At 41.8% G+C, this 121,841-nt stretch overlaps 1 protein-coding gene across 3 annotated transcripts; it reads right to left on the bottom strand.

Annotated features, from left to right (window-relative positions):
- Positions 1–34,906: 34,906 nt before the first annotated feature.
- amph (amphiphysin) lies at positions 34,907–113,648 on the bottom strand. 3 transcript variants are annotated; one of them, XM_036518757.1, is made up of 26 exons: positions 113,535–113,648; positions 92,481–92,561; positions 81,528–81,582; positions 79,277–79,371; positions 75,819–75,914; positions 74,421–74,528; positions 73,538–73,623; positions 70,532–70,607; positions 64,270–64,352; positions 62,107–62,236; positions 60,600–60,722; positions 56,713–56,811; positions 56,291–56,314; positions 56,034–56,060; positions 55,187–55,342; positions 53,504–53,536; positions 50,930–50,983; positions 49,750–49,893; positions 46,947–47,006; positions 43,074–43,124; positions 42,482–42,535; positions 41,489–41,533; positions 39,094–39,159; positions 38,230–38,394; positions 37,093–37,194; positions 34,907–36,038 (listed from the first exon to the last, which is right to left on the bottom strand). In XM_036518757.1, exons 1-26 carry the CDS (start codon positions 113,601–113,603, stop codon positions 35,934–35,936), a joined length of 2,187 nt encoding a protein of 728 aa, XP_036374650.1. In that variant the 5' UTR covers positions 113,604–113,648; the 3' UTR covers positions 34,907–35,933. The 3 variants fall into 3 exon arrangements, with proteins under 3 accessions (XP_036374650.1, XP_036374651.1, XP_036374652.1); XM_036518758.1 differs by lacking the exon at positions 39,094–39,159; XM_036518759.1 differs by lacking the exons at positions 39,094–39,159; positions 41,489–41,533; positions 42,482–42,535; positions 43,074–43,124.
- Between the last annotated feature and the right edge of the window lie 8,193 nt (positions 113,649–121,841).

Genomic DNA, 121,841 nt, shown 5'->3' on the forward strand with positions numbered 1-121,841 from the left:
AGGATGATTGGGATCAGCGAATTTGCTGTTGCCACCATAGCTGATGTAGAGCACCCGTTTGAAAGGTTCCCCTTCTTTCTTCTGGTACCAGTGGACGTAGTCACCCGAGCTCAGACCAGAAGCTCTACAGCTGAATACAGCACTTTTGCCCTTTACTTTTGTAAGCGTTATTTGCTCCTGGACCAATCTCCGTTGTGCCTCAGCCACTGAAGTCAAAAGAGAGAAAAAGAGAAAAATGCACTGATCTGTATTGCTGCAATCACTCCATGATACATTCATCAAAAACATTTCCGCTTACCTAGAAAAACTGACAGCAGAATGATGCCAGACCCCAGGAACATCTTTCCTCTGGCTGTGAGATTCGTGCACTGTGTGCCCTCAGGGCAGTATGTGTTCTGTGAGGATGACTTGATTTGACAAAGAGGGAGTGCCTGTGATGATTTAACCAATCACAAAGACGCTAGGTTTGATGTAGCTCTTCAGATTTACAAGGTCTTTAAATAATGTCTGTTTCCTTTCCATGCAAACACCTGAAATATCATTTGTGTGTACAGATGGGTATGTACCAAAGCAGCTTTGGTTAAGTTTTTGATTCAAGGCCACAGCAGACGTGAACCTGCAACCCAGGGCAAACTGCTGCCCCATCTAAAAATTCCATTTTTATGCCCCTTTTTAAATATTTATTAATTTTCAAAAAAAGTCCCCAGTGAATATTACATAAAGACTAGAAAATAAATCCAAAAAGCTGGAATTAAAAAAAAAACATGCTCTAAGTCACATCCCAAGTTCTAAGTGAACTTTACTGAATCAAAAATTCTTATTTCAGTACATCTGACCAAAATCTGACTTTCTGTGTGTTTTTGTTATTTTTCTGTGAAGGTGCTTCTGGCACACTTTAGTTGAGTTGTTTTGATGGGACAGCAACAGAAAATTATGTGAAGCAGTAGAAAAATACATTTTCATATGAAACAGACACAGAGAAATGGTGAGAGTCATACAAATCATCAGAGAAAAGGATTTAATGTCACCCGTGCATTGTGGTTTCAAGCTGCACTCAAATTCTCAGCCAGTGTAATTTTCCGGTACACAGACGTTGTTTCTGACTTATAGACTTGAAGCTTCAGTTAAACAGTGTAGACGTTGTTCCTGGGGTTATAGTGCAGGCTACACACATGCCTTGTACCACTGTGGTCTTCATTGCAGGCACAGTAATAGGTGGCTGAATGTCCGGGCTTCAAATTTTCAATTTTCAGGTAGAATTTATCAGCTCCCTGTTTTTTGGTTGCCAAATCGTCAAAACCAGGATCATTCCTTCCGCCATCGTTGTGGATACTAACGTAAAGTACCCCTTTAAAAGGCTCTCCTTCTTTTTTCTGGTACCAGTGGAGATACGCAGTTCTTACTCCTGTGGCCCTGCAGCTGATAAGGGCGGTTTTGCCCTCACTCTTTGTCAGTGCTATTTGCCCCTGGCTGAGCTCCACTGCAGTTATTGCCTCTGAAATGAAGACAAAAGCAGAAGGTCATTGAGTAGAGTAGCAGGATATTCTCAGGTACCTTCTGCTGAAAGAGCTCTATCGTACAATGATCGTGATGTCACAGAATGTACATGGTACATATGTGACTGTGCAATCAGCTTACATTGCAATTCCTTAGTACCTTGCCTCAGCATTATCCTCATTATTATCAGAGTCCCGTTTTTCTTACTCTGAATATCCAGCCAACACGGCCATTAATACCATTCCTATATTATTGCAGCTTTCTCTTCATCCACTGCTGAAGTGCCCATTCTGCCCTTAACACTGTAATGACCATAAGGGCAAAAATAAACTGTCTTGCAGAGGCTGTTTATAGAGGGTACTTACCAGCATATACATGTAGAAAGGAAATTATAGTCCCAGGTCTCAGACACATGATCGTGAACGCAGGTCTCTACCTGTAAAAGCTCAGGGTCTGGGAGACATTGAGTCAAATGGGGATGCGACTGCACTGGGTTGACCAATCACAGAACAGCAGGCGTTGCTGTGCCTTTTCCACCTAACGGACATATAACTGTTAGCAAACTCGGTCCCTTCTCGGCTGTATCACTGGACCTGAGAGTCGCTAATTAAATCAACTAGAAATGTCGTTTGTTGCTAACTTCAAATGCCTGAACTTGAGCGAGTATTGCGAGTGCTACATTCAAGATGCACTTAGTCATGAAAAGAGTTAGAAATTGTTTCTGAAAAAATGAGATCAGAGAGGTCACATTGTAATCGTTGAAGAAACCTTCATCTCAATGATGAAAGGAGAAAAAGCTTTCAATATTCCAGTAGGTTCTTTTTCTGGCACCTGTAGAAAGCGGCCTGTAACATTTCTCACAGTCAGGGCATAACAAGTTCCTGAGACACAGATGTAGTGGTTTCTGATTTTGTCTGTCATCTTCAATAAAACAGTTGAAGTTGGTTAAAGGGTTTTGTAGCGACAGTCTATGGGCCTTCTATCACTGTGGAACACAAAGCAGGCACAGTAATAGGTGGCAGAATGACTGGTCTCCAGTTTAATTATTTTCAGGAGGAAAGTATCAGGATCCTGCTTCTCAGAATTGAAATTTTCAAATCCAGAATCCTTTGTTGCAGCCCCACCAGTGAGAGGAATGTAAACAATTCTCTTGAAAGCTTCTCCGTCTCTTTTCTGGTACCAGTGGATGTTTCTGCTACAGCCACTTGAGCCTCTACAGTAGATGAATGCAGTTCTCCCTTCACTTTTAGTCAGGGATAATTTCTCTTGGTGTAGCATCTCTGCTGCCATCACCACTAGAATGAAGAGGAGGAAAACATTACTTTTGTTAAGAAATGGATACTAATGTTCACTCAGAAATAAAAGTGACGTGACACTTTACTCACCAGGAAGGAGCAAATATATAACTTTTCCACTGATAAAAAACATGTTTGTGTCAACCATATACTTTCAAACAACCAATTTATCAGTGGGCCACATAGATAATTTGATGTAACCAAAACAGGAAACAAACTAACCAATCACAAAGCAGATAGATTTGCCTTATAAGCTCATAGCTAATCATTGGCTGGAAAATATTTTTTTTGTATTTATTGTAGTGAAACAAGACTTGACCTTGCAAAGGGGTGTTCAATCACAGTGGCAAAATTATCAGATGGGAAATTGTTTTGGTGTTGTGGGAACATCTCCAGCCTAGATCACTGAACAGCCACTTGTTTTGTGCTTATCTTTTTGAAAGAACTGTACGTTTCCTTTAAAAATGCTTTTCATTATTTTGGATTCATGCCTTAGGTTTGAAAAGAGACTCCAGTCCTATTAACACAAAGAATAGCCCCAAAGACATAGCTGTTCTCATGAGACTGTTTTGTGCAAAACCATCCATTGCATTTGAAAGAATATGCAAAATCTTTCTCTCTTTCTCTCACATGCACCTGTTGTAATCTGGTGTAGAGCATTGAATAGGATATTCTAAGGAAAGTCTTCCAATCCTCAGACAGGAATTGTTTTTTTTTTGGGCCACCAAACCTGGAACTACTGAACTGAGAGAAAATAAATGTTCATGTCTTGCCCTCACAGGTTTATCAAGTAAATAAAACCTGCAACATAGAGAGAATCTGCGCCCATTTCAGGATGCCTAGGACAATTTCAAATGGTTATGCTTGTTTCTTTGTGGCTTCACTGCTGTCCTTCTCCGTGTATTAGTCTCTGTCATCTCACTGAGCTGGAGAAATTGCATAGCTGATGCACTTAAACCAGATTTCTCTCTCCTGAAACAATGCACTGCAATACAATGCCTCTACGACACTCAGGAGGGAGGGGTAGAGCCTTCATAACCCCTCCCCACAGATTGGTGTGTCTCACAGAGTGAATAACTGGTGACACACTGAATCATTATAAGGTGTTTTTATTTTTGTCACCTGTGTACTGTGGTTTATAACGGACCTTATACTGCAATTTCCTGAAACACAGATGTAGTGGTTTCTGTATTTGGCTGAATGCCTCAACAATACTGTTAAAGTTGTGGACGGGGTTTTGTACCGACAGTCTACGGCATCTCTGTCACTGTGGAACACGTAGCAGGCACAGTAATAGGTGGCAGAATGACTGGTCTCCAGTTTAAGTATTCTCAGGATGAAAGTGTCAGAGACCTTCTCAGAATCAAATTTTTCAAATCCAGAATCCTTTGTTGCAGCACCACCAGTGAGAGCCATGTAAAGAATTCTCTTGAAAGGTTCTCCGTCTTTTTTCTGGTACCAGTGGATATAGCTGTTACAGCCACTTGAATATTTGCAGAAGATGGGTGCAGTTTTCCCTTCACTTTTAGTCAGTACTGTTTGCTCTTGGTTTAGGATGCCCGCTGCCATCACCACTAGAATGAAAAGAAGAAAAGCATTAGTTTTTTTTTATGAAAATTGATACTAATGTTCACTCGGAAATAAGTGACAGAACATGATGCAACACTTCACTTACCAGGAAGGAGTAAATATACGACTTTTCCACAGACAGAAAACATGTTTATGTTGCTCATGTCTTCTGAAATAACAAGATCATGAGTGAGCCACAAGGGTGACTTGATTTAGCCCAAACAGGAAATGACTGTAATAAACTAACCAATCACAGAGCAAATAGCTTTGCCTTATAAGCTCAAAGCTTCTAGCTCAGAGATCATTGGCTGGAAAAGAATATTTCTTATTAATGATTTTTCTTTAGTGAAACAAGACTTGACCTTGCAAAGGGGTGTTCAATCACAGTGGCACAATTATCGTGGGAAATTGTTTTGGGGTTGTAGGATCATCTTCAGCCTAGATCACTGAACAGGAAGTTGTTTTGTTCTTACCTTTTTGAAAGGAGTTTGAATAAAAGGTTTTTTGTGCGTGCGTTTCATGAGTTTGGATAGATACCTTTCTGTCACAATAACAATCCCCTAATATTTGTAGAAGGGACTGATGCTTGAGCAGACTAAGATTTGGCAGGTCAGGTGTTTTCACCCTCTTAACATGAAGACTCAATACAAATGTAATATTCTTAAGTGGATTGTTTCGTACTGTACAATAGTGTGTTTGTATTCGAAATTATATGTTAATTTAGTTAGCTCTGGTGGACTGTCTCATGCCACTGGCATAATCTGGCTTAGGAGTGATGTGACACGATAACTGACTTAAATTTTCTGATCTTCAGATTGGAAATATTTTGTCCACCGATACCTTGAATGATTGTAAAAGCGATAAAGAAATGTTTACACCTTGCCCTCACGGGTCCTTCAAGTAGACGACGAGCTGAAACAAAGGGAAAATCTGCTCCCTTTAAGGGGTTTACAGGATCATTTCCACTCATCTTGTTTGTATCTTTGTAACGCCACTCATTGTCCGTTTCTCTCCCTTGCTCTTTCTTTCCCACCCACTCTAAACAGACAGAAAATTTCATAACTGATTCAGCTTGATGAACCAGTGTCCTTCATCCTGCAAAGGTACGCTGGCTTCCCAAATACACAGGGGGGCGGGGTGAAGCCCTTCTTACTTCTCCCCACAGATGGGCATGTATCACTGACTGATTAACTGATGTTACACTGAAATATTATCAGAAATTTTAATACTGCCACCTGCAGACTGTGGACTGGAACTTATCTATTGCTTCAGTGCACAGCAGTTTCCTGAGACACAGATGTAGTGGTTTCTGATTTTGTCTGTAAGCCTGAATTAAACAGTTGAAGTTGGTTAAACAGGTTTTTTACCGACAGTCTACGGCATCTCTTTCACTGTGGGACACCCAGCAGGCACAGTAATAGGTGGCAGAATCACTGGTCTTCAGATCAGGTATTCTTAGGCGGAACGTGTCAGACTCAGGTTTCTCAGACTCAAATTTTTCATAACCAGAGTCCTTTGTTGCAGCACCACCAGCGAGAGCCATGTAAAGAATTCTTTTGAAAGCTCCTCCGTCTTTTTTCTGGTACCAGTGGATATAGCTGTCACAGCCACTTGAATCTTTACAGTAAATGAGTGCAGTTTTCCGTTCACTTTTAGTCAGTGCTACTTGCTGTTGGTTCAACCTGCCTGCTGCCATCACCACTAGAATGAAGAGGAGGAAAACATCACTTTTGTTAAGAAATGGATACTGATTTTCACTCAGAAATGTAAGTGATGTAACGTGATGCAACACTTCACTTACCAGAAAGGAGTAAATATATGACTTTTCCACAGACAAAAAACATGTTTATGTTGCTCATGTCTTCTGAAATAACAAGATCATGAGTGAGCCACAAGGATGACTTGATTTAGCCCAAACAGGAAATGACTTCAATAAACTAACCAATCACAGAGCAGATAGCTTTGCCTTATAAGCTCATAGCTTCTAGCTCAGAGATCATTGGTTGAAAAAGAATATTTATTATAAATGATTTTTTTAGTGAAACAAGACTTGACCTTGCAAAGGGGTGTTCAGTCACAGTGGCAAAATTATCAGATGAGAAATTGTTTTGGGGATGTAGGATCATCTTCAGCCCAGATCACTGAACACCTGTGTTGTTCTTATCTTTTTGAAAGAAGTTTGAATAAGAGCTTTCTTGTGTGTTTTATGAGTTTGGATAGATACCTTTCTGTCACAATAACAATCCCCTAATATTTGTAGAAGGGACTGATGCTTGAGCAGACTAAGATTTGGCAGGTCAGGTGTTTTCACCCTCTTAACATGAAGACTCAATACAAATGTAATATTCTTAAGTGGATTGTTTCGTACTGTACAATAGTGTGTTTGTATTCGAAATTATATGTTAATTTAGTTAGCTCTGGTGGACTGTCTCATGCCACTGGCATAATCTGGCTTAGGAGTGATGTGACACGATAACTGACTTAAATTTTCTGATCCTTAGATTGGCAATATTTTGTCCACCGATGCCTTGAATGATTGTAAAAGCGAGAAAGAAATGTTCACGCCTTGCCCTCACGGGTCCTTCAAGTAGACGACGAGCTGAAACAAAGGGAAAATCTGCTCCCTTTAAGGGGTTTCCAGGATCATTTCCACTCATCTTGTTTGTATCTTTGTAACGTCACTCATTGTCCGTTTCTCTCCCTTGCTCTCTCTCCCACATCCGCTTGAAATAGAAAATTTCATAACTGATTCAGCTTGATGAACCAGTGACCTTCATCCTGCAAAGGTATGCTGGCTTCCCAAATACACAGGGGGGCGGGGTGAAGCCCTTCTTACTTCTCCCCACAGATGGGCATGTATCACTGACTGGTTAACTGATGTTACACTGAAATATTATCAGAAATTTTAATACTGCCACCTGCAGACTGTGGACTGGTACTTATGTATTGCTGTCAGTGCACAGTTTCCTGAGACACAGATGTAGTGGTTTCTGATTTTGTCTGTAAGCCTGAATTAAACAGTTGAAGTTGGTTAAACAGGTTTCTTACCGACAGTCTACGGCATCTCTTCCACTGTGGAACACCCAGCAGGCACAGTAATAGGTGGCAGAATCACTGGTCTTCAGGTCAGGTATTCTTAGGCGGAACGTGTCAGACTCAGGTTTCTCAGACTCAAATTTTTCATAACCAGAATCCTTTGTTGCAGCACCACCAGCAAGAGCTATGTAAAGAATTCTCTTGAAAGCTTCTCCGTCTTTTTTCTGGTACCAGTGGATATAGCTCTCACAGCCACTTGGATCTTTACAGTAGATACGTGCAGTTTTCCCTTCACTTTTAGTCAGTGCTGTTTGCTCTTGGTTTAGCCTGCCTGCTGCCATCACCACTAGAATGAAAAGAAGGAAAGCATTACAATTGAGAAGTAGTGCATAATTATATTCACTCAGAGATGGAAGCAATATAACTCCTCACTCACCTGCAAGGAGCAACAAAATGACTTTTTCAGTGATAAATAACATGCTGGTGTAGTTTCTTTCTTCCCATGAGATTGTGTTGTGAGCGAGTTGTGAGGATGACCTGTTTTACCCCAAACAGGAAGTGACATAAGTCATAAGATAACCAATCGTGGAGCAGATAGCTTTACTTTGTAGACTTGGAGCTAATTATTGGATAAAAAAGAGTGTTTATAGCAAATGATATTTTAATGAAACAGACCTTAGCCCAGAAATAGTTTATTCAGTAATGGTTCCAAAATTATCATCAGTTTTTGGGGGTTGTGGTATCACCTACAGTACAGCTCACTACAACAGCACCTGGTTTTGTGCACATCCTAGAATAAGAAGGTAAAGAAAGTGTTGCTTATTTGCTTAGTTAATGCTTCGCTTCAGTTTGCAAAGATGCAATCGCTCCTTCTGCAGACTGTGATTAGTTGTGTCAAGTGTTTGTTATTGATGAAGATTCCAGCCTGTAACAATGAAGAACCAATATAAGTAAAATAACTTTAGTGATTTACTTTGTGGCATTCAGTAATATATATTTCGTTTTGAAATGATATGGTTCAAATATTTCCCGTCATGGACTGTGTCACACACTATACATGATGCAACATGGCCATGATTTGATGTGAGTACAAAGGGAATGTTTTCTGGTCTGTCTTGAATGCCTGTACAAAGGAAAAGAAATATTCATAGGTCATATTCACAAGTCCAAGAAGAAAATAATAATCTTAAACAAACAGACTAGCTCTTTCTTTTTCAGGTATTTCAGGGCTGTTTCCAACCAACTCATTTCTTTCTTTGTGGCTAAGCTGTTGAGTGTCTCTGTCTCTTGCTCTCCCTCCCCACACTCAAAACAGGCAGAGAATTTCATAGCCGATTCACCTTAACAGAAACAGTAACCTTCAACATGCACAAATGCACTGGCTTCTTAGATACACAGGAGGGAGAGGTGGAGCCCTGCAGTCTTGTCCCCACGGATGGGTATATAACAAAGACTAACTGATGTGAAACTGAATTATTATGAGGCAGTTTATTTCTGTTGCTTGTACACTGTGCACTGTGTTTGTAGCTGATTTTGTCCTGGTAGCCAATGCAACTTCCTGGGACACAGATGCAGTGGTTTCTGGTTTTGTCTGTAAAGCTCAATGTTGTGGAAGGGGTTTTTGTACCGACAGTCTATGGCATCTCTTTCACTGTGGGACACCCAGCAGGCACAGTAGTAGGTGGCAGAATCACTGGTCGTCAAATCAGGCACTATCAGGGCGAATGTGTCACCGTCCTGTTTCTCGGACTCAAATTTGTCGTAACCAGATTCTTTTACTGCTGCCCCAGTACGGACAGTCATGTAAAGAATTCTCTTGAAAGCTCCTCCGTCTTTTTTCTGGTACCAGTGGATATAGCTTACACAGCCACTTGAATCTTTGCAGTAGATGAGTGCAGTTTTCCGTTCATTTTTAGTCAGGAATGTCTTCTCCTGATTTAGCCTGTCTGCGGCTGTCACCACTAGAATGAAGAGGAGAAAAACATTGAATTTGTCAAGAAATGGATAATAACATTCAATCAGGGACAAAAATTAATGTTTCACTCACCAGGAAGGAGCACAAATATGCCCTTTACAGCGAGAAAAAACATATCTGTGTAGCTCCCTTCTTTTGTGTGAATGGGTTGTGCATGAGACATGCAAAAATGAAAAATAATCTTATTTGGCCCTAACAGGAAATGACAGCTATAAGATAACCAACGGAAGAGCAGGTAGCATTGCCTTATGGGCTCAGACCTAATCATTGGCTGAAAAAATGTGTTTATTGTAAATAATTTCTCATACTCACACAAAATGTGGCCCTGCCCAGGAGTGTTAAATTGCAGTACCAAAATGATCAGCTGAGAAATTGATTTAGACTTGTGGGGTAATTTGCAGCCAAGACCACTGAATAGCAAACTTGTTTGTGCTTGTCTTTATGCATGAAGTTTGAGCAAGTGGGTATATCAGGTAGATGAGAAGCTTAGTCAAAGGGGAAATCTCCTCCCTTTTAGAGCATTTCAGGACTGTCATTTCACTCATCTTATTTGTTTCTTTTTTGTACCTACTTGCAACAGACAGAAAATTTCATAGCCAGTTCACCTCAATGAACCCAGCAACTTTCATCTTGCACTGATGTGATTTCTTTGCTTTGCAAATACACAGGGGGGGAGGGGTGGAGCCCTGCTTACTCCTCCCCACACATGGGCGTGTGTCACAGACTGATTAACTGATGTTACACTGAAATATTATGAGGCGTTTTAATACTGCCACCTGCAAACTGTGGATTGGAACTTATCTATTGCTTTCAGGGCACAGCAACTTCCTGAGACACAGATGTAGAGGTTTCTTATTTTGTCTGTAAGCCTCAATAAAACTGTTGAAGTTGGTTAAAGGGGTTTTGTAGCGACAGTCTACGGCATCTCTTTCACTGTGGAACACGTAGCAGGCACAGTAGTAGGTGGCAGAATGACTGGTCTCCAGTGTAGGTATTCTCAGGAGGAACGTGTCAGATCCCTGTTGTTTCTCAGACTCAAATTTTTCATAACCAGAATCCTTTGTTGCAGCACCACCAGCGAGAGCCATGTAAAGAATTCTTTTGAAAGCTTCTCCATCTTTTTTCTGGTACCAGTGGATATTGCTCTGACAGCCACTTGAATCTTTACAGGAGATGCGTGCAGTTTTCCCTTCACTTTTAGTCAGTGTTGTTGGCACTTGGTTTAGTCTGCCTGCTGCCATCACCACTAGAATGAAAAGAAGAAAAGCATTTGTTTTTTTAATGAAAATTGATACTAATGTTCACACAGAAATAAGTGACAGAACATGATGCAACACTTCACTTACCAGGAAGGAGTAAATATATGACTTTTCCACAGACAAAAAACATGTTTATGTTGCTCATGTCTTCTGAAATAACAAGATCATGAGTGAGCCACAAGGATGACTTGATTTAGCCCAAACAGGAAATGACTTCAATAAACTAACCAATCACAGAGCAGATAGCTTTGCCTTATAAGCTCATAGCTTCTAGCTCAGAGATCATTGGCTGTAAATGATTTTTTTAGTGAAACAAGACTTGACCTTGCAAAGGGGTGTTCAGTCACAGTGGCACAATTATTAGCTGGGAAATTGTTTTGGGGATGTGAGATCATCTTCAGCCCAGATCACTGAACACCTGTGATGTTCTTATCTTTTTGAAAGAAGTTTGAATAAGAGCTTTCTCGTGTGTTTTATGAGTTTGGATAGATACCTTGGTGTCACAATAACATTCCCCTATGATTTGCAGAGTGGATCGCTGCTTGTGCAGACTGAGATTAGGCAGGTCAAATGTTTATAGCTTGAAGATTGAATAAAAATACAACATTCTCAAGCGGATTGTTTTGTACCACACAGTAATATGTTTTGTATTTTAAAGTATATGGTAATTTAATTTCCTCTGGTGCACTGTCTCGTGTAATCACTGACTGATTAACTCATGTAACTCTGACATATTATGAGCCGTTTTAATACTGCCACCTGCAGACTGGAACTTATCAATTGCTGTCAGTGCACAGCAATTTCCTGAGGCACAGATGTAGTGGTTTCTGATTTTGTCTGAAAGCCCGTAATAAAACTGTTAAATTGTGGAAGGGGTTTTTAACCGACAGTCTACGGCATCTCAGTCACTGTGGAACACCCAGCAGGCACAGTAATAGGTGGCAGAATGACTGGTCTTCAGATCAGGCACTATCAGGATGAAAGTGTCAGGATCCTGCGTTTTAGAATCAAAATTTTCAAATCCAGAATCCTTTGTTGCAGCCCCACCAGTGAGAGTCATGTAAAGAATTCTTTTGAAAGTTTCTCCGTCTTTTTTCTGGTACCAGTGTATATAGCTCTCACAGCCACTTGAACCTCTACAGTAGATGAGTGCAGTTCTCCCTTCGCTTTTAGTCAGTGATGTTTTCTGTTGGTACAGCTGGTCTGCTGCCATCACCACTACAATGGAAAACATAAAAATGTTACCTTCCAGACGACATGGATAATCATATTCACTCAGCGAAAGAACTGATCAAAGTGGTCACTCACCAGGAAGGAGCAGAACCATCACTTTCCCAGAGACAAAAAACATATTTGCGTTGCCTCTTTCCTCTCATGAGATTGCATTGCTTTAGAGTGGCAAGGATGATTTGATTTAGCCCAAAACGGAAGTGACAGTTGTAAGCTACCCAATCGCAGAGCAGGTGGTCTTGCCTTCCTGGCTCAGATGTAATTTTTTGCTGGAGTAGAGAATTTAGTGTAAATGCTTGAAAACGACACATACAGTAACATGGCATGCAAGGGATTCTTAATCACAGAGCAGGTGAGAGCAGGGGTAGAAACCTGAGCAGCTGAGTGATACTTGGGAATGTCCGGAAGAATTTCTCTGTTCTTGCAGCAAGTGGACACGGAACAGCTCAGACAAAAAGGCATGAAATAGTGCCCACGATAAAAACAAGGGGAATTTAAACATTCTGAAAAGGCTGAAAGCCAGCTCAATAACTGGAGTTTCAGTCAGGAAAGGTGTGATCTCAAAAGCTAATGTTTAGAAACTGAGGCACTATGAACCCCATAATGGGAGGTGCTACAATGTGCTGTCACACACTGTCTAATACTAAGCAATCAAAAAGACTTTTTGTCCAGAGCAAAACCTTATGAATTGTTCCAATCAATTAATTGTTTATACCATGTGAAAGCAATTCCCATTTCTGAGGTTCGCCAAGCCTCACTCCTTCATGACGATGGCAGACTTCTTTTAATCTCATCCTGGTAGGGGAGATGCTGTTTTTGAGAGGGACATAACTGGTTTTATGCTTGTTTGCAGTGGTGTGTTCGTGAGACACTTTTCAGGTGTGGTGCCGGAGAAGCTCTGGTCAGTGGTCTGAGGTGTAGAGGTTCTGTGGGCTGTCCTAAATGCTGAACAGAAAGCCACCCTTACTGATGATGTAAAAAAGCTACACACGCTGTGCTGTGGGCACCACTCCCTGTGCCACTGATATCAATCATGGCACAAGATTTTCGGATGAAAAGCTGTTTTCAGGCTGTAGTTCTGTCTGTGGCCTAGACCACTGAACTGCAATGTCGATTGTCCTTAACTTTGTGTGAGAAGTTTAAGCAATTATTCCTTTTTTTATTTTTTCATAAACAACAATGAAATGTTGAGGCTTGCCCTCATGGGTCCGTCAAGTAAATGGTGAGCTAAAACAAAGGCGAAATCTGTCCCCTTTCAGGGGTTTTCAGTCCCATTTCCACTCATCTGTCTTGTTTCTTTTGTCCATCTTTGTGTCTCGCTCTCTCTCCCACTCTCATTGTAAAAAGACAGGAAATTTCAAAGCCAATTCACCTTAATGGAAATCGTTACTTTCACCCTGCACAGGTGCCCTGGCTTGGAGTGCTGCTAACTCCTCCCCACAGATGGGCGTGTGTCACAGACTGATAAACTTATGTCACACAAGAATATTACGAGGCATTTTATTTCCATCACCTGTGCACTGGGGTTTGTAACCGTTTTTATACCATCAGGCATGGCAATTTCCCCAGACACAGATGGTAGAAGTGGTTTCTGATTTTGTCTGAAAGCCCAGTAAAACAGTTGAAGTTGGTAAACAGGGTTTTTTACCGACAGTCTATGGCATCTCTGTCACTGTGGGACACCCAACAGGCGCAGTAGTAGGTGGCAGAATGACTGGTCTCTAGATTAGGTATTTTCAGGAGGAACTTGTCAGACCCCTGTTTCTCAGACTCAAATTTTTCATAACCAGAATCCTTTGTTGCAGCACCACCACCGAGAGCCATGTAAAGAATTCTCTTGAAAGTTTCTCCTTTTTTCTGGTACCAGTGGATATAGCTCTCACAGCCACCTGAGTTTTCACAGCTGATGAGTACAGTTCTCCTTTCACTTTTAGTTAATGTCATTTTCTCCTGGTGTAGCCTTTCCACAGTCATCACCGCTAGAATGAAAAAGATAAAAACGTCACATTTGAGAAGATGTGGGTAGTAATATTCACACAGAGAGAGAGGTGTTGTCAAACTTCACTCACCAGGAAGGAACAATAATATGACTTTTGCAGAGATAAAAAACATATTTGCAGAGCTCCTTTCTTCTCGGGAGACTGGGTTGTGAGTGAACTGTGTCGATGATGATTTGATTTAGCTCAAACAGGAAGTGACAGTTATGCACTAACCAATCACAGAGCAGGTGGTCTCAGAGCTAATCATTGGCTGAAGCAGAGTATTTATGGCAAATTATTTTCTGTTGAAACAGAACATGATCTTGCAAAGGGCTTTCAGTTACAAAGCCAGTAGGACCAGAAGCAACAACATGAGGGATGGAGTCAGTGGTATTTCATAAGGATGTGTGGACTTTTCTGCTTTCACTCAACAAGTAGACAATACGCAGATCAGGAAACAAAAATAAATAGTGCCAAAACTGTATGTATCAATGTGGTCGAGGAACCTTTAAAGCCCAGGCACAGCCTGTAAAATTGCAAGGACTATGGTTAAAGTGATATCATTTATTTGTCAACAGGAACAACAAAAGACTTTCTAAAAAGATACAACATCTTCACAGCTTGTCCTTAAATGTTCACCAAGAAAATAGCAAAATAGAACAAGCAGAAGCCCTGCTCTTTTTTCTGGTTATTCGAGGCAATTTCCGCTTGTCTCGTTTGTTTCTTTTTATCTTAGCTGTTTTCCCTCTCTGGCTCTTGCTCAGTCTCCCCTCACTGTGGATGGACAGGTGATTTCATAGTTGCTGCACCTTAATGGAAATAGTTACATTCATCTTCCACAGGTGCGCTGGCTTCTCAAACACACAGGATGAATGGGTGGAGCCCTGCTTACTCCTCCCCACAGGTGGGCACGTACCACATTCTGATTAACTGATGTTAGAAATATTATCAGGTATTTTATTTCTGCTTAAGTCCAGTATACTGTCCTGGGTGCTGAACAGAAAGGCACCTTTACTGATAATGTAAAAAAGCTGCACATTATTTGCTGTGGGCAGCACTCCCTGTGCCAACAATATCAATCAGGGTACAAGACTTTCAGATAAGAAATTGTTTGAAGGCTGTTGTTCCACTCGTGACTCAGACCACTGAACAGCAACATCTTTTATCCTTATATTTGCGTGAGAGGTTTAAGTAAGGACTGCTTTTATTTTTGTTGCATTCCATAGTTACCTTAGTGCCACATTATTAACGCACTAAGCTTAGGAATGAGGAAGTCACTGCTTCAATAAAATGAGATTATTAGGGTGAAAGTTTTGTTGCTCTTCCAGACTGTCATCTATTAATATCAAGACCCAATAGGTTTGTGTAGTGCTGCACAGTAGTGTTTTTCAATTCAAAATAATATCATAAATTGATTTCCTCTACTGGACAAATTTGTTTTTCTTAGAGTGAAGCATAATCAGGTGTCTAATTTTGTCACCTGTGCAGTGTGGTTTGTAACTTATTTATTACAATAAGGCTAGAACGTTTCCTGAGACACAGATGTAGTGGTTTCTGATTTTGTCTAACAGCCTCAATAAAACTGTTGAAGTTGGTTAAACGGGTTTTGTAGCGACAGTCTGTGGCAACTCTGTCACTGTGGGACACCCAGCAGGCACAGTAGTAGGTGGCAGAATCACTGGTCTTCAGATTGGGCATCATCAGGAGGAAAGTATCAGGCTCCTGCTTTCCAGATTCAAATTTGTCGTAACCAGAATCCTTTGTTGCAGCCCCACCAGTGAGAGACATGTAAAGAATTCTCTTGCATAGAGCCAATACAGCCATCTGAGCCTGTACAGTAGATGAGTGCAGTCCTCTTTTCTTTTACAGTCAGTGTTATTTTCTCTTGGTTGAGGCTGCCTGCTGCCATCACCACTAGAATGAAGAGGAGAAAAGCATTACATTTGTGAGGAAATAGATAATACATTTAACATTCATTCAGTGATAGAAGTGATATTTCAACATTTCACTCACCAGGAAGGAGTAGAATGTGGACTTTTAAAGAGAGAAAAGACATGTTTGTGTACAGACTTTCTTCTCGGTGATCATAATGTGTGTGGGCAGCAAGGATATGTTCATGTAGCCCAACAAGGAAGTAACAGCTATTAGATAACCAATGACAGAGCAGGTGGATTTATTTAAAGGCCTGAAGGCTAATCATTGGCTGAAGCACAGATAGCTGCCAAAATAAAGGAAACACCAGTATAAAGCCACCATAAGTTACAAGAAAACCTTCAATGTGCCCCTTGGCATAGATTCTACCAGAGTCTGGAACTATTGGAATGATCCAACACCAGCCTCACACAGGAAATTCCTATGTTTTTTTACACCATTTTTTCTCACAGTTGTGCATTTTTAGGTGCAATGAGGGGTTTATGCTCTGCAGCCTCAACCATAGTATCACTCTCTGTGAAGTTTTCGATGAACAGTTCTTGATGAAACTCCCTGCTCACCCTAGATATTTGCAGCCAGATGATTCAGAGTTGCTTGTTTGTCTGCACTGCATATTGAACCAATGCACGGACATCACTGAGGAGTATGTGCTTTTGACCAACTTGCCCCTAGTTGATGATGTCTCTCCTTCAGACTTCTTTGCCAGCATCACCTTAGCTGCTATTCCTCATGAAACATCTGCACCATTGAGCAGTGTGTGTCACTGAAGCTATTGCCAAAATGTCCCCAGCAAACACATGTCATTTAAATCTCTTCTTCTAGCCACAGAAGCCAAAGTAATGGGCAGCTGAACCTGCCTAGGGTTTTTATACATGCCTCTAAGAATGGTGGGATGTTAATTGCTTAATTAACTCGGAAAACACAACCTGATGTGGAAGCATCTGCTTTCAATGTACTGTTTATTCATCATTTACCCAAGTGTTTCCTTTATTTTGGCAGTTACCTGTACGTTATGCTTTTGTTTTGTGTTTTTTTTTTTTTTTTTTTTTTTTTTGTGAACAGATCCCAAACCTTCTCATGAGATCAGGTTGACAGAATCAGTCACCTCCCTGCACAGGTGCACTGGCATCTCAGACATGCAGCAGAGAGGGGTGGAGCCCTGCTTACTCCTCCTCACAGATGGGCGTGTGTCACAGACTGATTAACTGACGCTACACTGAACTATTATGAGGTGTTTTGCTTTTCTCACCTGTGCACTGTGGTTTGTAACAGATTTTATAGTGCCAGCAAGGCAATTTCCTGAAACACAGATGTAGTGGTTTCTGATTTTGTCTGTCATCCTCAATAAAACAGTTGAAGTTGGTTAAAGGCTTTTTTACCGACAGCCTATGGCATGTCTGTCACTGTGGAACACCCAGCAGGCACAGTAGTAGGTGGCAGAATGGCTGGTTTCCAGTTTAGGTATTCTCAGGTGGAACATGTCAGACCCCTGCTGTTTCTCAGACTCAAATTTTTCAAATCCAGAATCCTTTTTCACAGTGCCACCACCGACAGGCAGGTAAAGAATTCTCTTGAAAGCTTCTCCATCTTTTTTCTGGTACCAGTGGATGTAGTCTCTACAGCCACCTGAACCTTTACAATAGAGGAGTGCATTTCTCCCTTCACTTTTAGTCAATGTTATTTTATCCTGGATTAGCTTGTCTGCTGCCATCACCACTAGGATGAAAAGAATAAAAATGTTACATTTGTGAAGAAATTGATGCTAACATTTTTTCAGTGATTGAAGAGATTTAACATTTCACTCACCAGGAAGGAACAGAAGTAGAACCTTTCCAGAGATACTAAACATGTTTCAAAGCTCCTTTCTTCTCCTGAGATTGAGTCTTGAGAAAGTTGGATGGAGAGTTGCAAAAAAGGTTTACTTCAAACAGGAAGTGACAGTTATACACTAACCAATCACAGAGGAGAGGTAGCTGTGCCAAGCTAATCATTGGCTGAAGCAGATTACTTGTTGCAAATTACTTTTGGTGAAACAGAACTTGACCTTGCAAGGAGCTTTCAGTTACACAGCCAGTAGGACCAGGTGCAGGAACATGAGAGACTGAGTCAGTGGTATTTCGTACGGATGAGTGGGCTTTTCTCTTTTCCTGCAGCAAGCAGATAATGCAAAGCTCAGGAAACAAAAATCAAATAGTGTCCAGATAACTGCATATTTTAAAGTGGTTGTAGGACCGTTAAAGCCCAGAGACAATCTGTAAAATGGCAAGTGCTATGGTTAATGTGATGTCATTTATTTGATTTGCTGATTAGGTTTTCTTAGAATGACGTACAATTGTGTGTCACCTGTGCACTGTGGTTTCTCATTTATTTATTGCGGTCAGGGAAGAATGTTTCCTGAGACACAGATGCAGTGGTTGTTGGTTTTGTCTGACAGCCTCAATAAAACTGTTGGTTAAACAGGTTTTGTACCGACAGTGTATGGCATGTCTGTCACTGTGGAACACCCAGCAGGCACAGTAGTAGGTGGCAGAATGGCTGGTTTCCAGTTTAGGTATTCTCAGGTGGAACATGTCAGACCCCTGCTGTTTCTCAGACTCAAATTTTTCAAATCCAGAATCCTTTTTCACAGTGCCACCACCGACAGGCAGGTAAAGAATTCTCTTGAAAGCTTCTCCATCTTTTTTCTGGTACCAGTGGATGTAGTCTCTACAGCCACCTGAACCTTTACAATAGAGGAGTGCATTTCTCCCTTCACTTTTAGTCAATGTTATTTTATCCTGGATTAGCTTGTCTGCTGCCATCACCACTAGGATGAAAAGAATAAAAATGTTACATTTGTGAAGAAATTGATGCTAACATTTTTTCAGTGATTGAAGAGATTTAACATTTCACTCACCAGGAAGGAACAGAAGTAGAACCTTTCCAGAGATACTAAACATGTTTCAAAGCTCCTTTCTTCTCCTGAGATTGAGTCTTGAGAAAGTTGGATGGAGAGTTGCAAAAAAGGTTTACTTCAAACAGGAAGTGACAGTTATACACTAACCAATCACAGAGGAGAGGTAGCTGTGCCAAGCTAATCATTGGCTGAAGCAGATTACTTGTTGCAAATTACTTTTGGTGAAACAGAACTTGACCTTGCAAGGAGCTTTCAGTTACACAGCCAGTAGGACCAGGTGCAGGAACATGAGAGACTGAGTCAGTGGTATTTCGTACGGATGAGTGGGCTTTTCTCTTTTCCTGCAGCAAGCAGATAATGCAAAGCTCAGGAAACAAAAATCAAATAGTGTCCAGATAACTGCATATTTTAAAGTGGTTGTAGGACCGTTAAAGCCCAGAGACAATCTGTAAAATGGCAAGTGCTATGGTTAATGTGATGTCATTTATTTGATTTGCTGATTAGGTTTTCTTAGAATGACGTACAATTGTGTGTCACCTGTGCACTGTGGTTTCTCATTTATTTATTGCGGTCAGGGAAGAATGTTTCCTGAGACACAGATGCAGTGGTTGTTGGTTTTGTCTGACAGCCTCAATAAAACTGTTGGTTAAACAGGTTTTGTACCGACAGTGTATGGCATCTCTGTCACTGTGGAACACCCAGCAGGCACAGTAGTAGGTGGCAGAATCGCTGATCTTTAGAGCAGACACCATCAGGAGGAAAGTATCAGGTTCCTGCTTTACACATCCAAGTTTTTCGTAACCAGAATCCTTTGTTGCAGCCCCACCAGTAACAGGCACGCGAAGAATTCTCTTGAAAGGTTCTCCATCTCTTTTCTGGTACCAGTGGATGTAACTTTTACAGCCATCTGAGCCTGTACAGTAGATGAGTGCAGCTGTTCCTGCCTTTGCAGTCTGTGTTCTTTTCTCTTGGCGCAGTCTGTCTGCTGCCATCACCACTGGAATGAAGAGGAAAAAAAAACATTACATTTGTGAGGAAACAGATAATAACATTCGTTTAGTGATAGAAGTGATATAACGTTTCACTCACCAGGAAGGAGCACAAATAAGACTTTTAGAGAGAGAAAAGTCATATTTGAGTAGATGCCTTCTTGTCTTGTGATCATTTTGTGTGTGGGCTGCAAGCATGATTTGATATAGCTGAATCAGGAAGTAACAGACTTTAGCTAACCAATCAAAGAGCATGGAGTAGATGGAGTAGGTTGTTTATTTTGTGTTATAATTTTGTGAAACAAAGCATGGCCCTGTGAAGGGGTGTTCAAGCTCATTACCATGGTGATCACCTGAGAAATTGCTCTGGGGTTGATCATCTTTTTAAACTACTCACCAATAACCTGTTTTGTGCATATCTTTTTTTAAGAAGTCTAACCAAGTGTTTCTTTTTTGTTATATTGGATCAATGCCTTAGTGTGACATTAATGATGCACATTCAGTTTTCATAGATGCAGTCATTGCTTCTGCAAACTGACATTAGGCAGGTCAAGTATCTTTGTTGATGATGATTCCAGCCTGGAACTATGAAGAACGAACAAAAATATATATTTTTAAAAAAGTCAGCGATTTATTTTGAGCCATTCAGTAGAATATTTAGCTTTTCAAATGATAGGGTAAATACATTTCACCTGAGGACTATGTCGCACATTAATGGTTTGATCTGGCTCAGTCGTGATTGGATGGGAGGACAGAATAGTTTTTCTTGCCTTCAGCCCAGTGTGTATGTTTGCAAGGATACCTGTACCAAAGGTCCAGAAATCTTCTTGGCTCACCCTCACATACCCACTAGATAAATATCAAACTAAAGCAAACAAAATATCTGCTGCTTTTCCACTTGTCTCATTTATTTCCTTGTGGATTCATTGTTCATTTAATAGCTGACATATCTCAACACCCCCCAAAACTTCTCATGAGATCAGGTTGACAAAAGCACTGGTTCACTGGTATCTCAGACATGCAGCAGAGAGGGGTGGAGCCCTGCTTAATCCTACCCGCAGATGGGTGTGTATCATCATGTAGCATTATACACTGAAATGTGAGGTGTTTTATTTCTATCACCTGTGCACTGTGGTTTGTAACCGATTTTATAACGTCAGGCAAGGGAATTTCCCCAGACACAGATGGTAGTAGTGGTTTCTGATTTTGTCTGAAAGCCCTCAATAAAACAGTTGTAGTTGGTTAAAAGGGTTTTTTACCGACAGTCTATGGCAACTCTGCCACTGTGAGACACGTAGCAGGCACAGTAGTAGGTGGCAGAATGACTGGTCTCCAGTTTAGGTATTCTGAGGCGGAACGTGTCAGACCCCTGTTTCTCAGACTCAAATTTTTCAAAACCAGAATCTTTTGTTGCAGCACCACCAGTGAGAGCCATGTAAAGAATTCTCTTGAAAGCTTCTCCGTCTTTTTTCTGGTACCAGTGGATATAGTTGTAACAGCCATCTGAATTTTCACAACTGATGAGTACAGTTCTCCCTTCACTTTTAGTTAATGTTATTTTCTCCTGGTGTAGCCTTTCCACAGTCATCACCACTAGAATGAAAAGGATAAAAGCGTCACATTTGAGAAGATGTGGATAGTAATATTAACTCAGAGATAGACGTGTTTTCACACTTCACTCACCAGGAAGGAGCCAAAATATGACTTTTGCAGAGATAAAAAACATATTTGCAGAGCTCCTTTCTTCTCATGAGACTGGGTTGTGAGTGAAGTGCAAGGGTGATTTGATTTAGCTCAAACAGGAAGTGACAGTTATACACTAACCAATCACGGAGCAACTGGATTTGCTCAATGCGTCTAGGGCTAATCATTGGCTGACGCACAGATAGCTGCCAACATAAAAGAAACACCAACATGAAGTGTCTTAATAGGGTGTTGGGCCACCATATGCTACCAGAAAATCTTCAGTGTTCCTGGAAGAGCCTGGAACAATTGGAGTGATCCAACACCAGCCTCACACAGGAAATTCCATTTGCTGTTTTGTTAATGGTTAGCAGCTGCTCCAGAAATTCTCTGAAGTGTTCAATTGGATTGAGAACTCAGATGGCCATGGTACATGGTGTAACTCATTTTCATGCTTATCAAATCATTCAGTGACACTAATGACCTTTGGATAGGAGTATTGTCATTCTGGAAGAGACCATTCCCATGGGGATAGAATTGCTTCACCATATGATGAAGGTGATTACTCAGAATGGCTTTGTATGTATTAGCTTTTACCTTGCCGTCTGAGGGGCTGAGTGGATCGAAATCATGCTAGGAATATGCACCCCACACCATAACAAATCTTTCAGAGCCATGCACCATGGGAACCAAGCACTCGGCATGTAGGTTTCTTTATGTGTGCACCACGCATGCACTAGTTTGCTTGGTTAGAACAGTGTGAAGGCTGAGTCAGCTGACCATATGATTTTTTCCACTGCTCAGTTCTCCACCACCTATGTTTTTTTACACCATTTTTCTCACAGTTGTGCATTTTTAGATGCAGTAAGGAGTTTATGCTCTGGAGCCACAACCATAGTATCCCCCTCTGTGAAGTTTTTGATGAACAGTTCTTGATGAAACACCCTGCCCACCCTAGATATTTGCAGCCAGACGATTCAGAGTTGCTTGTCTGCCCTGTATATTGAACCAGTGCATGGACATCACTGTTGAGGAGTATGTGCTTTTGACCACACTTGCCCCTAGCTGATGATGCCTTTCCTTCAGACTTCCTCGCCAACATCACCTTAGCTACTATTCCTCATGAAACATCTGCACCATTTAGCAGCCTGTGTCACTGAAGCTATTGCCAAAATGTCCCCAGCAAACACATGTCTAAGTCATTTAAATCTCTTCCTCTAGCCACAGAAACCAAAGTAATGGGCAACTGAACCTGCCTAGGGTTTTTATACATGCCTCTAAGAATGATGTATAAAATGTATAAATAATTTCTTAATTAACTCAGGAAACACACCCTGATGTGGAAGCATCTGCTTTCAATGTACTGTTAATTCATCGTTTACTCAAGTGTTTCCTTTATTTTGGCAGTTACCTGTACGTTATGTTTTTGTTTTGTTATGTTTTTTTTTTTTTTTTTTTTTTTTTGTGAACAGATCCCAAACCTTCTCATGAGATCAGGTTGACAGAATCAGTCAGCTTGTGTGCTGTGGTTTGTAACAGATTTTATAGTGCCAGGCAAGACAATTTCCTGAAACACAGATGTAGTGGTTTCTGATTTTGTCTGTAAGCCTCAATAAAACTGTTGAAGTTGGTTAAAGGTTTTTTACCGACAGTCTATGGCATGTCTGTCACTGTGGAACACCCAGCAGGCACAGTAGTAGGTGGCAGAATGGCTGGTTTCCAGTTTAGGTATTCTCAGGCGGAACATGTCAGACCCCTGCTGTTTCTCAGACTCAAATTTTTCAAATCCAGAATCCTTTTTCACAGTGCCACCACCGACAGGCAGGTAAAGAATTCTCTTGAAAGCTTCTCCATCTTTTTTCTGGTACCAGTGGATGTAGTCTATACAGCCACCTGAACCTTTACAATAGAAGAGTGCATTTCTCCCTTCACTTTTAGTCAATGTTATTTTCTCCTGGTTTAGCTTGTCTGCTGCCATCACCACTAGAATGAAAAGGAGAAAAACTTTACGTTTGTGAAGAAATTGATGCTAACATTTTTTCAGTGATTGAAGAGATTTAACATTTCACTCACCAGGAAGGAACAGAAGTAGAACCTTTCCAGAGATACTAAACATGTTTCAAAGCTCCTTTCTTCTCCTGAGATTGAGTCTTGAGAAAGTTGGATGGAGAGTTGCAAAAAAGGTTTACTTCAAACAGGAAGTGACAGTTATACACTAACCAATCACAGAGGAGAGGTAGCTGTGCCAAGCGAATCATTGGCTGAAGCAGATTATTTGTTGTAAATTATTTTTGGTGAAACAGAACTTGACCTTGCAAGGAGCTTTCAGTTACACAGCCAGTAGGACCAGGTGCAGGAACATGAGAGACTGAGTCAGTGGTATTTCGTACGGATGAGTGGGCTTTTCTCTTTTCCTGCAGCAAGCAGATAATGCAAAGCTCAGGAAACAAAAATCAAATAGTGTCCAGATAACTGCATATTTTAAAGTGGTTGTAGGACCGTTAAAGCCCAGAGACAATCTGTAAAATGGCAAGTGCTATGGTTAATGTGATGTTATTTATTTGATTTGCTGATTAGGTTTTCTTAGAATAACGTACAATTGTGTGTCACCTGTGCACTGTGGTTTCTCATTTATTTATTGCGGTCAGGGAAGAATGTTTCCTGAGACACAGATGCAGTGGTTGCTGGTTTTGTCTGACAGCCTCAATAAAACTGTTGGTTAAACAGGTTTTGTACCGACAGTGTATGGCATCTCTGTCACTGTGGAACACCCAGCAGGCACAGTAGTAGGTGGCAGAATGGCTGGTCTTCAGATCGGGCAATATCAGGAGAAAAGTATCAGGCTCCTGTTTTCCTGATTCAAGTTTTTCGTAGCCAGAATCTTTTGTTGCAGCCCCACCAGTAACAGGCACGTGAAGAATTCTCTTGAAAGGTTCTCCATCTCTTTTCTGGTACCAGTGGATGTAACTTTTACAGCCATCTGAGCCTGTACAGTAGATGAGTGCAGTTGTTCCTGCCTTTGCAGTCTGTGTTCTTTTCTCTTGGCGCAGTCTGTCTGCTGCCATCACCACTGGAATGAAGAGGAAAAAAAAACATTACATTTGTGAGGAAACAGATAATAACATTCGTTCAGTGATAGAAGTGATATAACGTTTCACTCACCAGGAAGGAGCACAAATAAGACTTTTAAAGAGGGAAAAATCATATTTGTGTAGATGCTTTCTTGTCCTGTGATCATGCTGTGCGTGGGCCACAAGCATGATTTGATATAGCTGAATCAGGAAGTAACAGTCTTTTAGCTAACCAATCACAGAGCATGGAGTAGATAATTAGATTTTTTTTTTAAATATAACATGGCACTGTGAAGGGGTGTCTCATTACCATGCTGATAACCCCAAAAATTGTTTTGGGGTTGATCATCATCAATAACCAGTTTGTGCTTCTTTTTCTAAGAATTCTAAGCACTTTTTTGTTATATTGGATGGATGCCTTAGTGTTACAATAATGATGCAAATTCAGTTTTCATGGATGCAGTCACTGCTTCTGCAGACTGAGATTAGGCAGGTCAAGCATTGTTGTTGATAATGATTCCAGCCTCGACCTATAAAGGACCAATTAAAACAATCTGTGATACTATGATTTTGAGCCATTCAGTAGTCTTTTTTTCTTTACTTTTGAACGGATACGGTAAATACATTTCACCTGAGGACTATGTAATACATTGTTGGTGTGATCTGGCTCAGGCATGATTGGATGGGTGGACAGAGTAGCTTTCAAGGCTCACCCTCACATGTCCACTAGATAAATAACAAGTTAAAACAAGCAGAATATCTGCTCCTTTTCCACTTGTCTCATTTTTTTCTTAGTGGATTCATTGTTCATTTAATAGCTGACATTTTTCAACAGATCCCAAACCTTCTCATGAGATCAGGTTGACAGAATCAGTCACCTCCCTGCACAGGTGCACTGGCATCTCAGACATGCAGCAGAGAGGGGTGGAGCCCTGCTTACTCCTCCCCACACATGGGCGTGTGTCACAGACTGATTAACTGACGCTACACTGAAATATTATGAGGTGTTTTGCTTTTCTCACCTGTGCACTGTGGTTTGTAACAGATTTTATAGTGCCAGCAAGGCAATTTCCTCAAACACAGATGTAGCGGTTTCTGATTTTGTCTGTAAGCCTCAATAAAACTGTTGAAGTTGGTTAAAGGGTTTTTTTTACCAACAGTCTATAGCAACTCTGCCACTGTGGGACACCCAACAGGCACAGTAGTAGGTGGCAGAATGACTGGTCTCCAGATTAGATATTCTCAGGTGGAATTTGTCAGACCCCTGCTGTTTCTCAGACTCAAATTTTTCAAATCCAGAATCCTTTTTCACAGTGCCACCACCGACAGGCAGGTAAAGAATTCTCTTGAAAGCTTCTCCATCTTTTTTCTGGTACCAGTGGATATAGTTGTAACAGCCATCTGAATTTTCACAGCTGATGAGTGCAGTTCTCCCTTTACTTTTGGTTAATGTTATTTTCTCCTGGTGTAGCCTGTCTGCAGTCATCACCACTAGAATGAAGAAGATAAAAACGTCACTTTTGAGATGTGGATAGTAATATTAACTCAGAGATAGACGTGTTTTCACACTTCACTCACCAGGAAGGAGCGATAATATGACTTTTGCAGAGATTAAAAACATATTTGCAGAGCTCCTTTCTTCTCATGAGACTGGGTTGTGAGTGAAGTGCAAGGATGATTTGATTTAGCTCAAACAGGAAGTGACAGTTATACACTAACCAATCACAGAGCAAGTGGATTTGCTTAAGGGCTAATCATTGGCTGACGCACAGATAGCTGCCAACATAAAAGAAACACCAACATGAAGTGTCTTAATAGGGTGTTGGGCCAACATAGGCTACTAGAAAACCTTCAGTGTTCCTGGAAGAGCCTGGAACAATTGGAGTGATCCAACACCAGCCTGATGTGGTGTACTAAATGTTTATTCATCATTTACTCAAGTGTTTCCTTTATTTTGGCAGTTACCTGTACATTTTTTTTTTTTTGTGAACAAATCCCAAACCTTCTCAGGAGATCAGGTTGAGAGAAAAAGTCACCTCCCTGCACAGGTGAGAGGGGTGGAGGCCTGCTTACTCCTCCCCACAGATGGGCGTGTGTCACAGACTGATTAACTGATGTTACACTGAAATATTATGAGGCGTTTTAATACTGCCACCTGTGCACTGTGACTTATCTATTGCTTTCAGGGCACAGCAATTTCCTGAAGCACAGATGTAGTGGATTCTGACATGTGAAAGCAGCCATAAAACTGTTGAAATTGTGGAAGGGGGTTTTTGTACCGACAGCCTATGGCATCTCTGTCACTGTGGGACACCCAGCAGGCACAGTAATAGGTGGCAGAATCGCTGGTCTTCAGATCAGGTATTCTCAGAAGGAAAGTATCAGGTTCCTGTTTCTCAGATTGAAATTTTTCAAATCCAGAATCCTTTTCTGCATCACCGCCAGCAAGAGCCATGTAAAGAATTCTCTTGAAAGCTTCTCCGTCTTTTTTCTGGTACCAGTGGATATAGCTGTTACAGCCACCTGAGCCTTTACAGTAGATGAGCGCAGTTCTCCTTTCACTTTTAGTCAGTGATGTTTTCTGTTGGTTTAGCCTGTCGGCTGCCATCACCACTAGAATGAAGAGGAGAAAAACATTACATTTTTTGTTTACGTTTTATTTTACAATGACCTTAGAAATAGAAATGATTTAATGCTTCACTTACCAGGAAGTAGCAAAAATATAACTTTTTCAGGAAAGATAAACATGTTTGTGTTGCTCCTTTTTATTTGTGTCATCAGGTTGTGTGTGAGCAGCAAGGTTGAGTTGATTAAGCTGAAACAGGAAATGTAGGCTATTATGAGCTGACCAATCACAGAGTAGCTGGCTTTGCTTTACTGCTCACAACTTACCATTGGTTGGAGCTTTCAGTGATTCATTGCTGTAAAACAGATCACAGCTTGCAAACCATGTTGAATCACAGAGACAGTGGATGCAGAAGTACGATTAATAAGACCAAGTTGGTGGTACATGGAAACATCCAATGGGCTTCTCTCTATTCTTGTAAGAATTAAATGACAATCATCTCAGGAAATAAAAACTAAAATAGTGCCCAGGACCAAGACAAGGGAAATTTAAATCAACACCCAAACAGCTCATTGAGCCAACTCAATAAGGGTTGGGTATGTGAGCCCGCAAAGATGTGCTCAAAGGCTAATGATGAGGGAGTGAGGCTATATGAACCATTTAAAAGAGCTATCGTGCTGTCCTTCTTACAGTACACAGTAGCTGCAAAGGCCTTATTTTGAGAAGTAATAATAAAAATAAACTTTATTTTCATGCCTGTAACACAAACTGCTTCACAGAGGTAGAAGTAAAAAATAAAACAGTTTACATTAAAGCACAAAATAAAAGCTGGGACATACTATCCAGAAATCATGTAATATTCCCCCTCCCCCCAAATAAACAAGACAAGCAGCTGAAAAGCCAAACAATATAATAAACTAATAAAGGAGAAAGATAAAGCATAAATCTGTTTAAGAAACAGAACAGGGCAAAGCAAAGCAAAGCTCAACAAAAGGCCATCCACAAAAAGTATGTTTTAAGATGTGCTTTAAAACTTGAGCCTGAGCCTTAGATACATTTTGGGAGTATGTCTACATTCCAGAATTTGGTGGCATAGAAAACTGGGTGGTTTTTCCCCTGTTCCTAAAACAAACCTCTGGGACATGAGAGAATGTAGCAATGGATGACCCAATTGACACGTACCTAGTTGGTGTGTATTGGGAATGTAGTGTGTGTGTCTTCCACGATTATTTAAACAAACTGAAAGAGAAAAATGAAAAGAAAAATGGACGTGGGGACCATAACTAGTTAACTGTCCATGTTATATTACATTTGTTACCAGTCTTGTTACCTCACAAGGAACCAAGCAAGCTTAATGCGAAATTTCTCAGCTTTGAACTCCGTATGCCGTGTCGGTCTGAGGGAATATCGCTAGCGTGGCGGACAAAACGGCAAGAATATGTTGGTTGCGTAAGCAAATATCGCGCTTACACACATTCACTGTAGTTGGAATAATAATAATAATAATAATAATTGTAGCTGTATGAGTAACAGTAATTGTATTAATGTTAGTATTTTTACTGTTGTAAGGCTTCCGCTAGCATCAGAGGAGTAAGGGGGGAATCCAATGGAAGCTATTGCTTTTAATGAGTTATTAAAAATAACGGCTAAATTGCTATACACGTCGAATCATAGTGCGCAGTAGTAAGTTAAAGTATAAGTAATGTGGAAAAAATAGGTCTACGGCTTGTTCCCCTGTTTTTAAACGTTATCCTACTCGACGTTTTCTTTTTCATCAAATTTCCTATGCTCTAGATGTCTGCACAACTCAAACTCTTAAAACGTGGTCTAGCTTTATTGCAATGACCACAACACGCAAATATTATGCTTGTTTCTTTATCTTATCGTCCAATTCTGGGGCAGCAGCCATACCAGTTCCGTTTTAACGTCGCGTTAAAAGTGAACGACTTGACAAGGACGCATTCGGCATTTCTGTTCTCTGTAACATGCTATGGGAAGCTCTTTCGACAGTACGGCGATTCCTGGTCAGCGCCCAGCTGTAAGGTTGTTTTCATGCTGACTTCTACCATTTAGTTATTAACAGCGAGGTGTACTATTTATACTCCCAATGTTGCCGGGGACAGAAACAGCAACTAACCTGGTGAAAGAAAAACGCTGGAGGACTGAGGCAAGGCAAAGCGCAAGGTAAGTCGCCCCCGGGTGCCATAAACCAACGATTCTTTACATTACATTTTTCACGGTTCCACATGCACAATCCAACTGTTCGTAAGATGCAATATTTTTAAGCATGTTGTTTTAGCGCACAGTTTCCAGCTTCACGGAGCTAGTGCAAAGATACTGTTATCTCATAGACACAAGTAGGCATATTGTACTGTTCTTCTTCGAAAATAATTTTCAGCAACTGCAATTTTTTTTTCTCCAGTTAAGGATGAATCACTTAGGTTATTGCTTATTTAACAGTCAATTACTACCTTCACCATTCATATGTATGATAAAAAGTGTGGGGGGAAAATACTGTTTATGCCGCAAACATCAGCGCTTATTGCATGGTACACGCGATTGTTTGGCAATGAAGGTGAAGTCACGTAGACTAGCCCTTTTTTCTCTCATTAATTTCAGATTCGAGCATCTGCTGCCTATTTACTGTACGTAATCTTGTTCGAGAAACATTCATTTTATAACATGTTAAACCATTTAACGGAATGTCACTGGGGGAATTGAAACTGACTCGTGGAAGAAGCGCTCTAAGGTGTTTTTGTTCAGATTTCCGCTCAAAAGCACCACAGTGGTCTTGATAGCAAGCACAGAAATATGATGCGACATCGCCTTCGGCTGCGTTTGTGATCGTCAGGGTACTTTTTTGTCCCGAGGCTGTTCCTATATACCTCCTCGAAAAGTCATCGTCATTTTTTCCTGTCTTGGACCCAGCAGGTATGTACAAAATACGCTGGATAGCCTCTCCTTCTTTGAGACGGTACCAGTGGAGGGGATTGCTACTCAGAGGAATTGCCGAACCTACTTCACATTCAATGCGGGCAGTTCTTCTCGGTTTAATTAACATATACGGCTTTGGGTGTGTAATTTGCGCCAATGCACAACCTAAAATGAAAGAAAAAAAAATTCCACGATTAAAACGCACAGCGCAACACTACTACTACTACTAATATGCCTATCAATAATAATAATATTAATAACAACAACAATAATAATAATACATAATTATCTAAAAATCTCACCGAACATAAAGCACAAAACATGAGTTATCGCGATGTAATGCATAATACTTATCATGGTGATCACAAGTTAAAACCTCGCTCTCGCGCTCATTGTCTGACCACTTTATTGAGGTGCAAAGGTGGGGCGTTCCGATTTCTTGCAGGTAGGCGTGAACTGAATTTATAGTATTTATATTTGTCTAAGAATCAAATTTCAAGCATTTAAACGTGTTTTAGATCAAAATGTCTTTGAATATCTTTGACTGGTACTGTGTGCATATATAACACAACTTATCTAATGAAATTACGTTTCTTCCATGATGCTCTTTTTACTTTTTACTATGTGCATTTACTAAAATAACTTATGTACAACATAACAATGCACAATAATGAATTATTTGTCAGAACCAGAATAACCTTATGGATAACTTTAACTTCACGAATAACATTAAATGTGTTATTCATGTCAGCATTCTCCACTTGAGTTAGTAAAAGATAATCACAACTGAAATCAAAATGACTGTTAAAAATAAAACAATGCTGGTAGTTATATGTAATGAACAAGGTCAAATAACTGTCACATTATTATTATTATTATTATTAATAATAATAACAATAACAATAATAATGATGATAATAATAATAATAATAATAATAATAATAATAATAATAATAATAATAATAGTCACATTCTTATACCAAAAACACATATTTGCCTGAGGCAGGTCCTTAAATCCAAGTTTTGACCAAACCAGTATTAAAAATAGCATAGCGTGAGCTCTTGACCGAAGTTCTCGAAATAAAAAGATATATTTTAAAAAATATATATTTTAAATCATTGTAACAATTAAACTTATGATTTAGAGTGTATTATGTCCTGTATCATGATGAATATACTGCATTTTGGTTTATTTCTACCCTTTTCAGCCACACACATAGAAATACATACAAACCTGTTCACAAAAAAAAAAAAAAAAACTTTGCTCCTTTGCTGTGTTAATGTTCATTCTTAATCTGAACCTGAAGAATCCAGAACTGACCTTTTTAATACTTTCATTACTAATAACTTTATAAAAATGGTACTATTGCTTTATGATCTCACTATGGGAAAAACTGCTCACTACATTGAACGGATGGTACTCCGTTGAAACTAATGTAATTTGAACTGATTCCTTTTGATAAATTTAAAACAATTAAGTAAAATGTGTATTTTCCATAATTGGGAATTGAAATTCATATCTCGTCAAGGGTGCTACACAAATAATATATATTTGATCACTTAATTAAATGGTCCCTTTAACATAAGAGTATTCAGTAACAGTAGAATTTAATTCAGTCAATCAAAGCCATTTAGATTAGAATCAGATTGTTCATGGAAAGAAGCTTCTTGTACCTTTTGCTTTAATATAATCTTTCTGAGGGTCTATATCTGAATAAGTGTTATCGTGGGGAGGTTACCCGTGTGGCAGTCCCTTATGTAGATATACTGTAATGGTCACACCAGCAGTTAGGTAAGCACTTGGCAGTCCAAATCACCGCCTGCATCCGCTTTATTGACCGAGTGCACCCAAACCTGCTGCCTCAGCCCTTGTGAGCAGAAAACCTCTCTCCCAGCTTTGGCAAACACAGCTAGTGAGCCAAGAATGGCTGAAATCAGCAGGTTGCAGAGCATAACAATTTATTTGGAGTCGTATTTGCTCAAACTCAAGTGCGTCATAGAAAGCGGCCATACCACATGTTGAACGTGTGGTGAAAAAACTGTGGTCCAAGCTCACTTCGAGATGTAATAGCTACAGGTTGTGTTCTCCTCTTCCTGTGCTTGTGGTAGCTACCGCTCTGGACTCTCTGTCTTGAGCCTGAGAGGGTCCTGTATGTTGTGTGCTAGATCTTGGGCTCCACCATGTGGCAGCCGGATGTCATGTTATCTAAGGGCACATACAGTGTTGCCAGATTGGGTGGGTTCCTGTCAGATTGGGTGGGTTCCTGCCCAATTGGGAGGTTTTGAATTTGATTGTGTGGGTCAAAATTGGTTTGGATGGGTGAAAAAAAATTGGGATGGTTTTGGATCGGGAACCCGCCCAATCTGGCAACACTTGCTTTTCTAATAAAAGCGCGAGAAGAGCGCAGCAACACTGTCTAGTAACGTCACGATGACAGATTGCATGGAGACTGCGTTTGGATGTGATTGGACTGATTGGCCGTAGTTGTTTTGTTCAGCTCTCTGTCTGAGCTGCCGCTTTCTGAGGAGTAGAGAGAAGCACACCATGTATATATATGGAGGGAAACACTCCAGTCCAGAAGGTGGCGGTAATGCACCTAAAAGCTGGTCGCCAACCGCTGATAAACAACAGAAGAAGAGCGCTTCTCTCTACTTTACAGCAGAGCAGAACAAAACTACAAATAAATAAGGCTTATCATGTGAAAGCAGCCTTACATTGTCGGGGTTTTTGCTGTGGTAGTTGGCTGCTGCTTTTGTTTGTGGCTATAGGATGTCAGTGTGCATTGCTTTTAAGTGTGGAACAGTATATCGTGGCCGTTAAATAATCGGATAACAGTAGTGTGATTGCTTTGCAAAGCACTTAACACTTAACAGTGCTTGAACAGTTTTTGTATGGCACTGCAGCCTCTTCTGTCAGTGTGCATGTGGCACAGTAATACACCGCAGTGTCTTCAGCTGTCAGGCTGTTCATCTGTAAATACACCTGGCTTCTGCCATTGTCTCTGGAGATGGTGAATCTTCCCTTAACAGACTCTGAGTACTTCTTTGTAGTACCAGCCCAGTAACTTATACTTGCCACCCACTCCAGCCCCTTTCCAGGAGCCTGCCTAATCCAGTGCATCCAGTAGTCACCAAATGTGAACCCAGAGGCTGTACAGGTCAGTGTATGGGATTCTCCAGGCTTCTTAACCGCTGGTTCAGACTCAGTCAGTACAATTCCTGACTGTACACCTGGGAAAGAAATGAACAGCAAAATGGATCTTTTAAGGCATTATAACAAACATCTGATATACCAAAGCTTTAGACAATGGACCTAGAGGTGCACAGAAGAGAAAGAGACAGAGACCTGAGAGAGTCAGGGCTGTGAGGGTGAACAAAGCTGTTAGGAGCTTCATGACTGCAGGAGAGAAGGAGCAGCACTGAGTCAAAGTGAGTCAAAGAGTCCCACTGCTGCTGTAGCTCCCACACTGACACTGGCTCCATTAAAAGCTGGGAGAGGTTTGCATTGGCCCCTCCTCTGGGCGATGGCACAGTGAAGGTCACTGGAGGTCAGTCAGTAACAATACATAACACAGACACACAGTGGAAGCTGGTATGTCTCTTTCATTGGGCTGTATTCTTGACACAGTTTGCATCTTTACCAGTGGAAGACCTGCAGCCACTGAACTGGTATCTTGAAGTGGAAACAGGAGAAGCACTGGATTCACAGTCATGAGACACATCAACAGGATAATCTACTGTGAGACATTGTGCCAAACACAATCTTTATAGGCACTGTGTTTCAGTGTATCTCTCACTCGTTATTGTCCCATGAAACAATATTGAAGTAATTCAATCTCTGGTTCAAGTTCATGAAGCTGATGTTGTATAGTATACTTCAACATCCATCACTTATTGATACTAACTTTCAGACTGTACTCTCAGTTAAAGTCATTTAGAAAAACTTGAGACAAAAAGAAAGCGTGTTGAGCTCTTTTCTGAAATAAATCACCCAGTGATTATGTAAAAATTTTAATTTTAATTTTCTGTATAGAACACTATATGAAAAAATAGATAAAGTGGACAGTAAGTTTTCAGTTTAAACTAAACTGAATGTTTAATTTTTTTTTCAATTCTTGATCTGTTCTAGTCATCAATGGAGCAGTTCTCCTGCTCATTGTTACCAGCATTAATAAAACTAGTGGATAACAATAGTGTGCTTGCGAGGCTTCGCTTTGCAATCACACTAATAATTTAACAGTACACAATAGATTGCTAATGTCAGTGGGAATAAAATACATTAACCTTACGTATTGCAATGCTCTATTATGCAGGAAATACAGGGCAAAATAATTTTACATTACAATACATATTTACTTCATCAAGGAAGGCACATACAGCTTGTATCTGACAAATTTTAAATTGTTACACTGAATATTTACTCAATGCAATTATTAACTTTTGTCAAGGGATCAAGCAGTAGTGCGGGATTCAAGTGCGGGATTTGTGGGATTCAAAACACTAAACTTCTAGTTACTGTCCCATATCCACTACTACTGCACACTATAAAACCACTTCAGGGTTTCAGATGTATTCTGTTAAATGTTGAAACACCAGGAGATTCTCCTTTTTAATTGTTGAAAGGTCTTTAGAAAAGAAGAAATTCTACTTACCTTACTAGATGGTTTTAACTACCTAACAAATTTGTTTCTTTTTTTGCCAGCAGGTGGCGATATAAGAAAGGGAATAAACACCGCAAGCCGTCACAAGAGAATCAAACAAAATGCCACAGAGACAAACCAAATGAACTGGATGGCAGTGACAATTATCATTATGAACTATTCTTTATTTCACCTTTAGATAAATAAACACAGATATGTACATCACAAAAATGTTCTACTGTGAGGACTGACTATACGTACACTAAAATGGCATTGGATTTATTGATAACTGAACAGTGCAACTATGGAAACGGTATCAAGAGTTACATGGATTGCATACTTCATACCCCCCCCCCCCCCCCCCCCCCCCCCCAGCTTGACCTCCCTGTGGCCATTTACCTTTGAGAGAAATGTAAAGTTGAATAAAGAACAAGTGTATTACATATATCCTTCAGAAATGAATGTTTGAAGTATGTATTTTATGTGCTGGTAAATATTATGTAAAGGTATATATAGATTTTTTTTTCTCTCATGATCAAGCAGGAAGCTTTTATATAATCCTTTTGTATGGAAAGCTTCATGTACCTGATTCACAATTGCATTATTCCGCTCAAAGATATCTCATTAACATCTAGATTTATAATTCCATAATCTGTCATTCATTTACAATTACTTTTTTTGGCAAAAGAGCAGCAAGTCTCATCCATGAAACAGAATCAACACCAAGTATGCCAAATATCATCTTAGCCGCACACATTCAGCCATGAAACTACAGAGAACGGTTAACATCGACGCAAAGGTAACATTGATGTTGGAAAACGAAACGTTTAAAAAGTCTCGCGCAACACTTTCAACTCTTAAATAGGTTATACCACTACTCATATCACGGGCTGGTAAAATCCGCTGCAGAGAAACAAAATGAATACAACACACTTAGTGCAGAGAAGATAAGGTCATCATTTTCAAAGAAGGACTTTCTCATTTTTGTGTTCCTTTTTTTTTGTTTTGTTTTATAGACAGGGGTTATACATGGAGGTCACCACAGCTCTGACAAAGCACATACCAACTCGTTGCCATTTACAGGTATACAAACAAAAAAAAAGAACATTTCCAGTGGCTGGTTTCTAAGGAAGGTGGTCTCGGGGCTTGTGCCATGCCTCTGTACTTTTAAAAATTCCTCACGCCCCACACAGCCAGGTCATTCACTTGATCGCCGTTCTTTTTCTCTTACCAAAGAAAAAAAAAAAAAAAACACACCCAGTTTTATCTGATAAAGGGTTTCCGTTGATACAGAGGGCCGTGGGTTCACCCCCCCCCCCTCCCTGTTCCATCTGGAAGTCACTGGGTTCGCACTGGTCGCTGTGCCAGGGGGCCCCAGCCTCTTATTCCAAACGCTGGGTGAAGTTTTCTGGAAATAGTCCTTTTTGAGCCATGTCTCCTTGCTGCAGCCAATCAGATTCTTTGATCCCTGTAAGCCAGCCGGCATCCTGAAATCAAAGAGTAAATGACTTGGGGTCTGACAAATTTTCATTTTTAAAGCTGCGAATAAACATCCAGACCTCCTATGGCTTAGTTAGCCTGTAGCTGGGAGCAGATTAAGGCCTTGTGCGCATGGTAATGCTTCAGACTCAGTATAGCCTCCTAATGCATGCATAACACTCTCGTAAGCACTAAAAAAGACTGATATAACAGCCACACAAAACATTACCATACATCCCCTCCAGTAAATTATCTCACGGAATCACTTCAGGTGCATGCATTGTACATACCTCGGCTTCATTGCTTTGCCTCATAGCTGTCAAGACTAATGGCATTGTATTGCTATATGCCTTGCTATATGCCAGACTGCAATGTCTGTGTCTTTGAGCTGGCTGGAATCTAAAATGAGTGTGTACTTCCAACAGTAACATCTTGAGTTATGCTGGGGTAACAGCAGTCTTAGCATAACCTCTCTTGTTTTCTGTGGTTATAGAAACCTTGTAAATTTTGTTTTTCCCTCCCTTTTCCTAAGTCGTTTCCTCTTGACAGAGCAGGTGGTTCAGTTCAATTTAAACGCAATGAAGTGAAGCTCATGGTACAGAATTCATTCCCCCAAGACATATTCCCAGGTACACAGTCGCGCAGGTCTGCAACTCTCGTGGACCATTCGTTTTGTGTTTGTGTGGAAGAATGTGTATAATAATAATGTTGCAAGTCTGGTGGATAGAGACATTAATAAACAATGTTGTATAAATGATGAAACAAAGGAACATTATTTTAAATTTGTTACCCCGATTTATGAACAGAATAAAACCAGAAGGACCGAACAGACATTTTGTATTGGATTCAGTCTTAACGCAGTCTGTTTTGTCTTTAAATTTCAGTGTGGTGTTTTGATTTTTATGCATTTTTATTTAATCCACTGGCACTTGTTATATCCTGTAAGAGAAAAAACAAGTGACACCTGTAGAAATATTACATTAAAGTTAGGGACACAGAGTGCTGAGGTTAGACTGAATTAACCCCTTAATCTCTGCTGTTCAGATAGTGGCCCTCTCCTACCTGATCTTCCAACAGCTCGGTTGGCACCACCAGCACCACGTCTCCCTTCTTCAGATCCAGCTCATCAGAGTTTGCTGCCTCAAAGTCGTGCAATGTCTCCACCTGTGGGACAGGACGCCGCCCCATCAAAATCGCGACCCCCTAAGCCCTGCACCTAACATGCAAAATGCTTGCTTAAACATCATGAGGAACTGCAACTGCTACAAAGACCCACTGATGTAAAGAGCCTCCCTGCTTCTTAATGAAACCCACCAGGACCAGTCCATATCCCTGGGAATCTTTCCAGTATTACTTAAACATAGTTTAAATCATACATGATTTTGACCTGCCCAGCCAAGAACATATGCTCAGCCTAAAAAAACATTTACCCATGTACTGTATGTATTGGTGTGAGTAATGCTAGTTGTGTGACAGTACCTGAGTGTGCTTTTTGCCTTGTAAAATTTCTAGCAGGGCTCTTAGCTGATTACCTTTGCTGGCTGATGTGTATTTTGGCCTGTTCAACCTTCACAGTACAGCAACCAATTTTATGATTTATGGGTCTGAGCCAGAGCCATTATAGTGCATTGCAGTTGCTGTACAAGCAGCAGGTTTTAATTATTGTCATGTCTTTGATGTATCGCTTTGTTGTGAATGTTATTGTCACTAGGTCATAATGGAGCATCACTGCACTGGCAGATATGCTCAAATGTCCTTGAACCAGCCAAAGCCCTATCCCCACGGCACTAATTACAAAGCTGTATACTGATGTTCAGTAAATATCTTTCCACAAGGTTCGATGCAAACAAGTAATTCAGCGAACTGCAATAAATTAAGAGGGAATCCTGTACATACATTGTACAACAATAAAATGTGGTCTTCATTCTTTAACAACATACAGTAAGACCGTCCTGTCATGCTATGGAACAGGTAGCTTTTCTGTCTCATCTATTGCTATCGTTCACTAAAAGAACTGTCTTCAGTACTTTCACAAGTTCCAGAATCTTGGACAATTTACTGTAGGATTCATTCAGTTTTAAAACGCTATAGGAAACGGGCATGTCCTAAAGAATCAGATATGGTGTACCTGATCAATAGCTATATTAAACTTTCACCATCATCAGAGGTGCGATGGGTTGGGCCGGGGATGGTGACTACCTTATAGATGAAGCCAAGGGGCATCCCGGGGGTGGCCGTCTGGCTGTCTGGTGTCACTGCGTTGTCGCTGGCCGCGGTGGGAGAGGTGATGTCCCCGTCACACTCGTCATCGCCCTCGTTGCTGGAGGCAGGTTCGATCACAACTGATGGGATAGGCATCTTTTCCTTCAGGGTCAAAGACGGAAAATGTCACCACACACAGTAGTGGAATTCATTACACATGCACATCCAGGTGTCTGAATATGCATATATACACGTAGACACAGACACACGTCTGTCTCAGCAACCACATCTTTATGACACAGTTCATATGCTGAAACTTTCATGTGCTCATATTCTCCATGAAAGCTTACACAGCTTGTACATAATTTTAATTTTAACATAGTTTACATATGTCAAACAGGTATTACCCCAATATGGTCCCTTTTACTTACAGTAACACAATACTGCTGTTAACACATGAAAAAGAAATGAGGGGAGATGCACAAATAAACACAGGAAAAACAACTTCCCCAACGAGCTTCTGGTGAATTATTTATCCAATGATACAGCATATCAGAACAAATAGCAATCAGTCAGAAATCTGCCATCCCATCCCTCAAAAAGTAATGATAACAAAATACACCTCCTATGAAAAAAAAACTGAGAACAAAATTATTCCCCCACCCCCCCCAAAAAAAAGTAGAAAAGAAAGAAAAAACAAAAAAGACAGAAGTACAACCTTATATATTTGTGTTTCACCAAACACATTCACCGAATGCTGAATAATCCCAAAGAGGAAATACAATAGTCCAGCCATTGCTCACAAGCGCAATGGCTTTACCACAGATGATAATGACCAACAGGACAGAGCTGGATATCTACCTCCTTTGCCTCAGTGTCTTCAGTCTCCTCTTTACTGATTTCCTTCCCCCCTTCTGGCTCTACAGTCTAAAAGATTGTTTCAAACGTGAATGCTAATTTTGAGATACCACACCAGTAGGGAACTGTTAGAGGTCCAACACACCACAGTGCACAGGATTATGGGAAAGGTAGTTTTTTTTTGGAAGGGGTGGGAGGGTTAGAAGGTTTAGCTGGACCACAATACACCTCACATGACAGATGTAAAATGATTCTGATTTTCAATGCATTCTCCCCTTATAAAACAGTAATGTAATGCTGGTAATCTTCTATCCGCCAGTAACATAAAACCCGGTCATAAACTAAGGGGGGGTCCCCCTTAGTCCCCATCTGGCTTTCTCCATCTGGTCACTGAATCGGCTCCCAGTTTAATGAGCTACATAAATCCCTTTCTACTTCAGCGGATGTGTGGTAGGTGTTCTGTACAAAAATAGCTATCATGCATCACCCAGGTTCATGGTAGTCATTGGAGGCCATGACATGAGTTATTCTCCCAAAAGCAGAGCACTTTGAGGTCTTTAACAGTTATCAAATGATTAACATATGCAACTTTGTATTCATTATTAAAAGTTCAGAATAAAAAATTATGAGTATAAAAATAGGTAAGTGTTAAAACTAAATAAATTGTAAATGTAGTTTTAACACCAGTGAGCCTTTCTGTCTCACAGCGGCAGTCATGCCTTGACTTTTACTGCCAGCAATCAAGATTTTCCTGTGTGTTTATGGTCTCTACCTACAAAAGCAAAGCCTTGTGCTCATAAGACAAGGACTTTTCTAATGGTGGTCTGTATTCAACGCAGTTTCTCATCCCAGTGTTTATAAGGGGGAGGCTTGAAAGTTGCTGGTTATTTGTGGGATTGGAAGGAGGAGGTGATGACACTGACAGAGGTCAAAAGCAGTGTTTTCGTTGATTTATCTCCTCACACCAGAGTGACCAGCTGATCACCTGAGGCATCAGAGACAGAGGAGTCATTCTTCCCCTTTGCAAGTGGGCTAAACCTGCATAAAGCAGGGGTCCTGCAGTCTGAAATCTGTGGGAAATCATTTGTTGAGATAGTCGACGTCATTAAGAAAGTGGTGCGATATCATCACTTCAGCTGTCTATGCACAGCATTGGTCATAGCAGTCTCACAAAAATGCTACAATGTCCTTATGTCTAAAATGCCGTGGCAACATTATGAGAACCATGTGCACAAACTAGGACAATGTTGTTGGGTTTGCATGTGCAAGAGACCCTGCAATTGACCTTATGTTGATACGAGTCACTAAAAACCATTTGTCCACAGACAATACAAGGATCAATTTAGTCACTACAAAGTGACTATAGAAATGCGCAAAACAACCACTATGACAAGAAAGCATATACAATTTCTGTTTATAATGGACTGTTATTGAAAAAATATGATGGCAAATACATGATACTGATTTTCATGTCAATACAAGAATTAATGCAATGTAAAAATTATCAAGGTGCTCTAAACCAGCGCCCCAATGGATTGGTGTTGCTATATTGCTGTATCAAGACTGGCATCACACATAAATGCAACCCCACAGGGGACAGACTTCATTTCTGATGATTAATTCTAAGTCAACACTGAGAAGCAGAGGGAATTTGCTTTCATCACTTGTGTATATAAATAAAGGTTAATATACAGAAATCTGCCAACAGGAGACAACGGCAGACAATGAATCTCATAAGCCTATTTTAATATATAAGCTTTGCATTCACAAAGCATCTTGATATCGACCCAGTTTGGCTGCAAGTAATGTCCTCCTGTTTGAAATCCTCTATTCATATATATCATACATCAAATGTTCTGCGCACTTCTAATTGATGTGGTGAATGATATGAGAGGGAACACATTTCCAGCGGTCATGGAAGATTAACCATAACAACATACCATCCTGAAGACTCCACATCACCCCAAACATTCACAGCGGCATTTGAATATTTTTCATGAGTAACAAGGCATGTCTCATCAGAAGCCATGTTCTAATCAGACTGTAATTGGATGACGAAAATGCTAGATCCATTCCCCAGCAAATAATTTCTGTGGTATTCCATGCCTCCATCTTAAACCTCTAATCACAACAGTAAAAAAATAAAAAGGGTCCCTCACACAGAACTTTAAGGGGGTGATCATATTTTTTTTTCATTGGAGAAAATATTGCCGCTTCCCAGCTGACACGTAACATTGTCAGGGCGTTGAACTGCAGCAGTCTTATCATGCTTTTACCACACCGCAGCGACGCTCTGAGAACGTTATTTGTCAGCTCTCGGCCCAGCTGCTGGTAATCCCCCTTGACTCATAATTATCACAGTTGGTGGTTATTTGTCAGGTGTGGGTAAGGTAGTTACCGGAGTCTGCTCTTTCGGGGACTCTTTCACATCCATTTCTGGGGCCTACGCACAGCACAAAGAGAGGCGAGGTGTGTTATCGGCAGAGACACGCGGTTCGAGAAGCAAACAGTGTTTGGAAAGAGCTCAAACAAAGAGGAGCAGCCAGGCACCTCATGGGGGGAGAGCAAACGGCTGGTTTACATGCAGAGAGAGGAGGGAAAACTGCTCCACCTTTCAACTGTTCTCTTTAAACAATTACATATTCTGCCAATGACACCTCCAGTTGTACCAAACCCTCCTCTGACATGACATTTGTCTGAGATGTATCACACTTTCTTTCAATGTGTTTCCTCAGCCAGAAAATCATTTATTTATCAGCCTCTGTCAAGCCTCTATGGCTTATGGCTGGAAAGATTCAGGAGATTCCATTACAATAGTCAATGACAGTTATAAAAAAAACAAGCATACAAATAATAAATAAATAAATATTATACAGTCATTTCACAGTTGTGGCTTCAAAAATATAGCACTCTTATCAACTGCAATAACATTCAAATGAAAGGTCAAATCACAGAAAAGGGTTTTCAAAAACATCTCACAAAAATCACACAGCTAATCTGAATAAAGGGCTTTTGTAATTACATTAAAACCATTGATCCTTTGATCCATACAGGACATTAAAACCATACATCCTTTCACATTTAATAGAAATTCAACAAAAACATCTATGATTCCAAACATGAAGGAATTGAAGAATGCCTGCTGAGAAAACTCTGTAAGCCAAAGTGCAGTTAATAAAACCTTGGCCTTTAGCCTGGCCCAGTTTCAAGACAAAACTTTTTACCTCTCTCCTGGCAGCAAATCACAAAGCCATACATGGAAGTGAATCCATGTGGACCAAACAGCTATCAATAAAATCCACAATCTTGGATTAGGACAAGGCTTGAAAAAGGATTGTGGGAGGAATCTAGGGCTGTTCAGCTGTACCGGGGTTAAGGTTGGGGTTATTACCGGAGCCTCCGCAGAAGGGGACCCCTTCTCAGGCTCTCCAGCTGGGGCTGTTTCCTACACGCAGAGAGAGGTTATTGACACTTCCAGGCTGAGGAGCCCTCTTTTACAATGAAGTCTTGCTCACTCATTCAGGATTGACACATCACAGTTCAACCCATTTCACAGACATGAAACAAAGAGCAAAAACTGTCCAAGCAATCAAACCTTTATGAAAACAATGGAACTAAAACAACGGCAATTTTCACAGCTCAGATTCAACAAAACTTCATTAATGGCTTTCTTCATTGCTCGCCTGCTGTTCCGCCCTCAAATTGCTCTCTTTAATTATGTTTTGGCGGCGGGCGGGAACTCACACTGAGCTTTGAGAAATCTCCAGCCTCGATCGTGTTCCCGAGAAGAACTAAAACTAGACTTGTTATTAGTGATTCTCGGGGGGGGGACAGCTTCGAGGACTCGGAAAAAGCAGTTTTATGTAACTCTTAACATTTCTGCTGCTGCAAGTTGTCTGCCATGGAAGCCAAGATCATATGCGCCATTTTGCCACATATGACTTTAACTTCTCTTATGCCAGGATGGCATAAGTCATATTTACCGGAGCTGCTTCATCGGCAGGTGCTTTCTCGCCATCTGCAGGCGGGGGGATCTACGTGTGGAGAGAGATCAGTTACGTTTGTTACTTTAGACACCATGGCTTGTAGGGAGAGCTGTCAAGGCCTTGCTGCTAAGCTGGCTTCCTATGAGGTATTGCTGAAGGTGGGGGAGCCCCTTAGATTAAAGGTGAATATGCTTCTAGACGATTCAGTGATCATTTCTTATAATAATCTCCTTTGTACTAAGTGAGAAGGATGTTGCACATTCTTAATTATGCAGTATAAGATCTTGCAGATGTATTTTCTGCCATTGATTTGTATTTCATAGTATTTTTCACGTCAAGCTGTATTATTTCATATCATGGCGACAAACAAATTGCTCATATATGGTTCATACACAGTATGTTCATGTGTCATATTTCTTAGAATTTGAAAATATGTATTTTATAGTATTATGCTGAGGAATTTCACAGCATTTTATGTATGGTATTATGCAAAAAGCACATGGCACATTTAAATGAGGTACAGGACAAAATGTACTGAAAAAAATTCACCAAAGGTCTGTTCTGCAAGCCCTTTCCAGCATGAGTGCTTCCCTCTACAAAGACGCTGTGCCTTTAAGAAATAGCATGACATCACTCCCCTCATTTCATCAGAGCCAATCAGCACCTGGCCTACATAACTGCACTGCAGTGAAAGGGATTGTGATGCACTATTAGAGGAGAATGACAGGACATTAAAGTCAGGCAAAGCCCCCCCCCCCAATAGCCCCCCCCATTCACCGGTAATACCGGCATTAGACAAACACTACACTAATTCAATGGTGTGCCTGAGAAACTGGCCCGCAATGCCATTTCATAAATTTTGTCCTCAGAGTGAAGGGTTGGCTCAGCTTGTACATTCTTCCTCCTCCAGGGCACAGCAGTGAGTCGCTGGCAATTCCGCCATGAAAGCTGCATTCTCGCACATTCCCTTCGGCGCGAGTCGGCTTAGATGATTCATATTTGTAGACCTATTCTATTTACGTCCTACATGACTCTGACCAAATGGCACAGCAAGCAATGTGAGGACCGCTGCCTGTGACATGGGTCCTTGGTCCGCCTAAGTGCATGCTGAGGAAAATGTATTTTTCCGCCTGTGTTCAGGGCCCCCTGTCATGCCACCCGCTAGCCCCATAAACACTGAAAGCTGAGGGGACACATTAAAAAGGTATTACCAGTTCAAATCCCAGGAGGGGCACTGCCATTGCATCATTGACTAAGGCAGTTAACCTCACTGGCTTCAGCAAATATACAGCAGTGCAAATAACATGTAAAATATAAGCTGTCAATCTGTAGTGGACAAGGGTGTCCACCAAGCAACTTCACCCAGTCAATGACCAACACAAAGTCAGTAAGGTGTACATTATTGGGGAGGCGAAGAACACAACCAGGGATATTGCATTACAGATGAGAAACTCACTGCTCAGAGCAGCACAGTGATGCATGCAAACAGAATGTGGAAATAAAACCTCAAAACCATCACCAGCCTCACCATCCCCATGACAATCTATTAATATTGAAAAGAATGGGGAAATCATAGAACCAACAGAGGCACTTGTTGGGAATTCCAATAACAGTGCATGAATGGGGAGTTTGTAAGAATAATGCAGATTGAATGTGGTAATCACTTCAGATATTGTTTTACCGCTGCAGATAACAATGAAAACATATTAGAATCCTCCGCATTAGCACTGACAATACACTGCATTATAACACATGAGAGAACAGAAGCAGCTAAGAATAAGGTTTCTGTGAAGTACCAACTTAAAAAAAAATCTTTGATGGTAGTTTGCCCTTGTTGATTAATCCACTCAGAAAAAAATGGATAAGTGAAACAAAATAATAAAACCCCAGGCATAATTCTTGCATCAGCTCTCTGATACAAAATACAGCATCTAATTAAAAGGAAAATCATACAAGAGCAAGCTGTAATTGCTTTTGCAAAAAAAAAAGATTTTCATACCTTACATTGCAATTCACAATACACTAAAAAACAATAAAAAGGATGAGCACCTCAGCAATAGTTGAATGGTTTGTAAATAAATAAATGATATAAATATGCATACATATACATTTACATGTATATACATACATATGCATACACATACATGTGCATATATATATTTATATATACACCACATTTGTTTGCAGGGAATTGTCATCTTGTCAACTACATTGTTGACTTTTCACTCCATAAAGTCAAAGCAAACAAAACCAAAGTATGGTGGCAATGTAATAAATGTATTTTAGATACATTCATAATGCACAACTGAATCACAGTTTAGGAATACGTCTGCCTGAAGACACAAAGTCTGCCACGCTTCACAAATGAATGACACTTTACAGTGGTTGAAGGGTATTATTATCAAGTTATTTGGACTGCATAGTACTTTATTAAGCACATCACTTATGACACATATGTATGAATTGTCTTGTATGTATTTTTAACTTTCATAGTGCATGTCATATTGTTATGTCAACCATTTTAGGTGCTATGTATGCAGGGTATGTAACAACAACCCCAGTTGTTTTATAATTGCCAATGAAACATCACCCGATTGTATGTATGACTTGGTAAGAAAAATAATTTCTCCTTCATCCAGTTAGCTCTTTATGTTAAGGTTTTGCCCACAGAAGTAAAAGAGAAAGACATAGAGAGAGAAAGAGATAGAGAGAAAGAAAGAAATAGAGAGAAAGTGAGACAAAGAGGGTGTGAGGGCTATTAACTTGGCTTTTCAACCACAGAAGAAGAAATGAGCGAGCAGACGTGAGTGTTAATTCAGCAGTTGCGCGGTAACCAAATAGACTTCAAAGATTTAATTAAGATGTCAAACCGCTGAGATCAGGACTTCAGAACTGAAGCGTGAGCTGCACTCCACAACAGCATTGGCTACAGAAGCAGAGACATTCAAATGGCTTCAAATGAACAGGTATTCTGAGGACAAGAGGTCCTATTGAAATGTCCCCTTCCTCTGTAGGGAGGAAGCATGGAGGCCTGTGCTTCACATCCAGTCCAATGTGTTATTACAAATCTTTTTGTAATGGTTAAAATGTCACACCCATACGGAAATGAAATATATTGTAATATACTGAGAAATATGTTGTTCAGCCCAAAAACCAAATCCATTTAAAATATACTAATGCAAAACAAAAATATATTGCAATATATGGAAAAAGTCAATAATTGAAATATTTCAAATATATTGATTGAGCTAAACAATATATTCTCTAAAATACAGTCTCAATATATTCTTTTTTTTGTATGGGAAAATACTAAGAAATAATTACAGAAAAGAAATAATTATACTTGGAAACAGAAGAAAAAAAAATTAAGAGCACAATTTACACTTTCAGTGTGAGGATTTGGTATTTCACAGTAGCTTCTGTTCACTGAATATTACGGCCACTTGACAGCACAAAAACATCATGAAATGGTCACCTCCAAACTAGACGCAGCCACCAGAATTTCGACCATTACGCAAATGAAACTCGATGAAAAGAAAACACGTGCATGCTCATCTTCCACATGTTCACCAATCGTAACGAAAGCCGATACTGATCCATTTTGACAGTGAACATTCTATAGACCCCTCTTCAGCATGCCTCAGATTGAATGCTGTGGTAAACTTGCACTTCTGAACAGGCTGAAGATTTATGAAGACTTATGCATATCCCTGGGCCTTGACTCCCATGCACTACCTCCATGCCATGTAGCATAGTGGGGACTGGCTACTGCAGGGGCCAGGTGAAGGGGAGGTGATGCATGCGGGCTCACCCCCCTATGGACCGATGGAGGGGGTGGATGGACCAGAGAGGGGCGTATCGCACACCTACCTCAGCGGGCTCCGTGTCTGGACTCACCACGCCCTCCTTCGCCTCCGCCTCGGCCACATCCTTCACACGGAGGAGGAACGACAAATGTTAAAGCGCCGCCGAAACAACGCAAATGGGAGCAACGCAAGTGCAATATCTAGCAGTTGCCTAGATCCCTTTCTCTTTTCCACAAAAAAAAAAAAAAAATAAATTCACTTTCATGAGGTCTGTATCGGAAGCCTCTAAATGAATTTTCTGACCTTCAGACATGGATTTGGATGGATGTACTCAGAGCCAAGTATGCTGTTCACAGGCTCATTTATCCCTGGCTGGATTCGATGGTGCGCCGTGACATTTACGGCTCTTAACTAAAGCCCGCCTGGTGGGACTCAGGCCACCATATCTGCCTGCATGCGTTCTGCTGCGACACGCGCATTCTGAATGGCAATCGGCCGCTATCGACATCACAGTCATTCTCCAGGTAGGGATTCTCATCGGCGAGTGCCATGTACAGTGAGACATCCACTGAGAAGGAAACACTGAGCCAACAACACTCGCCATCAAAGGATTCTGGGCCAGACATTCATACCGAAATAATAAGCCCGGGGGGGCATTCCAGAGCGCTTCCTCACTCATTATTCCATCCAACAACACTATTTTGTTGAGGGGAAACTGGAAATGGAGAGAGTGGTTTTGAAGACTGATTCATCTGGGCTGTTGCTTCAGATTTTCACTCTGACATTATGAGAATGTTATATTTGACCCCGAGATGCATCAGCTGTCTCTAATTAAAACTATTTCCAGAGCAAGTGAGTCTAGCAAGATTACAGTTGATTAACTGAGAATCAAAATGTTTTGAATACTTTATAATAGAGAGACTTTACAATAGAGAGACTGCATATTCATTCAACATATCCTCAGGCTACACAATAAAACACAAGGAGAATGAATCATCACATGAAGCTCAATATTTCAGCATGAATGCTGATGATGTAACGAGGGGCCGCACATATGTACAAAGGCATAGACTTAACATTTGCACAACTGACAACGCGATTTGAGTGGTTACTGCAGTGGAACAGACTTCAAAGTCACTCATGCCCCCTGGTGGTAATTAAGTGCCAAGCATCACCAAAATGCTGACGCAGGCAATCTCACAAGGGTGTGTCTGCAGTTTAACAGGACTTTCAGCACCACATCACTGTTCCTGGCAGTCAGCCTCAGATGGGATTGTGAAGGAGGAAACGCGAGCCTCTTGTCAGCAGTGACAATGTCAGCCTATATGACTCACAACCATTGTCAGTGATACCGGAGATATCGCAGGTAATTGGTTGGACGAGCTTGTTTTTTTTCAGTGAAGCAGGGGACCACGCATGGCATTTCAAGAGGAGGCAACATTCCCCCCGACCACAAATAAAACATTCTTAACAAGTGCACAGACACGCTCCATCTACTTCCTGCGTCTGCAGAAATAGAATTGAGGGTTTATCACCTCTCCCTGCTGTTAGGTGAGGAAGTAATGCATCTGTCTATGTAGTTACATACGCAGACTACTTATTTTTAACACTGCTGTATCCTGGCATCATACTCTAAGCAATGTGCGCTAGACGTTTTTCACCACTTGTAAGATTTGAAGTTCTGATGTAAGCCCATTCCCCACACTCAAAGAGGAGAAGAGCCCCAATCACAGAGCCAGCCAAGTCAGCCAAGTAACTGCCACAGTTTTAGGGCTCTGGGCCACTCTATGTGCACTGAACCCACAGTAAAATATAAAGACACACCTAGCTGATCCAGTCACAGGTAAAGGGAACATTGGTCAGGGGAAATGGAGAATACAGAGAGCTGTGGTGGGATAATGAGTGCTTCGGCACGGTGTTTTGATGTGCTGATGGCTTTTTTCATTGGCCTTGTCACTTGCCTCCCCATGTGGCAGGGAACATTCCCCTAGCTGTGCCGTGGCCTAACAAGCCATCTAAATAAGCAAACAACAGGAAATAACTAAAACTACTTCTGCCAGAGCTCAACTCTTCAGAGACTGACAGGCAATACACAGCCCCTTTGTGACTAAACTCTATTAGTGTCACACCGCGAACTGGAAATGAATGCTGTACAACTGAAACTAACAGAGCCTTATGACAGGATGGCATTCACTTAGACAGGGAAGTCTGCTGTGCAGCAGGCACCTCCATCAAAATCCCTGTATTCAGGTCCTGATCTTGTTCTTACACTTGTGTCATACAGTTTCGCACAGGCAGCTACAGGTAATACACTGACGTGAGGAACCAACAGGGACAAATTAAATGTAGGCACAAACACTGATGCACAGAAAGGTCCGGCACAGGATAAAGTTACAGGAATAATGATATGACAATGATGTACATGGTGGTGATGATGTCGACAGTGACAATGACCATAACAAAAATACTGATGATGACATCTGTGACACTGATGGTGGTGATAACATAGGCAAGGGCAGATAATACACCATGACAGTGACAACGGATGATGATGAATATGATAATAATGCTGCTGATAATGAAGGTGATAATGGAGATGATAATGGTGATGATGATGATGGAGATGGTGATGATAATGAAGATGAAGATGACGATGATGATGATGATGATGATGATGCAGATGACAAAGGTGATGACAGTAATGGTGACAGTGATGATAACAAAAACAAAGATGACAGTGATGATAAGGCTGATGACGATGATGAAGATGACGAAGATGATGATGACGATGACAAAGGCGATGACACTGACGGTGATGAGAAGAGAGATGGTGGTGATGACGATGGTGGCGGTGTCTTATGACTCACCGCAGCGGTCTCTGCGGGCGGGCTGGTTTCGGCGGTGTCGCCGGCCTCAGCAGCGGCCGGGGCCTCCTCGGCCTGGCCAGGCTCAGGCGCGGGTTCAAGGGCAGCCTCTGATTCAGCAGCAGGGGCTGCAGCCTCTGCCTCCGGCTTATCACAAAACAGGCAAGGGGGACAGCGTTAGCACCCCTCTCCCACACTCAAAGCCTTTGACAAACAGCAGACATGTCTCCAGTAGAACCACAAGGCACAGACAATGGAGAGAGATGCCTGCACCTCAATAAAGTTTGATATCATTAACAGTACAACAATACAGAGTAAAAAATAACTCCAAAGTGTCCCCTCATGTCTTGTATTAACATATAACTGAAATTTAAATTTGACAAAAGGAAATTTAGTTATCTGAGGTAAAATAAGGCCTCTGTGAACTAAAACAGAACAATACATAAACGTTACACGTAATAAAAACCATGCATGCACACTGGCTCACGTACAAGTGAAAATAAATAGAGACACTAATAAATAACCAAGTACACATATCGCATACCACAGCACAAAAACAGACACAAAAAAGACGGAATGAACAGAAATGTACAAACATCAACATTCTTGAATGAATGCATTCAGTCAGACCATGGCTCTTAATCTAAACAGAAATGTTAAAAAGAACAAAAATTACATTAATGCAGTGTATAAATACACATACATAGAAGGAAGTGAAATAAAATAAAACAATGATGCACGCATATGAATACACGAAAATATTTTTAAAAAATACAACATATTTCAAGCATAAAAACAAGATATTTACACATCACACAAATACTTACATTGTACAGAACAACACAGACCTACACAATATTATATAACAATGGATGGCATCAGCAGTTTGAGAGAAACACAAGCCTGCTCTTGATGATGACCACAATAGTGTGTGGTAGTGCAAACATAGACGTGTTGTTGATAATGGATACACCAGCATGTTTTCAGCAACAGAACTGCCAGTGTGTGTGGTAATGGACAAACTAGCATGTTTCTGATCATTGAAATGCCAGTGTGTGTGTGAGATAATGGATACACCAGCATGGTTTTGCTAACTAAAATGCCAGTATGTGTGATAATGGATACACCACCATGTCTTCAATAACAGAAACGCTGGTGTGTGATAATGTACAGGTTGACTCACCATTGCAACACCCTCATTTGAATCCTCAGAGGGCGCAGAGGCGCCTACGTCCGGCTTTGTGTAGCGTGGGAGAGAATTGAAGGAGAATAAGGACCATGCAAATGCAAGTATCCTCCTAAAAACATTCAGCTTGCCATCCACTAAAATGACCCTTTATATCAAATATCTTATACTGATAAAATCCAATGTTCTATCCAATGTTCTGATGTGGTGAGAGTAATAATGTAATATTGAGAGTAATAATGTGCCTGATGAAAACCTGACCATTAACCATCTCCATGCCTGAAAGCTCAGAGACCAATTCCTTCCCTTAACTTGTACAGGGCTCATCCATTGTCCATTGTACTGAAATATTTATCACACAGTATTCAAAACAAATTGGAGCAGTACTTTTAAGAATTAAACTGACTAAAACACCCCTTTATAGTAATATATTTTATATAATAATGTGATCTAAAATGTAAGGGATATAATGTCAAAATACATGACAAACATTAGAAATGTATCTATTTGTGTCATCTTGTGTGAAAGTATATCTAGTATATAATACGTATTTATATTTTATATATAATAAAGAGTAACTGGTTAATTTTAGAATAAATTCAACATGGTATATTTTGATACATAATAAAATGATTTCTTCTCATCCTGTGGATTGTATATTGACATGTATTGCTTTTTACATAAGAGTATATCCCAGAAATACTAAAGAAGAAATCATTCTCAATTCTCAATGAGATCTCAGCATTCACCATCCACTATAAATGTCCATCACTTCACCGAACAGCTAATGAAGCTTAACAGTTGACTACACACCTGAGTAAGCTTCAATGTATCTGTAGTTTTCCATTAAGAAGCTTGCTGCAAATGTAATGACTACACAATCGGAAATCGACTTAAACATCCCTGAGAAATAAAAGTGAATCCAAAGCAAGCATCTTTTCTAATGAATATCCCGGGTCTCAAAGCAATTACACTATGTTTTAATTCCTGTAGAAATCTCCTGCATTAAAACATGACTGGCGTGTCAATATATTCTGTCTCATTTGCATTTTGAAGGTATTAGTGTTGATTAGTTTTCTGGGAATTGTGCACAGAAATCTAATTAAACATGTATTATCATTTCTGAAAGCTGTAATTTCTATTTCCCTACCACTGGAATCTTAAATGTTTTGGATGTTTAAAAATATGTTCCTATTTAATGCCTGTTTCCAGGAAGCACTGGTAGACACTATGTCAAACACTACAGAACCCAAGATAAGGTAACCAATGGCACTGTGATTTAGATGCAAAGAGAGGAAACAAACCCAAAGCAAATGATACTTAATAGGACAGAACATACACACTGACATTTAAAAATGTATAACCTAACATTACAGTACGACAGTATAATTTACCCCAGGTCGCACAACAGTTAAATCACATATTTGAACCAAAAATTAACCAACCAAACACACGAACCAAGAAATACACTAATCATAAATAAACAAATGAGTCAAAAATAAATAAATAAATAAATAAATAAATAAATAAACCTGCTGTTCATATTCTTAAAAAACTGTCAGACACACTACTGTACATCAGTGTTGTACAGTGGTCTAAAGCCTCTGTTCCATTTGGGCCACAAAGAACTTATAAACTCAACTAAAACTGAGTGATATATTGATGATTGTGTTATGTCTCTTTCATCATACATTACATTACATGCATTTAGCGGACGCTCTTATCCAGAGCGACTTCCATCACAATAGAACATAAGTGTATCCATTCAATTTACACAAGCAACAGTGTCAGACCAGGCTCACGACACTCCCAGACCGGTTTTGACCAGAATGGGCAGAAAACGTAACGCCCCCTCAGCCGTGCTGTTTAAATGTGCTGGACAGAGGATGTTGTGGCTAGAATAAACAAAGGCCTTAGATTTTTTTTTTAATAAAAATGTGTCATATATGGTTTAATGAGATGTTAAATGTTAAACAAATTGCTTGTAGTTGTCTAATAAACAGCATGCTTGGTTAAATGAAGACGTTAATGCTGTGCTGGGAAAATCATTTAGGAAAAGTGTTAGTAAGGGGTCATTAGATATCCAACAAAAGGAGCTATTGAAAATAAAATGGCATGCAGAAAAATATTGGAACTGGGGACATGTGTTTTTTTTATCATTTCAAATCAGCGTTAGACATTTTGGAGCTTCTGCGTGGACACACGTGGAAGCTGTTGCCTGTTGGCTATTGTCTGAGTTTGATCTATTTATCTGAATTATCTATATACTATTGCTCATTTGCCAACACAGTATGTAAATCTCTGTGGATAAGAGCATTTACATGTAAATGTTATTTTAATGTTGGTTGTTTGTCATACTGTGTAGTAATTTTGCTTAAGTGATCAGTTGAACACGGTGTGCTAGATTATTTGACGGAATTTTAAAAAATCCATATACATGTAGCTGTCGTACAGTTGATGCTCATGACTGGAAATTCCAAAAAAAGAAAAGCTTTATGTGCAATTTAGTTGCGGTCAGTACTTTCCTGGTTATGGCTATAAATAAAGTAACATTACTGAAGGTATGATTACCTGAGAGATTCCATTAAATGCATTGTTGGACACCTACGTTGAATCAGAGAGAAACAATTAACATGTGAAACTCTGAGCAGTGGATGCAGCCGTGACTGCTTGCAACATATGCAATTGTGTAATAAAGATGAAACGAAAATGCATTTTTTTAAGGATTACACAAAACACAAAACACCACAATCGAGCAGAGGAGAGAGAGGAGAGAGGAGGGCGAGGATTTTAGGCACTGCAGGGGGGCTCCTGGAGGAAGGGGGGGTGTCGCAAGGCAGGCGGTTCTTTGTCGTCTGAGGGAAAGAGGGTGGGCGCTGTAGCTCCGGTCTACTCTACGCTACGCTACTTTGGTGGGGTGGGAGAGTAATGTACCTCTTCCTTCTCCGTATCTACTTCTTGGTACAACTTTCCGTATCGCCGGTTCGCGACCTCGTCTTCGGACAAGTCTGAGTTGTTGTTCTCGGCGTCTCTGTGGCTGGGCGAGCCCTCCACGCTGATCCGGGGTCCCTGCGCATCAAACGGCGCACCCTGAGGCACGGAGTTCCCCTCTGGGGAGCCACCCACCTCCTTCCCGGCACTCCCGCCGCCGGACAGGGCCGCAAAGGGGTCCTGGTCTCCGTCACCCCAGCCGGCGGCGAAATCTCCCTGGCCGTCGCTGGAGAAGAAGCCACTGCTGCCGCTGACCTCCTGCCACGGGCTGCCGGCGATGGCGGTGGTGGCAGCGGCGGCGGCGGCGCTCTCTCCTTCAGCAGTAGCATTGGGGAATGCCGCCCACTGCGCCACGCCATTGGGCTGCCCCTCTGAGGCGCTGGGGAAGGCCCAGTTCTCCCCGCCTGCTGGCGCCGCCACCGCCGCCGGCGCCGCCGGGGCCCAGGTCTCCGGCCACATCTGCCCGCCCTCGGTGGCGAAGGGGTCCGCCGCCCAGCCCGCCCCGCCCTCCCCCGGGGCCTCCGCGAAGGGGTCAGACACAAAGTCCAGCACTGGCTCGGCAGCCACCGCTTGGGCGAACGGGTCACCCTGGGCGAAAGGATCCGGGATCGCAAAGGGGTCGGCGGCGGTCTGCTCCGCCAGCTCTGAGGCGACGGGCGGCGGGCTCTCAACCCCCATGGTGCTGGAATCAGCCGGCTCCGTCTGCTGGAACAGCGCTGTGTCTGAAGGCTCATTCACCAATCCTGCGCTCTCCGCTCCACCCAGCTCTCGGACGGCAGCCATCTGGTCACCCGCACCCCAGTCTGCAAAGCCCCCTTGCTCCGCAGTGCTGGCATCTACGCCTGGTTGCTCTGTGGCCGTGGTGACCCCCGCACTGTTGACAGCCGCGGGCTCCTCCTCTGCACTGGCCCAGCCCCCGTTCTGCCCTGCCGTGTCCCCCCACTCATCCGCCGTCTCGTATTCGGACCCCGACCAACAATCCGAGCCAGCCTGGCCCGACAGCCCCCACTCCGGCTTGGTGCCGTCGGCCCCTCCCTGAGGCGGGTACAGCCCCTGCTCACTGCCTTCCGTCATGTCCTGGATCTCCTGCCCGTACTCGTTGGTGAATATAATCCCTGGCATGGACTGATCTCCGCCCTCACCCGCTCCCCCCAAACCTGGCTCCTCCCCCTCCGGCTTCTCCTCCGTCTCACCACCCCCCGTGCCACAGGGATCAGAGTCTGGGTTTGGGTCAGGGTTCTGGTCGGGTTCCCAGCCTCTAACCTCGGCCGCCGCGGTCTCTTCCTGAGGCTGCACCGGCTCCGCCCCCCACCCGTCCGCCGGGGGCCACTCCTGGCTGCGCGCCTGGTCGGTGTCTGTGGTCTCCAGCTCTGCAGTGGCCGCGGGGGAGCTGAAGTCGGCGGCCCATTCGCCAGCGCCCTGGTCGGGGAGTGAGTGGGTAATGTCACCGGCACTGTGACTTTCATCACAGACTTCCTCATCAACCACGCTACCCAGAGACACAGAGTCAGGCTTTGGGCCAGGGTAAAAGAAAGCAAGGAAAGAACAGAAAATGGTTTAAAATGAGAGGAAAAATGAAGGGTAAGAAGAAACAACAGAAAACCATAAAACAGAAAAAGGGTAAAATAAGCAAAAGAAGACAGGAAAGAGCGACCAATGGAATGGGTTTGACTAAACACAACTTCAGGACAGTGACATGGTAAATGAGGGTAAAAATGTCGGGTCTCAAGGTACTTATCCTTCTACTGCTGAAGGATAATGTACTTGGCAAACAGAAGGGCTGAAGAAACTTTCATCTGGCTCCTTCACAGAGTCTTCCATTCCGAAAAACTCTCACAAAGCCTCCCAATGTCTCTGGTGTACTGCCCCTCAGTCATTCATTCAAATCCCTGCCAGACGAATCAGACTAACCTTCTCCACCCCGCTGTCATGTGAACATGTCACAATGGAGGTTTCCCCAATCTCTTCTACATTCCAACAGTAACGTAGTGCCTTACATCTACTACTGCCAAAGTCCTGTTGTCTACTTTATAGCATTATGTCATGGCTGACCTACAGAGCTAGCGCTACTCTAGTCCTGTCTCCAGTCTGAAATACATTCTTTACTTACAGGCTGTGTAGCCTCAGCAGCTGGTGCCTAGACAGAAAAAAAGACATTCATTCAACATACATTTATATAAATATATAATAATATTCTTAAAAAAAAAAAAAAATCTATATATATATATATATATATATATATATATATATATATATATATATATAATCATTTAAGTGTACCTAAATTAGGACTGTTTTCTAGACTGCTCAATCGCTTGACACAGAAAAAACAACTAATCACTTGTCAATCAGTACAGAACGTCTTACCGTCCACAGATCCCAGGGGAGAGTCTGAAAGCAAAACAAACAGAATTACTCAACGTGGTGGTGATTCAAAAACCTGTTTCCAAAAATCCTTCCAAATGAGTTTTATTTTTATGAACAAAGAATATTAGGGAACGTGTACACATGGAAAACACAGCCTCATTTCCTGATAATAAGATTTTTTTCTTGTTATTTCCACACTCCAGTTGGCTCTACAGTACAAGTGATTTCTTAATCAATTCCGAGCAGACACTAAAAAGGGATGTCTCATTATTACTGTTAATGTCTCATTATTATTATTAATTATTACATTATTACTTAGCACATTGTTTAAAATGGAATGGCTGTTTCCAGCAGTTTCCATGGACTGATAAAGTAAAGTAAGTTTCTTGTCCTATCAGACAGCAGAGGTAATAGAAACTCACCTGGGATATGGGGGACTGTGTCTGCCCGATGGGGGTGGCAGCATCAGGCTTGAACGGGTCGAAGTCCAGGTCCAGCAGAGAGTCCACAGCCTTCTCATTCTGCAGAAGAGAAAGAGGGAATTCAGATCAGGAGATCTCTTGCTGTATTCAGGAGATCTTACAAAGAAGATCTCTGCAAAAGGAGGGGGAACATGTAACACTGTGTGTGGCGTGTAGAGTAGAAGGCTGAAGTCCTAGGGCAATGAGCTTCAAACTAGAGAAGTACAGTAGTGCCCACAAGCAAATGACCTGCTGTCCACCACTTCACATTACCTGGCGTATGACCTTTTGTGCACATGAATGTACAAGCAAATAAACTAGCTGGCACATATTTCTTTTAGCTCTGTACTAAAGGATGCAGACCTATTGCTGAAAAACTAGCAACCTGTGCCCCACAGGAGTCAAATTTGGAAACTGGCCACTGCTGCTTGGAAAAAGCTGGGAGGTTTTGTGAAGCAGATTTCATTAACTACAGTAGTATTTGGAAAGCCCACAGGTGTGTATCACTAAACACACTTCAGTGTCTGGAAGAGCTTCAGTAGAGCTAGTCAGGGTTTATTTGTCGCCTGGTTTCATATCTGCCACCCCTGCAAATCTGACTGCACAGAGGAAAGGGAGGCTTTATGACCTAAATTCAATAGTTAAAACAACACACCATGTCCCTTGTGCATATTTAACTGCAACAGCATTCGGCAGCTAAAAAACAACAAAAAAGAAATGCGTCCCCTAGCTGAGAATGAAATACTGCGTAGTCGGTATTGGAGAGAGGGCCTTGCCTAGCCACTGGACCATTAAAAAAGGTGACATCTACAATACTCTCATTATGAGAACAGGAGAATGTGTGGAACATCCATGACTTGAGGTACTGGTTTTCAGGTTCGGGAGGTTCTGGAGTCAGATATAGTTTGGATCAGTGGTGAATTGGTCCTGAGCTTTTTTTCCCGTGATTAACACATCTGGTAGTTATATTAAGGATCACCTATCAGTGGCTGATTCCTTTTCACTTGGTTGTATCTGAGCTAGCACTCACCCTTTGCACTACACATTATAATTTGGGTTGTAACGACGACATCAGAGGTCTGTTTCTAATTTAAAACCAGTCATTTTCTCTCTGCTGCCACCAAAACGATTTCAGGCAGACCTATCACATCAGATAAGAAGCCAACCGACTGAAACAAAGCAAAAGCATTCAAGACAGGTTCAGGATAATTGTAAAATAAAGTGCTGTGACTGTTTGTGCTGTAGTTCCTGGGCTGCTACTGGCTTGAAATAAATGCATTCTGAAATGGCATCAGTTGAAAGGGGATCTAAAAGAGCTCCGAGGAGTGAAGGAAGAGACCAGATAACCTGTGACAGTGCACCAACACTGCAGCAACGTCACTGCAACATTTTAAGAACATCATGAGAAGCTCTGCACTCCTTATTCCCCATCAAGCCCTTCAAGCCCTTCTAATCCTACTGAATACTCTGTTTGTACAGTGACTCTGGATAAGAGCATCTGAACAATGAATAAATGCATATGTACATTTAATAAAAGTGGAGTCACAGATGAAATGAACACTGTGAATGGATGTATGACATTTTTACAGAATCTCCAATCTGAGCAATGCTGGCCTTTATTCAGAGACCTTGTCATGACGTCAAGCAACAAGGTTGTTTGCACAGTGAATTGTGCACAGAAAGTACAACAGAGACAGGATTACACTCAGGAAATAGGTCATCTCGCCCAATGATAAATATTTTTAATTACAGGATATGTGGGTGTAGAAAGCGAAGACCAGTGAAAGCAGCTCTTGAGCATTAGACTAACTGTGACTCCTGAGTTTGATACCTTTTACATCCACAAATTAATTCCAGTCCCCAAAGAGAGGTGACGAAGATATGTGTCACCAAGGTGGTCCGTCACCCTACTGAGTTAGGCTCGGCTGACAGAGGCAGGCTGTCCATATACAATGGATAAGTATTAATAAAGTCAGATTATATTCATTGTAAATTCATATCTCTGAGTTTCTTATGTTGGGGGGGGGGGGCATTATGAAAGATAACCAATGTAAAGCAATACCTTTACATATAAGCATAAGGGAAAGGTATGCATCTTAATGTAATAATGGTAATGTGAACAGCTGAACCGGGCACATGCTCTCTTAAAAGACACCTTGTGTCCTTGGAAATACAATCTATAGCTCACCACACTACTATTGTACAACATGTACAGTGTCAGTCAATAGTTTGGGCACAACTGATTAAGATAATGGGAAGAATGCATTTTGATCTAAAGACTTACGCTTAAATGTTTGAAATTTGTTTCTTAGACAAATATAAACTGAGAAGTTGATGCCTATGTATGAACTTCTTTCCCAAAAAATTAATCAAAAAATATTGTTTGGCTACTTTGAAGAATCTAAAATATAGGACAGTTTTGATCTGTTTGACACTTTTTTGGTCACTGCATAATTCCATTTGTGTTATTGGTCTTTACTATTATTGTCTTTGCTATTATTCTAAAATGTGGAAAATAGTAAAAACAGAAAAAAGGAATAGAATATGAATATGAATATGAATAGGTGTGTCCAAACTTTTGACTTGTATTGTGTATCTGGGGCTGATATGAACTGGAAACATAGGTCAAAAGGTCAATAAATATTTGAAAACAAACCCGAGAGAACATGGGTTTGATGGGTGTATCCAACTCGCAATAAATCAATGGCCATTGCACAGGAGCTCGATAAATCCTTACTGTGTCCAACCATACACATTAGCAGGGTTTTATTTCTTGGTAGAAGCTCCCTTTATTTTATTGCAGAGGACAACATTTTGAGAAGAATGCCGTAGTGCCGTAACTCTTTTGCTGCAAGTAAAACAGGAGCTGCAATCAGTCAAGGTGCTTGTTCTAGGCACAGGCTGAGCCCTGTGCTGGGTTAGTGAGTCATGTTGTCTGTCAACAGTAACCAGGCACCCACAGTAAAATTGGTAGCAAATTGGTTTCTGTCTGCTGGGGTAGAGGTGGGTATGTTGACCAGGGTTCCCTTGTCTCAACACCCTGGGACCCCTCTGGGCACCTGCCTTGGAGACGTGCCTATTCTGGTACTCCGTGGGACTTGTAGTGTGAAAAAATTGTGGCAGTTGGCTTGTCTGTGTCCACCCTGCATGAGTGCATGAGGTTGTCGCAGAGAATCAAGCCCACTGTACAGCTTGCAACTTCAAAATGTTGGGTGAAAAAGGGGGGAAATGCAAAAGGAAAGTGAAAAAAATCTGACTGAATGTAATTCATTATTATATACACTAGAAACATGATTCAGTTAGCCAAAATCACACAATGGAATAAGTATTTCTGTATTTAAGTCAGTCAATTAATCAATAATTCCTCATTTAGTGAAAATGCTTCAAACAATAAACCGACAGAAGATTTCAGACTTAAACCCATTGAATTCTGATTCTGATTGAAAACGCTTCATAAATCACAAAGAGGAAAAAACAAGAAAAGGCATATCTCTGGGGTTCCTTGGCCTACGGCAACTATGCCTCTTAGAACAAAACAGATCACATTTTCATTATTCCATTTTATCCCTTTTAAAAAAGATTTCAAATATGAATAACTTAACAACAACAAGGGCAAAAGAAATCTGCAGAGAATGCGCTGCTGCAATTTTTTTGCCACATAACTGACAACACCTCCTTCCTTCCTGCTTCATTCTGGGGCCAGACAAGGAGCGTGCTCACCAGGCCCGGTGCGGGTTCATAGGTGCTCATGGGATTTGAAGTACGTTGGTCCAAGTTGTGCGTGGGCCAATGCGCCTATCAATGGCACCGAAGCGGCATGGGACATGAGTGCCAAAGGCTTCACTCACCTGCACAGGCGGGGCCGCGCCAGCGTCCGGGGCGAAACTGTCGTCGAACAGGCTGATGATCTGCTCCTGCTGCATCTCTGTGGTGGGCGTGACCTTGGGAGGCGGCGGCACTGGAGGGCGGCCCTGGGGGTGCGACAGTAGGGGTCAAGGGGTCATCGGGGGGGGTGGGGCGTGGCACTCAATCCATCAGTCGAGAGGTAGGCGTACGCATATGTCCTACAGCACTACAGCTAAACTGGCATGTCTTACAGGACAGAAGTTTCCAAAATAAGGTCCAGGAACTCCAGTCATTCCCTAAGGGAATTATACATAGCTATGACAACACTGACAATAATATCACTGCGGTTTTGCCCTTGAGCCAATACATCACTGAAAAATATCTGTAATTGGATTTTGTTGAACTTGTATCCAACAGATGCATTCTATAATCCAATCTATGGTGTCCATAACTATAAATATGGAATTTAAGACACAAACAGCATCCTATAATTAAATATATGAGGTCCCTGATTTGGCTGAGCTAGTTTGTATGAGACTGAGCTGATGCGGTTTAAAACTACAGTAAAAAGACATGATCGTGTGAGTGGGAATTACGCACAGATAAAGCATCAAAGTTCATGTGACGCAACGGTGTGCCAGGAGGAAACATTCTGATGTGGTTGGCTTTAGGGACGACTGTTTTGTTGAGGCTGATGAGCGAAAACATTTGCGACGGCTCAACATATGATTTTCCAGTGATTCAGCATCCGACAGCCACATTCATCTCCCTGCTTTCACAGGCTAATGTATTCAGAGCTGGCTTAGTCAGTACTGGCACGGCTTTAATCATTGCTGCGTGTTGGTCAATAAAGATGCCTGCCACTCTCATGGCTGTTGGATCCTAGAGGCGGGCCTCAAACCACCCAAGAAATAGCAGTGAGAGATCGAGGAAACGGAGGGCACAGATTTCTGTGCTTCAGAGCCCAAAGGAGCACTCTGCTGTGACACCCAAACAGAACATGCTTATAACTCATAACCACTCCATCCATTGTGATTGGTCATCTTCAACTATATTCAATTTTGAGTCAACTGTCCACTCATTAGGGGTTTCTGACATTGCTCTGACATTTTTATACATTGCAAGGAAGACACCACACATAGCTGAATCAAAACTCATACAACACAATCAGCTCTCAAAGATCTATGATTAATTCTGTCTTGGAATTTTCTGTGGTGCCTGTGAACAGAAAGACTATGTACACCATGATCATGGCAATATTATGCTGTGCCACATTCATATCTGTGTGCATTGAATAAGGATTCAGACCTTGAAATAGACAAAGTTACAGTATAATGCTACAGTAGTGTAAGGTAGTATCACGGCCCAGTATTCACCATGGTCTTGCCCCATTTCCATCATTTTAGCATTAGGTAGTACAGGGACTGTGCTATTATTACAGGCCTGCCGGAAAAGTGTAAAAACATGGGGCTTCATGCATTTTCACTGAGGAAGCAAACGCCGCTGTACCTGTGAGGGTGACCTGGGTCGGTGCGGACCCGGAGCCAGCATGTGGTTGGGGCTGGCCTCCGGGCTTGCTGGCGGTGACTCGTCCTCCGGGGGCGTGGGTGTCCGGGCAAAGCGCAGGGGTCCCGAGTCGCTGCAGGATTTGAGACAGAAGAGGGTACCTCAGTCACCTGACCCTGTCCCCGGGACCTCACAAGTTCTCCACTTAATGCTGATTTTGCAACAAACCATAAAAACAAGTACAATCAGTATAATTCGAACAGAAGGCAAGATGGGGTCGGGTATAAACTTCACACCTCCTGACAGTTCGCACCAGTTGTGTCTCCTCACAACGTACCTTGGTAATATCTTTCTTACACTCTCTTATACATCAATTTTTAACAATTTTGAAGCTCCTATAAAAATTAGCCAGAGTCTTGTGATTCAGCTAATGATCCCCCATCCTCTATGAGCAGCATCTACTAAACAAGTAGAATTCAGAGAAACATTTTGTTTCTAATCAAGGTGTTACTCCCAAAACATGTTGGAGAAACGATGTATTTGAAAGCTAGGACTGCAATGGCTACCCCTACAGTTTTGACTTTATTTGCCCAATACCCACCAGTAGACATGTATGTTTCATTCCAAACACCAAAAAGTAACGTGAAAAACACAGAGCAATTTAGAAACTGCTATGGAAGCTTCTAGAGGGATGCTGGAAGAGGAAGATTACAAAAAGAGTATCATCTGTAGCGCTAGAGTCTACGACACTCTTCCGTGGGCTACACTTTCAGGAGCTACAGCACAGGGACTACCTTAGTAACTACGGTAAATTGCTAGTTGCTGGGTTTTCAGAGATTTTCATGGTTGTAAAAAATGATTTGAGTAGATGAGCAGTGGTTGTGTGGTTAAGGCTGGTAAACATCTACCACAACTTCATTGAATCATAACTAGAATCAGAAGAATAAAGCCATAAAAATGATACGCGTGTACCCGTCTGTTCACTGTTTGCATCAGTTGGGTTGTATGTGATGGACATATGCAAGCAAACACTATCCTCTCAGCAAACTAAAAAAGAGTAAGTGTATGATTATCTTTTACTGTACTTTAACATGCAATTTCACATTTGACAATGAACAACGGATATACCAAATAAGAATAACGATAATAGTACTACTACCAATAATAAGCAGACGCATGAGAAAACTTACTGGACTAAATGGCTTTTATTATACTTGGTCTTTTCAGTCATAATTGTAAAAGAGTGACTACCTCCAAGATCTTCATTGTCTTTGGCTGGCATAAATATGGACATCTTCATGATATGGCTCTTAGTCAAGCATTTCCTCCATATGTACATAACTCAGTAAGCAACCAACCAGGAAAAAGCTCTGGACAGCTGATGAAGGACTATTTCCTGCTACACCTGAATGCATATATCATATGATCAGATGCCACTGGTGTCCAATCCAGTTTTTGCAAGGAAGGCCAGCACCTAATTAATATATTGTGGAGGAGGACCTGAAAAGCATCTATTCAGCTTGGTGGTTACTTACCGTCGCAATCTGTAACATGCATAAGAGACACAATGAGAGACATTACAGGCATTACGTGCAACTCCCATCTCAACTTTTCATTTGGCTGAGAACATAGTTGACTAAGCTGATTCAGGGATCTCTTCTGTTGTCATAATAAAAATTAAGATTGCCACCAATAACTAGCCAATACCTCTAGTCTGGGGAAATTATATAAAAATTCAAGCAGACGTCCAGATTTCCAGCAAAAATTTAACAATGTTGCAGAAATGTTGGCATTCCTCTTCACCAGGCAAGATACCAGTTTTGAAGTTGAATATTTCAGTAAAACAGACGCCAAATTTACAATGTGGAATGTGGAAACAGAACAGACTGAATTTGACAGGATATGAAACCTGAGGCCATGTTGGGATTCAATAAAAATGTGATCAAGTTTCTTATTGAATAACACATAAACCTTGATGGTTTTCCGTATTCATTCACAGTCAGTTGGTTCTACCCCTGAGGGGACTGGCTTTTAGCACCGGATAGTGAAATTCCTGTGAGCAACAAGAGCATGAGATTAGCTCTGTTCCCACATCAGTTTGAACAGACTGTGCTGTCTCTGACCCTCCCCTCCCCAAACCCCCATGCTGGCCTGGGTGTCCAGTACCTGGGGGCTCCCTGAATGGTGAACATCTTGTCCGAATGCTGCTCCCCCAGTTTGTTCATCACCTCATACAGCTTGCGACACAGCTACAACCACCAGAAAAGAGAAGAGAGGAAACGCAGGGTTAGTGCACATTCACACCCACAGTAACACTGCACACAGTCTATCAGTCTTACAGCTGAGGTATACACCATGAGCTGTATGTACTGTAGCTACATATTCTATAGCAGATACACATCATGTGACCATCCAGCATTCTAACACATATGATAGCAGCACAAGGATGGATGGGTAAAAGAACATAGTGATGTCAGAGCAGAGTCTACAGAATTCAGAAAGACATGAGGACACAAGGACTGTAGAGGACTGAAGCATTGCGGCTTCTGCTAACACCAATTCTTGTGTTTCTGGAAGATCCTCTAGTGAAAACACCAGAGAACAAAGTATACAGAATGAGGAGAAAGGCAAGGTGAGACAGTGAGCATGAAAGAAATTTTAAACACGCAAGTACGGCCCTTAGGGAGGGATCAGGGGATTTGAGTCCCCCCTTCTCATCTTCTGACAACATAGAATGATTGTTTCCTCAAGCTCCCTCTTACGCTATCCTTTTCGGCGTTTAGGTTTTCCCTGATGAGAGCTTCTCTCGCTAAACATCCAGCGATTAAATTCGTCTCTGACATGCACTTCTTCAATTTAATGTTCAGAGATTGAATTTGTCCCTGATGCACACTTCTTCGAACAAATGTTCAGTGTTCCTATCCAACACGCAGTTCTCTAAGGCTAAGCTAATGTTACTCTGAAATGTGAACGTGGTCTTTTTTTCGAATGCATCTGTAAAACTGCTGTTCACTCGGCCGAGCACTCGATTTTCCATTTCGCAAGAATGGAGAGGGTGCATTCTGGAAGTTCGCGTTTAATAAAAACTCATCAAGTTTAATGAAGCGTTTCCGATACGGAAAATCCCTTTGGCCAAAGAGACACTGTGGTGCACGGGATACAAGCATGAGACCCAGGGAAGGGCTTTCTCCTTCCTCCTCACCACAAAAACAGTGTACAACCCCTTTAAAAAATTGAATAAAAGCAATATATAAGCAACCAACAACAAGAAATTGTAATGCATGTCATTGCAAAATGTTCTGTAAAAATATACACTATAAAATATATCTAAAACCCATGAAATTGCATCCATGAAAATGCAGATGATTTAGCATACCAAGTGTTGTGTATACTTAATACATGCATAAATTCATCATATTTCTTGCTTTTTCTATTTGCTTTTTCCATAAGGACCTTTATTCTTGGATACAGTGTGTCCTAACCAGAAGAATAAAGGCAATAACACCACAACACACGGGAATATGAGGAAACTCTCTCCAGGCTGTGCTGTAGCCTGCAGTTGAGCCAGCACGTCAGACAGGAATCCTTGTCCTTGTGTGTTTGCGGCCTGGAAGCCTTTCCCTAGGAAAAGCTGGTGATATTGGCAGACCATAGACTGAGTTCTCAGACAAAACGGCAGCTTAAGCCCACAGTATTACTCATTCAGAAAGCTTCTAATGCTATCATGAGTAGAGGACTGCTTAACTCTTAATAACCTGGAGGAAACTGCTCTGGGAAGCATTTATTCCTTCTATCTATCTGCAATTTTATTGTAATCTACCAAAAAATGAAAATCAGTCCTGAAACTCTCTTATTAAGATATCAGGGCACTTTTCACAAGAATGTTATTGCATTAATCACCCCTTAAAACACACTAATTAATATCCAGCTAAGCTGTTGAGCGTCGATTTCAGCATCTTAATTGCATGAAATCAAACAGCCTTTTGTTTCTGAAGTGACAGAGAAAGATTGCAGGGTTTCAATGACTGAGAAATGGCATTGTTAAATTGAATCCTCCAAGGGGGTTTAAATGAAATCATCAGGGAATGAAGGTATAAATTTCATGCACTGAAATAACAGAATTATCTCTGTAACATTTCTCCTGGCGAGCCTGGTCTCCTTTGGGCATATGCAGCACCAGGGCAGGTAGCTAAATCTCTGGCTGTCAATCAGTGACATCATAAAACCACATGTCCCTGAGCGTGGATTGTGCCTAACACGCCTGGATTCCATGCGATTCACCATCAGTCTGTTGGTCCTCCCTGTGGAGAGTACATAAAACATGGACATGCTGTAAGCTGCTAACATCTGGAGCTATACAATGTATTCTGCTACCACAAGAGCATCCATCCCTAACACACTCTCTATATAAACTGGATGGCCTAATCCCACTCTGTGCCTGTCAGCGCCACTGTTTTCTGGAGCCATAGCCTCCATTAATTCCTCACCCTACCATGACTCAGGCATTTGGCAAATAAGACCATAATGCCACTTGCACGCCAGTTAAGTGTCCAATGGCATGAGTGAACCAAATCTCACTTCTAATGCACGGAATGCGGCCAGTCTTTCACCGACCTTGCTGATGCCGGGCAGAGAAATGCCCAAACTCACCAAGAGGACAAAACTGCGGTTTCACCATTGCAATTCACATTAGCGATACTGAATTCATCGACTGAGTGGGTCATTAATGGTTTGGGAACGCTGTTTTATCTAAGGGCACGAGAAGGACGAGTGGTATGGGTGCTGACGCTCTGCGGTACATTTGTCCCCTGGAGGACAGCGTACATGCAAGGGGGTGTGTCCACTGAAGAACGTGCGCCATCAGTGACGGAGCCGGTCTTGTGGAAAAAATGAGGACTCTACACAGAAGCCAATTGGATGATCAGTAATAATGCACTCAGGCTCTGTAACAGGCGAGAGCAGCAATCCCAGCACCACTGCCCTAAAGCTGTCATAGCAGTCATTCACAGAGAACCCAAGTGAGAATTAATTGAATATGAAAATAGAACAGCATCACATAATACTTTTAGCAGCAGTTTAGCATTTAATCAGTGGTTTAGTAAATGATCTGCATGTTTGATGTGTAAGAGTACCCATGTGAGCATGTGTTTGTGCATGTGTGTGTGCGCCTGAGAGAGGATTTGTATAAATGAGTTATTAACAGTGCTTAGCTCCACTGTCACGGCAAGATACACTCCCTCATATCCCTGTCTCTGGGGGAAGAGGTGCATTCTGGGAATTCGTGCTGAGAACGCTTTCCCCCGAACAGACACACACATAGAGGGGGAGGGAAAGCATTGTGAATAAACAGTCCTGAGCCGAAAAGGAAATCAAAGCACAGAGTCTTCTCTCCACAACAGCATGAGGCCCAGGGGCAGTCCTAGGACACGTGCTGAATCCAGGCCGCACTGCAGAGATGAATTAAGCTCATACTGTTATCCCAAGCCCTCAGCCTGCTCAAGCTGTGTGCATGCTCCTCTTTGCTCTGAAACCCTCCAGGCCCCAGAGGCAGACGTGGGGTAGAGAGGGGGCTGCGGTTTGGCCCTCCCGGGGCCAAAGATAAAAACACATGCCAAGCAGAGAACCTTGGCTCTCCTGCAAAGCTATCCAAGGCAACAGACAGTAAGGCTGAATGAGCAACATGGCTAAAATTACAAAAGTCAATGAAGCACCCTTTCTAAAGGCACCCTTCTAAAGCAGGATGAAAAACATGGCATCTCCTGGGGTCTGTCATATAATACATACATACACAGTACTTTCCATTATTACATTACATTATTGGCATTTAGCAGATACTCTTATCCAGAGCGACTTACAGCAATTACAGGGTTTTTTTTTAACAATGTTAAAAAAAGCAGTCATAAACATCAGTAAGATTACCATTTGTAATACTCCATAAAAGCTGCATTAAAAACTCAAATGTCAATGAGTCTCTGATGGGACCTTGAGATCTGGAAGAGCAGGGTTCAAGCTGGTCTACAGGGCCAGATCAAGTGACAAAGATAGCCTGGAATAGAGCCATGTGAATGGCTCTAAAAGTCAGCTAAGGAGTTTTGAATCAATGAGACGGAAGCCAGTAGAGGTTAAACAGCACCGGGGGAATCTGATCATGCGGTGAGGTATGAGTAAATAATAGCACAGTTCTGCACATCCTGAAGCCTGTTCAGATGCTTAGCAGGTGCTCTACACCAATAAGAAGGGTTCAGCTCAGAATGTTAAGGTGGGAAAACACAATCTTATATTCATATTCTTGATGCGGGCCTCCAGAAACAATTGGTCGAAGGTCCCAAAGGTTCCACACCTTGGTGGTGGCAAAAACTTTGATACCATCAATCCTAAAATGCGCATATGAGGGGAGACGCACACAATCTGTAACAATCTGTAAACCGAAAAATCCAAGAGGACGCAGGTGAGAACACAGAGATGGAGCTTGTGCATCCAGTGCATCAAAAGACAGCCGCAGTTGCGTGACGCAGACACTGTGGAAACTGCTCCTTCAGCTCACACTACATCAGCAAATTTCCCCAGTTCAGCTGAGGAAAGCCTGGCACAGCACTTGACTTCATCAATATTTATGTGCTTAGCAGATTTATGTGCTTCCCCAGTGCAATTCACATACCTTACAACTGACATACCCGTGGATATTTGCTCAATTAATTCAGCTACAGCCCTGTTCCACCAAGGCTCTGAACTGGCAACTCCCCACCTAATGACTTAAGCCTTGGGGTCACATGACCCCTCTGATGTAACGTCACACCAGGGTCACTGGAAGAGCAGGGACCTCCAGGGGGAATACCACCCCCTGCAGAGAGCTGTGTAATATTAACCACATGGGGCCCTTAAATCACTACCTGGCACAGGCCTCCCCAGAGCCAAATCTGGGGCTCTAACAGTGATATCTCCTCTAAGGGAAGCTTATAAATTATCTTCTGTTTTGTGCCTGTTTTTGCAACTTGTTTTCTGGTCCTACAAGACTCTTGAAAATACAATCCTACCAGCTTCCACAGTCCAGTAAGCCTATCTCCAAATACTTCCACTGCTGGCAATACCACTGTCAGTAGTATTTACTGTCACATCGAAGCAAGCCTACTATATACAGCCTGCTACTGTGGCAGGGGAATTTTAATGGTTAATGAGCTGATCCTGTAACCCAAAGGTTGCAGGTCTGATTCCCAGGTGAGGTACTGCTGTTGCGCCACTGAGCAAGGCACTCAACCTGGACTGCTTTAGTAAATAGACATGACAATATATGAAACGTAAGCAATGAACACCGCCTTGTGCAAAGAAGTCTTCAGACTAAATAATGCAATGTACGGGACATTGTGCGTGTTAATTTTGTAGATGTGCTGTTCTCCATACATGGCATTGAGCTTTGACATGGAACTACTGCATGGTAGGTTCCCTCGGGTGCTTCTACACGCAGACGGTCCTTCACCATGCGCTGATGCCCACCAGTTAATGTGGCAGCTAAAAATAATGCCCGATATGCCACTTGGCGCCGGGGGCACAGGCAGTGCAGTCTCTCCATGGCAACCAGGGAGATGGTCAGCAGGGCTGTGGAAGTGACACACTGCGGCAGTCTGTGATTGGCCCTCTGCTACAGGGGCGATTCCCGCCACTGCCTTTAGAATTCACAGCAATATGATCGTGGCTTCCTTTTTTATAATCATTTTCATTCAGTTTTACATCACATGACTAATCAAATTTTATTCAAAATCTACAGTACAGTAGGTAGCACACATATTTTCTCCAATTGGTTAATAGTCCTCCACTCTCAACCTCCTTACATGTATACACGGCCTTAATGCATCTTAAGTATTCACTCCTCAAAGCATTGCCTGATAGTTAACTGTCAGGCAGAAAAGGTCCATGTGCACATCTTAATTAATACAGCAGTGGCAATCGCTACTGTTGATTTCGTGGAAAAACCTCAGCACCAGTTTTGCTATCTGAGCCCATGTGCTCCGATCACATGATGTCAAGAGACAGCGGATACAAAAAAAAAATCACATGCAGTGTCTTATGGGTGAAAAAAGAAACCTGCAGTATCAAAGCTTATAACGACAGGATCAAACTCCCCCACTAGGCCCTGACACGGCACAAGAAATTTAAATAAAATGTTTAAGGCAATATTTTTTATTATGTACACAAAAGGTTTGCTTTTATTTAAAAAAGTAAGAAAAGCAAATACTGAAAACTCCTTAAGTGTGTTATTTGAACTGAATAATGTGATGCCACAGGATTCAATCTGATAAGTTTCATATCAGTGGAGGGATTTAAATACACAACAGTGCCTTTGCGCCACACCTGAAACACAGTATATGTAAATACACAGAACAGCACTTTCTTTTGCCACTGCTCTACAGATGCGTGTGTTTTCTCCGCTTACCAGTGAGATTTCTCTGTGGAACTTGGACTCCAGGTGCGTGACGTTCTTGAACGTGTTCACGTAGAAGCCCACCCGACTGCAAAGGGGAAAGGGAAGACACAAACAACATTTGACACACTCACTCCCCTTTCAGAGAGAGACCATTAAAAATGCATCAGCTCACGAAAGCCTTAAAAGCAGGCCATATTTCATATTCACTAAATGAGAGGCCCTCATTGTGATAAATGCTCGCCTGCATTGCCTAAAAATTAGAAATTCAGAAAATGACTGCAACAGAATGCTAGCTCAAAGACCTGAAATCACACCTTTGGGAGTTTCTGAAAATATAATAACATTCTCCAAAACACACAGAGTTGAAAGATTAACTTCAAACTGAAATGAACACCACGCCAAAAAGAAGTGTTTCACTGACCACATTGACCCTATAAGCACTGACCCAGCAGTTCTTCGTATGAACGTCTGACACGTGCTTATGATGTGCCGTTACATGCGAACCATGTGTTTCAAGGCTCATGGGCATCTTCCAGATAATTATTCCCCTAATGCTCACAAATAAAAAAATAATCCCCTTTCCAAGACCATCCAAGACCTTAAACAGGGTCACTTTTGAAACAGGCAAAAAAAAAAATCTACCTCATATTAATTTTTTGTGCCATAATCATCAAAACTGTGCACTTGTGAAAGCGGATTAGAGGCATGAGCCCTGCCTCAGCACTGAAGGATGCGCTGCCATTCAGTTCACTGAGCAGCTCAGCATAGTCAGCTAGCGTTTCACGCAAAGATGACAGTGAAAACAACAATGAGAATAAAGGTTAGAAATAACAGTGCCCCTCCCCCTTTCCACATACAGAGTAGGGCTTGAGGGCTGGGGGGTGGGGGGCAGTACCCAGTCAGAGGTAGGCGGTTACGTAACCGGAGCCAGGCTGCTGTTTTCCCCGCCCCCCCCCAGCTGCCAGCCTGCTGCCCTGAGCTACCATAACGTTCCCGGCGAATATGCAGCATTTTCGAAATGCCTCAGTGACGTCACAGCAATGTTGCAAGAGCCTTAATTGTTAGCTTGGCATCTCTCTTTCGTAACACTTCTGGTTTAAGATAATATTGGCGTGTGTTGATGAGTGTATAAAATAGTAAACGCTTCGTTAGATGGGCCACTGTGTGTAGTAGCTGAGTGTTGACCTCAGCTACTACAGTAAAACCTTCATTAAAATAAGGAGCCCTGCTGTCTCTAAGCCAGAGTTCCTCTACTAAAAACTAAAAGATGTCTAGCCAGAGCGCTTTACATAGGAAACTCCAGCTATGCAAAAGAGAAGCATAAATGGTGACCAATCTTACAGGGTTTCACAGGTTTCCTATGAAGAAATAAAGAAATAAAGATAGCACTCCAGCCCCCAAGCACTGATGCTGTGTCATTTGTTTCTACCTCTCCAAAGTTTTCTACAATTACAAACTATGGTCATGCGACTGAAAATCATTTTCACACTGAATATAAAATAGTATCATAGGGATATATAGACAGGTATTGAATTTGTAGCTGTGACATTCTGTACATAATGTCTTGTACCATGAATTCAAGGGTAGCAAGAAATGAGGCTGTAGCTAATTTGATGAACACTGATGGTAATAATGATAAACGTAACTATGTTATCAGAACGCAAAAGTCATCATAATATGGTTTCATCACGCTGAGTAGGTTTAGACACAGCCAGGCTCGCGGCTAAAGAGAGAGTCATGGTCTATTATTGGGGTTTCAGACCAGACACACTACATTTACAGCAAGTGCTAATCAGAAACTCTCATTATGTAAGAGACTGAAAGCCTGTGATTGATTTAGTCTCGCAGTGAAGTGGGGGTAATGGAACACAAAGGGTAGAGCTAGCAGCTTGTGGTCAGTCTAATTAAATGGGACCCAGGCCGACAGGCATTCGTCAGGCAGACACCACTGACGTCCTTATAATATGGGACAGTGTAAATGCATCAATGAACGCAGGAAATGAAGCCCTTCATACTACCAGAAGGGAGAGGCAGAGTAATACAAGGCATAGACTAATTCATATAGAGCACCAAATGCTTATTTTCTGTACAGAAAGCTAAGCTTCTACTATATATGTGTCGTGGCTCAGGCAGGGACTCAGGCGCGGACCACGGGAGCGTCGGATTCCGAGCGTCTTTAACGGAATCGTCAGGCAGATCGCTAATCCGAAAACAAGCAGGGTCGAAAACCGGGAGACAGTCCGTGGACAGAGCGAGGATCGGGAAATCGGAGCAGGCAAGGTCGGGGAACCGGACAGGCAGGCAATCAAGCGAACGAGGCAAGGAGGCAGGCAAAAACGAGGTCAGGGTACAAGCAGGGTCGAAAAACGGGAAACAGGCAGACAGAAGCATAAAGCAAACGCGGGGACGAAACAGGCGAAAAACACTGTGACGAACTAGCAACCGGACAGGGAAAAGCAGGGAACATATAGGGCAAGGCTGACGAGGGGATGGAAAGCAGGTGTGCAGGCAATCAGGCGGGCGGAGACCGGGCGGGGAGCGGGGCAGGAAAAACACAAGGAAAACAAAAGCACGACAGCTAAGGAGGCGGAGCACTGACAATATGGGATTGCAGTGTCACTAAATGCGAAATACATATTACCAATATAGCATTTAATTTTACTTAAATATTCTCTAGGCCATTTCTACATATTATACAGCATACTGTATTTGGAAGAAGTGTTACGGCCGGCTCGTCGGACCGCAGCATAAAAAAGGGAGACGGACAAGAGAACTGACTTTCAAACAAACTACACTACAGGGGAAGCAGGGAGGTCGTAACAACAAGCATAAAACATGATGTTGAATTTCTAATTTGATGCATAAGCACATTATGTTTGTATAAAATATTGTCAAATATAAACTGTGCAAAGTATCTTGGCTGGCAGAATTCTAACAGTCTCCCTGTTGGGGCCGCATGGTGCAGAATGTTGCATCAACCTTGAACGCAGTCCCAGTGCATGCTGGTCCTCTTACCTGTCCCAGAGTTTGGGCAGCTCTTCCTGCAGGTCCACGTTGAGGTCGTCGAACACCTTCTGCGCTTTGTGGAACTCCTCCTCAGCCTGAAAGGAGAAGCAGAGCGTGTGACCACCGCCCATGGCTGTGCCAAGGGCACCCTCTGATCACACGGTAACCCCCAAAATCTGGTCCTCTACAGGCATTTAACTTGAAGTGTGATTCCCAAAAATACATGCTTACCCTGTATAGACAGTAATTCTATTGAAGAGACACAACACTCAATGTGGGAGCACAGAAATAGTGTTTGTAGATTGACATGTGTATTAGAGATTGTAAAGGTGGTGCTGCAAGGTCTTGCTGGGTCCAGAGATGTCTTGCAAAAATAGCAGCCAGCCTTCACTTTCTGTCAATCAATACTGTAATGGACAGAAATGGACTAGAGGGCTATTTATTTTCCAGAAAATATGCTTCCATGTAGAATCAAGTAGATCCTCCACATAGTCAGCAAATTGTAGCCCATATACTCAAACTATGGCATGTCCAAGAGTTAAATAATTCATTAGCATACAGGGGTTAAATTAAATATATATTCCCTGCCACTCCATTACTTGGTGGATGACATCTCTGTCATCCCAATACCCTTATAAGGATCAGTGTCTGTGTCTGGTTTGGTAAACACATTTTTTGGCTTAACACTATGATTTTCCACTATCTACATTTATTGACTTTTTTCAAAGCGTACGCTATGCGACTGAAAAATTGCAGCCTTCAGATCTCAGTTGAAAGCATCATAATATAAATTGATGCCTTTGGACTTCACAAGTACCAAATACCTTGCAAAGCAAGCCTTGACACAGTTATTCAGCGAGTTAGCTGCTGTTTTGGAGACAGTCGGTGTTACCTTGGAGATTTTGCGGTCATTTTTCATGGCGGATGCTTGCAGGGTCTCTAAATGGTGCCTGGCACTGTCATAGTCAATTAGCTTCCTGCTCCTCTTTGCGACACGATTCTGTTGCGAACAAAGGACATGGTTAGCAAAAAGCCACAACCAGTGAGATATGGATATATCCTGGCATTCTTTCTTCTGTGGTTTCCATAAAGAAGTCATTGGTGAGTCAATTATACAGTGGTTCTTATATCTGTGTGATGTGGAAGTACAATATAATTATTATGAAACTTATTACACATTGCGTACTCTACAATATAGACTACTTACTTACGAGCACAAAAAATAAAATTGCATGCATACCTCCATACACACATGTGTAGATGTTGTGGTTAAGGCTACACTAGTGTGTACTGCATTCTTAGCTAATTACACAGGTGCAATACTGTAATGTACAACATTACTCTTTTGAATACACAAGGGATTTACTATTTTTTTTCCATTGAATAAACTTTAAAATGTATTCAACAGTGTGTCCCTCTACATTACTCTGGTACGTAAAAGCTAATGACAGGTGTAGCTTACCCTATGCATAACACTTTATGTAAGCTGTTCTCGGATAATGAACAGGTAAATAAATGCAACATGAAAGACTAATTGCACAGAAAGTCAAACAGCCCATACTCTGGCTCATCCTCCACCACATTTGTTGCTGACTACACCAACTGACTGAACTAAAGACTAAACCTTACCCCAGGACTTTGATATGCTTATCTGATATGCTTGTTGGACAGGACAGTGTTATCAACATCAAAATGGAGAACATATCTCTGTTAGCACTACACTATATTGCAGTACCTAAATTAATATGTATTTCTAGTATGCTGGACACCATCTGCATTAGTATGCATTCACAAAAACTTTGGCACTACCTCAGTATGTGCTCACAGCAGTAACAGAATTCAGACCAATAAAATTCTCTTATTCAAAACAACAGCCTAAATACTATTATTTATTTTGATTTTGTCATCATATCTCCTCCTAACCCTAAAAGCTAAGGTTTACAGATAGATTTCCTTGTATTACCTGTGAGTGCTTTCCTAGGTTTCAGAGAAAGACTTTACGACCCAGATTGAAGACATTCAGTGGAAAAAACCAAACCTTGCTCCTGGAGACAGCAGCAGACATTTTTCACTTGAAAGAATCTAACAGGAAGTAGGCCACAATACACTGAGGAGGCTTTTGCAACTCGTGCTTGTTGGGAAGTGTGTGTGTGTGTGTGTGTGTGTGTGTGTGTGTGTGTGTGTGTGTGTGTGTGTTGTGCTGGGGGGGGGGGGGGGGGGGCGGTGTCTGAGACATTCTGGCACCAGTTTTAGGAGGAAAGAGAACTAAGACTGGCGAATGGTGCCGTACTTTGATGTCAGGGAACTGTGCCAGGTATGTGTCCAAGGTGATGAGGGAGGAGTCGACCAGCCTCTGATGGAAGTCCTCCCAGAGGGCATCACAGTTCTGCAGAAGGAGACACGGGAGAGCGTTGGGTTACACACACAAAGTAATAATGACCCACAACGCTGTCAAGCACAGCATTACTATTTTGGACAGGTGGCAGACATGACAAACATGAAGAAATGAAGAAATTCTCATGTTGGATGAGGCATCAGATGTACTTGAGAGTCAACTGTATCCTTGCATCTCTCAAACTACACCACAGACAACAAAAACAGTGAGAACAGGGCATGCATATGCATATGCATACTGTAATCAGTAAAAATGTGTGGGCTTAGCAAGTAAGTAGGAGATGCTGGAGCAAAAAGCCTAAACACGCCTCATCAGCAATTGAGTGTGACGGCCTTGTGATGCTTTAGGTGACAATTTCTACAGGTTCTTTGTAAAAGTAAAGGAGGCAAAGAATAATGAATTTCATTTTGCCAGCCTCTGAAGGAGATTTAGAATGCAGTGCTGTTTTGTCTGAAATTGCCGACGAGTTGCTGGATTGAGCTGATTTGAAAATAAATGCTTTATTGTGCTAATCGCAGCTCTTTTTGTACAGTTTACGTCTTCAAAACATACTGCATCATGCTTCTTTGGAATAACAAATTGCTTTAGGACATCTGGTTGTCTATGAGTGCGTCAGTTCAGGACGTCATACCAGATAGGCCATTTTACACAGACCAGGCAGAACACTGACACTTATCTAGCAATACTATATCTATGAATTAAATAAATGAACTTGGTTGACTCAGACCTGCAGATGGACTAAGTTTCTATTTCTGTGCTGTTGACAGCATTAAATAAATAGACAAATGCTAAACATGGCATTTTGCTCCCTTGAGGGATTAGGTTGGAGGATAACAACAGAAAAGCATAATGTTTTCAAAAGAAAATAAAAGGCAAATAATGTGCAGCAAAAACATGAATATGACGAAGCAGGTTTTTCACCCAAATCTTCCACCGAGCCCATCTGCTAAACACAAATCAAGACCAGAAACATGACGACATTCTGATGAAAAAATGCCACCGTGGGATACTATGGGAGACAGAAAGGTTTGATTTTTCCAGGGGCCAATCGAAACATTGACCCCTCTGGAACCGGCGAATTCCAATTCCGATGTTAATGCGAGGAGAGGGACACCGTCCACGATGCAGGAAGGGTAATTTAATTGGGTCGGAGTTTTGATTATATGCCATTTGTGATGGGCTTCATTGGTGTAAGCACTCCATTACCCACCGCAACATCCAGACCCACAGTCAGTTGTGCCCGTTCTGTCCAGGAAGCTTATCTATTTTTTGGACTGGACTGGACATTCCTGCTGAAGGGTTTTATATCAAAGTTTCCAGTTCAGCTTGCTGCGGAAGGGAGAATGTACTGTTCTGGCTACAGACGGCAGTTTTTGGGGGTCACAGGACCACAGAGCCCTGCAAAGGGAGAGGTCAAAAATCACTGATTTGATACAGTGTTTGCCAGGCTCCACTGACTCCGCCTAGCAGGGGAGCTCGGTGTCAGGCCTAAACATACACTGGGATGGACAACGCACCTCCAACATCCCTATCCAGAGTGACGTCCTGCCCAAAGAAAAGACTATATTTCCCTGAAGCAGTGGAGGCCTTACCCCCACCCCCAAGAAAGCATCATCCATCCCGCTGCGCTATGCCATGTCACCCACCTCGTGACATTTCTAAATTCCACTACTGGGAAATGACGCATGAGCACCACTCCCCTGCTAAATAGTAAGCTGGACCTCTTCCCCTTTCTCAGATACTGTGCAGTTCCAGGATTTCCCCCTGCCAAATAGTGAGCAAGACCGGCCTTCCCCTGCATATAATGTGAACAGCTAGAGTTTCTAGACAGTGACCCCGTAGCGGAGGCAACTAATCCCGCAGAGCTTTTCTATATGCACCGTCATGATTGATCTTACATTATGCATGTGCCAAATGCGTGAAACTGCGTACAGCTGGTCGTTGTGCCTTTGGGGGTTTTAGGGTGACATTGCCGATAAAACGCAGGCCAGATTACAGCAGAGTTTCAAAACACCTGACTGCAGCAACCCGTCCCCTCGCCTGCCCCCCCCCCCGCTGGCCATTCGTCCTTGAGCTCCTCACAGAATTCCTGGCAGGGGGCCCTGGAGCTGTCCCCCTTTTCGGGAACACTCTGTAAGCAGTATTAAAATGCACCCCCCACCAGATGACATCAGTTCTTTCACTATTTTATGAGGATGAAATCCTCTGGAGGCGTGTCTTCCGATGGGCAGACGATCGAGGCAGAGATGCTGCCGCTGTGGGACTGCTCCGCGCTGACTATTCTGAGATGGCCAATCAATAAAGCGCGCTCGCATTATCAGTCATTGTAGGAACACGGGCTTATCAACATTAATGATATAAATGGGCCCCTCCTTTCAACAGAGGCCAACTGCTCCTGCTAGAAAAGTCAGAGTCACTAATATGGACGTAGGCTAGAGATCAGAAACACAGATTTACCTTGACATTTACTACTATAGGTCTACTTTAATTCTATGGGTAGAGTCAGCATCAATTTAAACACAAAAGTGTTGGCTTGACATGGAAAGCACGCAGTAAGCATCTGTCTCAGTAATGATAGTATACACCTGCATTTATTAACGCCTTTCACCTCAGCAGGTTCCAGCAAGGGAGTAACTCACCCCCTCCACCACAAATATGGTGTGCCTATCTGGTCAATGCATAGGAGCTGTTTTGAGCGGGAAGGCTAAACACACATTGGTTGCAGTAAGAAAAGCAATTTTTTAACTGTCTGATTGATCCAGGGCACAATTAGATGGCTGGACACTGCTAGTCACTGGCTTGTATGGGATGGCTTGTTGGTCAATGCCATGCTCCCACATAATGCTATTCCTGAAGTAGTTAAGGAAATACAAGTGTATGTGTAAGCAATAACACAGGTTATCTGAATACTCCTAGCCCAAAGCCTAAGCCTACATCTGGACCAAATCCAGATGTAACTCTAACCCATGAACCAAACAGTCAGACCAACCCTGGTCCATTACAGAGATACATAATCACATACGCATTTAGCAGTTAGCAGCTAGCCATTAATACAGCATTTTGTGCCCACTAAATATATAGTAGGTGTGCTTGGGGAATCTGGTCAAGGCTGGTAAACAGCAGCTATTTCTCGACCCCAGTCAATTTCACCACTGCAACCCTAATCGAAAACTCAGCCAAAGCATTAAGCCGAGCAGAGCACCACGCACCTGAGAGTCCCTGGCAGAAGCCACCACAGCGGCTCCTCTTTCAGCTGAGCGTGACTCATGTAACGCGACCCCCAAGCCGAACTCACAGCTCAGCGCTGACGCTGTTCACAGGAGCGAATAGGAAAGCACTGTGTTTCACCGTACCTTTCCAACGGTCATGACGTCGTCTTTTCCATACCAGTCTGGCTCGTATACTTCATGCAACGACTCGGTCAGGTTCATGGAGGCCTGCTGCATTCCTGCAGGACAAGAACAAAGGCTAGAATCGGAGCGGGTTCACGCCCAGCTTTGGTTTACGGTGCTGATTTTGGTTTACACTGCTGATAACAAAAGGTTAAAGCTTGAAACCAGTGACAACAGTGCTGTGTCATCTGTGCTAGAACGTGCTCTCATTGTGATACATTTGAGGTCTCAGCAAAAGGACAAGAACTTCATTATATTACATTCCATTTGCTTAGCAGATGCTCTCATTAAGAGTGACTTACAATTTAGTTTGCAATTGATTCATGCTATTCATTTATACAGCTGGATATTTATTGAGACAATTCATGTTAAGCTGCTTGGTGAGTGCCCATCTCAGAATGGAACCAGAAGCCTTTGTTTGATAAGCTTTATTCCCCTCCAAAGTGAGGAGAATGTCTAACCTGAAGATACATACATAATTATTATTAATACTACATTATTAATAGTACCACTAATACTATTTGTTTACCACATGTCCCTATCCATGCTAAAATGTTGCATGTCAGTCATTAAAACAGCTGCGTATTTACGGAGGTGATTCATGCTTGTAACTGCAGTCTGTATAAGTTAACTAGCCATCATACTGCTGCCATATGCTGTAATCATCAAATACATCTGTAAAAATAAAATGCATCATAATGTTGCTCCTCCCAAAGGAACCGCTTTTTCAAAAATATACCTGTGAGAAGCTTGCAGCAGGAAGCATGTCTAAAGTGTTACAAAGGCTGATAGACCCAGAGCCCTACCAGACTGGATTCCTTTTATAAACCAGTTCACATGAATGCGACCGTCAGGACATACAGGTGATTGGACATCAGCACAAAGGTTCAGTGGCTTTTACATGTGAGGGCGGGGGAGGAACACGTTTTGCGCACGCACATCAGCAGACCCACAGAGACTGAAATCAAACGATCCGTGCCACTGCGCACAGCAACCGAGGCTGGGGAGACGGCAGATCTGAATGACACAAGGATGGGCTACGGCTACTATCTGACTGTGGGGGTGATGAGGGCATTGGGGTCGGGGGGGTGCAGGCAGATCTGCTGGGCTGAGGCACAGCTGCCTGTATCCTAGCCACCTGCCGTTCCAGGAAGCCATGATGGCCATAAAAAAAGGGGCTGTCTGATGCTGGACTGTGCTGGGTCAGGCTGATTAGCCCTACTGGCTACCACATCCTGTATGAGACCCACGCAGGGAAGTAAAGTGGAGCCTGAAAAGAGCTGTTGTTGACAGCTTCCCAAAAATAACAGCCATTGGACATCTGCTCAAACCCCCTGCAGTTGAGCTGAAACCACTCCGGAATAAACACTTTGCTGAGCTGCACAGACAAACAGAAAACAGACACTGAGCTATGTGCTGTGTGATTAGGGATGTCCCCTGGCCTCAGAGTAACTGAGCATGGCTTAAGCCGATCTTGGCTTAAGGCTCTTATGAATAAAGTATATAACAAATTTGAAAATTAAACCATCAGAAGTGTCCGATTAGGACTACTAGGACCCTAAGAAAAGCTTGGCCTTTACTGGGATGGAACAGGCTTGCGACATCCACAGAAATACTTGTGGAAAAAAAATACACAGAAAAGTGAATTCACTCAAATGTGCCTTTGACAAAGGAAAGGGGATCTCAGAACTGTACCTCAACCTCAATCTTCCTGCTCTTCTGGATAGGAACTCTCTACTATTGGAATCCTTAATGTGTACTATCCATAATATTTTACTAAATACATACAATTAACCATTTACATACAATTAACTACCCCAGATATTGAATAGCTGCACACATTAATAGGGCTTTGTAGTTGTACCAGTGATAAATAATCTGTGACCACAGTGTTGGTTGGGCAATGTTGCAGTATAAAGTTCAGCCTCTTGATTTAAGTGAAATTGACAGCCTCATAAATAAATGTATAACGATTTAACGGTTTAATGAGTCAATATATCACCTCAACCAAATCAGTGCGTCGGTGGTATTGTTGTGCAAGACAGACTTTAGATATTTTGTGTATATATATCTGTGTGTGCATGCAAGCCTGCATACATATGCTTGTACATGCGCTGCTGTTTGTATAGCTGTGTGTGTGTGTTTGTGTGTGTGTGTTTATGTGTGACATCACTTCAGATCATGCTCAGTTTGTTTTTAGCAGGAGACTCACCTTTCACAGCTGCCAGGTATGCCTTCATCTCCCTCTGCAGCCGTGACCCCTCCGACTGCGAAATACAGACAGGAAGAGCGGTTCATTTCCCAAAACACCAACCATCCAAACAATTACAAACACAGACGGCCATAACCTCAAACATCTGAAAAGTGACACTGGATATCCAATGAAAGTGGCGAGAGAGAGGTGATGGAGAGAGGTTCATTTCTGCGTAATGCTGAGCTGCTGATGAAATGGGTGACCCTTGGGCAGAGATCTTCAGTGGATCTGTTCAATCCAGACTTCCAGCATCTTTCACATAACGAGGCAAACCTTTTAGCAAGCCATGCTTGGAGTTTACAAGGAAATACCTTTTTTATTCTTGAGCTGATGCCTTCATGAGCACTGCATTTCTTGGTTCAATCCCTCATGAGGAATTAATTAGTACAGAGTGCTGCAGAAACAATTATGCAGAAACTAAAATTTCTGGTTTGAATCAGAAAACAGTTAATCAGATCCTCTTTAGTGACTACTAAAATAGACTACAGCAAATAAAACTCAATTGAAGCTGTGGTACTCGTTGTAAGGTTATATTTTGTTCAATGACAGTGTTATGTTTATGCTAACTAACTATCATTGTTCACTTCCATTTCCTGCTGTCCTCTCAGCATTCTGCATTGATTGGTAACCATTGTGCTATTTTGAGCTGTACGCCAGCAGAAGAGAGCAGCCACTGCTGTCCAAGGTCCTGAAATAAAACCAGAAACATGAGCGCAGGTGACCCTGTCCAAGGTTCTGAAATAACAGCAAAACAAAAGCAGCTGTCATTGCACAGGGTCCTGAAATGACCCTGACCACTGACACCGTCAAAACAAAAATGTCACACCACTTCACAGACCACTGGGCCGCAGGTTATATCTGACCTTTGACCCATCTGCCAGTTCTTCATATCTCTGTCCCGCTTCTTGCTAAACTGTTCTGCCAAAACTGTTCTGTTCTCTATAGCTATACCTGGAAGGAGTCTGAGGTAGAACATGTGGGTGCATTATGCATTTTAATTTCATTTAGTCCAGAATTTTTTCACTAAGTCCCTTCCCTTTTTGCCTCAAGGGTTCATTGTCTCTAAAATATAATAATCTTTTATATGTATATGTATGATTAAAGTGTTCACCTCATTTCAAAGCACTCCAGTTGGTTTGACTTTGCTGGAGTTGTTTTACGGTACAAGTCCGTAAGAGACATCAGGCTCTCCTCTCTGATTTATTTGTTTTGATGAAGACAAAGAGCAAGAGTGAAACCGGCAAGGGCATCCAAAAAGGAAAGAGCCGCCTCCCATGCAAATATAATTATACAATGATAAAGTTATACAATGACATATCATCTTTGAAAATGTTATCCTTTGGGGTGGAATTAAATATTATTTATTGCTTCATTATACAGGAGAATAAAGAGATGCCTTATGACCTTTACTCCCAGAGCACGCACTCTGTGCTTAATAATCAAGCACAACCCTTGTGTACCAGTATTTGCTGGACTAAGCAGGTGATTAAAATGCTGATGTTGCAGCTGATGTTTCAGTGGATCTTAACATAACAAACACTTGTTGTCACCCACATCCCAATAAGTCTCTGACCTTTACTGTAGAAACGGCAAACTAAACCAGTCACTCAAAAAGTGTGAAATCATAAGCAGTACGTCCACACACAGTTGTCCCACTCCTAATTTAGTGAATGAACTACATAATGACACTGACCTACACACTTGTTTCTAAGGACAGTTCAAAACCTTTCTAATTTTCTAATAACAGCTAGATTTAACCCAGACTGTGCAGTGATTGGTTTTTCAGTCTTCAGCAGAATGTCAATCGGTTAAAAATAGGCTAAATTCTATGATGAGCTGGTTCCTGCCTTGAACTCCGGGATGCGAGAACAGTTGCTACTCACTGACGATGCATCAAGCTCCAGTGCACACAAGTGCACTGTGGGTAATGTCTCCACAGTAAGGCCAAGGCACACCCCAGGCGTGGGGTGTGGGGAGGGAGTGAAGTGGGTGGAGGGTAACACATGGCAGCAGATTTTTGCAAAGCAGACATCACTGTTCTGGTGTTGCCATACAACAGAGAACAAAGCTGCCGCATTCAATTAATATATCATGGAAATAACAAAACAAATCCCACAATACAATCTTTATTTATTGAAATTGGTCTTCTGCTTTACCCCTTACAATAACCTATGGTTACACTTTCATCCTCAGACTGCTGCTAACTATACAGTTGATAATGTATATGTTATAATATAAGAAATGTTGTTCGAGTATATGCAACACTATTAGGTATAAGCGTGATACAATTTGCTGTCATTTTGGAACTGATCATATCTTGCTGTTTTTTTTCTATCTCGCTAAGCCCCATTTCTGAGATATTCAACAACCCTCAATGCTTTCACTGCAGCAGCCTTAACAAAGCATTTTGGAATGACGGCCCGCCTCCGTATCGGGTCAGATCGGATCTCTACACGCTCTGTGGCATGAAATAGCTTTATGTTTCTTTCCCATTTACGAAAGAAAAACTGTCACTCGTGTTTTTTATTGCTTTCTCTTCTCCAATCCTGCTCTCTCTCCTGCCACCGAGCCAGCTCTAGTCACTGTGAGCAGAACAGCTGCCTCTAGACTTCCCCACAGGCCTGGGAGAATGCGGCGGTGATGGAGCCGCACTGCGATATGGAAAACGGCAGACTAGCCGGAGGAACTGCAGCAACCCCATTGTTCTAAGCACCGCACAAGTGCGCTGGGAGCTCTGAGGGTATGTCTAAAATGTATGAGTTGACCTATTCAACAGCATAAAAAATGCAAGAGAGCTGTCTAGACACAAGGTCTACAAAAGCCAAATGAATAAACCTAATCTATGAAGGAGGAGAGAAAAATCTAGTGAAAACGGTTAGACGTGCAGAATTCGTAATTCAGCTCTATTAAGGGCATTTACTTGGCACATGTTTATGCCCAGTATGCTGTATGTACAGCAAAACATACCCTGTATTTTGTGCATTTTAATGATTATAAAATTGTCATATTCTTGAACTTTAAATATAATACAAAGCTCCCACAGACATACATAAAAGAACAGAGGCACTCTGAGATGAGAAGTACCCTGATGTCCTTCGAAAATACATTAAAAAAAGAAATAAAATGACAACTCAATGTTCTTAAAAGGTGAATCACTGCTAGCATCTTTATGTAGCTCCATGCGATTACAGTGCAGTTCACCGAGGTCTTTCCAGAAATTTTTTTTTTTCCACCCGGTCTGCCACGGGTTCTGTCCAACTCACGTGACCCTTGTCTCCCCTGCTGTTCTTGCTGTTCGATAATTGAGCTGGGAAAACGGGGGGCAGCTGATGAAACCGAACAAGGCCGGGCGGGATAATGAATTGGCTTAAATTGAATGAGTAATTTCGGATGAGGGGAAATTTGGTCACGGCTCACAGGCGTGACGCCTCCAACGGGGGTTGGTGCGGCAACGTTGGCCGCGTGCCCCCACCCCCTGCTCCCCCTCTCACGTGGCAGATCACGTGGTGATGAGATCTGTGACAGAGAGAGGTGGGCATACAGACAAAGAGCAGGAAATGCCTTACCATGACTTTGCACTCAATTTGGCTCCACAGAGGACACACACACAGCAATAGCATAACATAGCATAGCACAGCAATCAACTGCCTATTGACACAGGTTCACTGACGGATCAATTTAAAAGGGATATCTGTCTATTTGTACCTCACTCATACAGGAAATATGTGCTGTATTGTCTGCTCCCCTTTAAACAATGTCCCTAGCAATACAGATTCATACAGATATGAATATATTTTGAGCAAACTTTCATGAAGGCAGCCTCATTCATATTTAGAACAGCAACGTCCCTCTAATGATTCAAACCAATGACCCACAATTTCATTAATCTGGGTTACAAAAACATACATAATTGAATCCTATAAACCACACAGCACACTCTGTTTTAATGATTGCTGCTTTACATTCACAGAGCAAGCCTGGCAGCCTCAGCAAATCTGTGGCAGTTGAACATAATGTGCTTTTCAAGGCCCTACGAAGCCGAAAGAGGTGAATCACATTACTCTGCAGTACCACCGAGGGATCTCAGAGTTACAGCTGCAGAACCGCCTGAACCGTCTGCCTGAAACTCTCCAGTAATTCATTACAATTATAATTCGCATTGATTCATTCAAAATAATGACTTTTTAAATCCTCTCTGTGCTGCTTTGGGCTCATCCCAGGAACGAAGATGTGAAGACAGAATAAAGGCATATCTGTGGTGGCCTGTTGTTAGAGTGCTGGATGGCTCTGGGATGACATTCTGTGGGGAAAACCCTTCCCCATTGCTCTTTAACAACGGAACTTTCTGGAAACAAAAAAACCAAAGGGTGTATCTCATTTATTAGCTGTACTAATGTTGTGGAGTCCAGAGTTCCAGAGCTTCCCAACTCGTACAGCCTATGTGAATTTCACTTCCCATTAGCGCTAGTGCAAAAGGTTGCATTGCTTTTGACTGTTAATCTCACCTCAGATGGGTTGATGGAACTAAGCTGGTTTACAGCACTGCTATTTGAGTGGGTTTGAAGGTTTCCACTCAGCTAAGACGTGAGACACCATGTCTGCATCTAGGTATGTTCTATATAACAAGTGGCTCTCCATTAAGCTGCAGTTATCATTTATTAATTAGACCTTCATATTAAATGATTACTCAATAAGTGTTTGGAATTCAAACCTTCTTGTTGAAATTGAAATTCCATTAATTTTTTGGCATTTAGCAGACCTTCCTATCCAGAGCAACTTACATTGGTTACAGTTTTTTTCCATGTTACCCATTTATACAGCTGGATATACTTGCTGAGGCAATTCTAGGTTAAGCAACTTGCCCATGGGTACAACAGCAGCGCCGCAGTAGGGAAACGAACTGGCAGCCTTTCAGTTCCGAGTCCTGCTCCTTACCACCACTCCTCACCAAATGACAAACAACAATAAATGACAAATAACACTACACAACCAGCCCTTACAGAGCAGATTTATGAATGTCCAGCACGGGCACAATGAACACCTTCCCCGGGTTTTATTCTGTCATTGAACAAGCGCTCTGAGAGGAATGGAGTTGACGCTGCTCCCGGAAGCTATCTGCTCAGCACAGAATTGATCCGTCTGACACAGGCCCCACGTTCCTGCTTCACTCCAGCCTGGAGCGCTGCCCTGGCTAGGAGTGGGCGGGATTTTCAGCCCACGGTGGTCTTTCAGATCGTGCTTCGCCGCGGCGGCAGGGGAACGATCGCTCAGCCAGCAGCTTCTCGCGAAAAATCGCAGCGTGTTAGTGCAGCGTGGCGCAGCGCATCAATCCCGGTGGCTGCTCCAAGGCGTGCCCAAACGCCCACTGTATTCAAACGAGCAGCAGACAAGCTGGGTTTAAGAAACCCCTACTGAGCCCGTTTGATTCTGCAGAACAGAAAGTTGGAGAAAGCTAGGGCCAGACTTTAGAGGCATTACTAAACGCACCAGGACTTTCAACTGCCAGTACAAGATGAGTAGCGTCGGTGGTGATGGTGGAGGAAGGCAGGTGGGGGGGATAGAAGTCATTGCTCGAGAGTGTGCAGTGACATCACAGTGATGGGCCACTTAACTGACTGACAGAGCCATTAATCCGCATTAGCATTCTATGCCCGCAAGTGCAAATCAGCATTGGCCGGATCTGTCATGCTAGAGAGTCTGTGGTGGGATAAGAGAAGGGAATGAGGGGGTGGGGGTGTGGGTGTCCTGCACATTACCACAGTTGGGCCAGGTGCCTAGGGACTGACTCCTCGTCACACTTGTGCTAGAGAGATTGCACTCGATAGGGCAGGATTGCCTCTGCTATACTCATCAGGTCACTCTAATGCTAACCCTCTGAATCGGCATTTGACAGTTAAACCTACGGAATGTGTTTGGTTGGACGTACTAAGAAGACACCAAGACGATGGCCTGTACCATATTGATCGATATGCTTTTTGTACATTCAGCCATCACACTGATATTCTCTAAGACTGTTCTCTTCAGACAGAAATGCTGTTTGCCCTTTAGAAAAGCAATGCCTAGCCCGAGCTGTTCGAATATGCAATACACACATGCACACACACACACACACACACACACACACAAACAGACACACACTTCCAAAACGGAAGACTGCAAATCACTTCCTCATCCTGTATCTTCTCTCTCTCTCCTCCTGACAGCAAAAAATAAAAGAGAAATTCAGCGTACACCTTGTCAAAATCAAGATTAATGCTTTGCAATGTGATCCAATTTTAAACAGCTTCAGGCAAGCAGAGATCAGTGAAATAATGAATTCAGCTACACTTCAGATTGGTGTCTCTGTCTCCGCTGCCTGAAGGAATAAAACAGAAAAGTAAAAGCATTTTTTATTATCCGTGCATTTCTCCCCACAAATTTAGTTAACTATTGTGAAGGGCACGTGGATAGGTACAGCTGAAATTTCTTAACAAGCGGCACAAGTTTACTTTCTCTCACTTCATAACGTCTGAAAATAAAGGCTTTCGGGGGAGATTATAACGATCAAAATCCTTTAGCAAATGTGATAATTGAGAGAGTCAGAACAACATGCCAAACCTATTTACTCTCCTGTTTTCTCAGAATCACAAATGGAGTTAAATACAGGTGGTGAATAATTAGCTTTACTCAAATGAGGAGTGGTTATATTCGTGCAACATTTTGCTACAGTTAAATCAGAGCACTGGAAGACCTCGTTTTCAGCAAAGTTAATTAAAAAATAACAATGGCGAGAACATCTTTTCCCTGACACGGTAGAAGGATTAATGAGAGTGGATTTACTGTGCCCCTGCAAAAAATGATTTGCAAAATTTGAATCATGAAAGTTTAATTTCTTGGGAGTGTGTCTGAAAATAAGTAAGTTTCAGCAAATCACGGTATTTTTCACTCATATGCAGCTGTGCCCATTTGTGGCAGGAAAAACAGTGCGTGATTGACATTTCTTTGTGTTAACAGAGGAGTGCACACAGTAAAAGGCCTCCTGTTTTCTTTGCAGTATATGTCTAAACAAAGTATGATAAGCCAAAAGGTGACTTTTTAAACCCAGTTTTCTGCTTTAGGCTTATGCTTAGGCTAAGCAATACATTTATCATAAATGTGTGTGTGTGTGTGTGTGTGTGTGTGTGTGTGTGTACGTGTGCGTGTGTGTGTCTACATGTGTCAGTCTATCCTTGTATATATCAGAGGTGCTGTCCAGTTAAGCTGTCCAACAGATTTTCACTGAAACCATGGACCACTGCCAATTTTGATGAATCATGGCCTGGGCAGCATCTTAAAGGGCAAACAGGACCGATCTAGAAGATACCAACATGCTCATCGCTTCACATGTACATCCAATTGGAGCTGGGGTTTGTTTGTAAGATTCTGAGAAAGCATTTATAAATCAGAGTCAAGAGAAAGTGTTTATGTGAGCTTCACCATGCATACACCAAGTAAATGGCAACATATACCTTCACATGAATACATGCGCAGACATCATACAACATATAAAGAGGATGTGTTCACAAATGCCTGTTATGTTCAAACAAATATTTCTCCTGGGCTTTATTGTCTCACAGAACCACACTGTGAAGTGTGAATACATTATCTCAGCTTTGAGCATGGATGTTGGCCGATGCATCGTCTGGACTCACAAATGGCTGGTGAGCAACAGTATCCTAACAGAGAGGCAGACCACACCCTCTGGGTGGAATTCCCTTGGCAGCATCTCATTCGCTGTCTTTTCCCAGATTTGCATAAACAGGGGAAGACCCTCCCATAGGCGGGGGTGTGGGGGCGGGTGTAAACATGCTCTCAGGTCTCTGACAGCATATTCTTAGTGGATCCATTAACTGCAGAATGACTTCAGAAGAGCAGGCTCAACCTCACTGAAAAAATATTCCACTGACAACTGAGTAAGTAGGAAGACTGACATTACTAAGGAAAGACATGGCACCAGCTCAGTCCTGACTAAATAGACTAGATAAATACACTAGGACACTTAAGCACATCAGTTTAGATCAGACAAATCCACATTTTTTTCTTCATACTAAAAATAAAATACAAATTTCTTTCATTTCCCCCAGTTCTGTCCCCTTTTTCGCCCATTTTCTGTCCCAGTGGCTATCAGCTGTGCGGCTGCCGCAGTAATGCTTGCTGGGACGGCACCGAACTGATTAACGTAATGGGTTTACTGCTTCCTCAGGAGAGCACAGGGAAGCACTGGATTCTCCAGGCCCAGCGTCTGCTAGATAAAGCTACTCTAATCGGGATTACAAAGGACAGTGGGGGAGGCAGGGATTATATTGCCTTTTCCTCTCCAAACACATGCATTTTTTAAAGGGGATACCTCTAGACCCAGAGTGCTGACTTCAAGCACTAGAGGCCTGAGTGTGCTGTATGCTGATCACTGCTCAGACCTCAGTACTTAATCAGTTCGTTAGCATACTCAATGTATGAGCTGAATGATTGTCAACAATTACAACACTACTATTCCTCTTCCTCCTCCTTCCACTACCACTACTACAGCTACTACTACAATAATACAATAATAATAATAATAATAATAATAATAATAATTTATCTTTGTCAATCACATGTCATCTCTTGAGATTTTGCTAGTTCTGTATACTCCACACATATTTTACCGCAACATATTTAAAGTGAATGTATAGAGCTAATTAAAAAGGGGCTAACTAATTAATTCAGGGATATTGACTGGGAAAAAAAGCAGCATATGCACTTCCCTCAGGGAATTTAATTAGACAACCTTCTGATTCACTCATGTTATTCATTTCATAATATGCAACATATTTCATGAAAAGCTGAAATCATGGAGCACAGAGCATAGCCTGGCCAGCAATATATCAAAGTAATATGTTTCTGTCTAACAATTGACTTATTATTATTATTATTATTATTTTTATCAAGATTTGTAGGTCCATTCCACAGTCCTGCACTTTCACTGTCATCCAGACAGCACAGGAAATCATGAGTGAGTGTGGGGGATGGGCTTATCTCCTGGCAACAGCCTGTTATCAAGAAGATGGGGCAACAGAGAGGCCGTGATAGCACAGTGAATGTTAACAGCAGAACGGTGACAGAGCGGCTTTCAGAGGGGAAATCGCTGATTAGGTTCTCTTTGGATTTCAATGCGTGAAAGAATCTGGAAGGTGGATAGGAGCGGGGACATGCATTTTCTAAAATGTGCATGTTCTGCAAATGAATCTTAATGATTATGTAGCACAGAGAATGTGGTGGAAGTAATTTCGTGTGTGTGGCGTAACTTTAAAGACATCGCACAGTAATTAAAATGGCTATCTTCTAAAATCCTGCCATTAGATATGGCTAATCCCAATCGCCCAGGCGCTGTGTCAGTTCTACTGCCTTCATCTCCTTCCTTATCACTCCATCCTCCTTCAGTCTGTCTCCTCTTCTCTCCTTCCTCACTCGTTCCTCTTCCTCCTCCATCTTTTCTCATATCTCCTCCACCCCTCAAGGTCTCCCTGTTCTCTGTTCCTCTGTCGTATTCCATATCCCCCCCCTTCTCCATTCCCTTCCCTCTTTCTCTCTGTCCTTCCCTCTATATCCCGCCCTCTCTGTGTCTGGCCCCTCCCCTCTCGCCCTTTGCCCCCTGCCCTCTGACCGCGCTGGCTGAGCGACACCTGTCCCTCATGTGTACACGCGAGGCCTTCTCGCGACGCATTAGCTGCTCCGGGAACAGCAGGGATAATCCCAGACTGTAAACACGAACAGGTGGCCAACACACACGCCCCACTCGCTTGTGCCTCGCGTCTGCACTTCGGACTTGGACTCCCGCTCTTTGTCTTCAACTCCTTCTGCCGCGAGAGCCTTTTCCCATTTGCCACAATTCCATCTGAGGGAGACCATAAGCTGTGCCCATTCTAGAGTGGAGGTATAAGCTTTTATGCATTATTGTGTTTCTCTCACTGACCTTTTGGAAGCTGTAAGCACATGAAATCCTCAATCCAAATCAGTCATACGTATGATTTGAAAGCACATATAGTATGAAAATATGCGAGACAAACACTCATCTCTTTGCCACACCTGCCCCTTTTTTAATCCACTAACAGGTTTTGTTCTGTCCCTGTAGGTGCCTTGTTGAACAAGAGCCAGAGGAGCGGGCTGGGTTGGACTGATAAAGGCAGCAGCTGAGAAACAGATATAGGCTGGCTTGGAACAGTGTCCAAAGTCACGGAGGCTCCACTGGGTCTGTGAGCAAAGCAAGTGACCGACAGCAACCGAGATCAACCCACACCTGGTTCCTGCTGAGGCACTCAGATATTGCTCATGCTCTTACCCCCCGTTTCTGATTTTCATTTCAGCTCAGGTCTTAATTGCTTGAATGGATCACATTGTGTGGATAGTGACTGGAATCACATGCTATCTTATCTTAACCAATCGATGAACTGCTGAAAATAGATGGATCATATTTCTTCATTCTGACAAGACCTAACCACTGCTGGGCCACTGCTGACATGAGATACCACTGAAGTCCCAAATAAGAGATCAAATATTACTACAATCACAACACTTTCCTTCCATTAATCTCACCATGGATATATCACCTGAACAGCTGATCTACAGTATGTCTTTCTTTGATCTAAATTGATCACCGAAGAGTATGTTGATGGCTCTGTGCTACAATACCCAGCGGCCCCCGTGACAAATAGCCAAGAAACGATTCTGCCCCGGAGAAATTCTCACCATCTAACAAACAGCTACAGTTATCATTCTGCAACATTTTCGCCCGTTTCTTGGACAGCTTTTCAACCTACCCTGCCAACTGCACGGCATTCTCACAGTGCACGAGTATTAGGTTGACACGACGTTACTGTAATGTTGCGAGACAGCTAGGCAGTGAAAAGGCCTCACCTCCTGCCTCTTGAAGTTCTGCACACACTGCTCAAACTGTTCATCTTTGGTCTCATCCGCCTTCCCCAACTTCTGCAGCACCTGAAAGAAACAGAAAATATGGTGAGATGATGTGATGAAGCACATTCCCCATCCCCTTACTGTCAAAACACTCATCTAAAATGGAAACCTGAAACAGTATGTGAGATATCTGGCAACAGCAGTTTCTGCATAATCTTACTTAATCAACAACCCTAAATTTCAGTTCTGTCATTTATTATACCTGAATCCACCATTTTTCTCATTTGTTTAGTGTCTTTGCTTGGTGATATAAAATTCCAACATGAGAATATGAGAATATGAGAGAACTAGTGAAACTGAGGACAAGGATCTGAGGAACAACCCCTAGACTTTGGCTTCATCCACGGCCCTTATCCCTTACAAGCCCTTTTGGCTTTTAAATAACATCTGAGCTGTAATATTATCAATGTGATACTAATTGAATCGAAATTTCAATTCGGTTCATTTCAGATAAATAATTTCAACATCTCAAAAGTCACATCTCCTGAAAGAGTTACAAAAATTTTCTGTGAGGTGAAGAAACACTATCTTAAAAACAACAGAAGGCAAAATGGCAGCCAGGAGAGACCCTGCTGAGTCTCGGGTGCATTTGGGTGCACAGCGCACCCTCCTCACAGTTAGCAGTGCTACAATGGTACCTCAGGGGGCCAACGGGACCCAGCAGTCTGATTTATTTTGCTACCTGTTGCTCTTTTCTCCATGAGAGCTGCTGTGTGATGGCTGAACTTTTATTCAACAGTCACCAACCTCACCAGGGCACCAAGCTCAGGCAGACACAAGTATATACACACACACACACACACACACACACACACACACAGCTTCTCTCCAATCAAAACTCTCTCTCTCTCTCTCTCTCTCTCTCTCTCTCACACATACACTCACACAAACATATGTGCACGCGCGCACACGCGCACGCACACAAACACATGCGCACACACACACACACGCACACCCAGCTTCTCTCCAATCAACACACTCTCTCTCTCTCACACATACACTCACACAAACACATGTGCACGCACACACATACACACACACACACGTGTGCACACGCACACACACACACAAGCACATGCACACAGATACACACACACACACACACACACACACACACACACACACACACACACACACACACACAAACAGATCCTGTCCAATTAGCACACTGACACACATGCACATACACCCAGCTTCTCTCCAAACACTCTCTCTCTCTCCTCTCTCTCTCACACAGACACACATGCTCGCCAATCAACACTCTCTCTCTCTCTCTCACACACACACACACACCCAGAAGCTCCCCAATCAACATGCTCATGCACACACAGATCCTCTCCAATCAACACACTCACACACGTGCTCATTATATATAATCAACAGCTCGTAGAGGGATGTTATATGAGCACTAATAGAAGAGAAGGACCAAACAGACCAAATACAACTGTTCAAAAGCAGCCAGTGTGCCACTAATTGCAAGCACAGCCATCTCCTTTAAGAAATATTAGCAGCTCATCAAATTTCATCATCCCTCCTCAGCAAATACTATAGATGCTCTGTTTTAAGCCCTGAAACAGACACACAGCCATCTAAGAGGAAATCTTCCCTACAACAAACAGTACTACTACTGTTTTTAATTTAACATAGAAACCTGTTTTGAGAACAAACTATGTTTATTTCCAAAGCAGCAATAGTCATAATTGTGTCATTCTTATGTCTTTCTGCACATGGTTTAGTCTTACTGCTATGCCTAGGTTTTTGTTCCTGTGTTGTGGTATACAGAGTTGTAGAGCAGACGTATATATCTTTAAATGGCGTGGCGCTATTTACAGTAAGCTGTTTGCGAAGTGAAGTGCGAAGCTGTACCTGCATTAAATTTAATCAGTAAGACAGCCTTTAATATTGACTCATAGCAGGGCTCCAAATCTGAGCGAATCTAAGTGAAGTCCAATCTAAGTGAACAACACATCCACTATAATTAATGAAATATTGCTTATGCTCTGCACTGTTCTTATGTAGTTAGATAAACCGCATTATTTAATAGCTTAACAGACACCCTTAACCAGAGTGATGTATATATCAGACCTTTTAACACATTACCAACTGTGTGTTATTTATTCAAGTATGTAAAGCTCTTTAACTGGCCAAGAGGCACAATGGCAGTGCCTCACTAAAGGTTTGAACCAGCAATCCCAAATCGAGCAACAGACAATTAAGTGCTCCTTTGCGCTTCTGGCCAAAAGTGAATGAACATAAATACACACAAATCCCAATGAAATATGCAGTAAACAAGACATTAGATCACCAACAATTATATCTGAGAGCTGCGTCCATTCTGCCAAATGATCTGGGCACAACTCATCCTTCACATTAGATGCCTGTTGACATTCGGTCTCCTGTAGGCTAATGTAGATTGGCAGGAATGCAAAATGTCAAAGGTAGTGCTTCACCTCCATTCTTACACTATAATTTTCCTAGCACTGTAATTGCCTTAAAGTACAATTTTACTCTCTAATGGACAAGGAGACATTAGTGACAGAATTAGACTCTGTTTTTTTCATATGGTGCACACAAAAACAACTTCGCTGGCCTCCTGTGAAGCACTTCTCATTTCTCATGCAACACAGCTCCTTACAAAATCGGCTCTAAGTAAACGTGTTTAAGAATGTCTTTCACATGGAAGGCCTACCATGCTCTAAGGAAATCAATTTTCAAAATTCACAAATACGAACTGCTTCTAAAACTAAAGCACTTTATTTATGATTTCATCAAAAACACAGAGACACAATATTGATGATTTTTCAATGGGAAAACACAGTATGTATTTACTATAAGAACTACATTGTATTGCCTCTTATTTCATTTTAATACTTTAAAAAAAACATATTTAGTCCAACACTGTCACCAGGCAGAAAACATCTTGCCAGAAAAAGTGAAGGCATGCCACAGAAAATGAAGTTTAACATACATTTTACTGCAGAGTCATATGAATGATATTGAAACATAAAAGCTGAGATTTAATATTTCTTCTCGCAACAGCAATGCATTTGTATGTGATGGTGGACACCATTACTTCTTTAAGGTTCTTCTTTCATACTTAATCATTAGTTTGTGACTTTTAATTGAGCTGTTACAATCCTTAACATATTATTTTTAACATCTGTAACCAAAAACATCCATTCACTGAAAGAGAATGAGACCACACGAAAGAGTTACAGCAACTGAAAAATCACTATGTTTTAGTCAGACAGGAAACTTACAAAGGGATCCAATCATTTTCAGTATTGTTCAAACACCCAGCACACTTGACAGGCTCAGACTCAATTCCAGGCCACTATGCCACTTACCACCAGAGCGGCAGTGTAGCATAGTGGTAAGGAGCAGGATTCATAACCGAAAGGTTGCTGATTCGATTCCTTGTTGGGGCACCGCTGCTGTACCCTTGGGAAAGGTACTTAACCCAGAATTGCCTCATTAAATACCCAGCTGAATAAATGGATAATATGTAAAAAGTAGTACCCTGTGTAAGTTTCTCTGGATAAGAGCACCTGTTAAATGACAAAATGACAACAAGCCTAAAAAACAGCAAAATCCATCTCCTTTCAGATGAGGAGAAAATACAGAGAATAAATGTAGACAATAAAAGGACAAACAAGGCACTCATTTTGACATTTATCTGACACAGAGCTATAGAATAGACTGAACACTATAGGGGCTGACATCCACATATATAAAGTATCAATTTCACTCCCATCCATTAAAATAGATGTACAAATCTGTAGCTGAGTCTCTTAGCCATGTTATATGCCTGATCAGAAACTCCATTTACATTAAGATATGACTTAATACGATTATGAAATGATTCTGTATTTTTACCTGCAAAATAACAATTCTGGATTGCCATAAAAAGCTGCTGTGATTCTAGAACAATGTATATCAACATACCCCCCCCACCCTTCTGGATGTCTGCTCACAATGCTGGAAGCATGTTGAGTTTTGCTGCCATTCAAGCAGTACACCTCTATGTATGTCAAAATGACACAGTAGAACATGACTGCTGAATGGGAGCTGTCACATGGTGTGACGTACGGAGACAGAAATTGATCTCCAGGCACCGCTTGCTATACCCTTTCCATAGCAACGACCCCATGCCAGTTCAACGCAGCCTCTGAGGCAAACGCAGAGGAAGGAGACACTGAACACTCAGCTCTCCTGCATTATAGCGCAAGCTTGTGTAAAACAGGATTGCACTCCTATAGTAAGCTTGTGGCTCCCATTTCTCTGTTATACAAGATCACAACCTGGTCACTGCAAGTTAGTGTACAATTTACAATCTAAATCTGTTGATTATTTATCCCAGCTACTGTATTATACTGTAAGAGGACTGTATCATCTTATGGTGTAAATTCTCTGCTTTGAGAAAACCAGACAACTACACCACCTTTCCTTGGTAACATGGTAACTTCTTAATATGTTAAACCCATTCATATAGTTTCACTGTAGCAAATCAGGCGGGTTCACATGGGAAACAGCAGAAGAACCATTTCAAACCTGCAATGTAGTGATGGCATTTCAATGGTTTGAACCACAACCCTCCATTCTAGTATGGATGTGATCAATTTCAAGCAATTGCACGTGTCCACTGGGCTTGGACCTCTACACACAGGAGCACACTGTAGGATCAGAGATATACAGATGAACGGCATTGCTAATGTCTAACATTTTAGAGGGGTCACAGCGGCAGGAGGGCAGGGGCTGGAAATCTATACACACTCGAGACAGGAGAGTGAGGTCATCATGTGCCATCAATCATTTACTAATTTGAGCCAACTATCCTATTTTGCCATAGTCAAATCTGACGCAGTCAAGTCTTTTGATTTGTGCAGTTTGCTAAATTTACTCCAACTAGCATCCTCCCCCTTATCCTGACCATAACTCCAGCCTCAACTCAAGTCAAACCTTTTAAACCCTTATCCTCACCTCAACCTCAAATCTAACTACAAACCAACACTAACCCTGACCACAAATCTGTCCTGCACCTGCTTATAATTGAATAGTACCACTACTACTATTTACCAACTGTATAATCACGGGTAAATATCAACTTACTGAAATATAGTGTGACCAAAATAAATAAAAAATACAACTCAAGACAAGCATTCACCTAGCTGTGGCTGCACCCATATGGAGTTGCTGCTAAGTACAGTATGTGTCATAACTGCCGCACAAAAATAACCTGTTAATGCAAGGCAAGCTAAGTGATGCCATTGGGTTGGTCAAACGGCACTAAAATTTGCCATTTGCTGAAATTTAATCAGCTTAATACCTGTATTATTTCAAAGTGGTTATAAATTTTGAGCATTGTATGCAATTCATTCCACTTTAACATGAGTCACTAACACTAATGGAAACATTACTGATGCTTGCCTCACAAATTACTTTCACCAGGGGCAAATAAGCTTGTCTAATCGAGCAAGAAATAATATGGTATGACAAAGGTATTGTTAGTGTGTAAGCTCTGGCTCTCATCCTCAGTGTATGTCAACCGGAGTGCTGGAGGCTATGTGAGTTTCTTCATCTTTTACCTTGTTTCCAGCCGGTGATCAGCTAGCTGCAGCTGTGGTAACATTATGTATGTGTTCTCCTTCGCTTGACTTCACGCTGTTTCAAAGATGCTCTTCCTGAGCATCTTTTTATATAAATTTTGTCATTACATATTTCCACAAGCATTGCTTAAAAAAAAAAAAAACAGCTAAAAATGTGTTCAAATATAATGGTGAGAATACTTACCCAATGCACTACCATACACACTATAAAACTAATGCCATGTATGGCAAATGCTTTTACAGTTCACATGAATTTTGCATTTTTACACAAAGAGAGATGAACACACAAATATTACCACGAGTTTACACAGTTTCAAGTTTAACATCTCATTCGAGTGAGGTGGTGGCAGACGACCTGGCCGTTGCAAAGTTTATTTGCTTGTCTGTGTGTTTGAAAAGGCCAATGACTAGGTGAGCAAACGCTGGCTCTAGCTGACAAGTCAACGTCACGCCAACGACACAACGGAAGCAGACATGCAGTTGCCCTGGTGTCTTGATGTGATTAGAGCCACGGGCCAGACATGACCATGACAACGTCAAGCTATCAGACCATAGTCAATGACTCATTCTGGTTTTTGTAGATGGGGTGGTCAATTTGTCAATGACAAATGTAGCTAATTATAATCTTGATGTTCCATAGAGTCTCTATTCAATTCAAACACAATGTGCTCACATTTTCAGTAATTTCAGTAACTACAAATGTTATAATGCATTGGAACCCACTAAAATAGACCTGCTTCAAGTCTTTCTTAAATTCATTACTCAGAGCTAAGGAGTGTGTTGAGCTTATACTGAACAGAGGTGTAAAAATGGAGATAAAAAGCCTAGTCACTTTTATTATTGAAGAATATTTTAATGCCGTTTCAATGCCTGCTGAACTCATTGCATTAGAAACGGGAGATGTAACATTTACAAAAATCCACCCCCCAAATTTTAGTACAAAGTAGCACAGCAGTTCCATTGAATAGAGGTCTTAGATTACACCGGTACAGAGACGGGCCACGTAGACCACACCAGCACTAATGTACATGACAACAAATAAGAGACAGATACATTCACCTGAAATAGTGGAATCAACAGAACAGGCAAATCATAAAGGCTATGCCTTCATTCACTCTAAACTGCCAAGGCCATGTCACAGTCAGGTGTTCCTTTTTTTCCACCAAAGATGGTTGCCTCCTTTGACTGTACTGTGTGATGAAGTATTCATCTTCCTGAATTTGCAGAACAAAAAGTGCTTCATATAAAATCTAGGTAATGTGTGCTTTCAAAAAAGGGTACAAGGCTTCCACTCAAAAGACATATGAACACATCTGAGGATACTTCTCTAAATAGAGAAGCCGGGCTCTGACTCACATCAAGACAACGTGTAAACAAACAACAAACAAGCAACGTTGTTGCAAATTATTAAACCTGCACGGTCTAACCGCAGAACAAAAATATTACATATAGCAATTCATCACTTTCAGCACTCCTTCAGTTAGTCTCCATGAATACACCACAACATGTTGCTTTTCTTGATTTAATTCCAGAAATATCCTGCCCTCCCTATGCGTTTTGTGCACTTCTGTGGCAGCAGCTGCCATGTCGCGAATGATGGGCCTTCACTTCTACCTGCAGGGATTCGTCTGCAGTGAGCCAGCGTCAAGGGGACGTTGTCTCCTGCAGCAGAAACGAAGAGAACATTGCTAACCACGGCACTGTGGGTATTTTAGGAGCAAAATCGATTATGCCAAAGAGTGACAGGAAGTGTCGCTCGAAATGTCACACTTGCCTTACTCCATGCGCATTTCAGCGCTGTCCGTGCCCTAGCCACACGTCCTAGCTTCTTGACAGACACTCAAACGTGACATAGTCACAGTCTGCTGTGTAGGAACGTGCTGAAGCTTTTGGCTGCAGCATCAATCTAGCTGCTGCTAAGATGGACAATGTGACACAAGGCAGTGGACTGCTTTGACTTCTTACCCAGGGGATGAGGAACAGTCTGGGAGACTCATTCATTCCCACAGTCTCATTCATCAAACTGCAGGGTACTGGACCTCTAGGTGAGGAAGTTTCATCATGTTGCTGTTATAACTTAATCCATCTGTGATAGGAGTCCACAGAAAAGAACAGAGTGACAGCGTTTCCTTGTTTTTATGTAAAAGAATAAAAAGATGCCTTCATCTTAGGAGTAGGAGGTGAGAACAATGTTAAAAGAAAACAAAGCAGTCCTCTCACAGCTCTCTGTGTTCCGCAGTCACACTGTCATATTCACTTTGACACGCCCTCCCCCCTGTCATTTACCGTTGCCGTGACAATGCATCCGCAACGCATTTTACATTACTGAGGACGAAACCACTGGAGTAAGTTTATTCAATGTGGGCTTAAAAAAATAAATACCAGCTGCAATGCAGACTGATGTTCTGTGGCAGCAAAATTGACCAAATGACAACAGCTTGGTCGGATCACTGCGTGGTTAATAGACTTTGAGAGACTTGATTAAGCCTGACTAAATCTTATCTTGTGAAGCAATGTGCTCAATTTGGGAGCAACAGCAGGTATTTAGATCAGGTTTGATTTCGAAAAAATGGAAACAAAATCAATATGCCGACAAGGAGAAAAATCCTCAGCATGTCAAACAAAAGGTCAATGTTTTGTGCTCCAATATTTAAATTATTAAAAATGTGGGACTGACTTAATAACATAAGCTGAGCACTGTTTCATAAGTACACATCACAGACAAGCGCTTAAGTTTGATCAGTGGAGTCTTCGAAAGAAGCTTCTCAAAATAACCTCCGTTGACCTTCCCTGCATTTTCTCCAGGAAGCATATAAGCACAGCAAGGGAACCAGGAAGCATTTACATAACACTATTACATCACAACCCTGCAGTGATCTCATCACTGAGACACTGACACAGACTGGATACATCACTCAGTTATTATTAAGCGATTTCATTTTACAGTAGCTTGAAAGAGTATGATGGCATCCCAGGACTCTTGCAGTGGCTACTTAAACGGAGAGCATGTTCGACTGGCAGAGTGAGACACGCTATCTATCTCCCTTCTCTCTCTCCGCGGCTTGTTTGGAGGGAGCCCCATGCAGCTTACCGCCACTGCGGCAGATCTGCGGTTCTTAATAAGATGATGTCGAGTGAGGTCACACAGGCCACTGCAGAACCTCGGCGGGAGAGTGGGATCTGACTGTGTCGAAGAAATTGTCAATCAGAGAAAAACAAATCCAGTCTAGTCGCTCCTGTTTCTTCACATTTTTTTTTATTGTCATCCGTGTCTCTGGGAAGGCTCATCCGCAGCTGGCCCGAAATCCCATTGAATTGATATTCATTTATTACAGAGGGAAAAAGTGCGTCAATGGAATTTGTGGCAAGATAAGAAGCGTTAGGTGTCTCTGGTGTGAGAGACCTGCACCTGAATATTTGGAGAAGCTCTCCCCAAAAGAAAATAGAAAAGTGAAGAGAGGTCAATATAGGGATAGCAAGAGGGAGGGATGCCGGAAAATAACAGCTGAAATAACACAATGCAAATATGTGGAATCTCTGTGCTGGGGCAAAAAAATACAGTTAAGCCAATTAGGTAATAAACCAATGAGCCTCCCACAGAACCTTGGTTCATTCTAAAAAAAGAGAGTTTTTGAGAAAATATTAGAAAATAAACGCCTCATACCAGAAGCGCTAAATGGTTTGCAGAGACACTAAGAGTTGCAGTAAATGCAGTAATATGAAAGACGCCTCTGTGCGGAGGTCAACAGAAGGTTAAAAAAAAAGAAAATCAATCCACTCAAGCTTTCACTCAAAGAGTTCTAAAAATACACCACCTCCATTATTTTCTATAAAGGCTACCCATTTGCTTAATACCATCTCTAACATTTCAGAGACTCCAGTGAAAGCACAGGTGAACCACGCTTTATTATTGTTATAACCACAGCACTTGCGTGACTGACAAAGGAGTCCGACAAACATTAGCGCAGAAATGTCACTGTGCGACTGCATTCCCTTGGTTTTACAGCACCTGGCACATGTGCGCAATTCAGTTAATAGGAAAGGTCACAATCTGTTCATAATGGCTTAATAGAGTGAGCTCTGCTGTTGAATCCTACAGGGACTTCCATCTCAAGGCAGCAGAAGCAGTCTCACCGCTACGGAAGGCTCAGAAGGCAGTCACTTGTGGGTGAAGCAAATCAACAGGGAGCCTTTTGCGGCTATAGTTGGCAAACAATAGACATTTAACAGTGAATACATATTTTATGATCGTCACAAATTATTGCCACAGGTTTTAACTGAATTTTTATTAACAAATAAAAATTTGAAGATATGTACAGTATTTCATATTTCTTAATTTGGAAGTAATCAGCTGAATGTAAGTACGACACCTAGTGCAGTCACAAAGGTGAACAACAAACTTCCTTCCCTTTAAAAGCATGACAGGCTTGGAAACTTCATGTGACTGTTCATGTAGAAAGCTACCTTCTCATTCTAGCCTTTTCAGCATTCCCCTCATTGGCAATGATATCCAAACGTGACTCTGCAGAGTCTGATTTGTATTAGCACATACAGTAAAAGCAAGATACAAGTCAGCTCAGCTCAGAGTTAGGCTGAGTGACACTGCGGAAGCTGAGAAGCCATTGCAGAATCAGGAGAGGCTTATTACATTGATGTGTATTTCTCTCTGTGTGGCCCTGGTGCACATTTGCTATTCATGGACTTAAGCTCTTAGATATTTCATTATTTTACTGCAGTGACGGTGAGTCAGTCAGTGCAGCAAGGAGCCCACCCCTATCACAATCAGCCATTGTGGCTTTCATCGATTCATTGACTACCGTTTGACCTGAATGGTGCACCCAGTAATGATTGCGCAACACAGCACATTTGGATCTATGATGAATAACAATGGCTTTAGTGAGTGCCTTTTCGAGGTCTCTTTTGTGCATATTTACATTAACATGAAGATTCAAATAAAATATTGTTGGTAAATGTGGATTCCCAATATGGAATAGCATATAATAAAACAATAAAAAGAAAGGAGATTTTTTTTTATTTATCAAAACAGCTGAAAAGAACACTTGAAAGGATATCCCCCCAAGAGCACCTTTGTTCTAAATATCAAGCCCAGCATAGGTGAGGGAATTCAAAACCGAAAGTCATTACAGCAGCTAAGTGATGTTCAGAATCTGGCAATGTTAGTCACTCTGCTGCACCTAATACATCTTAGCAAAATCCAATAAGAACACTCCAAAGAATCCTCTCTGTTAGAAGGTCATTCTTTTAAATTGTATGGATACTATGAGAAACTGGGATCCTCACATTGACTGTGATTATAATGTTAGCCTTTCTTTTTTCTGTTTTGTTAACAAAAGACATGAACATTTGTTGAACATAACTATGTGATATAAAAGAAGCTCTGGGATGATAACTATTTTATTTTGTAGTTAAGTATTTTAACTTAACTTTCACATCATCCTTCTGTGCCTTTGCCATGTTTCAATATCCACAATGCTTTAAAGAATAAATAAGCCCATTAACATATAGCTATGTGTACAATTGTGTACACACAATTCTCACATATTTGTTCCATCACTAACCTTTGTGTTGTAGTTAAATCTGGATGAGACCCTCATCCACAACCTTGCAGATTGTCCTTCACATTGAATGATGCGATCAGTTTTATTTTGGGAAGTCTTTTTTTCATACCCCTTGCTAGTTGCTAAAACGATCACATGGTGCAAGGAAAAGAAATGCCCCTTTGATATTGTTTCAAAGTTAAGCAAGTTAAGAAACGCAGCCAGACTGAGTACTGATCTTTCTCTTTCACTAGACTACCAATGGTATTTAATAAATATACCATTTAACAAATATAATACATTTAAAGCAACTCTTTCGATTTCTCTTAGGTGGCTCCAAACTAATTTGAAAAAGCAGCTAGTTTGCCATACCTTCCTAACAGCATGACAGCAAAACACATCAAACTTTGACATAGCTTTCCTTTTGCAAATGAAAAGCTTACACTCCACTCTGGGCTCAACACCTGGACTGGAAATGCAATCTGATAGAGGCTGCCAATCTATTAAACATTAACACTGCAGTGGAGCTGTACAGCATGTTAGAAGCCCACAGGCGAGACACAGACTGAGGCACAGTGTCTAAATAGGGACCCAACTCCCTACCGCTGTGATAAGCCCTGCTAACACACCTTTGCAGTTTTACTTTTTTTACGGTTTGAATAATGGCTGTGAGATCCCTTAAGGCGGACCTGCTACATCAGATAATGAGGACAGATATGGAAAGATTTTGTTATGGGACAGGCATCCTGGGCTCATAGTAAACTATACATTGCTAACCATACAAGGTGACCTCTTACAGTTCTGTGCAGGACACCTACTGTTAATGTTGAGGCGATTATGTATTTGAAAGTGTAAAATATATAGATGGAAAGATGGTCAATCTGTTTAAATTCATTTTGATTCATGTATATGCACTGTGTAGGTGACATTAGCAAATGTGCTGGAATTTGCCAAGTTTGCCGACAGCAATAGCTTATGTTCCGAAGAAATTTCATCCAAATTTCGATGTGTTCTTAAACGATTTTGCCTCCGACATGGGGACTGCACTCAGAAAAAATTTACTCAGAGTTAATTGCAGTCCACAGAGGGTTCAGCTGCAGGCATGAGTGAAGGCTTCCTTATTTACATTCACCTGCAAACGTGGCTGTTGTGAGGCTCCTGTTTGCTGGATGTCAGCCATGGATAATGCAGGAGCGGAGAGGTAAAAACACTGCCTCGGTATTGCTCAATAATGAACATGTGCAATGCATTGTAGGCTGCAGTGAACAATGTCATACAAACGGCATTTAACAAGAGCGGAGTTAAGACCAGACAAAGCATAAAATACAAAAAAAAGATTGATGACTATTAAAAATCTTAACAGAATCGGCTTTTTCAATGTTGACTTTTTCAAGAAAATATCATTCTGTCCTGCATTTATTATGCATTTACTTTTACATGCTGTCATTAGGTTGATAAACTTGACCCACTCGGTGTTGTTGGACCCAGCATATTCCGTCACCAGGGATCTCAAATGAAGGGATCTCTTTCTCTTTGCAACACGATCCCTCCTTCACTATGATCTCAGGTATCAGAATTCAATCTTCCTCCTTGCTTGAAACAGATCTGATGTCCTCTCCCATCTTTCTGTCACATAGAGAGTGCATCCCACATGAGAGGTGTAATTTTCCTCATGTGCTCCACAGTTGAGCCCAATTACCTCAACAGGTGAAAAGGTGTGAGGTCCCCTTCAACATGCTACAGAATCATTCTAAAGTTACAGCCAGGTTGAATGTCTGAAGAATGGTATTGCTTACTCTGCTACTGTAGGTGCAATAACTATGCACCTTCCCCTTTTCTCTTGCTCCAAAGCATTTCAAAGGTACTGTACAATTTAACAAATTTAACTGCCTCACTTAATATCCAAACGCTCTTCTCATCAGCTTTGTAAAACCTGTTGTGATGTTTCCAAACATCTAAATAAATCATGACTGGTTAATATCACAGCAAAAAATCTCTCTTTCCAATCAAATTTCTATATTTGGAGAGCAATGGAGAGTTCAACAGGCTTCAAAAGTAGCCTGAAAGAATTTAAACAATGCCTAACTGAACACTACCTCAAATCACCACTGCTCAATTAAAGAAATCAGGAAATTCACCTCCCTTCACCCCCCCCCCCCCCCCCCCCCCAAACCCCAGGTGAGACAGACACTAGCCCAGCATCGTTACAGATGAGAATGCATTCACTTCTGTGATTTATTTCCTGACAGTCCACATACCGGCACTTATCTCCATTCATAAACCCATGACATAAGGGTTGCTCTTCACTATGAATTATATACTGTATATACGTAAATGAACATACGGTATCAATTAATTCAATCATATTACTCATTGCTCTAAGAGGGGAATCTGCATGCACCAGTTACTGCGGAGGGAGAACGCCGCTAAGTTATGTTTCCTTTGATGTTTTTAAATTATTTATTTGCATCCCGCACAGTAAATTGAAATGGAATTTGCTAATCTCTTTAATGTGAGGTTCGACGGCGTGCTGCCAGGGGGAACGACCTGATTGAAAATTAAACAGGCAACAACAGATGCAGAGCGATTGCAGACAGCAGAGGTGATGGCTCGGTGCTCTGTATTGTACTACTGAGAAAGTAATTGTTTCTCCACGGCGTGACAAAATGTGTCTTTGTAAAACCAAATCAAGGGTTGTTTTGGAAACCCTGCCAAAGAATGCCCACGAAGGTACGCTCAAGTGCAAGGTTGTCCGGGACATTTTCCGCCATAATTTTGACACTAATAGGAAGACGAAAAATATCATGTTGAACCAGACAAAGTATAAGAAACAAAACCCCAAAACACTGTATTTACCAGCATCCCTAGCAAACTATGTAGTCTAATAATCCTATAATGTAATATAATATAATATACTATAATGTGTAGTGTATATATGCCATTATATGACAATATTTAATAGTACCACATTTAATACATTGTATTGTAATGTAATACTTTGTTATTCTCACTGAGAGTGTTTATTGAGCATGCTACAAGTCAGTTAAACCTCACCACTTAAACAAGCAACAATGAGCAACTCAATTTTTCTGTGTAGGGAGTGTGTGTTGGCACAAGTTGATCTGCTTGACAAACTTGTGCCAACCCACACCCATAGAAACTATGCCTTTTTTACAACCTATACAATGTTTTTCAGTGACATCTACAAACACCTAAGTTGAATATTCACTGAACTTTCTGACCGATGGCTTCAAATTGCCAACGTGTGTCAAAATGGTTAATTTATATCACTTTACAGCACTGACTGAAACATGGCTGTCTAAGCCTTCAATGCGGACCTGCACATTTACCAATATACTATTGCTTCTGAAGAGGGAAGCTGATAAAACCCAAATCCATCTTTTAAATAAAACATCTCCCACTGCAGGTGATAATTCCCACCTAATACGGATTAATGCAAATGTGGGCTGTTGATACTACTGATGGCACTGCACTGAACCACGCAGAATCTCCTGCATACAAATTGAGCTACACTTTGATATTGCATACACAGAGTAATCTTTGCAGTCGTTAAGGAGGCAATTGGTTTCCCACAGCTTTATTTGGAAAATCATACAAGCTTTTTGCAGATGTCTGAAAGTGAACCTATTGGATGCATGCACCTATTGGATGTATTCCCTTCACCAATCATGACAGAGTATTGACCTTTCCTAGAAACGATTAATTAATGCAAACTGTTCTCCAAGTACCCAAATTTCTATTGGGAGGAAGTCTTTCAGTTCTGAATGAATGTCGTTCACATGCATGGAAATAATCCCCAGGGAGAGGTCCAGAATTTGCATTCTAATTGGTTCGACAACAGTCGACAGGCCGGCAGCTGACTCGCTGCCTTTGTGATTTCCGCTACAGATGTTCAGCCCTCCCTTTCCACGTGACCTGACACGCGTCGCGTGAATGAGCCCCGATGAATGGAGTTATCTTTTGACAGGAGTGAGCAACGCCAGCCCTGGAGCCCATCTGCTGCCACTCGTTCTGCCTCGGCTCCGCATTGCTCATCTGAGGCCTTTGTTTGGAAAGGACGTCAGCTCACCTGCAGCTCTGTTTGTCAGATGCTACTGAAGACCTAACTCAAAACCTGCACGACTCACACACCCCACAACTGGAGCATAACAGGCCACTGCAGCCTACATCTTTGCCTTATATCCCGAGAGAAACCCTATATCTGATTCTCTGAAAAAGGCTTAATCTCTATAATGTTCATAATTCCCCAATAGCCCCCTTCTTTGCAAGGGTGTCACTAAACAATTCAATATTATGAGTCTCAGTGATAGCTATAGAATTCATACAATGATATAGTGTACAGTCTATACACTGCACTGCGGTCCCCAACTCATACCTTATCACCTGATCACAGTTTTAGAGTTATATCATCAGTCTGCTGTGTTTACCCTTGTTTTACTTGCCCTGAAACAACACCTTCGTTTTTTTTTTAAATCCCTGGTTGTCTGGTAAAGTCATCTTCAAGAAGAGATTCACAGCCTCTCCTTGCTGTGAAAGCATCAGCAACAAAAATACATTCTCAACTTATTGCATTGGAAGGAATACTTTTTGTCAAGCAACATTTACACAAAATGAGACTACACTAGCAGTAGCTCAAGCAAAAGACCCATAGAGAATCTCCATGATTGCATCTCCCAGGGTGTGTGTACTAGGTCATATATCCTGCAGACAAACAAATGCTTCTTTCTAAAAGTCTACAAAAATCAGGTCACCAGTGGCTTCTTTCATAGGCTAGTCTCCAGCCTCCTTCACCATCTGCATCAAACCATATCACTGGGAAACTTGCCCGGGCCTCACCCAGACAAAGAGATTGGCAAAAAAAGCAGATTCCCAATAATTTCTGACCTCATACATATTCAGAGATGACTTGAACATCCTGAGTAGAACATACGCACATCCATTTTAGAGAATATACTGTTGGAAGGAAGAGTGCTTACACACTGGGTAACGTTGCTTATTTAATGTTTTGATCCTGCCTGAGTCAGGAATTGTACATCCTGCAATCATCCCATAATGGCAGCTCAACATACTCATACTTGTACATACTGTACTTTGACCACTGCAAGTCATAAACAGGTAAAAAGGAAGGTGTAGCATGCATTACACTTACAGGTGGGTTTTTATTTCTTTCTGCTGCATTGTCCCACATTAATCCCACAAGCTCTTCAAGAGAGAGATCTGGCCAATAAAGTTCAGCATACATTGTCACAGACATAACACACAAACGGGTATAAAAGTGAAAAAATATAGCAAACTTGATGGAAAGAAAACAGTACGTTAGGAAATTACCTCAATAAGACTGTAATCAAGCACACTGCTCAGTTACAATACTATAGATGATGCATTTAAGATCATTAGGTGTAATGCAAACAATCTAGTTTAAAATTGTTGGCAGCATATTCCAAAACCAAGGTGCAAGGTAGTTAAATATATCTGTCCCCAGCACATTACATAACATTAGAGTGAAGATGATAATTACTGGGGGTAGCAGTGTGGCATAGTGTTAAGGAGCAGCAGTAACCAAAAGCTTGCAGATTTGATTGCCCACTGGGGCACTGTTGCTGAACCCTTGGGCAAGGTACCTAACCTAGAATTTCCACAGTAAATACCTAGCTGTATAAATGGATGACATGTAACATTTTAACCTGTGTAAGTTGCTCTGGATAAGAGTGTATGCTAAATGACAATAATGTAAAATGCAATGTATTAATGTTCTATGGTCTGTTCTTAATGCCTCATCCACCCTCGGATAAGGAACATAATGACAGGCGAGAGACTTTGCATTTGTAATAAAGCATAAAGCTGAATCAGACTGGATCCACTCATAATGTAGTGGGGAGGATATGCATATTCAGTACTTCCCCATAGGTGAACACAGAAATATAGCTAAAATAAGTTTTCTCTTGGCATTTCTGTTGGCAGAAAAGGAGGATTTATTCCTCATGTCAAATTCTATTTTTATTTTCAGCTTCCTTCCAAGATTATGTGGGTTTTAAAGGTATGTTTCTTCAACCCTCCATAATCCCAAGTATTTGAAGTACAACACCCAATCGATAGATTCTTCTTCCATGATGAAAATGAGCAAGTCTTCTCATAGCTGAGAGTATGTTCTTGTGAAAGGCATATTTTTCAGTTTATCTCCATTTCAAACAAGTTTTGGCTCTGTGAAGGAGTGCTGTCACTACGGTTGAGTATGCGCTCTGACTGCCATACCAACGAGCCTGGCTCCTTGGCGTCACAGTCAAAGTTGCATGGTTGGTACCCTGTAGACCCGGGTTCGAGGCCGGGTGGGGTGACTACCCCTGCCCTTTGCTACAGGCTTGTAGAGAAAAATCTGTAAATTATTAAAAGCCTTCTGAGGGTCTTGGATAGCCTAATTCAAAGCCTGGCCACAGGTGTGAAAATGATGTTGCCAGCATAAAGATGTATTTTAGAGTTTTGCATTGCATGATCAATAATATTTATGTAAATTATGCATAAACCAGACCCATGATAGAACCTTGGAGAGACTGGAGAGAATCTCTTTGATGATCTCAAGAAAGGTGGGCTTTAAACTGTCAACAAACATTTACTGTGTTCAATAAATAAAGAAGCACAATGCTGTTTACGGTCTAGATCTTCAATGATTACATGACATTGATGGCATTATTAATGCAGTTATCGTGCTAATGTCTTCCCTAAATCCTGATTGCACTTTGCTCACAATTCCATTATTATACAGGAACTGTTTTAACTATTTAGCTAACCTGTGACCTGTGATAATAGTAGCATGGACTGAAGGCTCACAACTGGGGTAGTAATTATATAAATTACCTGGATCCCTCCTTTAAAGAGTAGAAGCACATAGGCCACCTTCCATTTTTTGACAATGTTAACTGGAAGTGGCAGGTTAAAATGTGGGTCAGGGGTTCCACTGCTGCACCAACAGCAAGTCTTAAAATGCACAGGTCCAAGTTATCAGGTCCAGCAGGTTCTATGGGGTCAATAGCTTTTACAGGTTTATAGATCTCTACAGAAGAAACTGCATAAAACACAAACATACCTTTTTGCAATGTCTTGAAGATAAGACAGGGCTGTTTTGTCAGTATAAGAAGTTGCAATTATTTTGTCAAGCTGTGAACCAGCTGATACAAAATGCTTGATTGGAAGAGTTTGCATTATTAACCTTGTCTATGATTGGTTGAGGCTTAATTTGCTGGGGGAGAATAGCAGGAGGCACATGTTGCTGTCAAAGATTTAATTGTTTCCCAGGATTCAGAGGGGTTGTTTATATTCTCAGAAACAGATGATAAAAAGAGGAGCAAGTCTGACTTAAAAGTCCTAATTAAACAAGTATTTTTGTTCCTTCAAAACAAAATATTAATCTAATCACCTCACAGATAGATAGACAGATAGATAGATAGACAGACAGATAGACAGACAAAACTACACTTGAATCACACATGTGGCTTTAATGTTATATATAAATTAAACTACTTCCATGCTCGCACAGTCTAACATAGGCAACAAGGATACATAAAATGACTTCAATGTGCTTTAGTGTTGTACACAAAGCACAGTAGGATTAATAGCTATTTTTGAGCCTGGGTTTTTGGCCACTGTGGTGTGACTACAGTCAATGCTGAACTTTCTAGCACAGTAATGCTTGGCAAGTGGTCAATTCAGAGTCAGTCCCTATAGTGAATTGTTGTTCTGTTTTTCATGCTATGGCCTGCAAAAATGACATGGTCCATTGAGTAACACAATGCACTAAAAACACTTCCATCAATACCGAGACGGAAGTAAAATGCTTTGAGGACTATTCTATCCTATTGTAGCTGGTACTGTATATATCCAAGAGTTTATTTTTTGGGCTATACACTTCCAATGGGATGCATACCACACATGCACTGCGCCTTGAAGGGAAAATCATGTAGCTCAATGTAGCCTCTCCACACAGTGCCCCAGTGCATAGACCCTGAAACAGTTTAAGCTTTTTCACAAAATTGTCAGAGCTAGGACAAAGCTTGGTTCAGCTGATCCTGGATCAGTGCTAGGGAGCATGACTTATTTACTGAAGAGAACAGACAGAAAAGCTTATAAGCCCTTCCAACGGAGAGAAGTCCTTGCTCTCTCGCATTCTCTAGCAGGACGAGATGAGCTTCACCGGGAGGATATTAAAAGAAATGCAATCCTCTTACTGCTGGTTGGGCAAGGTGTGGTACAGGCACGACCGGGGAGAGCCCTGTATTCTCACCAGACTTGCATTTGGTCACAGTGAAGACCCACTGTCACTTGTTGATGGTGAACATACCATCCGAACCTGTCAAAACCAGTCCAGACCACATCTTTCCCTGAGCCCTGACTTTTTTTTTTTTTTAAACAGATACACTGCAGTCAAAGCATACTGTGCTTTGCATTTTCAATTTCTTCAGTGTAATATATTTTAAGACCCTGATTTAATAATCCAGAAATGCATATTATTATGTGCACTAAAGCCAGTGTGATACATGCTTATGTCAAATTCCTACTTATTGATAACTGTTACCCTTCTCATTCATAATAGTACAAAAATTATATGCAAAGTAATTTAAAGCAATAATAATGCATGTATTCCTTAAATACACGATCCGTTCTCCACTCACCAAAAAAGATATTGCAAAATGAAAACGGAAAGCTATTATATATCTTCTAAAATGAGCATAAATTCCAGACAAATTTCACGGATGTACCTAAACCTGAAACAGAGGGTATGCTCGAGCCGTGCAAGAGAACTTCTGTTCTGCGCAGAGAGGAAAGCAGTATTTCAGGACGTTCATTTCACGCTTGTAAAATCTGGTTATTCGTTCCGAGGTAGCCCACAGTTGTATTCCGGAGTCTATTTATACCATTTTATAAATAGGAGGGCTTTGTGAACGCATTACCCTCACAGAAGCGCGTTTACACTCGCCTTAACAATAATACACAACTCGGAAGTAGAGATCGACCCCACTATGTTTCTTTACACCGCAGAGAAGGGGGCATACCCCGTTATCCCCTTCTGTTGACCTTGCAGGGGAAATGCGCGTTAGAGGTCTGTCGTTGAACGTTTAAGTACAAGCTTGCCTTGGAAGAACAATGCACATCAAACGTGTGTTAAAATACAACCAATATTTCCTGTGACACAGCAAGATTTTTTTTTTCATGTGTGGTGATATAGCTACGCGTAAAGCATCATGCCAATAACAAACTGAATGGTAGGCACATTTCTGACAGATATTATTAACCAGCGCTCAAGCAGTATGTTGTTGTATGTTGAGTAATCACACGTAAGGAAATGAATTAACCCCAGCACAACAGCGGTTAGTTTTCTGTCTAGTACGTCGGTCCCAACCCGTTTGATACAAATTCCTCGTCCATGGTCACAGTTAGTTTACTTGTTAATAATTGAATGGGGCACCATAACAGCGTTACTGTCCGGTGCAATGGGAAGGGCTTATAACATTACACATTGCGCTGTGACAGTCGGCAAATAGCCTCGGAACAGCGCCTAATAATTACAACCAAAGCACATGAATTACAACCGTAATAATACACGGAATATGCACAAACCGCGCCTCGAATGGACGGAAGCGGACCCCAATAAACGGAAACAACCCATGTATTATAATTTCTATCCCGCTGTCGAATTACACCTGCTCCTCCCTGTCAGAAGCATCCTTTCGTTTGGCACATCGTGCAAACATAAAATTCCCGACAGCAACGAAAACGATGGATTATAACTTCTTATATTTAAAAAGGCATCCCTTTACCTTTTCCTGCGCCCGACTCAGCCTTTTCTGGACATTTTTGGCAAAAATGCCCGTTTTTATTTCGGCCATGGCTGCTGGTACTGAAATGAGATGAGCGCGGCTTCAGGACACGGAGAAGCGGCCAGAGACTGAGGTGGAGAGGGGAGGAGTAACTCTTAAAGGCGCCGCAGTTTTTTTTGTTTGTTTTCGGACAGTTTCGCCGTCTGCAGAGGTGTCGATCTGTCATCTTGTCCGTTGTGATTCTGTTATCGCGACGATTTGTCGACCCTTGCCATGGGGTTAATTTGAAAGGATTTTGCAAAAAGGAAAAAACAAAAAAAAAAAAAAAAACAAAACAAAACGTGAGACCCCCCTCCCTCCCATGCGCGCATATCTCATTGTAACCTAAAGAAAGGGACCAAACTGGAAAGAAATGTCAGCATGATCAACTGTAGGTGTTGTAAACATTCGTTTTTATTTATCACTGATTGAAGTCCGCTAATCATACACGAAGGAAATCCATAAATTCACTGGCACGCAGCTGCTCTTGGTGATGGCAGGGACATTTTCAATTTGGCAGAAATTGATTATTCATTCTCCAAAGCTGTGTCTGTTCTGTATGCTGCAAAAATCTGTCGCATCCGGTCATCAGTTAGGTTGTATTTGATCTGAGTGCGCCTTCAAGCACACAACAGAAGCTTAAAAGATGAGTACTGACACAAAGTAAAATTTCAAAACACTCTGAAATTAAATGAGTAATTTGCTATGTTTTTTGTGCATGACGTATATTACAATGGTTTTTCACTCTGTATCTATCTGCTGTATACTCATTAATAAACTCATATTGTAAATCCATGCCTAGTGTACACATAATTACACATAAGTACACATATATTATTTAGCATCTATAGTAATTAATCATGATAATGGTGTCTTGTAAAGCCAATATTAAAAATGCATGACACATGTAGCATACGAATGTTCATTCATACATTTTGATAATTCTCTAGGGATTTCTTTTAGGTCCACATGTGAGAGCACACGCATTCACACAAAAGATAGACAGAGAGAGAAACTTATAGAGTTAAAGCAAATGGCATAATGATCCCAATATAGAAACTGCTTGTCATGCCATACCAGTAGCTTCACATATAAAACATTTACCATTATTTAACCATTAACAAAAGCTACTGACATAAAAAACACAGTGGACATTATTAGAAACCTCCACTGAATAAGAGTTCATTTTGAGCTACCTGGTCATCCATTGCCAAGTGGAAATGGGAATCTCCGCCTAAATGAAATATGAGTTTGTCCTTCCCCTCAGAAGGGTGAAGCCGAAGCCGACACAGCGTCCAAAGTCCTTCATGCATCAAGAGGCGGCCCTTGTGGTAACAGGGTGGAAGGTCAGGGTTGCTGATGTTGTAGTGAAAGCTCTTCAGTGCCAAATGAAGGTGCCTCTTTTGCAGGTAGCGTTACTGTGGTCCCTTTTGCTGTTCTTGAACACAAAGTGAAGGGCTAAGCTACACATGTGGATATGAGCAGTGCCCAGTGGGGATGTGCTGCTGCTATTGGTTTGTTTCAGCAGTAATTGTTCCATCGAGTCCACATCAGGAAATCAGTGCTTTGCCCTGAAGTTGGGTCACCGAGATGTCAAATAACCCACAACGGGTGGGGACCTGTTTTTCCATCTATCTGTCCATCTATCGATCTACCTATCTAGTTATGTATCTCTAGATCTCTATATCTTTCTGTCTATCTATCCATTTATCTATGTCTATATAAATATATACATATATAATCATTACCACACATGAGCACAGCAGCATTTTTGCAAAATCATGGGATTAAGATAGTAGCACTAGGTGAGAGGAGAGTCTGGGTTCAGGAAGTCAAGATGCAGTCTGGAGAGGCAGGTTTTCACCTAGAGATGGCACAAAGCTCTGCTGTTCTGAATGTTATACACAGCTTGTTCCACCACTAGGGGGAGTGCAACACTCAAGAGGCACTGTGACTGGGGCGTGCATTCCCTCAGGGGAGAAAGCCCTGACGCACACACGCAGGGAGTCCAGCAAGCAGAGTGTTAAAACAGATGGCAGAGCAAAAGGGCCCTGGACTAGGAGCTGGATCGAGCAGGAGGTCAGAGATGGACAGATTCTTCCGGGGTATTCTGCGTAGAGGAAGAAAGCATAGCCCCAGGTCACTGACGCAAGCAGCGGAGAGCTTCTGGCCCAGCATGTCAGACCAGAGCTCTTGGCAGACTGAGATGCAGATGCTGTTGCATCAAGGGTAACAGAGAGCTCTTGTATGGACAGGTGATGGTTTGGCAGAAAACATTAAAGCAACGTTATGCAAACGATGCCTCGAACATTGCCACATTGCGGTTGTGTATTTTTCTACAGTGCACTGTGATATTACCATGAGTAATACCTATTTGGCCTTGTTTGTGCGAGATCACTGTGGCCACTTCTGAACTCTGTGTGGGACATCAGGAAACAGTACGCATGTTCTACAATACCACACACATACGTACATTCCCTCTCTGTTCAAGAATCAGCATCTTATAACACTGAGAAAAACAATGACAGAATCCATCGCAGTGATGTTGAAAATACTCTTGGCATGGAATTTGCTCATTATACTTTCTGACTCTAATTTGTTGTATATTATACATTTTTAACATATTTGTATATCACGTGTGATCACAGTGCATTGAATGTTATTCTACTTGTTCATTCTCCACTGTCACATCTCATCCCCTAAATTGTACCCATGTTGTACACATTATAGCGCTGTCAACAAAAGGGTTTACACTGCTACCTTTACCTTACAGGACTTTGGGAGTACAGACACCTTACCTTACACAGTGTCTGAACAACAGAGATGGAATTCCAGGAAGGAATCAGTGCTGTTTCTTTACTGCTGAGATTGCAGCCAATGGTAACAGATGCCTTCGGACAGCATGTGCTGGTTTGTCCTCAAGAGTTCCTGTCTGCAAGGCAAGGCTGGCACATGTCCTTGCTTTGCACAGCTGTCACATTGCAGGGATCCCAAATTTGTGATGGCCTCTGTGCTAGCCATGCCGCACTACACTCAAGGCCCTGCCTGAGGGTGTTACATGGAGGTGTCTGATGACATAAGTGGCCTCCTCGTGTCACATGGGCTAACAATAAAGGTCCGGGAGATTGTAAGGCTTTCCCGTTGTTTTTCCAGCTCAGGTCTCAAAATACACACTGGACTCATCGATTGAGAACCGCACACGCCCAAAGGTATGTCATGCCTTGGCTACCACATGGCTCACAGGCCTTCTCAGAGAAAATAAGAATCTGCCATCATTCAGAGCCTTGGCAAGCTGGCACAACAGATGGATGGACTTTGCCCCCAGGTCTTCCTGCACTTCTCCATACATCCTATAGGGGGCAAGCTGGTTTTAAAACAAGATCATTTTCTCTGTCCGTTTCCATTCCGCCTGGTTTCCTATCTATTTAATTAAATGCCCTCATTTTCATTGACCCTCTCTGAAAGTCAGGAAACCGCTGATTCAGGAAGACCCACTTTAAAAGTTTTACAGAGACAGGTTATTCATTGCTTGACTCAACTCCTATCAAGAATCTCCAGGCAAAACTAAAATATCATCCAACACTCGGGTACTTAAAATATGGCTTATATCCGGAGATGATAACGCAGTTTCTCTGATCGCAATACATTTACTGCATCAGGACTCTTCAGCAAGGTTTTTAGCATAAGATTTCTCAGTTATATATGTATGAATGGATGATGTGTTAAATTGCTCTGAATAAGAGTGTCTGGTGAGCAAATAAATGATAATATTAATAATATGATTTTAAGTGATTTATGTCTACTGTAATTGTCTTGGCTGTCTCCCATGACTTTAAATCTATTTTAGTCAGTCACTTCCTCTTGTGGTGGTTTTTACTCAGCTTGCACAGAGATATGTTCTCATTTTGTTTGACCGCACTTGAACGCCCAGGCTCAAGCAGCCATGTTTCCAGACCTCATGTTGCATTTTGATACACTGCAAAAATTTGCTGAGAGAGAGCAAAAAAAATCTACATTTAAGGGGCTAACACAAGCAGAGCCACTGACCGCCTCCCACCCACAAACAAAAAGAACTGCAAAGGCGCTGTTCATACTGACATACTCTGCATGGCTGCTTTGCTTGTGATGTAACATTGTGTCTGCATTTACATTTATTCATTTAGCAGACGCTTTTATCCAAAGCAACTTACATAGGTTACAGTTCTTTACAATGTTATCCATTTATACAGCTGGATATTACCTGAGGCAATTGCGGGTTAAGTACCTTGCCCAAGGGTACAACAGCAGCATCCCAGCGGGGATTGAACCGGCAACCTTTCGGTTACAAGTCCTGCTCCTTAACCACTATGCTACACTGCCACCCAGTTAGACAGTCAATTAGACAGTTAGCCAATGACAGCCTAATGTTTGCAAGTCTGTTTCCTCTCTTATTCAGCAAAGTCCCTGCACCCCCCCTACCCCCCACACCCCACCTTCCGATGTCCACAGTATGTACCATTCAAATCCTGAAAATCCTGAACTTAGCATTGCCATGTGCTTTTTCAATGTGATTTCAGCAACAGAAGCAAGTAAGAAGTAAGCAACAGAATGACCTCATTGCTTTGGCCAATATTGCATCCTTCTTCTTTGACTGTGAAGGCACTGCTGATCAGCATCATGGCTTCACTAGCCTGTTAAGGTTATCACCCCAATACTCTGTGCTTCACCTACAGTAAAATCAGACTCTGCCTGCCTCCTGTTTGATGAGAAATCTGATCTACTATTTTCTTGTGTGTGTGTGTGTGTGTGTGTGTCTGTGTATAACAGAGAAAGGGAGAGAGTATGGCTGATATATTGTATTTAGATCAAATCATAAGGAGCTGGTGCTTCCTGGTGGCACAATGCCTTGAAAATCTAGTTTCCCCTCCAAAGTGTTCTCCTGGGCACCTGTGAACTGTAGAAGCAGCCTTGGTAGAGAAAAGAAAGCAGACTGCGGAGAGAACAGGACAAACTGTGAATACAGATGATGCTGCAGTATTGGCATGTTGCCGGTCCACCTCTGTGCAACAGCAACGCAGATGAATACCTACCATCTGACTGTTACGGGTGTTTGTTGATTGCAGTGGGCTAATGAGCAGGTGCTAGCTTTTCTGGAAGCCATTTTATAGGTGTAAGAAAGTTCCCAACTCACCAGCTTTTCCCGTCTTTCTCAAATGACTGAGTTTAGAGATATGTCATTATGGGGATAAGCCTGATGCCATCCAGACCAGTGACAGGAAGCCAGGATTGGTCTAGATGAAAATTTTGTATTTCTGGCCTTTTGTTCAGAGAGGGTACACACCATGCATGCACGCATGCACACACACACACAGACACTCTCACACACACACACACACAGACACACACACACACAGTGAGAAAAACACAGAATAGCATGTCAATTTCAGAGTTAAAATGACCTGGCTCTCTATAGTCTTTAGATAGAACTGAACCTACACTCTTAGCTTTTTACCTGAAAGTTAGTACTTGTTCCCATGGGTTTTTGATTTATAAAAATGAATCAGAACCTGAGCGCTGATTTCTAGGGTGAAGATTCAGACAACGTTTTGGCCACAATAGGCTTTATTTTAAAATAATTTATACAAATATGTGTGCTTTTAAATTTGTGTAAACATGTATGTCTTATCAGTAGCTCATGTGTAATTCAAAATTTCCAACAAATCATTAGAAACACCTCAAGTACAATTGCAAATTGTTTGTCACAAGGTGTCATTGAGAGCAGTTGGTATTTATTGGTTCATTATTATGCATTGCGTGTCAGTTCATTATCACGGTATACAAGATGTGAGAAGATCAAGAGGATCAGTTCTTAAAGTGGCAAATGATTGCCACCTGCTGGTAAATAGTGGTACAACATTTTTGAAACGTTACTAACTGCATCCTCAGTGATGTATACCAAATTAACATTTTTTTTTTTTGATAGTTACCGAGAATTGATTAAAATTTATTAGCCAAAGATCTGACATCTAAATAGTTCCCAGCTCAATTCACTTGATTGCATGGTGCCAGCTGCATCTTCAAAATGCAAAAAGGTCCCAAATAAATGTCCCAATCACCCGGCCCAATCAGCTGAACCCAGCCCTTACTCTGACACACAAGTAAAACCTGATTGTATACACAAACATAATCGTGTGGTTACATCACTACTGTGAACACTGACGAATGTGCAAAAGACAGGTGCAGTACCACGTGCTCCATTTGGTGGCAGTAGCTGAAAATGCAGTGACTTGGATGAAGAGGAACATCAGTCTTAGGAACCTACACATGGACGGTCCCCAGTGACTGCCTGAACAAAGGAAAGTAAATAAAAGGAATAAAGACGGTAAAGAGCTGAGCAAGATCAATCCCCTAAGCATCCAAGTAGCAGGCTATTGAAATCCTGCAGCACAGATCTCTAGATGTCTCTTTAATGGAGGTGGGGTTGGGGGGGTTGGAGGGGGGGGGTGTTCCAGGCAGACTTTGTCTTCACCTGAAGGTGTTTAAGGCCATTGAGAGCAGAGCCTGAAGCTTGTCTAAACACTGATCCTGCAGGGGGCGCTGTTCTTCCTGTATGGTAAGTGGCACTACTCTATGGGAAGCCAGATATCCCTTGTTTTCAGCTGAAAGCTGGCGCAGTCCCCACTCTCAGCTGTATTCAGCTGGTTAGTTCAGTGGAGAATAGGACACTGCAAATAATGTGGATGGTCTTCAGTGGGGCTCTCAACTGGCTCTGAAACGTCTCCAACACCCACTGAGACTGTGGTCCTGCAGCTGCCACCAGTAAACTCACAGACATCACGGAGAGACAGAGTGGAAGCACGAGGAACAGACAGATATGGAGGATACGGGGTATGGACATGAGAACGCAGTACAAAGAGTATCTGCTATGTAATGTGATTTTCCGCAGTCAAGGGTCTTGATATCAAGACATTATCAACACTTTTTAGACAGGCAATATACAATGAGATATTATATTTATAAAGCAGTTCAAGTAGCAATAGAATGAGAGTGGGGTAGAAACGAAGAGGAGGGAGAGAGAGAGAAAAAGAGCAAGACGGAGATTGAGAGAATGCTATTTTCAATGTGACCTTCCCTTCCAGTCCTTATGGCCATCCTTGTCCCGGCACCAGGTGGCAATTACAATCAAGGGTGAGCTAAAAGACCAACAGCCTGCAGCGCTCCTGTTGCCTGCCAACAGCATCGGCCACACCTCCCAAAATCAGCAAGCTTCTCCTGTGAAGAGACCTTCACAGAATATGACACATGGCATACACACAAACACATGCACACACATGCGCACACACTCATACACACAACATCACTGTCACCTGGGTCAGTGTTGGACATTTGCTGCCACCAGAATAGGTAAGCAGCTGTTTCACATAATAGCCACTAGGGGTAGTATAACAAAGGCCAACTTGGACTCATGTTCCCTGGTTTTCAATCTCAGACTATGGGCACAGACAGAACCACTGTACTCTGATCCAGAGCCAGTTAATGTGAGCGAGGATGACGGTCCGCCATTCAACAGTAGTGAAAACAAGTGATCACTATTATTACACCTGATTCACACACTCACCAATTCAAGACCCAGTGCATCCCTGTACTTCTTATTGCTGCAGAACACTCATGAATTCACAAAATGGCCATTTTAACTAGAGCTAATGATCCTTATTCCGAAGCCCTCTAAATTCTAACAACAAGGCCCAGACCCAGCCCTCACCCTGTGTCATATTGGACACATACTGAAACCCTAATGCACTCTATAGACTTTTATACAGAAGTGCCTCTGAGTCAATTGCCTCCCTGCAAGGAATGTGAAAATGTCTCAGTAGATATATCTTCCACTCGCAAGAACAGAAGAGGGTTTAAAAAGAGAGCTCTGCTCGCTTGTTCTCAGAGCAACAAAGGATACATGACACGTAGGTTACTGTAGCTTCACAAATACGTACATGTAAAAGACATACATGCATTCAGCATGAACATTGCACATACCGTTCTGGATCCTGTTGTACCAGTCTGCCTGATTTCCTTTTGAGTTTCAATGGCGTAATGACAGGACACATCGCGTTCCACCTCTGAGGGACCAGTACAGACAGGTACTGTGTCTGAGAGGAGTGACCCTGTTGGGATGGGACAGTCAGTGGCCCCAGAACATACAGCTTGAAGACTGATTGCAGGTATGAAGGGGCTGTCCCATTCACTTTCCTGTATGCTAACATCCAAGTTTTGAACTTGATGCGAGCAATA

The sequence above is a fragment of the Megalops cyprinoides genome, chromosome 24 (genome assembly GCF_013368585.1).
Source record: "Megalops cyprinoides isolate fMegCyp1 chromosome 24, fMegCyp1.pri, whole genome shotgun sequence".
NCBI lineage: Eukaryota > Metazoa > Chordata > Actinopteri > Elopiformes > Megalopidae > Megalops > Megalops cyprinoides.

Excerpts from the sequence above, each read along its gene's own strand:
- amph (XM_036518757.1), bottom strand. The coding sequence starts at position 113,603 with ATGGCCGAAATAAAAACGGGCATTTTTGCCAAAAATGTCCAGAAAAGG. Across the intron at positions 56,315-56,712 it reads CACAGTCCCCCATATCCCAG|ACTCTCCCCTGGGATCTGTG; the intron begins GTGAGTTTCTAT and ends TTTTGCTTTCAG. Across the intron at positions 37,195-38,229 it reads CCCTTGGCTTCATCTATAAG|GTGGAGACATTGCACGACTT; the intron begins GTAGTCACCATC and ends CCTGTCCCACAG.